The sequence below is a fragment of the Mytilus galloprovincialis genome, chromosome 1 (assembly GCF_965363235.1).
Source record: "Mytilus galloprovincialis chromosome 1, xbMytGall1.hap1.1, whole genome shotgun sequence".
NCBI classification, from domain to species: domain Eukaryota; kingdom Metazoa; phylum Mollusca; class Bivalvia; order Mytilida; family Mytilidae; genus Mytilus; species Mytilus galloprovincialis.
In genome coordinates, this window is record NC_134838.1 from 59,060,115 (window position 1) to 59,204,293 (window position 144,179).

General features: G+C 31.9%; 4 protein-coding genes and 1 long non-coding RNA gene across 16 annotated transcripts; 2 read left to right on the top strand and 3 right to left on the bottom strand.

Annotated features, from left to right (window-relative positions):
• Positions 1 to 1,096: 1,096 nt before the first annotated feature.
• On the bottom strand, positions 1,097 to 15,439 carry LOC143079935 (kelch-like protein 26). Its single transcript, XM_076255563.1, has 9 exons — positions 14,792 to 15,439; positions 12,742 to 13,681; positions 12,117 to 12,240; positions 10,694 to 10,886; positions 9,946 to 10,062; positions 8,972 to 9,152; positions 6,756 to 6,959; positions 6,259 to 6,482; positions 1,097 to 1,372 (listed from the first exon to the last, which is right to left on the bottom strand). Exons 1-9 carry the CDS (start codon positions 15,396 to 15,398, stop codon positions 1,212 to 1,214), a joined length of 2,751 nt encoding a protein of 916 aa, XP_076111678.1. The 5' UTR covers positions 15,399 to 15,439; the 3' UTR covers positions 1,097 to 1,211.
• Positions 5,493 to 61,103, top strand: LOC143079862 (tubulin tyrosine ligase 3-like). 11 transcript variants are annotated; one of them, XM_076255524.1, is made up of 22 exons: positions 27,785 to 28,371; positions 29,555 to 29,647; positions 30,133 to 30,295; positions 32,315 to 32,332; positions 34,242 to 34,355; positions 34,919 to 34,948; positions 36,464 to 36,618; positions 36,906 to 37,119; positions 37,551 to 37,606; positions 37,992 to 38,120; positions 38,892 to 39,006; positions 41,208 to 41,492; positions 41,889 to 42,055; positions 42,842 to 42,900; positions 43,562 to 43,713; positions 44,128 to 44,223; positions 44,836 to 45,094; positions 45,836 to 45,941; positions 46,362 to 46,509; positions 48,978 to 49,697; positions 51,530 to 51,704; positions 57,796 to 58,206. In XM_076255524.1, the coding sequence occupies exons 1-21, from the start codon at positions 27,898 to 27,900 to the stop codon at positions 51,694 to 51,696; spliced, it is 3,720 nt and encodes a 1,239-aa protein (XP_076111639.1). In that variant the 5' UTR covers positions 27,785 to 27,897; the 3' UTR covers positions 51,697 to 51,704; positions 57,796 to 58,206. The 11 variants fall into 11 exon arrangements, with proteins under 11 accessions (XP_076111661.1, XP_076111639.1, XP_076111668.1 ...); XM_076255553.1 differs by having other exon boundaries at positions 48,978 to 49,295; positions 57,796 to 57,934; XM_076255541.1 differs by having other exon boundaries at positions 51,530 to 51,654; positions 57,796 to 57,933.
• Positions 21,767 to 27,618, bottom strand: LOC143079850 (uncharacterized). The gene is made up of 2 exons (XM_076255491.1): positions 27,511 to 27,618; positions 21,767 to 23,696 (listed from the first exon to the last, which is right to left on the bottom strand). Exons 1-2 carry the CDS (start codon positions 27,595 to 27,597, stop codon positions 22,854 to 22,856), a joined length of 930 nt encoding a protein of 309 aa, XP_076111606.1. The 5' UTR covers positions 27,598 to 27,618; the 3' UTR covers positions 21,767 to 22,853.
• On the bottom strand, positions 36,284 to 40,422 carry LOC143079947 (uncharacterized). 2 transcript variants are annotated; one of them, XR_012979558.1, is made up of 3 exons: positions 40,320 to 40,422; positions 38,697 to 38,828; positions 36,284 to 36,601 (listed from the first exon to the last, which is right to left on the bottom strand). It is a non-coding gene; the product is annotated as an uncharacterized LOC143079947 (long non-coding RNA). The 2 variants fall into 2 exon arrangements; XR_012979557.1 differs by lacking the exon at positions 40,320 to 40,422 and adding an exon at positions 40,136 to 40,259.
• An 11,152-nt stretch (positions 61,104 to 72,255) lies between the features above and the next one.
• LOC143079952 (hepatocyte growth factor receptor-like) lies at positions 72,256 to 105,971 on the top strand. The gene is made up of 21 exons (XM_076255583.1): positions 72,256 to 72,466; positions 79,162 to 80,381; positions 81,485 to 81,694; positions 82,412 to 82,552; positions 83,173 to 83,334; positions 85,289 to 85,440; positions 86,202 to 86,334; positions 87,421 to 87,560; positions 90,528 to 90,737; positions 91,145 to 91,253; positions 91,846 to 92,109; positions 92,489 to 92,647; positions 93,222 to 93,501; positions 94,034 to 94,117; positions 96,523 to 96,675; positions 97,629 to 97,712; positions 98,096 to 98,280; positions 98,558 to 98,667; positions 99,981 to 100,143; positions 100,672 to 100,808; positions 101,584 to 105,971. Exons 2-21 carry the CDS (start codon positions 79,230 to 79,232, stop codon positions 101,825 to 101,827), a joined length of 4,272 nt encoding a protein of 1,423 aa, XP_076111698.1. The 5' UTR covers positions 72,256 to 72,466; positions 79,162 to 79,229; the 3' UTR covers positions 101,828 to 105,971.
• The last annotated feature ends 38,208 nt before the right edge of the window (positions 105,972 to 144,179 follow it).

Below are 144,179 nucleotides of genomic sequence, written 5' to 3' on the forward strand. Positions count from 1 at the left end.
GACAGAAAAGTAATAGGGTATTTTGCCAAAATTCGCATTAGTAATAGTGTTCTTAGAATTGAACAAGGGCGTCACACTAAAACCCCTGAAGAAGAAAGAATTTGTCCTTTGTGCCTATTAGAAGTAGAAGATGAATTTCATTTCACTTTAAAATGTACAAAACTAAATATAATTAGAGACCAATTGTTTTCCAAAATTAGTGAAATAGTTCCATCTTTTATTAAATATGACTAATGAAGCAAGATTTAATTTTTTGTATACGTGTGGTGAGACTGATATAGTTAGAATTATTGTTAAATTTACAAGCGACATGTACATTTCTAGAATTGCTTTAGAACGAAATTCAAAACAGTGTAGCTGTGGCCATTGATTGACTCATTAAAATCATCCATTTAGGTGAACGTTTGTATGTAACGACCACTGTTCACGACGTACTTATGATAGACATTTAAACTGTGGGGTCACCAAAGGTTTCTTAACGCCTTTAATTATAAAATCATTCGAAAAATTAATCAGGAATAACCTTTGTGTTTTGATTTATATAATTGATATAAATCAAAATATCGTGTTATTTCTGATTAATTTTTCGAATTACTTTATTTAGGTGTTGAGAACCTTTGGTGACCCCATAGTTAAAGTGTCTTTAAAAAGTACATAGTGAGCATTGGTCGTTACATACAAACGTTCACCTAAATTGTCCCAGTCAATGATTTTAATGAGTCAATCAATGGCCACAGCTACACTGTTTTGAATTTCGTTCTATTAATTAGTACTTAATAACTTTGAAGTACCACCTCCTCATATATATATACAATGTTTATGAATTTGGTATGATATATATGTTTGTATGTTTTGTATTGTCTTGGTATCAATCCTGTAATTTTGGATTTCAAACCAATAAAAATTACTTACTTACGTTACGACCTTGCTCAGTCTTCGTAATTCAGCTTTGTGACGTCACAAAGCTGAATTACGGAGGTCGTATAGACAGGGAGAAACTACAGCACGTGTTATATATGCAAATCAGCAAAAGCCAAAAGATCTTTTGATTGTGCATATTAAAAAGTAAAAAACACATCTTAAGAAAAAAACAATATTAAAAATGCTAAATAAATTTATTGTTGTATCATTTACAATTATAACTAGGAAATCATTCAGTTCAGTTCAGTTTCTATAACATCTTCTTCGGACATCAACATTTACTCTTCACTTTACTTGCTTACAATGGCCAGACTTCGTATCCACTTCGATGGATAAGGCAGGTCTTGAACTCCAGGAACCCATGATTTTGTGGAAGTATCAAAACATTCGACTGATCTCAAAATTCTGTTAGACTGTGTGGATGCACCTCCAATTATGTATATGAGGTCACCTACAAACATATAATAGACATGCGTTAATCTTATTCCACAGTTTCGTAAACCAGTGAACTTGCTGGTAAAGAAGAACATGTTACTCTTAACAACAATCATAAAAACCCTATTTCGCGTATCAAACATAAACTAAAAGAACTAGCCAATGAATTTGTTTTTGTTCCGGCTGATAAAGCTGCTAATAATATCATTATTGTTTGTCGTAAATTTTATATTGAGGTTCTACAAAAGGGAATCACGAATTCACCAACATTCCAACTGACTTCATTTTCAGAAAACGAAATCTGTAACAAACACAAACTTTTAGCTACTTCTTTACAAGCAGAACCAAATACAATGAAATTCCCAACTATGTACTGGCCTCCAAAGCTACACAAAAACCTTACAAATATAGATTTATTTCATCTTCAAGCCATTGTTACACTACTAAATTGTCTATTCTACTTATTAGTACACTTGGTACAAAGTCAATAAACTAGAGGCTCTCAAGAGTCTGTGTCGCTCACCTTGGTCTATTTGCATGTTAACAATGGACACAGATAAATTCATGACAAAATGTTTTGGTGATGGTAATGTGTTTGTAGATCTTTCTTTACTGAACATTCTTGTTGCTACAATTATCTCTATCTATAATGAACTTGGCCCAGTAATTACAGTGGAAAATAATTCCTAAAATTTTACAAAAATTAACAAAAATTTATGAAAATTGTTAACAATTGACTATAAAGGGCAATTACTCCTTAAGGGGTCAATTGACAGTTTTGATCATGTTGACTTATTTGTAGCTCTTATTTTGCTGAACATTATTGCTGTTTATAGTTTATCCCTATCTGTAATAATACTTAAGATAATAACCAAAATCTGCAAAATTTCCTTAAAATTACTAATTCGGGGGCTGCAACCCAACAACAGGTAGTCCGATTTGTCTGAAAATTTCAGGGCAGATAGATCTTGACCTGATAAACAATTTAATCCCATGTCAGATTGCTCTAAATGCTTTGGTTTCAGAGATATAAGTCAAAAACTACATTTTACCCCTATGTTCTATTTTTAGCCATAGCGGCCATCTTGGTTTGTTGGCCGGATCACGCCACACATTTTTTAAGCTAGAAACCCCAATGATGAGTTTAGATTGATTTGGTCCAGTAGTTTCAGAGGAGAAGATTTTTGTGAAAGCTATCGAAGACGGACAACGATGACGGACGCCGGACGCAAAGTGATGAGAAAAGCTCACTTGGCCCTATGGGCCAGGTGAGCTAAAAACCTGATAATAAATTGTTCAAATAAGGCATTTGAAAATAGTGGAATTACTTTTGGAGTGTCAAAAACTTGTTGGAAGTACTTGATAAATTGCATGCATATATTGGTTATTTTGAATCTGTTCAAAGTTTTGATTTTTCTATCCTATATACCACTTTGCCTTTTCTTATTAAGAAAAAAATCACATCCCTAATTAAATGGGCATTTAAAAAGTCAGAATGCGAGTACATATGTTCAAACTCTTTTAGGTCTTTTTTAGTAACAATAAACAAAAGAACTATGTCAACTGGGCATGCTTTGATACTATATATGCGCTTGAATTTTTACTTGATAACATCTTTGTTCGCTTTGGAGACTCTGTATATCGTTGAGTTATTGGAATTCCAATGGTTACTAACTGTGCACCACTTATTGCGGACCTGTTTTTGTATTGTTATGAGTTACAATTTATGACTAAAATTAGCAAAGACCCATCGAAACAACATTTGTTACAAAAAATTAACAATACTAAATAGATATTTTGATTATATATTGGCTCTCAATAATGACGACTTCAGTATGTATTCTCAAGAAATTTATCCTGCTGAACTTACTTTAAATAAAGCTAATACTAACAATGACCACTGTCCTTTCCTCGATCTTTATATCTATATCATTAATGGAAAGCTTAATACAAAAAATTATGATAAAAGAGATGATTTTACATTTCCTATCGTGAATTATCCATTTTTAGATGGTGACGTTCCCTTGTCACCATCTTATGGTGTTTATATATATCTCAACTTGTACGATTCGCTCGTGTATGTAACAACGTATTAGATTTTAGTGAGAGAAATTTATGTATTACTGAACAATTATTACACCAGGGTTTTCGATATTACAAACTAGTCAAAACATTTACTAAATTTTATCATCGGTATAAGGAAATAATTCGTAAATATAACTCAACATGCAGACATCTTATACGTTCAGGTATTTCACATCCAATCTTTTATGGTAATATTCTTTACAAAGCACAAAAATGTCACTATTCACCTCAAAAGCTTACAAAACCTTTAATCAGACTTATTAAGAAGGGATATACTTACGATACCGTTGTCAGGTCATTAAAGATTGCATATTTTGGCTTTAGTATTGATTCACTTATAGGGTCTTTGCATCGGAACAAAAAACATTTATTTAAAAAAAAACAGTTGTTGGCATAACAAGGGTTATGTTCTTCTCCTATATTTTATGATAGTATGATACTAAACCCCTAACGGGAGGGATTGTGCCTGATATTCATATGATGAAGACATAATCTTTCAATCAGTTTATTTGAGGTCTGGAGCTGGCATGTCAGTTAACTGCTAGTACTTAGTCTGTTGTTATTTATGCATTATTTTCATTGCATTTATTTACTTTTGTTACATCTTCTGACATCGGACTCGGACTTCTCTTGGACTGAATTTTAATGTGCGTATTGGTATGCGTTTACTTTTCTACATTGGCTAGAGGTATAGGGGGAGGGTTGAGATCTCATAAACATGTTTAACCCTGCCGCAATTTTGCGCCTGTCCCAAGTCAGGAGCCTCTGTTAGTCTTGTATGATTTTTAATTTTAGTTTCTTGTGTATAATTCGGAGTTTAGTATGACGTCCATTATGACTGTACTAGTATACATATTTTTTAAGGGGCCAGCTGAAGGACACCTACGGGTGCGGGAGTTTCTCGCTACATTGAAGACCAATTGGTGGCCTTCGGCTGTTGTCTGCTCTATGGTCGGGTTGTTGTCGCTTTGACACATTCCATTTCCTTTCTCAATTTTATGGTTTATTAACGCACTACATTTCCCAACATTGGAGAGAAGATTAACGGAGCTCAGCTAGTTTATCGTGAACTTCTAGTTAAGGTGTTAAACTTATTAGTACATAAAAAGTTAATTAAATAAATTGTAAATAGAAATACGAAACATAATTTTGAACTAAAAACAAAACCGAAAACAAAAAACAAAAAACAAAAACAAAAGACCACAAAAAACCAATCCATTCTTTCGAATAAAGCTTCGTCCAATTACCCTTCGTGTAGCATCAAAGTCGACAAGATTTTGAATTAAGCCACGTATATCACTCTCCACCTACTCCTTTTCTCTGCTGTGGTAAATATACAGACATACTTAGAAAAATATATATTATATGGCCCAGGACAAAGAGCTTTATTTTTTACAGAAACAAAAGTATGAACAATACGCAACACTTGATTTGTTTATTTTTTTTACAGGAGAATGCTCCTAAATACTGTATGCTGAATTTCAAAACTGCTTCTATATACATGAAAACGTTAAAATGGGTATCCACTTTTTATTTATACTTGAATAGGAATAAATGTTGATATGGAAATTATTTTTTTGTTGTAAAAAGCCAAGAGAAAAAACGACATATATTCGTACAATGACCATGCAAGTGATTTAAAGAAATACCCGAGATTCATGGTTCTACTTTATAAGTACTAAGAATCTTCTAGATTCACAAATGCATAGTACAATATTAGACATATATAGCATGTTTTATAGCATGTAATGGGCGGATACATCAGTTTAAGGTTTAAACAGATCACTATTAATTTATATTACCGCTATAGAAATTAATAAATATATAAAGTGCAATACTCCTTCCTCTCCTTCAAAATATTCGATCGTAAGACTTTTTGTATACCTTGACGAGTATTTTCAATAACTCAATTAGGCTCATAAAAGTAAAGCTTTTATCATAATATACTTTCCAGCCATTTAAACAAGAACTGGATATTATTAAAATTTTCAATATTAAATCGACTATGCCAATGATGCGTGACAACAATTACAGAAAATCGAAATATTATGTCGTGCACGGCAACAGTAATGATTTATAGATATAAGTAAAAAATGTCAAATAACAGGACCCTGGCATTAAACAAATACGCTAGAAAATTAAGACGGAAACGAAATGGGATGCTGGTAAGTCGTTCATGTTTTTATTTGGCTTGTTTGTTTCAATAGCAATCGATTTTGTCTTTTTGATGATGAACTTTATTGTTTATCATGGAATTAAGAATGTCAATAATTCAGTCTATATCATATTGTTAGAAAATGTATAGTTCACCTGGTTGTTGCTACTGTCTTCCGTAAATTGCATAGGGAATAACTATAATTACATACTAGTATATGTATCAAAATGTAAAAATAACTGGTTCTGTTTCACATGTATGGGTTAGAAAGGGATTAGGGCTGGGAAACCATCTTCACCAAATATCATTTTTTATGACAAAAAAATCGTTGTAGGCACTCGTTTATGCATACGAAACCATATATAATGATGTTTCTAATACTTTCTTCTGTACTAAAATGTACTTATCTTTGGACGACAAAGAGATGGACGGTTGTCAGGTTGTGTTACCCTTGTAAATTTATGATTTTTCAAGGACTAAACTCGCGTGTAAGTAGCCAATTTCATACCTAAAATATCAAGATTTATATTGTAAGTGGCATGTTTTTAAATCACTTGCTTACTTGTTGAACACACAACTCTAATCCCACATTACTACACCCAAGTTACATTTCGTAAACAATAATGCTCTATATTTTACTGTTAAGAAATTTTAAGACTTACCAACGGCAGCAACAGCAGCATCATGTCTGGATACTACCATATCAGAGCAAAATTCCCAGACATCATGTTCTTTGTTGTATACATCGATACTAGAGACACTGCTTATCACAGAGTCCATGCTTGTATAAGATCGAGTGGCTCCACCACAAAGATACATTACTCCGTTTATAGTGACAATATTACCATGGCAACGGGGAAACCTAAGATTGTTGTGTACGGTCCATCTGAAATCAAAATTGAATGCAATGTTGACAGAAGGAAAACCTTATAAAACTGAGTTTTGTGTGTAAACCATCTTAATTAAAAACAGAATCTCCAATCAAACTGAAAAAAAAATAGTATGATTTCAAACATTATTGCAATCTTTTAGTAAACATTCCATAGTATTGTTCTGCTTCTTTCAAATATGATTAAAAAAAGAAGTTCGGTATATTTAAAAAGACAGCAACCAAACACTAAAAATCAACATAACAAATCCATTAATTATTTTAACCTACATGTTTTTTCTTGGATCGAAGCTTTCTACTGTATCAAGAACAGGCATTCCAGACTTTCTGCTGATATTTTCTCCATATCCTCCTGTTACAAACATTTGACCACCAAGGTTTCCAACTGCGGCACCCAGCCTAGCTGTTGACATTGACTTGACAAAGAACCAGTTATCGGTCATTGGATTATAACATTCTACTGAATCCAATACACTAAAATAAAAATAAAAATGCAATACAATTTAGTTAGCTCAGCAGTTTTTTAAAAGTTTTTTTTATAAATTTATGAATTCAACAGAAATTTTCCGACACTCAAAGGCCTTTCAGTACATTACTGGTGAACTTATAATATGTTGTTAGACATGTATTCCCCAAATCTCATTTATTCCCATTAAAAATATTCAAATGAAAATCAAATACATTATATACACGGTAGCCCGAACATAGGCACATTAAATAGTAAATCTTGGAAAAAGATTACCATGTTGCATTCATAATCAGTCCGAGTATAGTTTTACTATGAATAGATGTTACAGACACAATCTGTTAGCAACACGAAATCCCCAAAAGGATAAAACAGAATAACCACATGAACTCGTTTACTTATCAACCCTTCCCCTTTTTAACTCGATCAACACGTTAAGACGCATTATTAAATCCGTCTTATTTGGAGCTACCTGTTCTCCATTTATTTTAAATGCCGTTGTTCAAAAGCACCTAAGTGAAAATACATGTGAATGGACTGATGCCATACAGAAGGATCTTTACGTTGACAACATAATTTCAAGTTTTCCAACCGAGAGCCAATTACTACAATATTTTGACACATCTCGTACCTTATTTGCAAAAGCGGGATTTAATTTACGCTCTTGGGCATCAAACAACAAGACTTTACAAGATCGCGCAACGTCAGAAAATGTACTTGATAATGACAAACTTATCAAAGTATTAGGACTTAGATGGAATACAGACAAGGACACGCTTACTTTCGCAAAACAGGAATACATCGAAATGGAGGATCATTTGATTACAAAGCGTGAAATTCTTAGACAATCTTCAAAAATTTACGACCCTCTAGGAATTATAAGTCCGATAACAGTGAGGAGTAAAATGTTCATGCAGACCCTATGGGAGAAAAAACTGGATTGGGATGAACCGCTATCGCCAGAAACTATAATGGAATGGAAAGAAATTCAACGAGACACACATGAATGTATAGAGACTGAAATTGCAAGACCGTATTTCAAAGAAAGGAGATCAACGGAAGATATTTCACTACACATATTCACAGATGCAAGTTTAAAGGCGTATGGAGCATGTGCATATGTAGTTTGCGGGAACCAGTCAACGCTGATTATGTCTAGAAACAGAGTTGCCCCATTGAAAAACATGACAATTCCGAAACTTGAGCTCATGGCAGCAGTGATAGGGAGTAGATTACTGAAACATTTGAAGTCACATATAAGCTTTTCACAGGCAACACTTTGGAGTGACAGTCAAATTACACTGAGTTGGTTAATGACTAAGAAACAAGTACCGATTTTCGTCAAAAACAGAGTTGCGGAAATAAATCAGCTTACACATGGATTTTCCTGGAGATACTGTCCGACTGATTCAAACCCCGCAGACTTACTTTCAAGAGGAATGACAGCTGTAAGGTTTAAAAATTGTGATCTATGGATGAAAGGCCCCGGATGGATTGTTGATACTACAAAATGGCCTCAGTGGAAAAAAGAAGCTCTAATATTTACAACTCTAACCAAAGATAACTTATCAACAAACACAAACGATACAGCGACAAGTATTACAGTGGGAATAAATAAAATCATGGATATAGATAGGTATGGAGCGTACCAGAAACTTTTACGTGTAACAGCATATGTATACAGATTTATTTACAACTGTAAAAATAAGTTTTATATTTATCAGAGACAGTAATTCAAAGTGAAATTTTCATAATTTATTTTCATCTTATTGTATTAAAAATTCATTTGCGGGCCCCCAGAATGTTTTAAGAATTGCACATGAGGTGTTCCCGCTACCGCTCTCTATGTACACGACGTCACCGTTGTTGTGACGTTATCTATTCAGAGTTCAATACATGTATCATTGCAAGCAGACGTTCTTATTTACTAAGCCTTAATTTGTGTCCGATACAACCACTCTACGATACCAGTATTTTTAGTAAAGAATAATTGATAATCCCTAATACTTAAGTACAGTACCTGTTATCGCCGTCCTGTCCACCAATGGCGTACACCATTCCACACAGAGAGCACAATGAGTGGTACATCCTAGCCGTATTCATGGACATGATTTTAATCCAGGCATTGCATTTGATGTCGTATACAAAGGAATCTGTTGATGGTATTGGGTTTTTTATTTGCATTCTTGGATCAATTCCACCTATAATGTGGAAAATATGAACGTGTGAATAAAGTTTGTCTCCCAAAATTTTGCAAGAAACTGGACATTTTATACTTGCTGTACGGTACGAATTTTGTTCAATGTTGTGGACCATGTGGTGTTCTGTTGATTATAACATCACCATCCTTGGTTTTCTGGTGGAAAGCATTGTATATTAGTCGAACTTCTACGTCATAGTGGCCTCTGATGGTATGCTGTCTCATGGGTCTTCTTAATCTTATTTTAAAAATGTTGGAACTGCACAAGTGCTTTGTTTGTAAAGTCAAAGGGAATGCATATAGAACATGTACGAAGTTAAAGTAAAAACAGATTGGTCTGAACTACTTAATTCGTATAAAGAGTAAGGAGACATTCTACAAGTGTAAATAACACAACATTGCAGCAATTACCATGCTTAGCGATGACATATGAAAAAGCGAGTGGAAATTCATTGCAGTACATTATATTTTTCCGCATAGATTTGGTTTTCATGTTCATTGCAACGAAATGCTAAACGGACTTATTTAATTCCAATTTTGAACCATTTAATTCCTGAATTTGTTAAGAAGTATATACGAATTTTCGCATTTGTATTTGGTTAGATACTTTCTTTTACCCTCGCACCCTTTTTTACATCGAAACTGGTTTTCCGGTTGGTGTCATATCAATTTTCCTAATAAAGCAAAGAAAATGGGACAAGAAATGTTGAAAATATAATCGGGCATTTAGATGGACAAAGGTTAAATTGCTAACAATAGCAATGCTACTACCTATAAGTTTATTCTATACTAACCTGCTACGTATATCTTTCCATTCAATATTGTTACAGCATAATGAAGACGAGGCTCTGGTAACTCGGAGTAATGTTTCCATGCATTGTTACTCTTATCGTATCTTTCAATACCCTTAGCTAAAAAAAAAAATAATAAGTCAATAGCAATTCTACAGTTGTTTCCTCCACCCACAAAGAAAAAGACGAAATCTTGAAACTCGCTTTTGCGCACCCTCCTAAAAAAAGTAATGACTCATACAAAATAGTCACTGATTGGCTAAGCATACTAGCAACAAAAGATACATTTCATATAGGAAAACAAGCATACATAGTATGCAGTAGAATGTGTCTCCGTGCCTGTAGTGTATGCCTTTATATTTTTACAGTTATTATTTTTTTGCTTTTGAGAGAGCTGTCTACTTACTTCACATTTTCGGTCTCTTGTGGAGAGTTGTCTAATTGGGCAATCATACCACATTTTTTTTTATATAGAGTGTACACATGCACAAGATATCATATATGACTCTGCTAAAAATGAAACCATATAAATTTTTAAAGGAAGTTTTTAAAAGGAAATGGCTGAATATTGTTCCATGCATGTATATAGTAACTAAACTGAAAAATAACAGTTTTCATATCTTCAATTTCAATTTCATGTTAATGACAAAAGGAACTACAAAACTTACCAGAAAATATAAAAATAATGAAAAAGTATATGATATTAGCTGTTAACTTTCAAAATTTATAAATTTTACCAAAAAATATATACCAGAAACGGCTGCTCTGCTTGATGCTGGGTTAAATCCTCCAATCACAATGACATCTTGTAATGGTTGCTGTGTATCGTCTGCCGGCTCAGAACTTTGGTAACGTGGCGTCATAATTGGCGACTGTACCTCTACGTCTACTTTCCGTGAATAGCCAGCACTCTGTTTTTTAGGGGTCTCCATAGGTGCTACTGACTGAAAAATGATGAAATAAAATTAAAAATAGAGAGTTATGATTAAGGTTGGGATGCAATGGGTTCGTTTCTTGCATAGAAATTTTTCCTCAACAAGGTACAAGGTTGCAACATCGAGTTGGTTTTTTTTTAAATAAGGAAACAAAACTTGCATTCATCTTCCACACAACATTCACACATCACCACAAAGGTTTGGGTTGCATTTATCAATGCTTTTTTTTTTTGTTCTAACTAAAATAAAAGTTAAACAAGTTTCAGAACGAGCTACGGAATTTCTTATATACACAATATTCTAGTTAGTTTGCCAATTGGTGTCTTCCTCCTATTCCCACTTTTTAAAAATACTATTCCTTCTATTCCCACTTGCAAATAACAATAGATGTTTTGATAAATAATTTGTTTTTATAACAATCAGGGTTAATTAGAATTTCACCTGAGATTTACCTGTATTTTATTTAAAGCATAACATATTTGGTACACTGTTTAGGTATAATACCTTGTTTATTTAAAATATGTTTTTCATCAAATAAAATTAATACTTAAAAATAGAGAAAAATTATGATAAATAGATTGGAGTTGGATTTATTCTTAAACTTTTGAATTTGTACTTAAAAATAAAGAAAAATTATGATAAATAGATTGGAGTCAGATTTATTTTTAAATTTTTGAATTTGTAACTTAAAAAAAATGTCTGCTTTACTAATATATCATGATATAAATAATAATATAACCAAGTATAATCTTCCAGTTTCTACTGGAGATTTTATGTTCAAAGTTCAAAATTTAAGAAAAAAGGATATCTGCCGGTCATCCAAAATCAATATTTCTCAAACTCCAAAGTAACTTTAAATAAACGATAATTTAATGCTTTTGGTGATTCCTTTTGGCTTGAGATGTGGAATAAAAGTATACTTTAAAATATAATTACTTGGACCAATAATCAAAGATATAAAATAATGGGTGAAAACTGTTAACTTTACTTCATTACTTATTTTGTTTAAAAAAAAAACAGAATTCATACAGATGCAAAAAAAACTTATATTACCTGTTCTAATAAAAAAAACACTGTTCAATTAACAGTTGATTAAAAAATGTTTGTACAGTATAATCCTTTGTTTACACAAGTTTTCCTTCTTTTCCCACATGAAATTTTACCTTTTCTTACCAGATTTATAAAAAGTGGGAATAGAGGGAATGAACCAACGAAATAAAATTTTCCAGATGAACTTACCTGATGTATTTCTTGTTTCTGTACAGGACGAATAACTAATGGTTGGTGCATGGTAGCTATACGTTGTTTTGGGACCGCAAAATTGTATGGGTCTTCTTTACATAACATCTTGGCAGTTGCAATCCTGTAAATTCCATCTTATTTATTAATTTCCAGTTATTATGTAATTTGTTCAAAGTTATATATGTTAAGGTTGCAACTCACCCAGGCAATGTTTTCCTTGGACAGTATGGTCTAAAATAATATGCGGTATTATAATTGCCGATAAGACAACTTTCTGTATTTGATAAGTTTTTGGCCCTTTGTGTGTGTGTGTGTGTGTGTGTGTGTGTGTGTGTGTGTGTGCCCATCAGGTTTTTATGTTTGATGTTTGGCTTTCGAAAATTTAATTCTCTAGCGAACTGCGCATTTTTTTCTTCTAAATTTTGGTCACGGAAATTAAATATAAATGCACAAGTAACAGCAATATTTCGAGAGAGAGAAAAAAAATAGTATGTTTATATCAAAGAGTTGTCTTTTGTTTCCATAAATTATCAGATATGAAAAAATGTCAACGTGAAAAAAACTTTTATCATGATGACACTATTTGTAAACACAGGTTCATGACGAATTAAACTATACATACCAAAGGGCTTCCAGTAACATCATCTTGCATTGGTTATCTCCTTTCAATATATCTGTTCTTTCGTTACAGTGGAAGATTTCTGTTGGGGTCATGAAAGCAAAGCGCACGCAGTGCATCAGCCTTATAAGGTACTGCTTTCTGTGCATTATGTTATGTGCAATCCAGCGTATAGCTGCTCCAAAGACATCTAATTCTGTGCTGATGTTTAGATTGTCACTGCTCAGAATAGTGACCAATGTTTCAAAGTCTATTTCTAGAAACACTCCTTCGTGTCTGAATGTATTAAACTGTTCGCATACAGCGACCATCACTCTTTCATATAATGGTCCGAAGATTTTTTCTTTCATCAAGATGGCGAGTGCCTCTGCCAATGGTAGGCATTCTAAATGATCAATGACACGGGTTTTAACCATTGGGATTCGTAGACTTTCTGCCATTGTCATCAAATCACCCACGACATCTGGGTAGACATCTAATATTCCGGTGTAAATGTATTTGAGTAAGATTTCGAAAGCAATTGGTTTAATGCCTTTTAGTCGGACAGTAAGTGGAACACGCTGTTTCTCGCCTCTGCTGTAAAAAATATCGGCGAAGTAATCGCTGTAGCATGCAAGACATATGCGATGCGCTGCATACTTTACAGTACCAATGTGAACGGTTACATCGCATATTCTTTCATTGGCCTGTAAATGGCGGACATAATCTCCAAGATGGGCAAAATGCGAAACTTGTTGGGCAGGTATATTCTTCAATCTACCTAATGCTTCTTCCACTTCATTTGGTAAAGGAGCCATAACTTCTGGTTTCGATACAGAAATTAAATTCTTGATTTCATTTGTATTCCTGACAGGATGAAGAACATTCCTGCTATCAGTATAGATTAAAGATGTTGCGTGCTGGTCGATACCAAGTTTAATAGGATTTGGACTTGCATACTTTTCTGAAGAGCAATTTATTTTACAATTAATCAAACACAAAATTGAATAACAAGAATTACAAAATGATATGTATATATAAATATATGTTAGCATAGAAATTATTAATTCATGCAAATAAGATCAGTCATTTTAGTTGACTTCACATGAAATTTAAGTCTAATAAGCGTAGAAAAATAACTATACAAGGCTACAAGTGATACGACAACTCGGCAAAACTGCTAGTCACTGTATGGTCCTGGAATAGAATCAGTAACAGTCATATCTTTGTATAAATGCATTATAAGTTGCTTAATGATGTACTTAGGTGAGGTAAGGTAAAAATTAATAAATTAAGAGTTTAAAATTGATACCATAAGATGGTAGAGCATCCATTAAGGATAAAAAAAAAAGTACATCCTTAAAAAGTGTTTTTTGTTTTTGTTTTTGTTCATATTATATCTCTTCAATACTTTTTTTAATGTGTTTAATTAATGTAAATCCGGAAAAGAGTTACGGGCGCTTTGAGAGTAGAAAGTAACACACGCTATTACGGAAATAGTGACATTTTAACGCATTGTTTTAGACTCCTGCTAAATTTGTTTGAAACAGAAATCACATTGGACAATTTAGAGATATCCGTGGCCATCCTGTCTGCAACACTATAACTTAATAGGGAAATGCAGTATAAGTGCAAAATTATACATCTATGCATAGAAGATAAAACGACAATGATGAATTTATGCGCAACAGCAATTTATGCGCAACAGCAAGTCATCTTGATGTCTTCAATGCTGATCAAAACCAATGTCGTATGTTTTAAAGTTTTTACTTTTTTATTCTATATGATGCTGACAAAGCATGTTTGTATAGAAGACAGAAAGACATTATCTCACATACACATGTAATAAGTTATATCCCCAACCACAATGTTTGAGGGAATAAATGACGAGGATAAGAATATATTGATTATCCTCAGTCTACACATATTAATTTCAAATATTTGAAAAGTGAAATACATTGAATAACTACACTGGTTTTGTCTTGTTTTTAAACTTTTCATTTTGAGATTATTTGGCAAAATGAACAGATTGAATGATTAAAGGCTGAGTTTATGAAATGAAATTGAAACTTACCACTACTGGTTCTATGAAACATTCCACCCTCTGTACTATTAAACATACCACCATCAGTCATTTGTCCAATATGGTTTTCTGGTCCCATCTTCGTATTCTTGGAGTGTTTGATATCAAAACTATCTTCGTTATCATCTGCCATCTTAAGTGTAAGTGGCGCTGCGACGGCCGCACTAGTTGTCATCTTTTTTGCAGGCCTAGGACTTTCAAGCTTTACGTTTTGTTGATTTGCTGATTGGTTAGTCTCAATGGAATCTTTGCTTGTTTGCTTTGTAATTTCCACATCCATGTTTTCTAGATTATTGAACCCTTCTCCTTGCTCTTCAAATGTATCGTTTTGCTCCTCCTCATACTGCTGATATGCTGGCATTAGACCGAGATCTTCTAATGTATATTCACCTCCGGTCAAAGCATTGATTTCTGAAACAAGCTGCCTGTCTATGTCAGACGACGTTGTAGATGCAATATTTTCAACAGGTCGCTCCCCATCTGCGATCTCTGTCTTGTGCTTATCTTCCCAATCTGCTTGAGGATCTAGATCATGCAATGAACTAAAATCATGCAACGAGTTCTTGGAAATGTAAGAATCAAAATTGAAGCGCGGCATTTTGCTCCTGTTTGCTGCTCTCTTCGAACAGAAGCAATAATGTGACGTTGCCGTTGTCAATGGGAACCTTCTGTTCTATTGTTCGCTTTAGGTTTTGTTCTTTGTAGTGCAGAAACGTTTCGTTTGTCTGCTAACTAAATTAGCTTGAATGTCTAAATGTTCAACGATATATAGATTTTCCTTAAACTTTTGGGAGTCAATGTTCTTTCAAACTTCAATACACAAAACTGGCTGACTTGTTAGGGACGACATCAAAAGTTCAATCTAGGATAAAAAACTGAATTCACATAGTTTTTTCGCTGACCCCCTACCCCCCTTCTTAACTTAATTTGGGAAAAATTGATTTACCTATATGGATATATGTAAAATCGATTTTAGATTAACAAAACTTGCAGCAATGTTGACCCCTCCACCCCCAAACTATTCGATTTAAGTTTTTTTCCTACATCGATCTTTTGATGTCGTCCCTTATATGTTATAAAAAAAAAATGAAAATAACGAAATCAGTTATATTATATGGCCGTTAGTAGTATTAGAGGAAACGTCGTTTTTACTTTTTGTGGAAACATAAAATAATCTATGAGAGAAAACTTCTGAAATATCAAACAAATAGAGGCTAGCAGGTTTTTTTTTAAACTACAAAACATAAATGGTCCAAATAAATACAATACGTAATGTAAAATTATCTGCCCTTGATTTAAATAGAATTTCTGAGATATTTAAATACACTTAATGGTACTGAGTCTGTCTGTGTATTTTTTCAAATTTAATCTTGATATTTCAAGTTTTTAATGTGTCTGATGTATACTGCATGATACAGTAATTGGTAAAATATTTCTAGAGCCAAAAAATATTATTGCAACATGCACAGAAGGGATGCTCAGAAAAAGATACCTTTAAACAAATATCTAAAGCATAAATAGTCAAAAAATGATTAAGCAAGTTTATGAATTAGGACGTACATAAGACAGTAACCATTTATTCTTCGGGGCTTCAGGGGGAGCTATGGATTTTTTTGGGAAAAAAAAGTTTTGGAAAAAAATTTAACTTGTTTTTGACCCTGAGGAAAAAAAACAATTGTTTGTTTCACCATAGAACGTTCTAAGTTGCCACTATATGTAATGCTAAAATTGAAAGAAAAAATTGTTTTCGAAAAAATAGATTTTTGTTAAGTTTGTCCGGAAAAAAAATCCATGGTACCCCTCCTCCCCTTTTCCCAGAAAATCGAATGGTTCCTGCCTAAGCTATTGTGGTTTTGATACAAAATATTGGGAAGACGGAAATCTTTTGAGGAATATGCCCTGTCCAGGTTAATTGGGTTATGTTAAAACCTAGAAGTTTCAAAATATTATTCTCTTTTCTTTAAACTGGGTTTTGTAAATATGTAATTGGTTTTGCAGAATCCACTTTGAAGAACTCAAGAATTTCATTGTTTTCGCGTATTATCACGAATCTTCAATTACTGTTTTAAACCAGTTATATTCATATTAATATAAAACTGGCGAAACTGTCAATCAGAAAATCGATTGAAAAATAATAAAAATACTTTTAACAAAACATTTCAATTATCCAGCCCAAGTTTGCTTTAAAATATTAGCATTTTTAGATGTGAAACCAGATGCTCCGCAGGGCGCAGCTTTATACGACCACAGAGGTCGAACCCGGAACAGTTGGGGCAAGTGTGGATTTTTTTGGGAAAAACAGTTTTGTTTCCAGTTTTTGGAGAAAAATTTAATTTGTTTTTGACCCCGAGAAAAAAAAACTTGTGTGTTTCACCATAAGTTGCCACTATATGTAATGCTAAAATTGAAAGAAAAAATTGTTTTCGAAAAAATAGATTTTTGTTAAGTTTGTCCGGAAAAATAATCCATGGCACCCCTCCTCCCCGTTTCCCAGAAGATCGAATGGTTCCTGCCTAAGCTATTGTGGTTTTGATACAACATATTGGGAAGACGGAAACCTTTTGAGGAATTTGCCCTGTCCAGGTTAATTGGGTTATGTTAAAACCTAGAAGTTTCTAAATATTATTCTCTTTTCTTTAAACTTGGTTTTGTAAATATGTAATTGGCTTTTCAGACTCCACTTTGAAGAACTCAAGAATTTCATTGTTTTCGCGTATTATCACGAATCTTCAATTACTGTTTTAAACCAATTATAATCATATTAATAAAAAACTGGTGAAACTGTCAATCAGAAAATCGATGGAAAAATAAGTAAAATTCTTTTAACAAAACATTTCAATTATCAAGCCCAAGTTTGGTTAAAAAAATTAGCATTTTTAGATGAGAAACCAGATGCTCCGCAGGGCGCAGCTGTATACGACCGCAGAGGTCGAACCCGGAACAGTTGGGGCAAGCATGGACACAACATTCAAACTTGATACAGCTGTGATTAAATAGCTGACACAGCAAAGGTTTCTGACACAGAATGAATGTGGTTTAATGAACTTAAAAATTATTTTTTTTTGCTTTTGAGCAATATACTATGCTGTTGGATATAAATCTTCTCAAAAAAAAAAAAATTGAAGAAAATTTCTTTTTATTTTCTCAAATCTGAAATGAGAAAAATACCCCCACCCCTCCAAAATTTTTTTTTACCTCCCCCAATCCCTTTTTCCAAAAATTATCTCAATTCAAATTTCTAATTAAGTTGGCAACAATAACTACTCATTTAAATACATCATAAAGTATTGAAATATAAAATAAATCACAGTCATGGTTAAAATTAATATTAATTAACAGTAACTTCTAAAAAACAAATTTACATCGACACATCTCAAGACAATTATCATTTCTTATTACATAATTTTCAAACAGTGGAAGGGAGGTAATCAAGTAATCAAACATATATCTAACAGTATTCTTTAAATTTTAACTGGATTACCTCCCTTACACTGCTTTTAAATTGTCTAAATTGTCCTTTAACCAGAAAAACCCATGTTCCCCCTTTTTTTCCCCTAATTGCTTAATGATTTGATCCATTACCTCATATAACCATCCCTTTGTATGTTGAAACTTGTGGTATAAATTCAGAGAGATTTATACACTTCAACACAAGTTATTGACTGAAAACTATAAAAATGCTTATTTGGGCCCGTTTTTGGCCCCTCACTTATTGAAACCCCCCTTGGAGCAAGAACCCCAAAACTCAATTCCAACCTTGCCTTTGTAGTAAGAAACCTTGTAGTATAATTTCAGAGAGATCCATACACTTAAACACAAGTTATGGTCTGTAAACTTTTTTGGCCTTTTTTTGGCCCTTTATTCTTAAATGTTCAAGGTTATAAACCCCAAACTGACACCAAGCCTTCCTTCATTACTAGTATATGGAACCTTGTGGTACAATGTCAGAGAGATCCATACAGTTAAACATGAGTTATTGTCCCGAAACTCAAAAATGCTTGTTTTTGGTCCCTTAATTCCTAGACTGTTTGACCCAAAGCCCTTAAAATAAATTGCAACCTTCTACTTATTGGTATGAACATTGTGGTACAATTTCAGAGTAATTGAAATACTTATACACAACTTATTGTCCTGAAACTAGATAAATGCTTGTTTTAGGCCCATAATTCCTAAACTTTCAGGACCATAAACCCCAAAATCAATCCCAACCTTCCAACTGTGGTTATAAACATTGTGTTAAAATTTTATTGATTTCTATTTATTTATAATAAAGTTATTATCAAGAAACCATCTGTCTGCGGACGACGCTGACGACGACAACAATGCTGCAGTCGTGATACCAATATACTACCGCAAAAATGCTTACGGTTGTATCAAAATGAGAAAAACTGGCTGCACATTTCAAGAAAAACAGCTTTATTTCAAGGGTTCATATTCAAATATTAGTATTCTTGGAGGAACAAATAAACATATGTACATAAATCAGGATGCAAGTTGTTTTTTTTTAATTGTTTAACATTTGTTATTTCCGGGCCTTTTTATAGCTGACTGAAATGTATGTGTTTTGGCTCATTGTTGAAGACCTTACAGTGACCCATAATAGTTATTAATTTCATTGGCAATAGTACCCTATCTTCTTGTTTTCAAAAGGACTTTAATTGATATATTGTTTTCACCTGTATACATGAAGAGCAATTCTTAGAGGCTTACCATCTAGAAACCACTTAATTTTTTTTAAGCGACAGTGACATTGACTTATGTATAACCTGTTGACCAAAAAATTCATTGGCTTCTTTACCTTCCATCTGTATAATTTTCATTTCTATCAAACAAGGTGAACACAGTTTTGGTAAGTTACCTCAGCTTCTGAAATCTCGACCCCAAAAGTTAAACTAACATGCTTCTTCCCCTTTATTATTTCTTCCAACTGTATAAGATTCATCACAATTAAGCAAGGAGAAACTGGAGTTGAACCATTTCCCACAAGATTTACAATTTAAGTAAAAGTGAGACAAATCAGATGTTCCCTCTTTCCAATATCTTCCATCTGTACAAGTTTGTTTCCAAATTCAGTTACAATTTGGAATTCATTTCCCCTTTTTGTAATTGTTTAGTAACAGTGACCATGACTTCTTACCATAAAAAACAGTACACTTCTTCCCTACTCCATTGTTGAAGATTCACAATTCCAAATTTATAGTATTTTGTCAAATAAATTATTGAAGCCAACTAATTAAGAAAATAGCATAAAGTAACATTAAATACTGAATTCATATTTTATTCTGATTTTGTATACAAAACATTAACAGATACAATATATAAAACAATGAGTATACACTATTCTAATCTAATCATGCAAACAAAATAATTTTACACTTAGTTTACTTATAATAATATACTTGAGAACCTAGTATCGAAGATGACTTGGGACAAAATATAAAAAAGTTGTTAAGGGTTTTCCTTCTTCCCATTTTTTGTTATTCCTCAAAATGTGATTTTTGTCTACCTTTATTTTCTAGGATTTTTTTTCAAATTTTGGTAATGAATAGTGACAAAATTGCCAGTGGTCCCCATATACTCCAGGTTTCACATTTGAGCAAAATAACAAATCCTTACAAGACATACCCTTTTTTAAGGTAGAAAACTACATGTATAAACACAAGTACTTTTGTTTTGGCCTTCTGCACAGATCTATATACAATAACAATAATTACATACTCATTTGTAGACAAGTACAAAAATGTAATATGAGATAATTAACTCATTCAAATGAGCAAGAAAAATCAAAGATTATTAAAATTAGGGGGTAGGTTAAAAATATACATGTAAGCATAATTAAAGCACTTTCATGAAGAACATATTATGACAAACAAGAGTGCACACACTGAAATGTCTCGCCTTCTTTACTAATCATTGATATTATGTTGATAGTCCTGAGTATAAAGCTTGATTACAACTGTCACATAAACTTACAATAACCAAGATAGCTAAACAAAGACCAATGAACCATGAAAATGAGGTCAAGGTCATATGAACCATGCCAGGCAGACATGTACAGCTAACACAGCTTCCATACAACAAATATAGATGACCTATTACTTATAGTTAAGAAAAATAGACCAAAACACAAAAACATAACACTGTGCAATGAACCGTGTAATTGAGATCATGGTCAAGTAAAACCTGCGGGACTGACATATAGATCATAATATATTTCCATACACCAAATATAGTTGACCTTAGGCATATAATATTAGATAAAAAGACCAAACCTTAAAAACTTAACTTTGACCACTGAACCATGAAAATGAGGTCAAGGTCAGATGGCATCTGCCCGCTAGACATGTACACCTTACAACCATTCCATACAACAAATATAGCAGACCTATTCCATAAAGTATGAGAAAAACAGACCAAAACATAAAAACTTAACTATAACCACTGAACCATAAAAATGAGGTCAAGGTCAGATGACACCTGCCAGTTGGACATGTACACCTTCCAGTCCTTCCATACACCAAATATACTAGCCCTATTACTTATAGTATCTGAGATATGGACTTGACCACCAAAACTTAACCTTGTTCACTGATTCATGAAATGAGGTCGAGGTCAAGTGAAAACTGTCTGACGGGCATGAGGACCTTGCAAGGTACGCACATACCAAATATAGTTATCCTATTACTTATAATAAGAGAGAATTCAACAATACAAAAATTTTGAACTTTTTTTTCAAGTGGTCACTGAACCATGAAAATGAGGTCAAGGACATTGGACATGTGACTGACGGAAACTTCGTAACATGAGGCATCTATATACAAAGTATGAAGCATCCAGGTCTTTCACCTTCTAAAATATAAAGCTTTTAAGAAGTTAGCTAACGCCGCCACCGCCGCCGCCGTAGCCGCCGGATCACTATCCCTATGTCGAGCTTTCTGCAACAAAAGTTGCAGGCTCGACAAAAAATGTCATTTGGTGAAATGAAATAAAAATAAGAAATTGTTATCATTCACATACATGCATATAAATATGCCATCTAATTTTCCCAGATTCTTTCATGATATTTTGACAAACAATAAATATTATGTTCATAAGTTTTACTGGTTAAAACATGTCTGAGTGCTAAAAAAATAAATAATAAAATTGACAAATAATATTCAACACCAAAAACCCTAAGTGAACAATGGCAATGATCCACCTTCTTATGCAATGGTCAGTGGATTTAAGATTTATCAAAATGAAAAGGCCACATCTGATACTGCACCTCTGTGTATTATGTGAAATATAATATTATTTCTCTTACCAAAATAATAAGTATATATAAACAGATTATAAAACTTTATATAGGTAATGCCACATATTATGCAATTACAAAATACATTTAATAAGTTACCTTTGCCAAATTGTAGGTACATTTTTAATTAATGAATATAAATTCTATACATTATATATAGATCTCAAAATATATTAAAAATATGAATACATTTACAAATGAATTAATGCATTTTTTGTCACCATAGACCACAAAAATTCTGATGGATTTTTAAAATGGATGGTTAAAAAAATCTAAGTCCAGCTGAACTGTATAGAGTCCACAAAAAAATAATTTAAATGAAACCATTGAATTTTTGTTCGCTTTATTGAGCAGTCATCTACAACAAATCATAAATAAGTCCACATGTTGAGAAAAAAAAGAAACAGATGACAAAGTTTTGATTATTATCAATTTATATTAAATTATATGCATATATATTTCCAAATGCAATAAACCTGATCAAGCTCTATGACTATCCAGAGAATTTCAGGTTTCCCCACAGGGTATAATTTTTGCAAAAGTTAAGTTTGGCCTAAATGTTTACCTATCAAAAAGTGTTCAAACAGCATGTAGTTGGTAATAGGTATACTGATCATGATTGGACCATGTCAGAAATTGTTAGATGCTCCTTCTAAGGGGAAAAACAATCTGAGAGAAAAAATCCAATATACATGTAGTAACATGTACATGGTATGACCAGATATTACATATTTGTCCTTATGATCTTATAAATGAAACTCATAAGGTAGACCAAGGTGTAATTTTGTGATAAATTTGAACTTTTATTCTGTGAATACCAAACAAGACTAAATGAACAATTGGCACAGCAATTACTGCTACACCAACGACCACCCCAGTTGTAATTGCCGGCTGTCTCCAATCCAATACATGTGGGTATATAGGACTGCGATTACCGGCAGCAAAAAATATGCCAGTAAATGTGATATAAATCAGGCCATAAATTATCGCATATACTGCATGTAATAATCTAACTGGTACTGCACTGATAAGAAGATCTACAACAACTATCACAGAATTTATGCCATGTAGCTGTAAGTTGATAATGTCAATTCCTTTACTATGATCAAATTGCGGCCATAAAAATGCAAAAAACATAAATGTCACCATGACAGAAGCTGTGGTAGCAATGGTATAAAAAATCCATGTCAGTTTAAAGTACCATGGCAAGGAATACAATTTAACAATAGCATCTTCCGTCTCTTCTGAATCACGATCTTCATCCCAAAAAGTTGGGGTCAAGGTCAATTCATTGAACAAGGCACGATGTCCTTCAGCATGGGGTCTAGAGAGCATGTTTGAAGTCCTAAACTTGATGCAGTAATGAAACAGCGCAAACAAAAAATGCAGAGTTAAATATAAACAAAGCATTAGGTAGGTCCAGTTTGTCAGATAGACTGGAAAGGAATATTCAATTAACATGCGACTGCTACTATTTGTCAATGTTGAAGTATTCTGCCATCTCATAGACTCCATCATTGTACCAGTTTCAATTATCCAGTAATCTGCATAAGCTGCAAGTGCTAGTCGATACAAGAGGTAAACCAAGGGAGGCAATCGCCACTGAAATAGTAAATAAACATTAAGTTACATTAAAGCAGTTTCCATATACATGTGCATTTTGAATATGCATGTCTTGCATAATTTATAAATACAATATCACTTTACCTGTTTAACAGGAAAGATGGCATACATTTGTAGATATTTGAATTAGAAGAATGTGGTTTCAAATAAATAGGGTCGCTGACAACAATGAACTTCTTTTCATATAAATGTACATGAAATGAAATGTATGAGCTTTCTATTCTGTGGATTTTTTATGTACATGGGTACAAACTTTCTTGGTTTAATGGCAATTTATATTGTGATACAATATTGTGAATATTGTGAATATTTGTCGACTTCATGGTTCAGGGTACAAACTTTCTTGGTTTGATGGCAATTTGTATTGTGATACAATATTGTGAATATTGTGAATATTTGACTTCATATCATGGTTCAGGGTACAAACTTTCTTGGTTTAATGGCAATTTGTATTGTGATACAATATTACGAATATTTGACTTCATGGTTCAGGGTACAAACTTTCTTGGTTTGATGGCAATTTGTATTGTGATACAATACTGTGAATATTGTGAATATTTGACTTCATGGTTCAGGGTACAAACTTTCTTGGTTTGATGGCAATTTGTATTGTAATATTGTGAATATTTGACTTCATGGTTTAGGGTACAAACTTTCTTGGTTTGATTGCAATTTGTATTGTGATACAATATTGTGAATATTGTGAATATTTGACTTCATGCTTTTGCAGACAAACCTATAAAAACATGAAAACAATTACTTTGACACTCAATTTTATCCAATGATAATGAATCCTCAGTATAACAAAAATGTTCTTGTTTATAAATACATGTACTTGGTAGTTACATTAACTTGAAATTTAATGTTGTGGCCAAACCAGTTTTTGGGGTGAACAGTAAATTTTCCAAAAAATATGGAGGCCTGTGAGATGACTAAATCAGTTTGAAATTGGTATGAATGAATACTGTTACATGTAATGCAGTACAAGCAGGGAAAATATAATTAATCAATCAAAAATAATTTTAATGCTCACCCCAAAAATCGGTTTGGCCACAACATTAAAATTTCAAGTTTATTTACAATTTTCACAGTGTGTATATATATGTATTATATGTATACATGTTCAAATGAACATATGTTTCCATAGTTTATGACTTTATTCATTTTAGGTTGAACAAGAATGTGTCCAAAGTACATGGATGCCCCACTCGCACTATCAATTTCCATGTTCAGTTAACCATGAAATTGGGGTAAAAAATCGTATTTGGCATTAAAATTAGAAAGATCTTATCATAGGGAATATAAAAAAAAAATTTCAAGTTGATTGGACTTCACTTCATCAAATACTACCTTGACCAAAAACTTTAACCTGAAACTCTCACTATCATTTTCTTTTTCTAAGATCAGTGGACTGTGAAATAGGGGTAAACAAACTTATTTGACATAAAATTAGAATGATCATATCATAGGAAAAATGTGTACTAAGTTTCAAATTGATTGGACTTTAATGATCAACTTCATCAAAAACTACCTTGACCAAAACCTTGAAGTGGGCTTTCGCGTCGATCCGGCCCCACGTCGATCCGGCCCAAGTCGATCCGTCCCACGTCGATCCGGCCCCACGTCGATCCGGCCCAAATGTAAAGTCGATCCGGCCCCAATAAAAAAATAAATTTATAAGGAATAAAAATAAAGATATATATTAAAGTAATTCATAAATGTTTATGATTTTTGTTATAATGTTAAAGGTGTACGGTAAAAAAAAATAAAAAAATATTTTCTTCAGATGAGTATAAAACAACCAGGTTGATTATGTTTTTATTACAAGTTTTCAAGATTATTGGGTATAATTATATTAAAATAATTCAGACATCAACATTAATCAGCAGTAATTAGCGTTTTCTTTCAATTGACTGTGATCAAAAGCAAACGGGAAAAAGCTCCACTTCTACAAGATTGTACCAGCACTAATCAAATAAGCCAAGACTGTCTCCAGACAAGTTTGCCTCGTAGACGAGCAGAGTCTTGCCCGTTGGCAGCGCACAAAGTACCAACGTTCACAGGGACGCCTCTTTTCGCTATGGGAGCAACTACAAGACGGTACCATTCTTGAGACATTTAAACGATCAAATGCACATTTCCAAAGTATAGCTATTGATAATTATGGAAATATTTTAGTATCAGATTTCAACAATGGACTAATCGATATTTTATCGGAAAATGGAATGTTTCAACGAAACTTGTTGAAAACTAAGTCTAAAGTTATTAGTGTTGATGAATGTGGCTTTTTGTGGGCGTGTGATAATACAAATTTAATTTGGGGTTATACAAAAATGGATGTATTTTTCCTACCAATAAAAGTGTTTTTCTTGTTTACGTTTTGAGTCATTGTAACAATTGAATTAAAGGGGTACCTAAACAACTTGAGAAATCTCCCGCAAAACACGAGAACACGATTTATGTCGATAAGACTAACAAACAATACATTCCGGGGCCTATGTGGTATGGGTTATGCACATTGTTGTACGGAGACCTATAGTTGTTAACGTCTATGTCATTTGGTAGACCGAGAGTGGTCAATTATTCCACATCTTCTTATTTTGAACTACAAGAGTATTGTAAAGAAATCTGAAGTTAAGGACTACAGCACTAACTTTCGGTATTTCGAAAAGGAAAGTATGCCTTCATATTATCTTGAAGTAATATCAAAGATTTAAACCCGCAAGTATCGTTAATTATTATATACACCAACCTAAACCAGAAGATCAAATAATCAGGATTTGATTTAATTAAGTGATTACAAGTGGCATTACCTTAGTTCACAATCATCAGACAATTGTTGAATAAACAAACCAATTATAGACTCATATGATGAGTTAAATTTAATAGCTTCCAGTGGACTGTAAACATTTATTTAGATATTCCGTGTATGAACAAAAAGAAAATGAAATCGCCATGAGCATGATGAGTTAAAGTTAAAGTTATCGTGGAAAATATTTTCATATTTTAAAATATGTTGAAGCTGCTATACAACCAACGACACAATAACAATCATTTTCGTATCGATTTAAAATAGTTCTTTAACTGGTACTCCAATACTTCACTTACCTGTTGTCATCCATCATCGGACACTTTTTGCAAATTCCATTTATACTGTGTCACAAATTCCTCCAAGATCAATATAGTGATTTCTTATTTTATTATGGGGCCGGATCGACTTGGGGCCGGATCGACGTGGGCCGGATCGACTTGGGCCGGATCGACTTTGGGCCGGATTGACTTGGGGCCGGATCGGTTTGGGGCCGGAACGACCGGATACCCTATGTACCTTGAAGTGGGACAGACATGACAGACGGAAGAATGGACAAACGGGCCAGAAAACAATAATTTAACATAATGCCCCTCTACTATCGTAGGACATAAAGGTGGCGCATAAAAATACAGGCAAAGTTAAAATGTTTCTGTAGTGTCCTATATTTTGACTTTAGTGGAACCTTAACTGAAAGACGAAAACTGTAATAAACTAATAAGAAAACAGAGTTTATCTTGAAATCCAAATTCATTGAGATTTTACCCTTTATCATAAGCATAAGTGAGTGGAGTTGGTATACACGGGTATTCAAGTTGACAGAAAGTAGGGCGATGTAATGGAATATTGGGGCGAAATTGAAGTGGGTCGAGATGTCTTGCTTCCCTGGCTATAACATGATAAGTGATTTAGATAATGTCATCTTATGAAATACATTCAAATTTACGGAAATAGTTGTATAAATTCAACGTGCATATAATTTACCTGAGAATATACAAATCTACCAGGATGAACATCCCCAAACCCTAATTTCTTAAAACAAAATTCGGCTTTCAAGATTTTTAAAACCATTTTTACTTTTTATTATCTCCCCTGTTACTTCTACTCTCTACTTTCATGTTTGAGATTTATATTTATATAGAGCTTAAAGTATTTGATTTTTTTTTCAATATTAATTAAAATAAATATTTTAAAATCGAAATATTAAGAACAAAGGAAAATATTTGTGTTTAGAGACTATGTTCTCCAACAAAAACAAAGATGGCGACCCCATAGTTACGGAAGTTGTGTAGAAAATTGGGTTCAGCTGCAACTAATAATTTGGCCTATTCTCTTAGAAATGTTTATCGATTGCAACGACATCATGTGCAGATGGGGAAACATAAAAAGATAAAACATGAACAGAACCATTTTTTCCCGAAGATAAGCAACGCAAGCAGAAAACTAGCTGCGAGAAGATTGGAAAGCTTAGATACGGGAGGGGTGCCACATTTTATGTTACACACAAAAACAAGTGGTAGAGAACCGCTTGCCCCAATCCCTACAAATCAATCATTAAGCATTAATGACAGCAAAGGAGAAACTGTGACTGCTAATGATTCAGTGATCAAGCGTCCAGTCGTGCAACAATCAACAAATCAAAGAGATAAAATATTCAAGGACAAAACTGATTCAATTTCAAATCCTGATTCTAACACTATGTCTGGGAAAGCAGATGTTAATTTAGATGATAATGTGTTCACCTTTAAGCCGAAAGTCAGCATTGCTAGTGCCAAAATTGTAGAAAATCTTGGCACAGATTTTATGGCTAGACAGCAGCAACACTTAGAAAGACAGAGACGTAATGTGAGTTTCTCTTTTTTGGACATTTACATGTATTACTTGAAAATGTCTTGTGATGTGTTACTTATTACCAGATAATAGAGTGGGTTGTACAGGTGCTATACGTAATCCTCTCTATGGCCATTTATGCTTGCTAGACACGACAACCACATTTAAAATGCATTTACATTCATATGATGGACGACCATACTGCAATATGGTCTATGCCATGCAAAGACGTAATGTCCATACTCATACCATTAAGTGTAACTATGCTCTATATAGAGCATGATTTATCAGTCTCAAACCATTGACCCCTTTGCCACAAGGCAGTGTCCCAACCAACTGAACTAAGGTCAGCCACCAAAAGTGCTTCCCTGTGCAACACAGGGTCCATGCTTGAGTCTGGTAGCAAAGAATGTGACTGTCATGAAAATCATGCTCTCTGGTTGCAATGTGCTCAACTAAATACTACATTGTAGCTTGGGTATGCAAATATGAGAGAAATAATGATATAATGACTCCTGAGGTTGGGGAAGCATGACAGGACATCTGACATTAAGTACATGTGGTAGATGTCAATCATAAATGAAGCACATTTATTTAATATGATATATATATACATGTATATTAAATGTAAAATTGAGAACGGAAATAGGGTGTATTCCAAGTGAACATAATAAATAATGTAAAACAGCATGATACATTTACCATGTTTACTAGCTCACAATATTTTATAAAAAGTAAAATAACAAAAAGACGGAACTCAGAGGAAAATTCTAAACAGAAAGTCTCTTATAAGTACATGTAAATGGTGAAATCAAAAGCTCAAACACATCAAACTAATTGATAATAACTGTCATATTCCTGACTTGGTACAGCATTTTCTAGTTTAAAAAATTGTGATTAAACCTGGTTTTATACATGTAGCTACATTGTAGCTAAACCTCTCAATCATATGACAGTCGAATAAAATCCCATTATATTGAAAATCTATTTGTGAAAAAGACTATGAAAATATAAATAATTGACAAAGTACAAAAAAATGTAGTTATATTATTCTTCTTCAGTGTACATGTCATTTTGGTATAACTTTTGTAAAACTGTAATTTCTTTATTAGAATGTATCTTCATCATGTTCATCATTGATAGCTAGCATTTACGTAATTATAGTTATAATTTTAATATGATCAAACTATTTTTGCAGTTGGAACAAGCAAACTCTATACCAACTTCACATTCAACTGGTCGTCTTTCTCCAGTAAACAAATCGATAAGGAAGCTAAAGAAGAATAAAGAGGTAAAAATTATTGTTTAAAATGAGAAAAGAAAGGGATTCTTGATGCATAAGAAATAATGAGGTTTATCTGGCTTACAAATTCATCAGGAATGGATAAATGCTATGTTAACATGTTACCAATAGAAATCACAATTTTTATACCTTCTGATTAAAAGCTATTCCACATACTACTCCTCTGAAACTACTGGTATTTATAATTTCAACTAACTTAGACTTATGACCTGTAGAACATCTTGTTTAAGTTCTTCTTGAAACTCACTTTTGGAAGCCTGAATATGATTTTAAAATTTCAACTGAATATGAGTTATTTCTCTTGCTGGGAAGTATTTTGTTATAAAAACTGAGTTGCTGCAGATAACATGGCAAAGAGCAATGATGAGAGGTAAATTATCTCAGATTACTATGTATTAAATTTTTTAATTGTATTTTAACTTTGCAGCAGAAATATATGTATAGAAAATAAATGTAATTGTGAACTTTTCCAGAATGAAGAAAATGAAGTTTTAAACTCAACCTCAGAAACAAGTATAGAAAATGAAAACACAGAAAAAGTAAAAGAGGAAGAATCTGAAGGTGACAACAACATGCCTTTCATGTTGAATCGTACTAAAACCACTGTTTCTCCTAACCTTCAACGTTTACTAAATGGTGAGTTGTCTCCCATTACTAACTAAAACTGCTAACTTGAAACATGCATGTCATTTATTGCTGAAAAAATTTGCAATTTTTAAAAAGTATTCATAACTTAATGTGATGTGAAAAATTAATACATATTACATTTATATCGAATATTTGTTTGTCCTAACTGTTACAAAAAGGTGTACTCTTTATGTAATTGATTGCTATGTTAAAGGCTAACAACCTGAAATTCACAATATGGTACTTGCCTTAGTACATAAATCTTAGTTGTTAGCAAATCTGATTAATGAGAAAGTTATAATACCAATTTTCCAGCTGACATTAAGAGTTCATCTTTTGGCCTGGTTGATGGTAAAATACCAATCTAAATGTTGAATAAGCAAGCTACACGAAACGTGCGTCTGGCACCTTAATTATAATCCTCACTCAGGTACCTTTGATAACTATTGTATTCCTGTGTAAATTAATCTTGAGTCATGTTACTGGTACATAGAGCATATTTATAAATGCACAAGATATAGGTATGAATATTTTATAGCTCCACCTAAAAGTAAAAAGTCCTTTAGCAAGTCGAGGTCTAGGAGTAAGTACAAATTGCACAACAAATTAAATTACTGCCGATACGACAAATTTGTAATCAATTGTACTTTTAAATAATAGTCCAGTCCTAACTGGTAAATTAACCGTATTGTTAGTTATTCTTTTTATAAAATATTATAGCTTTTAGATAGGTGCTTTTTGTTTACAATTACATGCAAATAGAATTAAAATGAAATTTCTTACAGGCAAAAAGAGAAATTTGCACTTTAATAGGGTACATGTGGATTGATTTATTTTCATTGGTACAATTTTTTGTTAATTGAGGAAAAACTGTATTTTCATGGTCCTGATGGAAATAATTAGTTTTCATGGTTTTACAGCTTTTGCTATAGTATGTGTACAAGCCTCAAGAAAAAAATTGTTCATCCTTGAACAATTGTGGTTGCTCTATACCCACAAAATTTGGTATGCAATGAAAAGTAATGAATCCACAGTATAAACCATTATTAGTTATCATCCAATTTGTATAAATTTTAGAATAGAAATTCCCTCATGTTTTGAGTACCAATGATATTGTACTCACAAACAAACAAACAGATGAACAGTTTATTAGAGTGCAACCTCTAGCCAAATAGGCTCATGATGCATTATCATATCTTAACTTTACAGTCCATGCATATTCAAAATCATTAGAAATCAGGTATAAGTATGTAGGTTTAATAAAAACATGTAACTAGCTCCAAATAATCTTTATCTAACAGTAGTTGGTGAAAGACTGTTTCAAATTTAATTTTAACTTACCGGTCGGTATATATGAAAAAATCTTTGGTTTAATCAACCCTCTTTACATGTAGAACTAGCTATAATAAAATAATTGATAATAGATACTGGGTATTGGGTAATATACTTGTATTACTATGACATTTGAAAATGACATGAAATTTACATGAGCGGCTTGCTGAATTTTTTTAATGCAAACTGCAATTTATCAATGAGTTTATTTTTCCTAAACAATTTCTAAAAAAAGGACAAGGTATAATAAAGGTTGTTTTTTTTGGCTAAAATTTTCACTTTAAATTTTTTCATGTTATTTATTAGTTCAATTTATATTACATTAAATGAAAGGAGATGGAAGGTGTATTCATTGAGACACCAAACCAACTTGTACAACTCAAAATAAACAACGGAGAAAAGAAAATTATATATACATGTATTATATACCTTCTTTGGAGTTTAAATAGAAAGTCCATAAACCATAAAATCACATTGATTGTAGTACATGTAATACTATGACAGAAAGTTCAATTAAAGTTTTTAATATATATATATATATGCAAGTAAGGCATAAATGTTTACTAAATTTTTTGGAACATGTACACATATTTTTCTTGAATATTTATATTTCTCTACATCTTTTACATTTTTTAAATAAAATTAGAAAATTATTTTTTGATTTTTAACAATAAAATGTTTGACTTTGATTTTTAGCAAGTTGTATAAATATTGGTAAGAATGCCTCTTTTAACATTATGCAACACTTTCTTTATGACAGACATCGTTATACATTTCTTTTACAATGTATATTATGTATGAGTCATTTTCATGGGGATTCTGGTAAATCAGTACATTTAATATATCAAGCACTTTGAAATGGATAACAACGTAACAATTTTATTTTAGTTATTTTACGAAAATTCAAGATCAACACACACTTTTATATCTTTTATGGGAATGGATTTCCGCATTTACTACTGATAACTTTTATTCTGACTTGATTTATAAGTTCAAATATGCAACAAGAATCAATGTCTGGAAACTACTCTTACAAAGATTGTTTGAACAGATCTATGACATTTATGACATTTCACGTTTCATTTAAAATGTCAATCATTTTTTACAGCATTAATAAGAAAATAAGAAGTACTATGCTCTTTTTCATTTGATACAGAGTATAGTAAACATACCTCAAATTAATGATAAAGATAAGAGGATGTGGTATGATTGCCATTGAAACAACTCGTCACAAAGACCAAACGATGTAGAAATTAACAACTCGGTCTATAATCTGACAACTCTTGAAGTCAATTGTTGAAATTTTGAGCTTATTTTTTTCACTCAGGCAAACATGTTTATTTTCATAAAAATTTCAAACATACTATAACAGTTTGCATTGGTACAATTAAACAAATTGTACCATTGATTCATGTTTATGTTTATATAAAGTAGAATTGATAACTAACCTTTGGAGTGTATGCATACATACAGTAACTTTCACTTTACATGTATAAATAATTTCATACTGCACAATTTTACATTGTTTGTTATATACATTGGACAGGCTCATACTTCAGTGTTTGTTATGTACATTGGACAGGCTTATACTTCATTGTGTTACAAAATGTGTCACTAAGTCAGCCTGAGGTAAAGTCAGATGCAAATGCTTACCTCTTACACTTAGGTACACAAGGACAACAACAATAACTGACCACTACACAGCGTCAACATTTAGCAAATCTGTAATTGATTGACTGCTAAGACACTGCTTCATATATTTCATGCATGTTCAGGACACAGCCAACCTTAATCCACAAGAGGAAAGTACCAGACAATATAATATGAAGCCAATCTAGTATAGAGAGATAAAAACCAACACAGTCTAATTTACGCAAAAAACATAAAACTAAAAAAAAAAAGATTGTCACAAGGCAGCCTATAACAATCACTTAAAACTCAGACATGGTATTGGAGAGGCAAATAAAGAAAGTGATGCCATACATAACTATGAGTATTGAACATTTAATAGGAATTCAGATTTCATATGATATACCTTTAAATTACAGCAGATGATGAAACATTTAAGATTGTAAATTCTGTTTTTTTCCATTGGTTATACAAGGTTGTGCTGACCTTTACAAGGTTGTACTGATGCCTTTCCCTCAGTTTTAGTTTGTAACCTAGTTTGTAACCTGGATTTGTTTTTTTCTCAATCGATTTATGAGTTTCGAACAGTGGTATACTACTGTTGCCTTTATTTACTATTATGGTGAATGTACATGCTATATTGAATTTTATTGAAATGCTTTGAAATACATACATTGTATCATGCTATCGTCTGTAGCCAAAACAGTTTTGGCAATATTAATAATTACATAATGAAAATAAATATGAACAGCACGCAACAATTTTAAACTTGTCCAGGAAAGATCTGGTTATTGTTTTTAATATTTTTGTTGAATGTGATAATAAATTAAATTGGTTCAGCTTTTTAAAATATTTAAGGCGAAATATTAGATAACATTTGATCAGAAAATTTGTAAAGTTACAGAATTTACTCAGGTTTGTCTTGCATAGTCCTTAGTTATTTTAATTATAATCTGGTTACTATAATCAACATTTTATGATTTGATATTATTAGGTCCCTATGCTGCTGGTAATCCAGATATGGTCCTGAAAAGACAACATATAAAATTAAAAAATCATCAACTGAAGTCAAAGTCTGGTGGGGACAGTGTGGATGTTGATTCTGCAGGTAAATTTCTGGTTTGAATGTAGACATGTGCTTTGTTGACCATTATCTATTGTGCTTCCAGTGAACATAACATAAGTTAATGTTTTGTGGAAAGAGATGTGATCATGATGTTGCTTCTGTGAGAAAAACCATAAGATCAAAGAAAAATGCTGCCAATTAAGCATGAAAATGTGCATGAGTCTCATGCTAATGGTAATAGTAGCCTTGGATACTTGATTGGAATGTTTAAAAATATAAAGTATGATACTGATTTTGCTGGAAATTATCTGGCATAAGTTGAATGAGAAAATTTTACTAAGAATATATAGAGTGTTTATTTTGTTTCTACAAGAGCTAATGTAATATGGGTGGGAGAAAATACAATTGCTTATTAAAAACTGTACAACTTTTGTTTGCAAAATACAAGTAAGTTTTCAAGGCATTTGGATAACTGGAAATTAAGTTGTTATTGAATATTTTTTAGAAGGGAAACTCAGGAAAGATTGAAGCTGAAAGTCTCGTTTTAAATTCTCATTACATTCTCATTACATTCATGCAATTGCATTTACTTTTATTTTTCACAGAGAGAATGACAGCTAAAATAAAATATTTGAGTAAGATTATTTTGCTTATAAATATGGTATACCAGCCACCAATATAACACATTTAAATATAGATAGGACACACTATATTTTGCATGTTGTGTGTGTTTTCATATTGTGTATTGTATAAGAATATTGTATAAGTATAATACCTACAGTTGAGAATTGATGTTAAATTTGTTGCCCATTTCATTATTAAGCTTTGAATACACAATGTATTGTTTATTAAAAGAGTTTCTTTATGGGAAATGTGAAGTTTAAAGTTGTCAGAAGGATAGATAGTATGATAATTTTGACGAGGCAGAAATGTTTTACATACAATGACATACATTTTTGTACTTACTTGAATCTATATTTTTGGACATGGATCAATCGGAGCATCAATATTTAGGTACAAGTTATTTCTAACGTTGAGGTTGTATATTTTTCATAAAAACTTGTAATAGATTTTTTAATGCTTAAAATCCATTTAAACATGTAATGCAAGAACTAAGCTAGGTTATATCATAAAGATGAATAAAAAATCTGTATAAAGAATATATGTGTTTTTCTCTCTGCTCCTTCCCTTGTTGTGTATGTATTTAAATGGGGAAACAGTTAAGCAACTGTTGTGTAATTTGTTTGAATGGGGAAACAGTTGCAACCATAGTATGTGTCTGGTGTTTCTATGCTAATAATTCACTTTTTTACATTTAATTGTCCTCAGGTTTTCAAGAAAAGTGACTTGTTTTGATTCTAGAGTTCACAATCCTTATAGTTTCATTAAATGAATATTTCTAAGTAATAGAACATGGGCATTGTCTTGTCTCAACTCTCAAGCATTGTCTATAAATATTATAAATGAATGAAAGACATTATCCTCATTTTGAGCTCTGGTATCACAGTTGACATTTTTCTTTGGAATATTCCTGAGGTGCATTTTATATAGAAAAGTGGTGCAGTCCATATAATTTTGACGTCTCAAAAAGTTATTTTAGTTTGTTTAAGGCTCCACAGCGAAACTTTAAAATAGCCTTTAAAGACGTTATAATTATTTGGACTACAATATTAGCATAGAAAAAGTATTTGTGGTTGTTATGATTGTTGGCATATTGTCCTTGTCGTTTTTCCTTCATTTCTTTTAATTTTCTTTTTTCATTTACAGTAAAACCTGACTTTAACTCAGATTAGAAAAATTTTCTTTCTGGTTTTTTTTTTAATCTCTTAAAATCATATTCATTGTATAGTCTGGCATATTACATCAGTTAAGACCGGGTTTCACTGTACGAGTATTCACGATAGAGTGATATAAAAAATTATATATCTCTCAAGTACTATATAAACACATTTAAAGTATTATTAGCTCATTTTAAATGCAATAAATTTTATTTTTAACATATTTATTTGTTCTTCAAGAATTTGATTAATGTATTTTATTATTTTTTGACATTTCAAGATTGTTGTCTAAGATATTTAGAATTGATTTTAAAATCTATATTTGTTTTTTAACTATGTTAGATGGTAAAATTCTGTCATTATTAATTTTAGATCTTGATGCAGATGTACAGGGTTCTTTGTCAAGAAGTAAGACCATGCCATCACTAAGTCGACCAAAACTCTCTAAAAAACTGTCCCATTCACATGTGGATGGTAATGCAGAACGTCTTCGCCATGCCAAAGAAGTAGCTGAAAGGGCAATAAAGGTCAGTAGCTTAAAAATTTGATAACACCAACTTATGCCACACATATTTAGAAATATATATAAATGGATGAAGATGAATTTAGGAGGTTTATATCACAAAAATTCTAAGATTTCCATAAATTAAGTGAAGAGCAATATCATAGCTTTAGTAAAATCATCAGTATATTTTGTTGAGTTGATTATATCAAAGAAATGATCAGAGTCCATAAAAAAAAGAGTTAAAGAGTTTTTTCATTTATAGCTGCTTCAATAAAATCATCAATAAATTTATTTTGCTTGTGGTTTCAGAATCGTAAAGTATTTACCATACAAGGAGGTTATTCTACTGTAAGACATAGTCTAAGAAAGAGAGGATGGGTAGAAAAGTTTTATAAACTCCCAGGCCCACCTAAAAAGACTCCTCGGAAGAAACGGAAAAAAGGGGGAGACGATGATGATGATGACGACGATGATGATGATGACGATGATGATGATGATGACGACGATGATGATGACAGTGATAGTAAGAATATATATATTTTTTTAGGGTCTCTAGTGAGTCAGTTTCACAAAAATACTTAAGACTAAGATTGATCTTAAGTCATGAACAATTCAGTATAATTACTGACTTTTTTTACAGTCAATCCTAGTCTTAAGTTATTTTGTGAAACCTACACTGTGAGTGTTTCTAGGAAGAACAATTAACTTTCATTTGGTCTGTGTCAGATTGAAAGCCTGAATAATTGGCACACCCTTTTCCTCGCAGAAAATTTCTCACCAGTTATTTTCATGAAACCAAATGTTTATTCATTAGGCAAAAACAGAAGTCATTGTTTAAATTATATTTTGTATTTTTGTGTACTGGTACTAGAAAATTTCTGGTAAACAGAATCTAATTTATATAGTCAAGAAACTATGAGAATTATGATTAATTAATGTAATTATTTATTACAGATGATCAACCAAAGATTCCTCCATGGGAAGAAGATGATGGTATCTATGGTATAATGGTATGTATTACATATTACATATTTAAAAATTGTCAATAGCTATTGGGACTTCTTTTCTGTCCTGCAAGCAAGACTTGTAGATGTATTCATGCTTTAGCAGGATACATGAATAAACACATTGTTCCTTAAACCTAGATTATAGAGTTAAAGCATTTATTGAGAGAATGCTTCATTTTCTTTTTACAAGTTATTGGCCAATGTCTGTAAAGCACCTATTGTTAAATGACTTCAAAGGAGTCAAATATATCATATTTATCTGAATTATTTCTTATGTGAAATGCTAAGATTTTATTATAAAACTGGGACATCACAGAATTTCTAAATGTAACAAATATGTTTCTAATTTTAAACTGATTTTATTACAGAATGTTTTTCTCTTTTTTAGTCTCGTATTGTACGGAATGTAAACCCTACCTTTATATGGGTGTTAAAGAGAGATATAATTGACTACAGATTTCTGACAAAAGAACAGATGGTGAATCATTATTGCAAAGCTGGCTCATTCACTACTAAGGTAATTTATAAAACAGATTGATATTAGACTTACCAGTAAAAAACACATTCAGCATCTAATTTTCTTAATTTTTTCTTTTCATTCCCACTCAGAATTAGTTTATGAAGATTGTGCCAAAGATGTTAGGAATAACAGTACTACAGATTAAGAGTTGCCACTGTCAACTGATAAATTGAATAACATTTTCAGATCTAGGCATAGTCCTTGAAATATATTAAATCATCAGTGTTATTGCTGAAGAATATTCATCAATGTTATGTTTAAGAAATAATTCTTTCATGCCATGCTCTATGCTCGTTTTAACATGGGTAGGCATTATATTTGTTAATATCTTAATACAGAGCATCAGCGAGGTATTAAATGTTTACAAATATAATTCCTACCCATGTTAAAATGAGCATAGAGCGTGGCATGATAGAATTATATCGATTCTAATAGGAATATTTTGAACTTTTGTACTTCGAAGCGGACCTATAGTAGACGCTCGAAATGTCGCCATTTTGATTTGATGAACAAAAACCCTATAGGAAAATTAACAGTTTATCAATAAAAAAGAACAGAAACATTTAAACTTACTTTTAGAATGTTTTTATTTTATTTCCTAGCGAGCAACACCAACACAAATGTCCATTTTGATCTCTGGCGTTGTTCAAAATTCATTTGACATTGCCATTTCAATTGTGATGTCAATCATGTGCAGCCCATGTTCTATTAAAGAAGAATGTCATATTAAAATAATTAATAGTACATGTATTCTGTTTACTATGATAGGTTGGTTTATGTGTAAACATGAGAAATGTTCCATGGTTTGAAGATGCAAATCCAGATCATTTTTATCCACGATGTTATAGACTTAGTCATGAAGAAGAAAAAAATGCATTTATAGGTAAGGTATTGATTTTGCAGATGAGAATATATATTGATTAATAGCTTAGTTGAGGCATTCATGAATTACATATACCAGTACTTATTTGTTTTTTGCAACTTTCAGATTCCATGGATTGAGGTGAAATTGTCTTTATGTGGAAATTTATGTCAGTTTGACAGGTTCTGCATATAAGCCTATATTGGATTTTTTATGTTGAACACTGAAATTTCGGGATTCACTAATACCCATAGAATTCACAAAAGTTAATTTAATATCCTATAAATATACAGTTATTCCACAATGATTGTACCATGTCCTGTGTAGCATCCCTAGTTGAGTGATATGACCATGGCTGTTTAATGGATAAAATATTGCAAAATATAGACTAGTAAGATACAATAGGTATGAATAAGAGACTAAATGTATGTGCCTGTCCCAAGCCAAGAGCTTCTAATTCAGTGGTTGTTGTTTGTTTAATGAATTAGAAATTACTTAAATTTTAAGAATAGGGCAAAATGAGGTTTTATTAAACACTGTACTCTAGTTCCAGTATCTGTCAATTTTGATTTATAAAGTACCTTTATAAATATGAAGTGTTTCAAGATGCCACAGAAACTAAGGTCTTATTGTTAAAAGATGAATTTAACTTCTTTTTTTTTCTTCATTTTTGCCTGTTACCAAAAATCATATTAGATGAATGATGAAATATAATTTGAATGTCAGAGCATTTTCTGTTATTCTAAAAAAAATCTAATTTTAGAATCTTCTATGTTTGAACATGTTGAACTTTTAATTCTTTCAGTTTAAACTACATGTGAAAAGGAAGTTAAAAGTAAAAAATAGATATGATTTTCTTATTTTTGTTATTGCATGAAATATACAGAATTATCTCCCTTTAAATCCTTGATTATTTTTATATTTTTATTTATATCTTTTACGTCATAATTTATTTATATTTTATAAATACATCAAAGCAAAAAACAATTTTCATTGTCAAAATTAGATTTTCAATTAAGTTATGACAGCTGTGATTATAATAAATGCATAATGAATTAAAATTTGGTACCTTTCCAAAAAACCATTGAAGTATAAAACTACATGAATAGCTTATTTGAAAACTGTAACATTTACAAACTTTAACATTTACCATATTTTTAATGAGTATATTCTGTTTCACAGAATACTTGCAGATAAACTTTTAAGTGTCAATAATGTGTTGAAATCCAATAGTGTACTATTGTCCACAGTAACAGTGTAGTACTTAGATAATGATTTACCTGTGAATCATATACTTATCAAAGTGTGTAAAATAGATATATATTAAAACATACCTCACATATTTTAAACTGATAGTAAAAATAATTTGTTTATACTACATGTATAAGTTTTATCTTGCATAGTACATTATCACTTCACTAATCAACTTGACATGTATATATTTCATAATCTTTTGAAATTTCATAAACACAAAGCCTAAATATTTAGTTTGCGTGATTAGAATCGTCCAAATTATGCTTCCTTGTATGATAAATATATTTTATAATGGGAAACAATCAGCATTTATTTCCTTATTGTTTATTTTTTCAAATGAAGATCAGCTGTATATTGCACCTATTTATCTAATTGGAATAATAAGCATTTATTAAACAACAAAAGGTTCTGTAGAGTTTGAGAAAAAATACTAGTTTAAAGAAACAATTAACAAAAGACTTACTCAGATGTATTCAAGTGCCAAATTTTAATTAATTGTGAAATTAATCATTTCCTTCATAATGCATTTTAACAATTAAGTTTATATTTTTATATAAATGTGCAATGGTATATGTACCAATTCCACTAAACAGGTATATTGAATGTTGCAAGAAATTGCTCTTAAGATTTCTAAACTCTGACTCTCGTAGATGTTACAGTGTTCTGTTGACGAAGAAAGTACATACATTGTACACTAATGATCCCCTTCATGTGTCAAAGGTCTTGGCAGACAAGACTTCTGGCAATGTTACCTTGTTACAACCAATTCGCAATGCATTCAGTATTTCTTATCCTTTTTTTTTTAAAATACAAACTTCCTGGAGAGATTTCATGTTTTATTGATTATAACCTTGTTTTGAAAAGTTCTATTTTAATTCATAATCATGTGTGGAAAAAAAAAGGCTGTTATTGCTTTATAAGTTGGGAAATATTAGGGTAATATTTCATAATTTTTTTCTTTCTTTCAGATGACTTCAGAGAAACTGCCTGTGTAAATATACTTAAGATAATATCTAGTCAAAATAGTTTGAATTCTGTAGAAGAAGTTAATAATAATGAACAAAATCCTTCTGAAGAAAAGGACCCCCCACAAACCCCAAAGTCTACTGATCCTGCCACAGAGACAAAGGAACCAGCTAGCACAGTCTGTAGTAATCCAGAATGTACCAGATCTCGACCTGGTACCACTTCAGAGAATGTCTGTGTGCATGTACAACCTCAAACTCCTGTAGATAAACCTAAAACTCCAGCAGGTAAATACTCATGGGTACCAGTCATTTATAAGTTTAGTATGTATAATACAGTCACAAACACCAGTCAGTGTAAGGTTTTAGAATGTATGTGGTCTTGGAAACCACTCAATTTACAGATTAATAATTGTTTGCGTGATTGAGTTAATATTACAATTTTCTAATTACATATTGGAAGCTGTTGTCATTAAATTATAAATACAAAGTATTTCTTGCTAGGAACTAATGTTAAAAACATAAATTTTTTGATTAGATTGGAAAAATATTTCAGCCAGTTGAGCCTTGCAATCAGCAATTTTGTTTTTAAGAAGTGTGCTCAATAATGTAAATTTGTCAATATTTCTCTCGGAGATTGTTTGTTTTATAGCCAATCATTTTAATATCTCTTTTCTATTTTAGTGCCAAGAATGCCTCCACAACCACCATTACCTAAAATACAGAATAAAAATAATAATAAGAAAAAGAAGATTTCAGTGCCGATTCAGTGTCTAGAACGTGCCATGGTTCAATGTGAATGGTTGTTAATAGAACGAGAGCATGATGATATAGATCTCTCAGGAACTTTTGTAAGTAATGTGTGTGTTGCCAAAGGTATTGTTCAACATATTTGTTTTGTTATTCAGCTGTTGTGGTGTAATAAACTTACCAGTATAGGGATACAGACCAATATAGCATCTTCATCAACACTATTTTGTTTACTTGAAATTTAGAAATTTTATGTACATTTATTAAGGGGATTGTCAATCAAAGAACAAAATATAAATTAAGTAATGCAGTTTTAAGAAATTCTGTCATACAAGTTATTCACTAAGGATTCAGCCCCCCCTTTTTCTTTTCCATTTTTTTCTTTTTTTAATAAGAAAGGTAAAATAAATCTTTATTATAAGGGTCAACCTTGTATCTGCAATCATATTAAATTTTAAAGATATTTTAAATTATTACATTGGTTGCAATGAATTTTATTGATTTCCCAGTTAAATAAAAACCAACAATTTTACATGTGTAAACGTGGTTATTTCACTCTCTGACGTCATACAACAATAGGCGTTGTCAAGACGTCCATAACAGTGGATCAAAATAAATTGTGAATGCGTAGAAAAAAGATTTAGTTCCTTACATGTTTTACATTAATTTCTTCAAAAAAAGCCATTTGCTAATGTAATAAAAAGAATAACTAAATAAAGAATTCAAATATCGAAAAATATTCAACGCGTGACCGAACAACACTGATGTGCATTCGTGAATTAATGTGTTGTTCTGTCACGCGTTGAATATTTCTCTCTATTTGAATTCTTCAATTAGTTATTCTATAATTACTATTTATTTTTAATTGCATTATTGTTATATTTCAGAAATATGAACTAACCCAACAACAGTGGGATGAACTCCTAAAGTGGTACTATCAACTTGTGTGAGTAACAAATATTATTATTTATCACAAGAAAATGTATGAAATATTTGCCACTGAACAAAGACTGAAATGATATAAGTTATTAACATGATAAATATGATTGTTTGTCAACTTTAAAATGAAAATTTAGGAATTGTAGATAGAATTGAAACAAATCCAGAATTTTTAAGTTTGGTTACTCTTGGTTATATCACAATGACTATTTGAAGAGCTAATAAAATGTCAATTGTGTACAATTTGACTAATACTTTTATTGAAATTTCATAGAAGTATATAATTTTATGCAGATTGTCAATAATAAAAGCAGCTGAAATTTGACAGATTTATGAGAAACAGATCAAGACAATATGGCAGAGAAAAGCCTTATTCAATTAAACATGTACTTTGTAGATTGTAAGTTATATTAATTTATTATATGACTGAAAATTTTTGCGGTTGTATATTGGTATCACATCGGCATTGTCAGCGTAGTCCGAAGACAGATGGTTTCCGGATATTAACTTTAGTATAAGTATATAGAAATTAATAAAATTTTAACACAATGTTTATAACCTCAAAAGGAACCTTGGGATTGATTTTTGGGGTTATGGTCCTTAAGGTTTAGGAAAAAGGGTCCAAAAGGGGCCCAAAACAAGCATTTATCTAGTTGTTTATATTTCAGTGATGAGGCAGTTATTCCCAACATCCCACAGAGTATGCTCAATGAAGTGGATCAAATGTTGAACCAAATCAAAACTAAAAAACCACAGTTTGAACTTGATGGAATTAAGAATGTATGGATTGTAAAACCTGGTGCTAAATCAAGAGGCAGAGGTATAGTTTACATATGTTAATAGATTTGCATATGATGATAGATTTACATATGATAATAGATTTACATATGATAATAGATTTACATATGATAATAGATTAATAAATGAATGTGTAAATCTAGCTGCATTCTTTGTACTTTGAAAAGGTTTCTGTGAAAGACAAACAAATAATAGAACACAAAACACAACACAGAAAACTAGAGCAACAAGAACCATACCAAAAACTTGGAGTGATCTAAAGAGCTCTGGAAGGGTTAGGAAATTCTGATCTCTTGCATTTGATAAAAAGCACAAATAAAAAAAGGCAAGTCTCTTGTGATTGATGTGCGAGTTTTAAACTATGTGAGTTTTGTTGTCAGAATAGAAATATGTTGCTTTCAAAACTAAAAGATAACCACATGAATGTATTTTCTAGGTATTGTTTGTTACAACAAATTAGAAGAAATGACAAAGTTGGTCAGTAGTCAAGTTGTGAGAAAAGACAATAAATATGTAGTACAGAAATATATGGGTAAGTTATACTGGACAGTAAACCTAGATAAGCAAATGTTAATAAAAAAAAATCAAGTTTTAATTTTCCTAGATTTCATGGGTGTTGTGAACTATGAAAATAAGTGTTACTCCTTAAATGCACAGCTTGCTTAGCAGAGAAATAAGAAATACCTATTTTCATGTCTCTGGTTGGATCCTTCTTGGGATCGATACTGAAACCTACTTCCTTCAGCACTTGAGACTAGTATACTACCTTTAGACAACAGAAGAAGCGCTTATTCAAAAGAAAAAAATGCGCTGTCTAAAATATTTACTATTAAAAAACATCAGGTGGAAGACACCAAAGTTACAATAAAAAAACATTAAAAAAAACAACTAAAAACACCATAGCTTTGATAGCAAAGTAAAAAAAAATGATGGAAAGACAAACAAAAGTCCTCAAAATGCTATCATATTACCATTACTAAATCAATATATGGCATTTCCACAATGTTTTATGTTGTTGCTTTTAGATTTTACACACATGACAGTATTATGATACTTAGTATAAGTGCCAAAATTAGAAAAGAAAAAATAATGAAGAAAGTTTATTGTTAATCCATTGGACATATATTTAATTTTTTATTTTCAGAGCGACCATTATTGATATACAATACAAAATTTGACATTCGTCAGTGGTTTTTAGTGACAGACTGGAATCCATTAACAATCTGGTTTTATCAGGATAGTTATTTACGATTCTGTTCACAACAATACACATTAGACACTTTTGATGAAGCTATACATTTATCTAATAATGCAATACAAAAAAATTATAAAAATGGACCAAGAAGTAGTAAACTGCCGAATGATAATATGTGGACACATGACCAGTTTAAAGATTATATAAAGTAAGTTGATTAGATTACACCTTAGCGCTATTTTAAAATCTAAATTGAACTAATGACGTCATACAACATTTAATTTTCCACTGTGGCGTCAGATATTTTTTATTATGACGTCAACATTTTACGGGAACCTTTGTGATGTCAAGTAATGGAGGACAAATAGTAAAAAGGTGTATTCAAACTGTTTCATTGTTCATAAGGTGATGAAAGGCTATTCAATTAAAGAATGTGTGGTACCCAAAAAAAGGTACTCAAAATGAGGAGACAATATCAAGCTATAAACTTGGAAACACTTTTGAATACAAGAATTGTTTCATATAGTTAAAATTTCTTTTGTTTTACTATTCCTGATATTTATATAATTTTGATGACAGTAACAAGGAGATTTAGCAATAGAAAATTGAATGCAATTGGTAATTTTCTTAACAAGTCAAGACTGCAATCTATGATTTGGATTTGTTTATGTGTAAAAATAAAAAGAATATGTTGGAGGTATACCAATCACACAAACAAAAAAGACATTTCAAGGTCAACATACAGTCTTCAACAAATATCAATACAATTTTTAATGATATAAATGAACTACACTTGCATAATTTTATATGGTGATTTGAGATCTATCCTTCACTACTGTCTATATGACTGAGTATTTTTAAAACAGACCGTAAAAAGATAATATTATGATTGGTTTACTTTAAGTATACCATCTTATTGTCATTACATTGGTTCTTTTTTTATTTTTAGGTCAAGAAAATTAGGCAATCTATGGGATGATGTGATATATCCAGGAATGAAGAATGCTATTGTTTGTGCTCTGTTGTGTACTCAAGATATTATAGAATATAGAAAGGTAAATTTATAAAGGGATCAATAAGTGTTTTCAGAAGGCTTATCATTATTAATAAAATGTTTCATAGGATTCACGAAACATGATAATTTTCATTTCAAAATCATTTTTCAATGATCCTTTCATCTAAAAAACAAAACATTGATTTATATTCACCAATTTTTTTTTTTTATATATAAATGGTTTTTTATACAGCAGATTTTTTTTTTTAAATGAACAATCAAATTTCAAAAAAAAGTTACAAGAAAGAAACTTTGCTGTGGTCACCTTGTACATAACTTAAACTTGAAACTGAAATAAAAATGTGTTTGAAATATTCACTTTAATAAATGCATTTCATTGTTTATATGCACGTTCACACATTTGACTGTATATCTGATGATAACTTTTGTTTGTAATGTAGATGCAATACTGTTTTTTCAGTCCTCATTTGAATTGTATGGTGCTGATTTTATGCTGACAGAAGATTACAAGCCCTGGTTGATAGAGATAAATTCTAGTCCAAGTATGGAAAGCAGTACAGCCATTACATCAAGACTCTGTGCTGGTGTAATGGAGGACACGATGAAAGGTGCAGTATTTTTCTGTTGTTTCGAATCAAGCAGTATCAGTGGATTTTTGCCTTGTGTTAATCATTAAATTGTTGTCAAAAAAATATAACGTTTTCCTGATGCTACCAAAAAAAGATTCTATTTCTCATTAAAACACATATTTCAAGCTGTTTTGATCTGAACTAATTAGAAATATCTGAATATTTATAAATTTACAGAAAGGATACTGTCTACAAAATACTAAAATCAGGAAATATTAACAAGTATATGTATTTCTTATTCTGATTAGATCTAAATATCCATTTCATTATTACATAAGGCTATGTCCACAGTGAATGCTGTAATATTCATATTTCATTTTGATAGATATAATTGCTATTTGTTACTGTTTTGTTTGGCTAGTTTTTGAAGATTTGTTATTTGTACAGTCTACATCAGTGTTATGAGAAAGACTTTAGTCATCTTGTCATTGTTAGAGTAAACCAAAATCATTTTACAGCTAGTAATGTAAAGCAATTCATTTTAACAGGGGAGATAATTCAGTATTTTTCTCTGATATAAAAATGAGAGAAAGACACAGTAGTCAAGACACAGAAGTTATCTTTATTTTAAGAATAATTCTATACAGATATATCCTTAAAACTGCAAACAAATTTTTGTCTGTTGCTCTTATGTATTTCTGAAGAAAAGTTTTTTGTTTTGTTGAAGGGAGATAATTTTACATTAAATGTTTTGTGTTGTTGAATAATTAATGAGATATTTATCAGATGTACAGTAAGTAACACTATGGCATGATGGGTAATCGTAGATATATGCTTCATATAACTTGTTCCTTGTCACATATATTATCATCCTTTTGTAGTATTTATTATCTAGATTGATATACACAAGAATTTTAAAATACAGCTTGTCTTCCAATGATGAATCAAAAACCAAAAAGTTAAAAAAAAAATATTTTAAGTCTTTCTGTTGTTTTACAACTCAATATTAAGCAATTAGTAATTAGTTTTAAATGCAAATGTATAATTATTTCATAGTTCACCTAGCAAACAAGCAAACTTATCACTGAATTGTTCTTTATACATACTCAGAAAGGTATGATGAAGGAATTTTACCTGGTTCACTTCATTTCATATAAAAAAAAATATGCTTTAGCTTTGCATGTTACATGCATGTTATGTACAATAATTGTCATTTTTAATAGCACATCATTGAAATATATGCATCAGTTTGAACACTTATTGATTTATTACAAATCAATGAAAAATAAAGGAAATACGATTTTATATAAGCTTTTTATAGAAAAGAAAAGCATGCTTCAAGTGAAATTAAAACTAGACACTTTTTGTTATTTTTGTGGTCAGATTGCTGTCTTATTAAAGTTCACCTCACATCTTCTTTAATAGATATTTGTATTTATTCTGAATATTTAAATCAAACAGATTTAATATTGATTTGCCCATATTTTGTATGTCTCTTTACTTTTATCTATAATACATGTATATGGAAATAGTTTTCTTATCCCAATTATTTAGTGTTATCCTCTTCATCACTCTAAATAATAATCACTTCAAAGATCAAGAAAACCTGTATGTTTATTTGCATGCTTCAACATTGGTTCTTCTTTATTTTGTTAAGAATTGATGTAAGATATGATATCTGTATTGATATCTAAATGAAAATACTATTTTTGTAAATATTTATTACACTTTGGTGGAAGAAGCTTTTTGGTTTGTCATTTTATGGAGGCATTTAGGTTATATTTACTTTATATTTCACATGTAGATATTTGTAGCAACTTTTTTAAGGGTTTATATCTTTAGTTAAACATTTTATAGCTCAAGTACAATAAATTTCTTAAGAATTTTAAGTTATCATCCTAATGCAGTACAGTTTATTAAACCAAATATGATTGGATAATGTCTTGTGTCAATTCCATGATTTAAGGTCAGATTGTGTCATTGGCAACAATATTGCATTATTCTAGGAATTTTTTTTCTGGACATTTCATTTGTAGATTTCAAACATTTATTTTGAACATTTTATTAGTATTGCATTACAGTAGGAATAACATTACTGTGATGGATGAGTTGCCACAATCAATTTCAGATTTGACAGTGGAATCTTTTCAATCACGGTTCTGTTTATAATATAATTAAATTTCATAATTCTCTTTGGAGTTCAGTTTAGATATGTTATAAGGTACATACAAAAGGTTTAAAGACTTCACTGTACTTGTATTAGAGAAAATTATAAAAATGGCAAGTCAAATACCTCTTTAGATGCCCGTGAAACTTTCTACTTGTATGCCTTTCCCCAATGCAAGTTTCAAGGAAATTCAAATTTTACCCAAGATATTATGACAATTTTATACTTAATTCAGTATGTTCCACAATCATATACATGTATTAAATTTTAAATGAGTAATATTAATAGATAAGATGGCATTTTGTACTCATGTTTATAATTGATATTTTTATCTTTACAGTTGTGATTGATAGAAAGTTTGACAGGAATTGTGATATTGGGAGATTTGAGCTGGCTTATAAACAGCCCCTGGTAACAGTGCCCCCATACATAGGGATGAGCCTGGCAGCAGAGGGACAAGCCATAAAGAAACCAAGCTTTATACGGCGAAGCATACAGGACAGTAACCATGGTAATAATGACTCTTCATCCAGCAATGCCAACTGTACTCCACGTAGACAGCCATCCAATGCTGTGACATTTAGTAGACGTCCCCAGAGTGAAATTTTGGACCAGAGTAGTAACAAGCATGGGTCCAATTCTGCTCCTGTCAAACTTGGTAAGTCAGCAACTGATAGTCGTGTCAGTCAGTCTAAACAATCATCACAACAACAGTCTAAAACTATAATCAACAACACAGAAAAACCTTCCAGACCAGAGAAGTCATCCAGTTCCACGATTCGTTCCAGTAGCCACTCGGATGTTGTCAGTGTCAAGGCCAAAGAACAAAATATACCTCCATCCCCACCTGTGCCAAAACTGGAGAAGTCTGCTGCTATTCCAACTGCTAGTATTATGCATTATACTCCAACCAGAATGGTTTCGAATACATCTTGTTCAACAAATTACTCCATTCCAAACTTAGGTGACAATAGACCAAACCTTACTGTAAACAACGTCGAGTCAACAGATTTAAAGACAATCAAACCAGCATTATCGTCTAGTACCATTGCATCTAAAGGTAACGCAGAAATAGATATGGTTTACAAACTGGCTGCTTTTCCTCCAAATAAGCCGCCAAGAACCAGAAAAAGGATACATCAACATCGTCCTTTGGGACATCAGATACGTAAACCAAAAGAAATATTTAAGAGGCCAGAGGTTATGATCACTTTTCCCAAGGTTCCATATGCTAGTGTTAATGTCAGTATCAAGGGTTTGTCTTCTCCTAGATTGAAGTATTTCAATTTGAGAAGAGAAAGTGAAGATATATATAGATCTGACTTAACACCAGTATCAATACCCTAATTTATTTTCAGAGTGAAAACTGTTTGATACATAATGCTTTTGATTCAGGGAGCCATTTTGTTTGGATTCAGTTTTAGGCAAAAATCATTCAATGTAATATATTTCATTTTGGTGAAAAGGATAAGTGTTTGTATATACAGAAATTTTTCATTTGTATGATAAATGCTTAAACTTTTGTTATGTAAATTTAACATTTAAATGATTTATTCTTATATTGATACAATTCAGTGAATTATTTGTGTATTCAATCAGCAGTTACTGAAAAAAGAATTGATACTTGACTGAATTTAAATACTTTATATATTTTCTTATAAATTTTACCTATATTATCTCAGATTTTTTTCTGTAGATTTTTAATGTTAATACATGTGTACAAAGCTTCAGACTATATAACAGTAGGATAAATTAATTTATAGTTTGGCTTTTCTACCATTTATAACAGGTTATTTAACCCTACAGTGCTAGAGTAGAATTCACTCCCCTGATTAGAGTTCACTCCCCTGTTTAGAGTTCACTCCCTTCATTATCTATTTTTCTTAACTATTCTTTTTACATAACATCATCTACGAAATTATATCACCACTTTTGCTAGAAAACACTTTGGTGTCATATTACTGTTTGGAGTGCACTGACTTTGGTGTGGGAATGACACAAAATCCTTCCATCCCTAAGTTAACTTGATGAATAGGTTAAATAAAAAACTATAAAGATCATATTTGATAATGTTAATCAGAAATAAATGTTGAAATTAAAAGTTTATTTGAGATTTCAGTATTAGATAAAGGTTAAAAAATCATTGTTACCCATTTTGCAGCTAAAATACTTGAGTGTGTATTTAGTGCATAAAAATTATTTTGCTTGCTTGTTATATGTAAATGTAGAAACTAATTTAATTGATGCCACACTTTAAAAACTTATCTTATATCAGAAAATATGCAAGATATATACTCAAATATTTCATTAAATATTTCAAATTAATAAAACTTTTATAAAAAGAGGCTACCTGTAACTGTATATTTTTTTTCCTTAAGACCCTTTCAATCAATCAAATAAAACATACATTTCTTGCAATAATTTAGGTCTTGTCTAACATTCTTCTAATATTTGTTTTAAAAAATGAAAAAAGAAGGAAAGGTCTATAAAAAAATACTAAACATAAATATTTGATTGATCACAAAAATTACAATAAAAATAATATCAATCACTAATGAAACCAAACAGAAAACATATTTTCAATTCAAAATAATAATATTAGAATTTCTATTCATCTCAGTAAAATGTTTATGTTAAAACCAATTCCATCTAGCATTGTAGGGTTTTAATCAGAATTATTTAACAACTTAGGACTTTAATAACTAAGAAAAAATATTTTTGACATCACAAAATATAATGGAGGAAAACAGAACTGGAGAAAAATCGAAGAAACAAGTGTGTTCATTGAAACATAATGTGATGAAAAGCCAAACAGGAAACAGAAGTTTGTATAAAACATTTAAGTAAGACATGTATGTACTGACTTTCATGTCAAGAATTATTTATTTGAAGGCAAACGTCGACGTAAGAAAGGACAGTCATCGGGAAGCAGTTACTATACATTTCAGCAGTTTCCACGTCATCCAATCAAATTACATCTAACGAAAGCTTATATCCCAAAACTTCCAGTCATTAAGGTCCATATTGTTAACCACGGTAGTCCAAGTGTTGAGTTTTAATGGTGAAGGTATAAATATTAACCTCTGGTATGCTGATTTTTGGCTTTATGACCACATTTACGCACCCAAGTGGCACTTTATATAGTCAACATAAATATATCGCATGTGGTGAAGGTTTATGGCACATTCTTGGCATGTTATCATCACAACATCTCTCAGCTAATATTAATATTGTGAAATTGCATAGTTGTATACTTGAAGAGGTCGGTGCATGCTTTCATTCTGCATTAGGGTGATGGTGCTTGCTAGTTAGAAATCAATTATTGTTGTTTCATTCTTGGTTTCTCCTGTTGTTTTTTCTTTCTTTTCTTTTATTTCATGTCTTTTTCTCATCATATACATGTGTGTTTGCTTCTGTCATTTTCATGAACATTAAAGCTGAGAACATAGCTAGAGGTCATTTTGTATTACCTAAGGTCATTTTGTATCTCCTATCCTCATTTTATGCTTGGAAATTGTGTTACCAAAAGACAAAAGCTGCAAATGTTTACCATATTTTAGCTTAATTTATGTAATAGTAATACCCTCATAAGAACATCAACAGCTATTCATGCTAATTATTCAGTTAATTTAACAATTTCCCTAAATTAGAAATTCATACATCTTTTGGTAATTTGACAAAGGAGTCTTAGGACCATTAGTTAGTTTTGAACAGTTGTCACCTTATTCTCTGTCCTTATTTGTAGACCCTAAAGGACTATCAGTAATTTCAATATTCAGGCTCCTCAAATGATGACAAAGTTTCACCATTGGTTGAATATATATTGTTTTGTATATTATTAACCAATCAAACGTTTTACCAGTAGACCTTTTTTAAATATTACCTTTAGTGCTCTACATAGTGGAATATTGACCTGGTAAGATGGTTTTATGTGGTACAGTTTTATGTCTAGTTCTTTAGTGTTGTCTGTCTTTTCTGTATCAGTTGTATTATTGCATGACAAGTTTTTGATTTGTACATATAGGAATATTGGATGCATTAAGTTTCTAAGTGCTTTTTTTTTTTATATTTATTGGTTTATGGTCTGCATATCAAAATCCTTTTACTTCTGACTATTGGTCTGTTTTGTATGTAAACTTTTCTCTTTATAAAGCTTAAGGAAATAAGAATTTCTGACTTAGGCCTCGGTGAATATCAGTTTTCACGCTGCTTTTGAACAAACATTTTATCTTCATCTTGGGAACATATTTGTTTATATGCATATCTATATATTTTCATTTTCTTTGCTACATTTCTTTGCCTAGTGATTTATAAGCTAATAGATGTTAGCAAAGTTATGAACAACCTTGGTGAAGGGTATTTAGAATCTGAAGGGAAAAATACCTGTATCAAAAGCTCTACCTTCAATAGCTTGATGTAACCTTTGACCTTTTAAACTTTATCTTTAACCATTGTAACATTCTTGTCTTATTAACCAGAGGAGAAGCTGCCAGTTTTGTTGTTTTATGCTTCAGACTAGTTTTTTACTGCAAAACAAAAAAATCAAAGTTTCAAAATTGATTTTTTATTTGAATTTTAAACGATTGACTTTTTGGGAAACTCCAGGTTGTTTTTATTCCAAACCTTGAATTTTATCACACTTTTCATATTGAAAGATTAATTATGAAGTTTTGCAGTTATAACAACTCTGAAGCAGATCTAAATATTGCTTTCACCTTTTAGCTTGAAAAGAACAACAATATTCGAATGCATGGATGTTTAAGAAAATGGGTTAACACATGTATGGTGTATACACTACAGTGGATTCATTATTATTATTATTTGTAAGATTTTAATTTTTGTGGGTTTTGTGGGTACAGGTGAACCACGAATTCAAATGTTCAACGAATGACAAAATTTTATAAGCCTTGTTTCAGAGATTGGCAAAAACCGCAATTTTGACCTGAAATGAGAGCCAAAATTACATCTATCCACAAATATTGTTGTTCATTTTATTAACATCTATATAATTATTCATTATTTGTATTAACCTTTAAACCAACATTTACATTTTCAGTGTTTCTAACCATATACTGTTTGTTGTTGTCTGCCTATATTCACTCTATGTCTATGAAACTACATGTAGTACTTTAAAAATATTTGGTATTCAACTTAAATAATTCAAGTGATAAGTATGTTTACAGATAACATGAATTGAAAATAAATATCAAGTAACATTTAAGTTCAGCTGCTTTCTGAAAGGTCAAGGTCAATTTTGTATTTTTTCTTAAAAAAAGAGTGCTTACCACAATGGTACCTATATTCAGAAAGCCTCCAAATACAGAGGATATTGTTAAAGGGACAGCTGCTGCCGCCTCTAATTGCTGGAATTTCTTGTTGCATTGATAACCCATTGTTGTTGGCCTGTGGCAGTTTTCAGCTCTTTGGTCGGATTGTTGTCTCTTTGACACATTCCCTGTTTCCCTGTTTCCATTGTCAATTCTGATATTTTTTTACTTTTATTTCAACACCGAAAACTTTTTTTTAACTTAAGTTTTGTAATTTATTAGAAACATTGAATTTATTTCCATAAAAAAAAAGATAGCACATGTACACCTTTCACTTCAGATTCATTAAAGTATTCGTATCTAATTTCCCTGATTTAGTGGGTGTAGGGTAACCACGAATTCGAATGTTTAATGAATCGCAAATTTTCTTAAGGAATGTTACAGACAATGCCTACCTTGACCTATAATGGTTTACTTTTATAAATTGTTACCTGGATGGAGAGTTGTCTCATTGACACTCATACCACATCTTCCTATACCTAAACCACGAATTTAAATATTCATTAACATGCGAGTTTCTTTTAGTACATGAAAATTGGTACCCACCAAGATAAATGAATCGACAGAAGGGATACAAATTATATTGTTGATGGTCTCCCCTTTTAATTCTTGTGTAATTTTAATATGCATGACATTTTGATGGCATGGGTAAAAATTGAAGAAGAAATAAGGATGGTAGAGGAAGTTCCAAGTCTTTGAGTATTAACCCTTTCCTCCATTGAAATTTTTTTTTTGCATACTTGATTTGCATAGGATTTTTTTAATAAAATGCTGAACATATGCTTTAAAGTATTAAGGCATTGCGAAAAACAATTATTTCATTAAATAAATTTAAGTCGGATATTCCTATGATATTCCTTTTCATATTGGATACAAATTTTATTAAGTCAACTGCAGACACTTTGTAGTCAAAGTGTTTTAACTGAGGTACTACACAGGCATCAAAAGGCGTCATTATGGAGTAAGGGGGGTGGCGTCAAAAGGTGTCATTATGGAGGAAAGGGTTAACATATTTTATTTCCACTCATCACTTATTTTTTCAAAGATTTTGACAAAATATTTGACCGTTACTTATTATTCTGATGTGGCACGATTATTACTAACTATGGGAACTTTGTCAACATCAAATTTAACTTTAATCCTTACTGATTATACTCCAATGAAAGAGGGGGGAATATAAATTGAGAAGAACTTACTATTTTAAAAGAGAAAAACAGAAAATTTATTGTTTCTAGGTAAACCTTGATTTTTAAAGTCTCAATAATTTGGACAAATATTAAAAAAATTCACCCCTACCTCACTCCTGGCCACCTGTTTTTTTCCACCCGTTTTTTGTTCAATTCAAGCTTTTATTAACCAGTTAATGCATGCTTAAACTGAAAAAAATCATTTCAATAATTCATATGAGCATTTTCTCAATTTTAACATTTTAAGTAAGGTATCTGGACAAATATAATAACGAAGGCCTTAATTCTCATCCCCAACCATTTTCTTTAGAAAATAGAAAAAAAAATATAAACACTTTCAGTTGGATTTCCTGAATTTTCTTTTACTTTTCACAAACAGGGCAATTGTTAAAAAATGTGTATAAAATTCACCGATTTTTTTTTTATAAAAGCTTAAAGGATTGAGTTATCTTTCGAACATGTATGCAATTAAGATTCAGATACCTTAGTGTTTGGTTGATATGTTCATTCCTTTAACTATCTTGTCATACATTTTGTTTCTTTGGTGATTTGAAAGAAAAAAAAGCTCTAGGGAAGACTTTCTTTCTATTACTATTAGTGTCTTTTTCCTTCATTTGTTTAGTCTTCTCAAACTTGATTTGATCCCAAAGTCTGAAAAAAAATAACAACCCAGGTACAAATACAAAAATTGTAAGTACTTAATATAGCTTTAAGAAATGTTTTCACACATGCTTAACTAATTATTGATTTCAGTTATACTTTAATTATTATTATAAGAACTATAAATATGAACGAGTGTTACTTGATATTTGTTTAACTTAGGAAGTGAAAAATTACATATTGTTAAGAAAAATTATTAAAATGCATGTAGTATTATTTTATTTACAATCTTTGAATAATAACAATTTTGAAATTTTCTTATCACATACCCGCAGAAAAAAAAAGAAAATAATACTTTTTTTTTAGATGAAAAAAAAAGAAATGCTTACATGTATTTAACAACTAAGGATACAGGCAAGCTTACACTAAACTGGGCAAGGCTGTAGGTTGATTACCAGTATGCTATATTTGGTCATTTTCGATTGGCTTATGTTTGGTATATATAGCCATTATAACCAAATTTGAAAGTCATGTTTCAAGAAATGATCTAAGGGAGGTAATTTATAATTCTTTTAGCAAACCAGGGATGTTTACTCCAAATTTCTGTTCACAGAACATTTTGTCAAAACTTTTTCAGTGTGTTTTCTACCAGCTAATTTAATAAATTAACAAGATTCTGTTAGTAGTGGCCACATTTGTAAAATTAGACTGTCATCCAATCCCTGTACCTAAGTGGACTGTTTTATTTTTCCTGAAAAATTAAATTACATTTTTTTCATGGATTCCTCTGTACCCATTTTTGAAAATCCTGAAATCTCCAATTGCAGTCTTGAAAAGGAGTTCTGTTTTCTGTTAAAAGTTTTCAAATGACTTACCATTATATAACCCTCCTTTCATTTCTTGTTTAGATTCTTAAACTTTAGTCTGACTTTTTCTTTCTCTCTTTTTTAACCAATTAAAATTTAATAAAGGTGTAAGTTTCAAAATTAAATTTAACTCATCAACTTGTTATACAAATGCAAAGATTAAAATTGGACCAAGAAATTATTTTAATCATTACATCTGATTTGCAGTAAAATATAAATAATTGGAGAAAAATTTTCACCAGTTTTTACCCATGAAATGATATTTCCACATTAATAGATATTTAGGTGTTGAAGGTGTTATGGCACGAACATGATTTGATATCCCCTAATTTAATGTTCAAGGTGTGAAGGCATGAACTCATGATTGGATATCCCCTTCATCTCGAAAAATGAAACAATTTTAACTGCACAAGATAGAATAAAGTGTGTTGATATCTTTTCCTGTTGAAATATATTTCTAGCAGTGTCAGGGTTGGAAAACCTGTGGTTTGAAGTTTGAAATGTCATGGTCAAAACACCAAATGGAGAAGGACAACAAGCCAATATTCATTTTATGATATTTTGGAAGTAATAGATATTTAAAGAAACTGAACTCTTAGAACCTTTATCTTTTTTAAAGTATATAAAACTTCTATTTATGAAAAGAATTATTTGGTAAGGCTTGTTTCTTTTTGCATATTGTATGCTTTACATTAAAAAATTGCTGTTTGTATAAATTAATCTAGATGTCCTTCTCATTTTGGTGTTTTATTTATGATACTTCAAATCATAAGATTGCCGACAGTGAGTGTATAGCTTAGCCTGTATATATATACACAAAACAAAGTGTGTTTAACAAGTTCAGTTATGTATTTTTTTTTATTTTAACACAGTAACAGATATCTCAGCTCTATATATTATAATAAAATTTTAAAACTGTCAATACATTTTTGCAATAAGATAGAAAAAAAAAAAAAAAATCAAATGTATTTATCAAACTTTTTAATAATGAAAAAAAAAAAACAATCAGTTTCAGGCAAAACTGAGAATGCATGGACAAATATTTTATGCGTTTGAACTTTAAAAAAAAACCAAATCTTTTTCATGTTGACAGTTTTAGAATTGATATATGATTGTTTAACCATTGATTGATTTAACCTTTGTGTCAGCAATAACTAACAGCATCATTTTCTCAACAGGTTTAAATCCCTTCATCGATGGTAGCTGGGCTAGGACATGTTCTCAATGTGGAGGTGGAATGAATTTACGTCTCGAAAACTATGATCCTAATTGTAAATGTCGGCAAGACAGTGTGTATTTTCCGTCTTCAAAATCTTCTACTGGTAGTGTAAGAGGCTTTCATCCAAAGAGACCAAAAAGTAGCTACACTTCACGTCCAGCTAGTGGTTTATCAGTTAGCGGGCACGGGTCTGCTTCTAATCTTGCTATTACCTCTGCTCGTAATGATAAGACCTTATTGCGCTATACAGATGGAGGAATTCAGAGACCTAATTCACCACAGTTATATGTTGGTGGTAGTCCACTTCCAAAAATTGTACGACGGTATATTGGTCGTCGAGCTATGCCTTGTCATGAACTATCTTCTGGGTACCCTTCAACTTCATCTATATACATTGACACATCTCAGATTCGTAATCCATTATCCATAATATCGCACGGTATAGGTTACAGATGATATAGGAAACCGGTTTGAATGGTTTCCCTTTCCATGAACTGAAGGTTCAATTGTGAACCAATAATAAGTATGAACTGCACTTGTTTTGAAATGAAGATTCACAAGTTAATTGTGGGTTTTTTTCTGATGTGATAAGTCATTGCTAGTAACAGATTTTTTTCTCATAAAAGTTTTTTTTAAGATGTAATAAGAACAGCAAAACAAAGGTTTGTGTATATGATTTAAGCAATTTCACTTTTTAAAAAGTGCTTTATTTTCCTTCTTTTATAAAGGAAAGTTTTGTACTGATCTAATAAACTTTTAAGACTGTTTTAACAAGTTTTGGCTCTTCCATAGGAATAACACTATAGGTCAGAGGTATATACATTTTATAAAGGCTTGATCCCAACAATCATGTTTTCGTTACTATATTTAGATCAATGTTTGAAACATAAGATGAGGGATTTTTGTATTCAATTTTGTAAAATCTTTGTATGGTATTGAAGATTTAAAATATAGTTTTGTAATGGTATACATAGATTTCCAGTGAAGAGATGAATTATTTCTATTTTTGTCATTTAATATCTGTGATTTAAGTTACCTCAGGCTAAGATGATCTCAGAAAACTGTATTGTGCCAAGTAATGAAATTGAGATCCATTTTGCTTCCCCTTCATTCTGAATGAATCTCCCCCTTTAATGTTTTCATTTGTAAGAAGAAATGAATTAAGGGTGTTTGAAATATTAGCAAAAAACAGGCAATTGTAAATTTATCAAAAAAAAATTTAGATATATAGAAAAAAATTATTCTTTTCTTCATATTCTCATCGAATTTTTCTGTGCGTCTCTAATTCAGATTTGCAGAATGAATATTATTGTCAACCCGCCCCCCCCCCCCCTCAGAATCCTAGATCTGTACTTTCAAAACCTTTGAAGAAAGTATAATGTCTATTGCAAGTGTTGTATCTGTTTAGACCAATTAAAAAGTACTTTATTGAATTTCATATTTCAGATGTATTGGAATATATTGTAAGGATAAAAGGTGTATTATTTTTCATTTCTGATTCTTGGCCATATCTGCATTTAATATTATAAGGGCCAATTTTTGACAGAAGAAATATGTAAAGAACATTTTATGACTTGTATATCAATATGTTAGTGCCAAACATTTTTTTCTGCTCATTGTTTTATTTGTTATAGAGGTTCCTTTTGATATGTAAATCTATACACTGTAACTAATACATATATCTATTGTTGTTGAAAACCTTAGCCTGACCTCTAGATGTCTCTTTATTTACTGTGTATGTGGGCTTCTGTCTCTATGACATAATTCAAAAGCAGAAATTTTCGTGAAGGATTTAATTTCGTTTATTTTGTAAAAAGAATATATCCATGAAATTAAATCCCCCACGAAAATTTAAACAACATATAATATCACTTCCATTTACTGGATACCACAAAATTAAATCCCCATGAAATCTTATATAGAGACAAAACCACGAAATTTTAACCCCAAGAAAATTAATGTTTCTACAATATTCAATGTTAGATATATCTCAACATGCTAAATAATTATATAGGAATTTATCAGGATGCATGCAATTTTTATACAAATTTGGGCACTGCAGCAAATAAAGACCAACTGCTCAAGAAGGGAAGTTTCTTCCTAAATATACTAATTCTCAAAAAATTCATTTGCTAGTACATGTAGTATAATAAAACTAAAAAAATGTAAATTCAGTACCCAAAAATTGAAATTGTATTACAAAATTTTCAATATAGCCCAGTATCACTTTAAGACTAATTTCATTTGACAAAAATGTCTTTGTGTCAGGATATTTTAGTGGTAGGTTTTCATTGGGCCCTCACAAATAAAGCTTGACTGGTATAGTTTAGGAAGATCAGATAAATGTTAAATCCTCAAAACTTTTTAGTTAGGATAGTAAATTTTCACCTCAGCTGTTTATTGATTTTTTTTGTTCCTGTACCTTTATCCAGAAATGTGTAAGGCATTTACTTTTGATTTTAAACATAACACATATTCTGTCAGTCTTGAAGAAGGTGCCTGATTCATTTGTGTCTTTATTTTATTTTACAAGTATTATTTTTGAATTCCAAGCTACCTGCTATTAAAGAGCATATAGCCATTAAATGTAATGTTTTATGCTTCATTGATAAAGTATATGCCAATGTTTGTTATGAAAATTAATCAAACTTGGTATTTGGTGTAGGATCATGTTTACTAAATTGATCACTGCGACCTATATTCCATGCATCACTGACTTTTAGAAACAATTTTTTTGTTGGGATATGACAATGGTTTTCTTGTTATTGTGGCATTGGAATTTTATTTATTGCTTATTTGTTATCTGCCTTGTTCAGATTTATAATCACTGTGTGATTTTGTTATATGTTTTTTGCTGTCTGCAAACTACTTTTTATGAGATGAGAGTTACTTCCCATTTGTGGTTAAAAGAATCAAGAAGATACCAACAAAGCAGGGTATTCACCGTACATAGTTTCTATGGAGCATGTGAATAACAATTTTCCACAAAATCCATGTAAGTTTGTGAATAAATTTTTTAAAGAAGTTAAAATATAGCTGAAAATCTCTGCTAACATGGGAGATAACTCTCTTAAATCTTTCTATATGAATTGTGAAGACAGAACACATTTGTTCCAAGAAGAAGATAGGGTAATCAAGTTTTGAGCCAATTTGGTGAAACTTAAATTTTTTTCTTGTAGGCAAATGGCTCTGTTTTAAAAAAAAAAATTCCAGTACTATTATTTAAGCTCTTTTGTGATTTTTGCCATTACAACTGACGAAATATAATTTCTGGTCAGTTTTAATCAAACACTGAAGGTTGTTTTTTAACTTAAGCAGACATTTTTTCATTATACAACACATATTTTTAATTGCATTTCGAATTATTTTGTGATAATTTGAGTGGTGCTATATTTTTCTGCTGAATAGTTATAGAATTTTGTTGACTATAATATATTTAAAGTCACTGTACAAATTCCAGCACACTTTTGACTACTAGTATTATTTTATATTTTTAACTTTATTACTATTATAAATAATTTATTTTTATATTCCACGCTCAAAATTGGCACAGCCTGAATAACTATTTGTTATAGAATACTTTTATCTCCAGTTTTAAATCTCTATATAGTTTTTACCCACATTCAAAAAATTATAATTTGTAAATCCTTTACATTCTTTATTTTATCTGCATACTGGACCCCAAAAATATTTGCTACAATTTACTTTGCTTGTTAAATACCATAACATTATTTCTAGTTAAAAAAAAATCATTGAAATTGACTCCAACAGAGTAAATAATTGTGTTTCAACACAGCACCCACAACTGAGTTTGAGACGAGAGTCAACTGTACTGGCAATCATAACTAATCTATGTGAAGGAATTTTCTGTATCCAAACCATTAATTTAACTCCAGTTTGATTCTAATCAGATTTGCAAAAAAATATAAGCTACCATTAACCAAATCTCTTAAAATTTTGCATTTTAATTGTTTTAGTACATTGAAAGGACTAAAATTTGGGTTTTCACATTGTCTATACTTTTTTCATAAAAGAATTTTAATTGTGTTTAATGTTTATAATTTACACTATATTTAAAGAATTGCACACAGGTTTGATAAAATACAAAAATTGTAAAGCTTACATTTTTATCATTTTGTCATTAAGGAAGACAATCTGTGACCCAAAAGGAATGATTGTTATTCTTGCATTACTGCAGTTCTATACACTGGAGGGTACACATGTTCATGTAAACAGCACTGAAAAATACCATCGAAAGTTCATTATATCATTTCAAAGTTTGGGATTGTACTTTAGTGCTTAAATGTTATGGCTTCGGGAGTAAAGCTGACAGAAAACCGTTTTCAGTTTGTTTCTTTTTAAATCATTAGTTGTGGCATTGTTGTTTTATCTTTGTGGCAGAATTTCAGTATTGAATATTGAAATTAAAGTTGCATAAATACATTTGTATTTATTTGCATAAATACATTTGTATTTATAAGTTTTAAGTTTTTCACTGTTGTGAAGGATATGTTTGAAATCAAAGGAAAAAAAATACTTTCATTTAACATGAGTAAGGCCAGAACCAAATTATTTCTTGAATCAAATGTTTCTGATTTTTTTTTATTTATAATTTCCTTTTAATTAAAAGGTCTGCTTTTAAATTAATTTTAGTTTGCACTTGTGTCTGTGGAAAATTAAAGAAAAATAGAGTTGACCACTGTGTCAGTAAAGGATAAAATGTACTAGCTAAAAAAAATGAGGGAAAATGCAAAAAGTGTTATAATTTAATTCTGGCCTAGAGGTGTCAGTAATAGTTTTTTTTAACAATTTAATAAAACTATTTAATTGTTGAGTTTATGATACTTTGTTTTAATTTTTTTTTAAAGCACATGTGATAAAATCATATGTATTGTCATAAAATTGTTTAGAGAAGTTTTATTTATACATGTATATTATTTAATAAATTGTTATGAGTTTGTAAATCTTGTTTTCTTGTTAAATACTTCATAGTTGTTTAATACAACTTACTATATAAAAATAAAAAGATGTATAAAGAGACTGAAAGACAGAAAGTTAATAACTAAAAGTCACTGTACAACCTTCAACAATGAGTAAAACCCATATATGTCAATTTTGACAATTTTGTAATAACATTGTAATACCCCTTGGTAGAGAACTGTCTTTACCCCATACAGTTTCAAAACAAGTGCACCCTTGCTGTGCTACACAATGCTGTGTTCATAATCACCCTAATCGTTTGTAGCCTACAGTGATCTATACAAGACATCCAACTACATAAGCAAGTTAGCAACCTAGGTCCCTTTCTAATTTTATCAAACGATTAATTGTAAAGAAACATGCTATGAATAAACGAAGAAGTTAGTATACTTTGATGAGACAGCAACCCAATGACAAATTAACAGATGAAAGACATCTAGAGGTCAACATACAATCTTTAATTGACAAAATTCTGTATGAAGTGTCTAGCAGTCATAAATAATCTTATTTGTAAACCAATGAGTAAAATAATCAAATAGGACAGAGCAAATATTAATCTGTACTATTACTGGTGTAAAGTTTTGAATTAAACTCTTTATTTATACACCTGCTCAGAAAAAGACCCTGATGCACTTGTGGGATATAATATTTGTCTTGTCTTGAAGTAGTAGAAAGGCAAGACTTAGTTATGCTGTTTTCAACAGTTTGTTCAAGTCAAGGTCAGTTTAAAGAGAACCACTAATGATTATCAATGATATCAGGTCTGCATTTGTATAAGCATTGGCTAATCTCATTCCCATGAAGATTACTTTGCTCTGCTACCTCAGTCATGGTCTATTGACTTTGAAACTTTTGCTTAAATTACATGTCAAAGTTTATGATCAGGTTTAGTTTAAGAGGAACCACTTATGATAAGACTGATATTTGATATGCAGTTGTAAAAGCATTGGTATATCTCATTTTCATTCATATTATTATGCCGTGCACCTTCAGTTACGGCTTATTTACTATGAATATTTTGCATACTTTACATGTCTTTTTGCATTTTTATGCCCTCCTACAATTGTAGAGGGGGGTTATGTTTTCTGATATGTGCGTCCAATAGTTTGTTGGTCAGTCCATCTGTCCCGCTTCAGGTTAAAGTTTTTGATGAAGTTGAAGGCCAATCAACTTGAAACTTAGTACACATGTTCTCTATGATATGATCTTTCTAATCTTATTATCAAATTTTAGAGTTTTGACCCCAATATCACGGTCCACTGAACATAAAAAATGATAGTGCAAGTGGGGCATCCGTGTACTATGGACACATTCTTGTTCCATCAAAATTACATACAGGCAAGACATATCTTTGAGTCAACAACTTTTTTTTGGAAACTATGTCATATGTTAATTCATAAATTTTGATAAGAAATCATTGCAACAGGAATATCAATGAGCTCTTAATTATTTATCAGGGTATTTTTGTCAACAACTGGATTTTTAAAAACCCATTCATTGACTTTGTAAAATATCTCCAGCTGACTAGTGCTGATGCTAATTCAGACTCTGTAAAATATCTCCAGCTGACTTGTGCTGATGCTAATTCAGACACTGTAAAATATCTCCAGCTGACTAGTGCTGATGCTAATTCAGACATTGTAAAATATCACCAGCTGACTAGTACTGATGCTAATTCAAACACTGTAAAATATCTCCAGCTGACTAGTGCTGATGCTAATTCAGACACTGTAAAATATCTCCAGCTGACTAGTGCTGATGCTAATTCAGACACTGTAAAATATCTCCAGCTGACTAGTGCTGATGCTAATTCAGACACTGTAAAATATATCCAGCTGACTAGTGCTGATGCTAATTCAGACATTGTAAAATATCTCCAGCTGGATAGTGCTGATGCTAATTCAAACACTGTAGAATATCTCCAGCTGACTAGTGCTGATGCTAATTCAGACATTGTAAAATATCTCCAGCTGGATAGTGCTGATGCTAATTCAGACTCTGTAGAATATATCCAGCTGACTAGTGCTGATGCTAATTCAGACACTAAAATATCACCAGCTGACTAGTGCTGATGCTAATATAGACATTGTAAAATATCTCCAGCTGACTAGTGCTGATGCTAATTCAGACACTGTAAAATATCTCCAGTTGAATAGTGCTGATGCTAATTCAAACATTGTAAAATATCTCCAGCTGGATAGTGCTGATGCTAATTCAGACTCTGTAGAATATATCCAGCTGACTAGTGCTGATGCTAATTCAGACACTGTAAAATAAATCCAGCTGGATAGTGCTGATGCTAATTCAGACTCTGTAAAATATATCCAGCTGACTAGTGCTGAAGCTAATACAGACACTGTAAAATATATCCAGCTGACTAGTGCTGATGCTAATTCAGACATTGTAAAATATCTCCAGCTGACTAGTGCTGATGCTAATTCAGACATTGTAAAATATCTCCAGCTGACTAGTGCTGATGCTAATTCAGACATTGTTAAGTATCTCCAGCTGACTAGTGCTGATGCTAATTCAGACATTGTTAAGTATCTCCAGCTGACTAGTGCTGATGCTAATTCAGACATTGTAAAATATCTCCAGCTGACTAGTGCTGATGCTAATTCAGACATTGTAAAATATCTCCAGCTGACTAGTGCTGATGCTAATTCAGACATTGTTAAGTATCTCCAGCTGACTAGTGCTGATGCTAATTCAGACATTGTAAAATATCTCCAGCTGACTAGTGCTGATGCTAATTCAGACATTGTAAAATATCTCCAGCTGACTAGTGCTGATGCTAATTCAGACATTGTAAAATATCTCCAGCTGACTTGTGCTGATGCTAATTCAGACACTGTAAAATATCTCCAGCTGACTAGTGCTGATGCTAATTCAGACATTGTTAAGTATCTCCAGCTGACTAGTACTGATGCTAATTCAGACACTGTAAAATATCTCCAGCTGACTAGTGCTGATGCTAATTCAGACATTGTAAAATATCTCCAGCTGACTAGTGCTGATGCTAATTCAGACACAGTAAAATTTCTCCAGCTGACTAGTGCTGATGCTAATTCAGACATTGTAAAATATCTCCAGCTGACTAGTGCTGATGCTAATTCAGACACTGTAAAATATCTCTAGCTGACTAGTGCTGATGCTAATTCAGACATTGTAAAATATCTCCAGCTGACTAGTACTGATGCTAATTCAGACACTGTAAAATATCTCCAGCTGACTAGTGCTGATGCTAATTCAGACATTGTAAAATATCTCCAGCTGACTAGTGCTGATACTAATTCAGACACAGTAAAATTTCTCCAGCTGACTAGTGCTGATGCTAATTCAGACATTGTAAAATATCTCCAGCTGACTAGTGCTGATGCTAATTCAGACATTGTTAAGTATCTCCAGCTGACTGTACTGATGCTTATTCAGACACTGTAAAATATCTCCAGCTGACTAGTGCTGATGCTAATTCAGACACTGTAAAATATCTCCAGCTGACTAGTGCTGATGCCAATTCAGACATTGTAAAATATCTCCAGCTGACTAGTGCTGATGCTAATTCAGACACTGTAAAATATCTCTAGCTGACTAGTGCTGATGCTAATTCAGACACTTGTTGTACATTCTGTTTGCTTGCTGTGGCTATTAAAGAACTTGTAACAATTGGTAAGTCATCAACTTAAAATTTGTAATATAACACAGTGGAATTATATATTCAAATCAGTTGCAATAAAAGTAAGAATATGCCAAGTCTGAAAATGAAAGAGCCGTAACTTGGTGACTGTCTGTTAAGTTAAGAAATTTCAAAGCTGTCTTTTTACACTTTGTATTGACTTTCTATTGAGTTGAGAGTTTGTCTTCTTACGTTTCGCATTGACTGTCTACTAAGTTGAGAGTTTTGTCAGAGCTATCTTTTTACACTTCGTATCGGCTGTCTATTAGTTTACAGTTTTTCATAACTGTCTTCTTTCAATTCGTATATTAGTTTTCTATTAAGTTCAAAGCCAAGTTTGTCAAAACAGTCTTCTGACACTTTGTATTGGCTGTCTGTTAAGTGTCAAAACGTTTCTTTATCTTTGTATTGGTTATCTATTATGTTGAGAGTTTTGTCAACGCAGTCTTCTTACATTCGTTTTGGCTAGTGTATTTAGTTACGAGGTTTGTCAAAGCTGTCTTATTAAACTTCGTTATGGGCCAATGGCTGTCTATTAAGTTACAAGTTTTTCAAAGCTGTCTTCTTACACTTCGATTTGGTTGTATATATAGCTGTCTTCTCACATAGATAGACGGCGAAAACCAATGTATAATTGTGTAACGTAATAAGTTTACTGAGTTTAATCCATTGATAGGATCAGTCATACATTATTGTAACATCGACAGACTAAACTTATCCATGGTAATCTATCATACAAATATAAAGGTCATACAAAGTAAACATTAGATATAGTCGAAGTTAAAGAGTGATATTGTTTTGTCTCAAAATTTAGATAATCGTAAGTATTAAACTGTTATAATGAACATCAAGAGTATATGAAAATAATGATTTTAGACACATTATTCTATAAAATGTGAATCGCTGTTGTCGAAGACGACTTTATTGAAGATTTTGAAAACATCTGATTTCAAGATGTCAGTTTTTAGAAAACAAAGCATTGCACCAGGGGTTTCGATATCACAAACTAGTCAAAACATTTACTAAATTTTACCAACGGCACAAGAAAATCATTCGTAAATATAAATAACAAAGACTCATCAGTGAAACTCGTATTCAAAAAAAGTTCAAAAGGCCAAATAAAGTACGAAGTTGAAGAAGCGGAACATTGAGAACCAAAAATCCTAAAAGTTTTGCCAAATACAGCTTATTAAGGTTCTCTATTCCTGAGGTAGAAAAAGCTTATAGTATTTCAAAAATTCAAAGAGTTTTGTTAACATTTATAAATATGACCATATCAATGATAATTCATTTCATGACTACTGGGCTGGTGGTACCCTCGGGGGATAAAAAATCCACCAGCAGTGGCATCGACCTAGTGGTATAGTATAAAATAAACTCATCATATATATACTAGGATTTAGATATTGTATTTACGCCAGATGTGAAGGAAACCTAAACCCATTTGACAGAGAATCATATCAGAAATTACCACTAAAAAATGGTCATCAAAGAAAGCTGCAATATGCTCGAGTACATCAGTGCACACTATACCGATTCTGTTTTGATATGCATGATATTGTGTATGAATATTCGGTAAAAATTAGACATGGATATTCAATTTTGTCCATTCATAATGGTTTTCTTTTTCATTTTGTCCTTCAGATTTTCCCATTATTCTGTAAACCTTACATATAGTTCGAAAAGAGTTTCAAGAGTTCTGTCTAAATCACTATGTTGCGGAGATCGTTCTTTCAACGTTTACATTTGTTCCGCCTAACAGAAGTTCCTCCAGAAGCTTTGTTATACACAATTTCGTAATATATGTTCCTGTCGAAACACAAACACATATTCTATACCCTTTATTACGTTTGGAACAAATATTCTCAGATAAATATATTAAGCTAGCTATATAACCAGGTTTAATCCACCGGCCATTTTCTACATTAGAAAATTCCTGTAGGCTACCGGCAAGTGAAGTCAGGAATATTTGATCATATTTCAATTGTTATCCGTTCGTTTGTTGTGTTCGCGCTTTTGATTTTGCCATTTGATTTAACCCGAATAATTCAGTCGTTATATATATTCCGCTTACTACATACTCCTTGCAAGTAGGAGAGATCGATTACGGGGAGGGACTGAATTATTCGGGTTACATTTGATTAGGAACTTTCCGTTTTGAATTTTCCTCGGAGTTCATTTTTTTGTGATTTTTCATTTTATCACATGTTACAAATTGTATGATATGTCTCTGAAATTCTGAAATATTTGTTCCAGATATATAATGGAACTGTTTTTTTTTATGAAAAAACTTCTGTTCCTAGACACTCTCACCAGGAGCAACGTCCTATTCCGTCTACTAGACATGACTGTATTATTAAAGATCATTAAAACATGGATAAAGGCGGTCGACAGAAAGAGAAAAATTGAATCGTAAAGTAGGGATATAAGACGGAAAATCATCTTGTCCCGTACTTTTTCATTTATTATAATTTGTTCAGGTATGCAACACACCTGACATCTGCATTTTTCAGTTACAGCAAGTTTTTGAAGATTTAGACCTGAATCAAAATACACATATATATTCCGAAGAAAAGAACACACTATCAGCTCAATTATAATCATAATTAACAGGTAAAAATAGTGTCAAATCTTATAAAAAAACATGTTACTTTTCTAGATTGGGATTTCCGGTATGAGTAACACATGTAAACAAACCACAATCATATCCAAATCTAAAAAAGTTCCAAGACATCATTAATAACAAAAAAGGTACAAAAATAATTGTTTATTTTGAGTCAGTAAAGAATCACCGATTATAGTGACAAAAAGTATGAAAATATGTCAAACGTTTAAAATTCCTTTTCAAAGTGAAAGTACATGTACATGTACACATGCAGAATAACATTTTTTTTTCTGTTGGTCTGAAGGGAGAAGAATGGCCTTTACTAGAGTATAAGAGTTTGCCAGTTGTTATTAAAAAATTTCTTTACAGTAACATGTTTTGTGGAGAGAAGGGGAAACATTTCATACTCTTATTGGCAAATATTATTGAATTGGCAAGGTAGAAAGGGAAAATACAGGGTCGTCTAAAAAACAAGTGAATTTTGGTAATTCATGTATCAGGACTGTATATATGTGTCATTTGTTGATGTGGTTCATACATGTAAGTGTTTCTTGTTTGTCATTTTTTATATAGATTAGACTGTTATTTTACCATTTGAATGGATTTACACTAGTAATTTTTGGAGCCCTTTATAGCTTGCTGTTCGATGTGAGCCAAGGCTTCGTGTTGAAAGCATACTTTGACCTATAATGGTTTACTTTTATAAATTGTGACTTGGATAGGAAGTTGTCTCATTGGCACTCATACCTCATCTTCTTAAATCTATGATATGGATGATGAATTATTGATAAAAAGAGAAATAAATGAGGGTGTTGGATTTTTCCAAGTGATTTCAAGTTTTATTTGTTACTAGCTCATAGGGCAAGTACACTGCAGCTTTAATTGCATGAGAAAGACTTTCACTTGTCCTTGAAAATAAAAACCTATCATTTTAAAAAATGAAAATTACTATTTTTTCTCTAGAAATGTCCAAATATAAGATTTAAAAAAAAATTATAATTGAATTAATGTAAATGTAACCTGTGTGAAGACTCTAGCATTGCATATGAATTCAAAAAGATTGAGAACTCCATGAATGACCATATGTGAACATTGGTCTATTCAAATATCATATATGTTTCTCTTTAAATTTTTTGAAAGATCTGTTAAAGAATCTTAAAATTTAAGATTTTATTAATCACAATTGATAAAATTACCAGATACCTTTGGAATTTTGTGTATTGTTGGGTCGCTGTCTATCTGGTTTAATGCAGACTCTTCTTATTTTAGTATTGACTAAAATAAGAAGAGTCTGCATTAAACCAGATAGCATATGTTTAAACATTTAAAACATCAGATTTCAGTGGTGGATCTAGAACTTTTCCTAAGGGGGGTCTGCTCCAGTCATGCTTCAGCCAAATTTTTCTAACAAAAAGGGGGAGGGGTCCAGGCCCCCTGGATCCATCTATGGATTTTAAGAAATTTTTTGAAAGGCTTTAATAAGGTTATGAGTACATTTTTGTACTTAGTTTATATACATGTTTATGTCTGCATACAATAAAGAATTAATCCAAATGATTGAATGATCTTAAAAGATTATAAAAGAAAAAGGAAAAGTCTATTATTTAAATACCCTGATTACATGAAAGCTTAAGAGGTCAAAATTAGAGATAATGTTGAAAGTTGACAAAATTGTCTGGTTTTCAACCATATGTGGTACAGTGATTGGGGGACATTAACCAATAATAACATCTGCACTTAATGTTTTTTTTTATCCTTAAAACCTCTACATCATTTGGTCTAAGACTCTGTAGCTGTAGGATAGTGTTTGTTCAATGGAAATCATAAAACATCTCCTTATTTTTAGAGAGTTGATAAAATGTGGTAGAAAAATAAAATTGAAACTAATTTTAACATGAATCTAAAAGGTGTCGATACCAGTATGTAACTTTTTGTTAATTTAAAAGTAGGTTTTTGCTACATGTATCTAGTTATTGTATAATAACTCGTAACTATGATAAAAAAAAATTGTGCATTGTGAAAATTCTCAATTTTTATATGAATGGAAAATCACTATATTTCATCGCAAGTTAATTCTATGATGATTTAAATTTTCAATGAAATTTAAAATTTCCGTTAGAAGTAGGGCAATTATTTTATCTTCTCTTATAAAAACACTTATATTATTTGTGGTTGTAGGTCAGTACATCACTGCCAGTGTGTTGTAGTACATATTTGTACTTGTGAACATGTAAACAAAACTTTTTGAAAATGGTTCAGTCCCATGTAATGACAGTTGTTATATGAAATAACATTGTTTGGATTATCATAATTACACAATGATAATGTAATAATGATGTAATTATTTTATACAAACATAGTTCATTTTTAAAACAAAATCAATATACCAGTGGGACAAATGGCTATAATATTCTCCACAAGTATGGGCTTAGCAATAAAAAATCATGTACAAAAATTATGTAACATTGTTTTATTCTAACATTTGGATTTTAATTTAGATATAAGGTCCTGACAATATATTCCAAGTCTTTTTTCCCTTCCTTTTTTATATCCAAAGTCCTTTTCTTTTTTAGTTTCACATTTTTTTTCTTTTTCAAAGCACCCCACTTGAATAAAAAAAAAAAAATCCTATGCATGAAACATTCAACAGTGAAGTAAAAGTTCATCCCCTTCCAATTTTAAAAAGAAAAAGAGATCTAGATAATTAATAATCTATGAGCATTTTTTAATTGGTGTAAACTTTATCTTCTTTTTTTGTAATTTTGAATATGGGCTCTATATACCATGTATACATGATATATATATGCTAAATTCCAAAACTTAGTGGTAGTCAGAAAACTTAAAAACTTTTTCATGAATTAAGCCATTTAGACCAAACTGTATCATCAGTGAGACTTTATGTATCAAAACCATCTACTAGTAAAATTTGCAACATCACATCTATCCCAGTGAGCATTACATTTGTACCTTGCTAAATAAAGAGTAAGGCTATTGAGAAATTCTGTCTACTGGTAATTGCACACCTTATCTATGCCACTGTGAGTCACCTTGCAAAATAGAGTGAGGCTATGGGTTAGTACGCATTACATTCAAAACCATTGAGCATTTAAGAGGCTGTTTAAAAAATAAAGTTCAGACTATTAAGTGGATATTTGTCAATTGTGATAGTAACCGATAATTATAGCTGTTGAGCTGTTGAGGATTATTACAGAAGATTTCCTGTGTGCGTTGAAACAAGACTGAATCACTCGTTCATATCTAATGGACTATAATCACACTTAAATATCATCAAATTTGTTTTATTTTATTGGAGAAAATAATTCATAACTGTATTTGACTTAAATGGACTATAATCACTTTTTAATTGAGGTAAATCTCTTGTTTTATTTTAGTTTTGAAAAGTGTGCAGATCTGTTTATTACTCTTATGGACTATAATTACAGTTCAAAATGGTAAATAACTGGTTTCATTTTTGTTAAAATTATGTGTGCCGGCTATATGCAATGTAACAACTTTCAATGTTTGTTTTTTTTATAAATTTTTTCATTAAGATTAAAAGTTAAGCAGGCTGATTTAATTTAAAAAATAATGCATGGTTTAAAAATCATTCTTAATGATTGACATAAATGAATAGTAAGCAGACAAAATATCTGAAGTAGAAGACCTACATGAATTAGGCTAGTCTTAAAAGTATCTTAATTTGCTTTGTAGGAATATAAAGCTGCAATGGTATTGACATAAGTTCATTTAAATTTATTGTATTTGACTCTTTTCTTTGTGGATTTTTTTTTATGAAGATGGTAACTTTGAATTTATTTTGGAAAAATTTAAAATAGAATATTTTGGAATGCTACTTGCATATTGCCTACTGAAATAGTTTTAAGCTGAGGTCACACAATCACGATTTTTACTGCCGTCCTTGATAGGACCATTCCCGATTAAAATTTGTCAAAAGTCTGATCAAGATCCTGGGAATCGTGGATGGAAATTCAATCTTTAATTAAAATTTGTAAAAAAAAATTTAATCACGACAACAATCAGACATTGTTCAGGAAGGGTCGATATTCAACCGTTTTCAAGCCGAATTTGTCCCTATAATCCTGTTCTCAATCCGATTCTAATCCGATTTGTATCTTTTGTATGGTAAAATTCGACCGAGTCTGTCACGACTGCGTCCCGATTCTATGGAATGTTATAATCCGACAGAGATCAGACAGTGACCAGACAGTGAACCGACACTGACGGGAGTTATCCGTTTGAAAACTGTAGGCATATTCGGGATGATCAGGTACTGTCGGAACGCAATCCTATCACAGTCCGCTCTATCGCATTGCAAAAGGCTTTGTCTGGTCTCAGTCGTATTGTTTTCTGTAATTGTCGGGACTCTGACGTGGGTATCATTGAAGAATTTCGTATTAATAACGGTTTCGGCAAACACTGTTCGCAATCGACAAGATCTGAATGCAATCTGGACTCAATCAGCAGAAAAACAACAATGAAAAATTTCTCCAGATCATTCCCGTTCCACAGCACACCGTCCAGAATATACAGAACATGGTTAGGATTTTGATCCGATACAGCAGAATCTGTCATGACATTTTCACGCTTGTAATACGACTAGACACAATCGGCTCAGATTCCCTGAATGTTACGGGACGCACCTAATGGTCGGGGTGCTTTGCCGAACTATCCGGACCATTCCCGACCCATAGGAATCTGTTAAGAACTAAGACGACTGCATTCAGACAATGATAGGACATTCCAGATAATTGAGGATAGTAATCCGACTTTTTCACCTTTCGTGTCTTATCGCTGTCTGATCTCAAACGGGAGCAATAATCGGGAATGTGTGAACCCCGCATTAACCATTCAATAGTAATTTATACCCTTTTAAGTAAAAAATTAGGAATCAAAAGGAAAGGATTATTTTTGCCTTGATATATATATAAGTATGTAAATAAAGGTTTTTTAACACCTTTATAAATATTATAATGCATACTCAAATTTAATAATGAAAGTGCACAAAAATCTTTTATCAGGGTCAAATCAGGTCCTTGCCATACATTTTGTACATGCCATATATATACATGTTTATTGCATTTTTTTATATACATAATGTATCTCCTCAATATTGTGTTTCTGCTAAGTATTACCTGAATTTGTTTGAATTGAGACATAAGATTAGGGATTTTGTAAGTTTAATTCTTCTAAACTTTTAAAACTTCAATGACAGATATGTTTTTCACCTCAAAATATGCCATGTAGTATTTTTATGTGATCTTACCATATGTGCTGCCCTCAGGTCAGGATCCTCATCTGTTGTTATCTTTGATAAAATCTAATGTTCTTGTCATTAAGGGGATTTGGGGTTGATGTCAAACCTTTAATAGCCCCTGTTTTATTTATTCACAATTTTTCTACCTTCCAGGTGATTTTAAACCTTGGCATACATATACTGTTGTATTCACTTGTCTTTTTGTATTGTTCCATTACTGTATCATTAAAGTATTAGTTGATCACAGATTTTTTTCGTTTTTATGCCCCCATCGTAGTGGAGGGGGCATTAAGTTTTACCCTTGTTTACTTGTGTTTCTCAATTTATTCATATTCATTTTGACTTATTACATGTATTTTTATGTTTTCTTGAAGAACTTAAATATACTTCAATGATTATTAAAAAGGGGAAATACTTAAATTTCAAAATCTATTCTTTATTTGATGTTCTAATAAAAAATAGGGAGGAAAAAATAGGGAGTAATGTAAATACTTTAAAAAAAAAAAACATGTTAAATGATTCAAAGAATCTTAAAGGCATATTAAGAATAAATAAACTTTTAAAATTTTAGTGTATGCAGATACTTGAGGGGGAGGACAGGGGGTACCCTTCTCTCTTCTCCCACCCCTCTCCTCCTTTCTCCTACCCCTGTTTTCCTTACTCCCATTAGAATAAAACATCTCCTTTTGAGATAAATTAAAAAAAAATCTCCTTTCTCCAATTTTTTCTCCCTTCTCCAACCTTTTCTCCTTTCTCCCAGCCTTCCTCTCCTTTCTCCCTGTCTCCCTTACCCCTGTTCCCCCTCACATACTTTTGAAAATGTAGCAGTCAATCTTCTTATGGTTTTGTCACTCTTAAAAGCAAATATTTTACTGTGGTGAATCATACACTTGTATGTAGATAAAATCAGGAAATAGTCACTTTTCATTCTTATAGGTACAACACTTAAGTTTATCATTGAAAATGCTGATGACAAGAGATTATGAAATCTTACATTCAAGATTCAAGATTTTATTCATAATCTCAAACACATACAGGGGTACAAGAGGTCAATATTATATAAATTACAAACAAAATAATGCATAGCACGAATCTTTAACCATCATTAATACACATGCAAGTTTTATAAGTACAATGATTGATTGATTGATGACTGTTTAACATCTGGTCAGCGCAAAAAAGGCAATATTGTGACAAGTATAGTGCTATATATCCTGGGGATTAGAACATGTCTGACATTTTTGATTTTCAAAATGATCTTCAATTTTAATCATGAAATGTTATGCTGGTACATGCAAACATCGCTTATCAACATTAGCTTTAAATTTCGACATAGAATATATTGCAAGTATTATTACCTTCCAAAGAAACATTACAGTTAAAAAAAGTCAACTGCAAATTGGCCAAAATGTTTGTTTAATTCTTAAATGATAACAATCATTTATCAGAAATTGAAGATGTTTATGTGTAACGATTACCTGCTCAGGTAAAAATGCTTATTTAATGAACGTGATTGACCATGTAATCGTTTTATATATACCTGAAGGCGTTGTTTTATGAGGCATAGATTGACATGTCTAAAATATGGAGAAAATTTAAAAATTAATCATTTACTCATAGTTGAAATGGACTGAAATGCATGTAAACATACACAGGACAGTTAAAACATGCATGATTGAAAAATATGAGGGATCTATTTAATTTATCATTATATTTCAAAGAGTGAATGAACAATTTAATAATGGCTTGTACAGACAACAGGTAATTTTTTCATCTTATACATATATATATATATAGAACACTGTTTATATGAACTTTTGACTTTTGACTTGTATATTTTGTCAACTGAGGACTTCATTTTTGCCCCTTAAAGTTAAGGTTTTGCAACTTATTAGAAAAGGTAGATGATTTTTCAATACAATTCAGATTTTAATAGTTTAGATATACGGTAGCAATTATTTTTTTTTTAAAGTGATACGTTATAAGCTTCATATAAAATTGAACAATTCAGACTTGGATCCAGCCATTTTGAAAGGGATGAGGTTGTTCCAACCCCTAGAACACATAAAATTTTGTAATGATTTAAAAAAGTAAATAAAAAAAAGACCCCCCCCCCCCCCCCCAAAAAAAAAAGGGGGAGGGTAACCATCCCTAGAACACCAACTCTGGATCTGCCAGTATATGCAATTGAAAATTTATAAGTTTGTAGTAGCAATTATCAGTATTTACCAATTGGTATTAGATGGGGCAACATTCTGGTCATGACATACTGATACATGTATGTCTTATATTTGTTATTTATTACAAGCAATGTCAGGTGTGAACATCATCTGGACATAAGAGTTTGGTCATAAGAAATTTGTTAACATGGTTGATAATGATTATGAATTGACACTTTACATGCGGTAATTTATAGTAATGACTACATAATCCACTGTAACATTTCATATTATACATTGTACATGTAACATAATTTGATAATTGTTTTTTTTATGGAATAATCTTATTTATCTGTTTATTGATTTACCCACGAGCAAAAAAGACAAAGCTAAATCCGCATGGATATATAACTACTGTAAATTCACAATTTTTTGCATAAGAACCATATATTGTTGCAATTGCTTAACAGAAGAAATGAAATTTTTTGCTTTAATAACAGTGGAAGTGAAACTAATTATTGCAATTTAAGGAAATACTGCATACAAAAACCTGTTGCATTTTCTGTACCCCCGTAATCATAAAAACGTTATGGCAAATTTTTTCTGAATTTCTTCAGTATTGATTTTAATTTAAAACATTCAGATTTTAATTATTTTAACAGGATATTTCTCCTCACAATCATTTTCAGTACACAATCAAAAAATAACAAGAGATAATTCAAGTAAAAACACAATTAATTCACCATGCATGCACCACTTTGAAAAATAATGTTTGCATATTAACTGTAAATATGAGACTATACACTCACTTTTTGTTTTCATACAAAATAGAAAATAGAAAATAGAAATACATGTTTATTTTTCATAGTGCATGTAGTAATGAGAAACTTATTGATTTTAAATGATTTGAATTATTAATTAGTTTTACTTGAATATATATCTATCCTAATAAATAAGATTTTTTTTACAACAAGAACCCTTATCTCAGATAAAGTTTTACTCCAATTTCTTTCAAGTTGCTTCAGTCTTCTTAAAAGCTTGAAAATAAGTACTAAACAAAGGAAACAAGCAATCATACATACAAGATATACTATTAAAAACTGTACATAAGTAAATAAAAGGATAATTGTTCAGCTTCCGATTCAGTGTGATGAGACACTTGAACCCCTTGACATGTACGTAAAGGAATGTCTTATGATAAACTGTGACATAATCATAATTACAAGAGCTTAAGAGTAAAGAAAAGAAAATATTTTTTTTCCCCCATTTTTAAGTAAATTTTAAATTATTTAGATTTTTTTGAAATTTCAACTTCAAAATTTAATATTACAATCGACCTTAAACTTTAAATTTGATTATAGTTTGAAAGAGAAATGTACTAAATTCAGGCAGTAGCATCTGGTACAGACAAAAAATTGATAACAATCGTATTTGTCTACTCTTTTGGTAATATCTGTAGAAAGGGGGATATGCATATGAATATTAAAGGGACATAATCAGGTGGTTTACCAGTAGTAGATCTAACTGGAAATGCATTGGATTTTTATTAAAACAATTTTTTTTAATTTAATTATTTAAATGATGTAAATTGGTATGAAATTTACATCTGTTTACATTATTTTTTCAAAGAGTAATTTACAGTTAGTTTTAATTGGCTGTGCTTCCATTTAAAAACAGGAGTTGACGAACCAATTCTATCATTTTTAAAATATTATGGAGTCTTAGATACAACTGTCTTGAAAATGCCAAAAAATCATTACAGCATGTTTTCAAAATCAAGGTTTTGTTGGAGTATGTTATATAATCTTGACTGCTTTAATAACAGTACATGTATGTAAAATACAATTCAGTTAGGATGACTCTGAGAAGCTTAATATAAATTTCCTTAACAATAGAATGTGATTTAAACATTCTGCTAATATTTACTAAGTCATCTCTCTTGTAGTGTTATGTACCACATTAACTTGAAGAAATTATAGAGCTTAAGGAGGCTCGAGGGTACAAAAAATTCTGCAAAAATTTAAACATTTTTTTTCTTTACAAATTTTATTTATTTCACTATTAGTTGTTACTTTATGATATGGTACAAAAATCAACAAAAAAAATCAATTCATTTTGGCCCGGCTCAAATGAATGGTGACCCCATATTTTTATTTTTATTTTCTATTAAGTATAACAGGATAAAGTTTATTTATAGAAAAAAATAGCAAAATCCTATATTTAAAAAAAAATAAATATATACCAGCGAGCCCCCTTAACCTACACAATGCATCAGACCTTATCACACTATTCCAACCAAAACTTGGAGGTGTAATACGCATACCAAACTTTGGATTCATGTGACAGTTTGTGTTTCACTGACATTTTTTTATTTATCCAATAGATTTATAAATGACAGGGTTATAAACTGATGTTGTTATTATGTAATCTAAAAATCTTAGCAACACCAGGTTGCTATAGTGATTTTCAACTGAATCGTATGATGTGTTTGAGCTTTTCATTTTGCCTTTTGGTGGGGACTTTCCCTTTTAAATTTTCCCTCAGAGTTTGGTATTTTGTTATTTTACTTTTTACATACTTTTATGTACTGTAGCTTACATGTAGATAATACATCGTTATTTTAATTACAGGTATCACACGTAACCATCATGTAGCAACATACTGCTGTCTCTGATGTCAAGACCTTATAGTTCCAGCCATGTTGGAAAATCTGATTACAGTAGTTTTACAACTTTTTTGCTCATTTCAAGTTGTTACGGGTATATTCCAAACATACAATGTCGATCAGGAAAATGGACCTCTTGGGAAAATTACAATCGATAAAAGATCAGGATATTTGTATGTTGGTGGAAACAATATTCTTCTTCAACTTTATAGTAATTTATCCGTGATTAGTGAAGTGTCAGTAGGACCAATTTTGGACAATTCAAAGTGTTACCCACTGCCTGTGCCATGTGCCTATCAAAGGGAGTTAACTGATAATAAAATACATGTTCTGGCTATCAATGAACCAAAGGAATACATTTTAGCTTGTGGTACGGCAAACCATGGCTTATGTACGGCATACTCATTAAGTGACATTGGGGCAATGAACAAAACATTGAACCCTATGAAAGCAACAAATAATATTGGCGGAAGTGTCAGTGGTAGTTCTTACTCAAATTCTTATGCCTTTTTTGGGTTAACTCATAGTAAGCTACGAAAAATTAATCCTGACAATCGTTTACTCTATGTTGCCATGGGGACAGCCAATCAGTCTTCACAGTTTACACCAGCAATGATTTCAAGTCGAGAGGTAAAATATTCCTCGAACCCATGGGACATGGATTATTTTCTTAATTCGACTACGTCCTCTTCATTTATGAATGTTGAACCATCATTACAGTATAGATTTCGTTCTTACTATATCTATGGATTTGAACATAGTAACTACACATATTTCATCTCAATTCAGATGAACGATCCAACAGCATTTGAAGCTGAAAACAATAGATTTGTAACAAAAATTATAAGAATTTGCCAAGATGACGAAAAATATTCTTCCTATACAGAACTCCCAATTGAGTGTTCCCATGGAGACAAAAAATATCACATAGCAACCAGTGCAATACTTTCAGATCATGGATATTTGCCATTTGAAAAGTATTTATATATCACTTTTGGAAAACAGGATGAACTTAATCCTTCTCCTGATAGGAGCCAAGGTTCAGTTATGTGTACTTTTGACTTTAACAAAATTACAGAGCTATTTGAAAAGTTACTATCTGACTGTTTCACTGGTGGAGATGGGAATGAGGTTGCTTGGTTTGTTGGTAAAAGTCTGAAAGAAGCAAGAGCATGTACAAGAGATGTAAGTATGGATAGCTAAAATCTACAACTGCTTTCTTTACTTCAAAATTACAACTTTTTCATAAAAGCATGCAAAGCGAACCTTTGATCAACTTGCTTGCTATTATTGTTTGGATGTTTAGTTCTTATGTGATACAGCATTTTACGTTCTTGATACATATTTGGACAAACCAAATTTGAAAATGACAAATCCGGATCCACAACTCATTGACTTGTCTATCTAAGCAAAAGCCCTATACTATGGATGTAGAACAAACATGTATTAAGCATTGCCAAACATACAATGATGAATAGATGAACAACTGTCTACATGTACAAACCGATACACAGTAAACTTAGGATTGAACAACAGTTACCGCACTTAAACTAGGGGAGGGTGGGTGAGCTAGGTGACATTTATTAGATTGTAGGCTGGTCCTGTTCCAATAGTTACATTGTTGTGTTCCTCAAGACATGTAAATGTCAATGATTAATTCACTTACATGTACATGTAGTTATGATGCCATTATTGAGGGTAGGAGGGTAGGAATGCGGCAACCACAATTATGACATAGTAGTGGTCATCTGTGGTAACAAAATGGTCAACAAATCATAATGGTGTCTTTAAAAATTTCATTAGAAAGACTTCATCTTTTTCAAGTTACTATAATGAATCCTTGTTAAATAACTTCCATGAAGGTGCAAACCTCTGTTCAGGAAATCATTATAGAAAATGTAACATTTTATCAACTTGGAGATATTACTCCATATTTTAGTAGGATACATGTAGATGATTTTAACAAGATCACTAAAACTCTTTACTATTTAGTAAGAGAAAGTCATCTATATAGTGGAAGTTAAATGAAAAATACTAGCTACTTTTCATTTTCTCCCGAATTTCCTACAAGAAGTCTAACTTTTATGAATAAAGTCACAAATCAGCAAGGAGAGAACAGTTATTGCCCAAAGGAATTTGATAACTATATACAGTACACTATTTCACAAAATTAAGAAAGTGAGGTCTAAAAAAGAATTATGTTTTACTACAATTTGTTTTTTAATTGACTAACTAAAATGACTTAGTAACTTAATTGTAATTATATTATCAATTCTTGATTGATTTAGTCTACACAAAATCTGAAAAACTTTTGTGGTGGAAAAAAGAATGTGTATGGTATTCAGGAAAGTACCAATTTAAACAAAAGACGCAATCAAATCCTGAAATATTCAGCCATTTACCATGAAGAAAAATCTATCCTGTCTTCTGTGAATGTAATAAACCAGAATAAAAAGAATGTAGCAGTACTAGGTACAGATGAAGGTTATATCATGAAGGTATTTATCTCAAAACATCATTTTTTTAATGTAGAGATAGAATTCATTGTATGAGTCAGTATGACAAATAGTATTCAGTGGCAGATCCAGGGGAGGATGATGGAAGTCGAAGTGGACGAACGAACGCCCCCTTTGATTGTCAAAAAACAAAAATTATATGAATATTTTAATAAAATTATTCACAAATAAATTAGACCCCTTTGGTCTGCATTTGATTTATAAAATTACCCATTTTGCAATTAGAAAACAAGATTTTTATATTAAAAGGCAGAAAAAAGAGAAAGTTTAAATATGAATGTAAACTGCAAAACCTACTATATTAGTAGGATACTTTTAGTTGTATTTGTTGAGTGAACTCTTTGATTTTTAAAATGGTTTATTATTTTAAAGGAAAAGCATGTAGGCACATGTGATGTGTTTCATTTAAGTTTCTACATTCAATTTTGGGATTTAGCAATTGCAATCCCAGTTGCAGTTTAACTCGTGACACAGAGCTCAGCCAGTAAAACACATATTTGAAACGGTCAGACCACAAACTGTCAATATCAATACGCTTTGTCATTGTCAATATGTATCAACATCATTTTGTCTTCCTAAAAAATTTTTTCAGATCGAGTTAAAGAAATGAACTTATCCAATGGAAGAAACTGTAATGGTTTGATTATTTTATGAAATATTTTATGAAATATTTGATGTTCATAGTTTATCATTACCTAGGTTTTAGTGAAGAAACCAGCAGCAAGCCTTCCATCTCCATACATGACATACGATATCACAAAGGACAGAAAAGTTAAGATTGAGCCTGGAGCACAGACTGATTTTTCTGAGACCAGTGTTTATTTATTGTCAAATACTCAGGTAAATTGCTGGAGTCTTTAAAAGCTTAATTTAGATTAATGATCAAGAGTGCATTCAAGAAAAAAGAGTCATAGAAGAGCACTGTTGTATACTGATAGTAACCGTATAGTGGGTTATTTTTGTGGGTGTAAAGTTTGACGATTTTCATTGAAAAAGGTAAACAAAATATTTTGGTGGTTATTATTTTGGCGGATTCAAAACTTTTATCAATATCTATGCACGAACACTTTTTAAATAGGCGGAATTTATTTTGAAGATTTTGTTCTATGCGCAAAAATAAGCGAAAATTTACACCACACGAAAATATTCTGCTATACAGTATTTTGAAATTTTCAACTGTTCTTAGGCTTAGTCTTACAACTTTTAATGAAACACAGGCCTTTGCTTAGCAATCCCATGTCAGGGTTTAGTAAGGTATCATGTTAAAAAAATACATTATTTTTACTAAAGCAGGAATCCATCATTATCTCAATGGTCTCTCAGGAACAAAGTCATGAAAATGCGTTTAAGGTTTGGTGCAGATGCAAATAATGATTGGACAAATTGCCACAAATCCATAATTATAAATCATCTATTGAATGCCAAGTAGTATATCAAATTGACTGTTATGATAATTACAGGTGACAAAGTTCCCATTAGATGCATGTGAAGTACATACAACATGTGAACAGTGTGTTGGTGTTGACCCTCTAGGTTGTGGCTGGTGTGGAAACAAATGTACTTCACAACAAACTTGTAGTTCTGGATGGTCAGGACAGAGTTGTCCTCCCATTATAACTAGGGTAAGTACATACAACCTGTGAGCAGTGTGTTGGTGTTGACCCTCTAGGTTGTGGCTGGTGTTGAAAAAAGTGTACCTCACAACAAACTTGTAGTTCTGGATGGTCAGGACAGAGTTGTCCTCCCATTATAACTAGGGTTAAGTACATACAACCTGTGAGCAGTGTGTTGGTGTTGACCCTCTAGGTTGTTGCTGGTGTTGAAAAAAGTGTACCTCACAACAAACTTGTAGCTCTGGATGGTCAGGACAGAGTTGTCCTTCCATTATAACTAGGGTAAGTACATACAACATGTGAACAGTGTGTTGGTGTTGATCCTCTAGGTTGTGGCTGGTGTGGAAACAAATGTACTTGACAACAAACTTGTAGCTCTAGTTGGTCAGGACAGAGTTGTCCTCCCATTATAACTAAGGTAAGTACATACAACATGTGAACAGCATGTTGGTGTTGACCCTCTAGGTTGTGGCTGGTGTGGAAACAAATGTACCACAAACTTGTAGGTCTGGATGGTCAGGACAGAGTTGTCCTCCCATTATAACTAGGGTAAGTACATACAACATGTGAACAGTGTGTTGGTGTTGACCCTCTAGGTTGTGGCTGGTGTGGAAACAAATGTACTTCACAGCAAACTTGTAGTTCTGGATGGTCAGAACAGAGTTGTCCTCTCATTATAACTAGGGTAAGTACATACAACATGTGAACAGTGTGTTGGCGTTGACCCTCTAGGTTGTGGCTGGTGTGGAAACAAATGTACTTCACAGCAAACTTGTAGTTCTGGATGGTCAGAACAGAGTTGTCCTCTCATTATAACTAGGGTAAGTACATACAACATGTGAACAGTGTGTTGGTGTTGATCCTCTAGGTTGTGGCTGGTGTGGAAACAAATGTACTTCACAACAAACTTGTAGTTCTGGATGGTCAGGACAGAGTTGTCCTCCCATTATAACTAGGGTAAGTACATACATGTGAACAGCGTGTTGGTGTTGACCCTCTAGGTTGTGGCTGGTGTGGAAACAAATGTACTTCACAGCAAACTTGTAGTTCTGGATGGTCAGGACAGAGTTGTCCTCCCATTATAACTAGGGTAAGTACATACAACATGTGAACAGTGTGTTGGCGTTGACCCTCTAGGTTGTGGCTGGTGTGAAAACAAATGTACTTCACAGCAAACTTGTAGTTCTGGATAGTCAGAACAGAGTTGTCCTCCCATTATAACTAGGGTAAGTACACACAACCTGTGAACAGTGTGTTGGTGTTGACCCTCTAGGTTGTGGCTGGTGTGGAAACAAATGTACTTCACAACAAACTTGTAGTTCTGGATGGTTAGGACAGAGTTGTCCTCCCATTATAACTAAAGTAAGTAAATATGACCTCTTAGAGTGTTTTTTTTACCCTGAAGAGCTGTGGTTGATTAGTAATAAAAAATCTGATTTCTTCTCATTACACTTAGGGATCAAATAAGAATCCTTAAATTTTAAGCACTGTAATGGTGTATATTGTGTACCATCAAGGTTATGACTGTTGTGGCAACAAGTGTGCCCAACAGCAAAATTAAGTTAAGATATAGTTGTATGTCCATTGAATGTGAAAAAAATATGAACAAAAAGATGTGTAGAGTATATGTCAAAAAGTGAAACATGAAGAGAAAAACCAAAAATCACAAATGGATAGGAACATAAAATGGATACACTGTATGACATTTTGATGGTAGCGCTCTAACTTTTACCTTTCCTGAGGCTCCTGATAGTTGTCTGTCTTTCCATAATTTTTCAAAGTACAAATGCCAATTAAAGGAACAAGGTAAGACTGGAAATATAAAGGGAAATATATATTGTATTTTTGACTACAAATAAATTGTTTCAAATATGTGCTGCATTATAATCTATTCACTTTGAGTCTATATATTTTTTCCTGTATATGTATGGCATATAAATATATCTAAACTTTTTTTTCTCAGATTTCCCCCATGTCTGGACCTACTAATGGTGGAACTCTGCTGACTTTGGAAGGACAAAATTTTGGTACAATGTCTCCTGAGTTTAGGGAAATAACTATTGGACAAAATATCTGTGATACCAGTGATACAACAACAGTAATAACATCAACAAAGTAAGTTTCAAGACATTGACAAAAACTAGAGGGAAGTAAAGCTTTTTAGCATAAAACAAACAAACAAACAAACAAACAAACAAACAAACAAACAAACAAACAAACAAACAAACAAACAAACAAACAAACAAACACATACTTTATTAGAGTCTCACCTCTATATATAGCTACTATAGTTACATTTGATTTTATGATGGTCAATTCAGTTTTAAAGTCGTGATTAAAGCAAAAAAGTGTATGAAATTCTTATATTCTATTCCATTGAAATTAATATGATTAATTTTTATACGCCCGTTTACGGGATGTATTATGGTAAACCGTTGTCCATCTGTCCGTCCGTCGTCAACATGTCAGACATTAACTCAAAAACACTATAACCAATTTGCATAAAACTTTGGTGAATTGTTTATATCCCTTTTAAATATAGACACTTTGTGGTTTAGTTTAACATAGACTCAAAAGATCTTTTACAGTATTCATTTTAGAACATAAATTATTATTTTCTAACAATTTTCAGTATGTGGTAATAAAATAGGATGTAAGTTAACCACATTTGTTATGTTGTCTTGTTTGTAATACTTTCGGCAGCGTGTGAGCTTAGTCAAGCATATCAAAATGATTAAGAAATATGTTTCGGCTTCATTCTCTCATCAGCTAATACTAATCACTAAATAACCACTTATAATTAATTTAGTTTTTTTAAGAATGTAGCCCTGTTTTTTTTCTATTTGTTCACTGTAAATAGTACTTTGTGAATTCAGAATTACATGTATTACTGAGAAGATGACTGTTGAAGGTGAAGGACAGATCAAGGTTATAGTGAATGATAGCAATAACACACCTTATCAGATAAATGGAGAATACACATCCCCTGATTTGATATTCTCTTATAAGGTAATATATCTGGCATTAAAGTTGTTATTTTACATCTATTTTTTTTTACATAATTATATTATATATGATTTTAACATTTTAAATCATTTGTTTAAGTCGCTGTTGCTGAGTAAAGGTTATTAGAGTATTAGTACAGGAGAAATCCACTGAATTTCTGCTTACATTTAATTGGGAATAAACCTTATGCAAGTGATCAGTTCACTGCCTGCTTGCATTTGATTTGGTATGAACCTTATGCCATTGATCAGTTGACTCCCTGCTTTCATTTGATTAGGTATCAACCTTATATGTGAGTGATCATTTGACTGCCTGCTTATGTTTGATTGGATATTAACCTTATGCCAATGATCAGTTGAAGGCCTTCTTATATTTGATAGGGTATAAACCTTATGCAAGTGATCAGTTCACTGCCTGCTTGCATTTAATTTGGTATAAGCCTCATGCCAGTGATCAGTTGACTCCCTGCTTTCATTTAATTTGGCATGAACCATTTGCCAGTGATCAGTTGACTCCCTGCTTACATTTGATTGGGTATACACCTTATGCCAGTGATCAGTTGAGTGCTTGCTTAGATTTGATTGGGTATTAACCTTATGCAAGTGATCAGTTGACTGCCTGCTTGCATTTGTTTTTTTTCTAGTAAAATAAAACATGCACACACAAATTTTTGTGCAAATATATAAACAAAACAGATATAGATAAAATAGATAAATATCAATTGAACAATCTGTGAATTAAAACATGCTCATTGATCTTTACTTTTAATTATGTGTTAATATTTAGAAATATAATTACATAAGATACTAACAAAATTCTATCATTTTCTATACTTCAAAATATGTATTTTCATATTTTTATCATTTGATCTGGTGGATAAAAATATATTTCTGGTTTGAATTTCAATTTTTTTTACATTATAATTAAGTATATGACAATGATTAGATATGAAATAGATTCTTTAAATAAAAATGAGGTTATCCTCCAATTTCAATAAAAAATCCATGTCAATTTCAATTGGTTTTTGGCAACCAGAAACCTACAGCATATATGTCAATAAAAAAGATTCTTTGACAATTAATTTTGCAGTCTCCAGAAGTCCTTGATTTTACACCAAAGTATGGGCCTTTATCTGGAGGGACCAAGTTAGTGATAACTGGAAAGAATCTGAATGTTGGAGCAAAACATTCTGTTCTTGTGGCAGGACAAAAATGTGTCATTGAACCTAGGTTTGTACAGTATTGTGATTGAGGAGTAATTGCACTATGAAAAATATTTATTAGACTGGTTTGCTTATTTTCCTGTAAGGAATGGCCAAGACAAATATGCCACATGTTAATATGAAAACAAGATGTGGTATTACCTTATAATAAGCTTAAAAACTATAAATAAATTAATCTCATACATAACCCATAGCAGTTGCTGCTGATGTAAATTAAATTCAGATTTATGACAATGGTTCAATTCTATGTTGCATGTAATTTCTGGTTTGAAGTACACACAATTAAAATCAACAGGAAATTACTAGGTTGAACTTGGTAGAGGAAACATTTTTATACGACCAGAAAAATTGAAATTTTTTGGTCGTATATTGGTATCACGTTGGCGTCGTCGTCTGCGTTGTCGTCGTTGTCGTCCGAAGACATTTGGTTTTCGCACTATAACTTTAGTATAAGTAAATAGAAATCTATGAAATTTAAACACAATGTTTATGACCACAAAAGGAAGGTTGGGATTGATTTTGGGAGTTTTGGTCCCAACAGTTTAGGAATTAGGGGCCAAAAAGGGCCCAAATAAGCATTTTCTTGGTTTTCACACTATAACTTTAGTACAAATGTATAAGTACATAGAAATCTATGAAATTTTGACACAAGGTTTATGACCACAAAAGGAAGGTTTGGATTTTTTTGGAGTTTTGGTTCCAACAGTTTAGGAAAAAGGGGCCCAAAGGTTCCAAAATTAAACTTTGTTTGATCTCATCAAAAATTGAATAATTGGGGTTCTTTGATATGCGGAATCTAACTGTGTATGTAGATTCTTAATTTTTGGTCCCATTTTCAAATTGGTCTACATTAAGGTCCAAAGGGTCCAAAATTAAACTAGTTTGTTTTTAACAAAAATTGAATCCTTGGGGTTCTTTGATATGCTGTATCTAAAAATGTACTTAGATTTTTGATTATTGGCCCAGTTTTCAAGTTGGTCCAAATCGGGATCCAAAATTAAACTTTGTTTGATTTCATCAAAAATTGAATAATTGGGGTTCTTTGATATGCCAAATCTAACTGTGTATGTAGATACTTAATTTTTGGTCCCGTTTTCAAATTGGTCTACATTAAGGTCCAAAGGGTCCAAAATTAAACTAAGTTTGATTTTGACAAAAATTGAATTATTGGGCTTTTTTTATATGTTGAATCTAAACATGTACTTAGATTTTTGATTATGGGCCCAGTTTTCAAGTTGGTCCAAATCAGGATCCCAAATTATTGTATTAAGTATTTTGCAATAGCAAGAAATTTTCAATTGCACAGTATTCAGCACTAGCAATAATCTTCAATTGCACAGTATTGCGCAATAGCAAGAAATCTTCAATTGCACAGTATTGTGCAATAGCAAGTATTTTCAATTGCACAGTATTGCGCAATAGCAAGAAATATCTAATTGCACAATATTTCGCAATAGCAAGAAATTTTCAATTGGAGTTATCTTTCTTTGTCCAAATTTTTCTCATTTCAGATTTCATAAATAAAAAGAAAATTTCTTCAAACATTTTTTTGAGAGGATTAATATTCAACAGCATAGTGAATTGCTCAAAGGCAAAAAAAATATTTTAAGTTCATTAGACCACATTCATTCTGTGTCAGAAACCTATGCTGTGTCAACTATTTAATGACAATCCAAATTTAGAGCTGAATCCAGCTTGAATGTTGTGTCCATACTTGCCCCAACCGTTCAGGGTTCAACCTCTGCGGTTGTATAAAGCTGCGCCCTACGGAGCATCTGGTTACATTTATTTATATTCATATGTAGTAAACCACTCTAAATTTGGAAATTTTTGCTGTAGTTAGTACAGTGATTGTACAATGGACAAAAAGCCTAAGTTTGTTTATTACGATTTCAATGATGCATGAAAATAATGATATCACAACTAAACACGGCAAGATTTTTTTGTGGGAAATCAACCCTTTTCGTATTTGGCCATTATTTGAACCATACAAAAATTTCTGAATTTGTTGTACATTTTGATTATAATAAAGAAATTATGGCATCATATTCAATATATCATTCCTTGAAAACATATCATAATCTTGAGGTATACCTCAAGGTAATATCAGTATCTTAATCGTGATTGAAGGGGATGTTTGCTATACGTTATTATTAAATATTACGATTAAAACAGCCCTAATACTACCAAAATGGCATGTGTCATACTGGTGACGTCGTCCTGGGGTTGAAGGGATAAAACTTTGCTCAGTGCTCGGAGCACAAAAATAATGCTCGAAACATGAAATCCAGCAATTTGATTGGTTGATTTTTGAGTCTGAGTACAAAAATCATGCTCAAAAGTTTTATGACCGTGAAGCCTGGTCATATAAATCATGTGATCTATATTGCTTTTCGGCCCGGTCCAATACTGAAAAAGGATTCATTGCCAGTCTGTATTGGAAATATTGGTCCTATATTTACATTTGATGTACTGTATGTAATACAGCATTCAGAACAAATCTGTATTGAAAAAGTTGGATTATTTAATAAAAGTGTTATGAACTGGCTGTTTTTGTATTGGCACTGGTATAGATTCTGGGTCAGCTGTATTGGCCCTCGACCCTATGGGACTTGAGGACAATACTGCAAACCTTGAATCTATACAAGTGCCAATACAGACACAGCCAGTTAATAACACTATAATATTACTGACACAGCAACCCAACTACACACACAAAAATCAAAATACATCTAGAAGTCAAGTGTATTTGTCAACAATAGGCAAGTGTCTATGCTATGTGTCAAGCTCTAAAATCACAAAGGTGTAAAAAGTTGTAAAAAATGTAAGCCGGCACTATGAAGACTTTATTGGTAACAGAAAAAAGTGATACTTATACATGTATAAATAAATACCCAGATCAATTTGAATAAAAAATTGTACTTTTTTGTAATGTCTTTAAAACCCCTCTCAGGTTTATATTTTATACTTCCAGTGGAGGAATAGAGGATACCAGTTTAACATGTCTGACACCTAAGTTACTGTACAGCAAACGTAAGAGGAAGAGAGAAACCAGTCCAAGTCCAGTGTATGATGTGTCAATTAGATTGGACATAGATGGATTTACTTACCAGTTTAATAAAAGTTTCCAATTCATGGAAGACTCAACTGTCACATCTATTGGACCACATAAATCTATACAGGGGTAAGGCATGTCTGATTTATTTCCACTGAGTTCTCACTTCTAGATTTAAATATTTTCCAAACCTACATATTTCAAAGTCAACATGTAATGTTTCATATAGAGAAAAATCGAATATGCTGATTTTAAAATGCTTTAATTATAATTTTATTTGCAAGTTAAATTCACTTTATTTATTAATCCAATAACAACACAATAAATTAACATTTTAATAAATTAGTCAAAATTTCATTTCAAACTTCTAACATCGGTGACACCTTGAAAGGCCATACTTTCGCAATTTACAGGAAAAGTATCTTTTCAACCGCATCATATAAATAACCTAGAGCGTACACATAAGGAAAGACCATATAAGTATATATGGTCTAAAAATGAATTGACAATCTTATGAGATTGTTGTTCTTTTTCAGTGGAGGAACAACTGTAACAGTAACTGGTACTAACCTTCACATTATATCAGAACCACTGATCATAGCTTCACTAGTATATAATGGTATCAACAAACAAACTGTTCCAGTGGTAAATATATTATACAATTATCAGGTGAAAATGTTTTATTGTCATCAAAAGCTGATTTTTAAACAGTTAATGGTTAAAAAAAATCTAAATATGTTGTTACTGATGACTAAATGGAGTTCAATTTTGATAATGATGATTTTCACTTTTGTTGTTCCATGAGTTTGTCTTTTATAGATTAGAAAAAGGCATTTTATGTTGTTTCATTGCAAAAACCTAAGAATAATTCAATATTTTACTGATGACATAATGGAGGTCAAGTTTGATAATGATGATTTTAACTTTAGATGTGCAGTAGTTACATTCCTTAATAGATGGCAAACTCTATTTCATAATTTGTAAACCATTCAACAGATGCTTTTGAAATTTTAATATGCTGTTACTGAAAATGAAATGGAGGTCAAGCTGAATATTAATTATTTTCACTTTTTCTGTTCAGGACATTTGATCATTGATAGATTGGAAATAGACACAGGTTTGCAGTCAATTTGACAACTGATTTCTTGTTCAAACTTTTCCTATAAAATTCATCACAGTTAAATGCAAAAAGTGACCAATTGTAGACTCATTTTACTACAATTTAAATATTTTTCAGGCTTGTTACAACTCTTCTCGAGATGGGACAACTTTGTTATGTCCTGCACCAAGTATTACCACTGCCATGGATAACAATCCTCTGCCATGTTGTGGATACAAGTCAGTCTATTTAAGTTTCATTATGGATGGCATTCAGTCTGTCAAACAACTACCTCAGTCCATGTCATACATGCATTACTTCCTTAATCCTGTGTTTCTTCCCTTTGCTGAAGATGAACATATCAGATACTTTTTGATAACAGAGGAGAGGCTTGAAATTAAGGTATATTAGTCTTTAAATACAGGTTAATTACTAGATACAATTAGAATATTTTTAATTCTAAATATAAGTAATCAAATTTAACAGTAAATAACAGTTATTAGACACCTGATCACTATTTGGAAATCTGTTCCGCTTGACCCTAGAACCTGTTCCACTTGCACTTTTGATGTCATACAATAATCACTTTTCCATTTTGGCGTCAGATATTTTCTTTTCTGACGTCAAAATTTTCCGGGAACTTTTCTAATGTCCAGTAATAGTGGACATATAGTGATAAGGTGTGAAAAACTTAGTAAAACAATCGAAATAGTTTTTATTATGATATGCCAAAGCTTGGTTGTCTGTTGTGTATGAAATAAATGTCAATGTTGAATTACAGGGTGAACACTTACATTATGGTGTGACAACAAAAGATGTGACTGTAACCATTGGTAACAGTATATGTGAAGTCACTGTTATGAGGGCAACTGTGTTGTACTGTACACCCACAGATAAACCATCATCAGTTGGTGATGATGATCCCAAAAGAACAGTAAAGGTAGGTAGTCTGTGGTCATTAGTAGATAACCCATTGTCAATTCATGATGGGGTTGATTCTACTGTGTAACCAAATATTAAAACATTTATTATGAAAACAGTAGCACTCAGGTTGGGAATATTTACCTATTGTGGTTCATGGTAATGTATAAATTTATGAATGGGTCGGGGAATGTGTCGAAGAGACAACAACCAGACAGAAGAGATATTTCATTTCATGTAGAGGTATGAAGGCTGAGGTTTCAATGCTAGAGTTAAGGGGACATTCCTTTATTTGATATTATGACCAAGGTTACACCAGTGATGCAAAATCGTCACATATCATTTTCAAATTATTTTGTATAAGATAATGAAATGGTGATTAGATTTATACTTTATTTCATATGAGAAAACATTTATTTTTTCGTTAAAAAAAAACCCAACAATTACTTATGTTTTATGTTTAGGTTCTCAAGAATAGATATATATGTGGTATGACAAATTTAAAAATCCTGCAAAATACTATAAAATAATTTTTTTTGCCATGTTACTCTGAATAAGAAGTACATATGACATATATTTGTTTTTGTCATCAGGTGAAAGTTGGATACATGACTTATGACATTGGACAATTAGTTTACACACAGGAAATAGCCTCAGCCATGTCACCGGGAATCATCGCCATGGCTGTCATTTTAGCATTAGTTGTTCTCTGCATTATAGTACTTGTGTATATAATGAAACGCCAAGAAATTGGACCTTTTAAAAGGTCTCCAGATAAACATGGCGCTCAATATGCTGCAGGACGAGAAGTGGCATTTACTGGACTGGACTCTGCAGGACAAAGAGTGTTCGATATGGAAAATGCACAAAATGGTCAGTTTTTAATGTATGTTACAAAAATATTATGTCTATGTTGAAAAAATAAAAGGAGCAAATTGCAGTTTTATGTAAATAAACTTTCATGATTCATTTTTATCAAATTTTCATTCCAAAAAGTTCCATTGAAATTTATTCTTTAATTTCAGCAAAAATTACAATTGATTCATTTATTTAAAAAAAAATTTTAAAGCACATTGAACATTATTAAATTTGCATTTTTTTAAAAATTTTTGTAGAAAAAAATTGAAGGGTTCTAAAATTATGTCTTGTCACTGCTCAATTTCACATAAAAAATCTCCTTCAAAATTAAGATACAGTAGATTCTTTGAATTTCATGGCATTTATTATAAATTCCTTATTTGCCCAAGCTTGCATACAAGCCTTTACAAAATATTTACTATGTAGAAGTGAAATCTACAAAAATTAGTATCCCATGAATAATTATGAATCCACAGTGGGTGTATAAATCTTGATAAATGACTGAAAAAAAAGATAAACTTTTAAATCTAAATCATGATGTTTTCAGAAGCCACTAAGATAAAAGTATCGGAAAAAATATCTGAAGTTAAAATTATAGTAACTGATACAGACAGTTTGTCTGAAAAGAAAGGTACAGTTATCTCCCTTCCTAATATCAAAATCTTGTCTTTCCTTCTTTGAATTAATCTACAAATGCATGCAATATTTTCTAGGTTACTGGCCTTTATATTTTATTTTGAATATCACATGGATTTAAACTAATGAGAATTACTAATTCATTGGAAAAAATTTGAAAAAGATACTAATACATTTACAGGAAATGCAGGGATGTATATTTATTCTTCTTCTCGTCTATTAAATGATTGAGTTTAAAATTTGTAATATATGATTAAACGAGCTACTATGGATTCATTATTATTTGTTTCATACCAATTTTCATGCATTTTGTGGGTATAGATTAACCACGAAATTAAATATTCAAGAATTGCAATTTTTCTATAGGGATGTAGATTTGACAAAACCCGTAAAATAAATATCAATGATAATGTTGGTTTTCCTCATTCTATGAAAATTGGTACCCACAAAAACAAATGAACCAACGGCAATTAAAAAGAATATTGATAATTTCCATAATTTTTGTCGAGCCTGCAACTTTTGTTGCAGAAAGCTCGACATAGGGATAGTGATCCGGCGGCGGCGGTGTTAGCTAACTCCTTAAAAGCTTTATATTTTAGAAGGTGGAAGACCTGGATGCTTCATACTTTGTATATAGATGCCTCATGTTACGAAGTTTCCGTCAGTCACGTGTCCAATGTCCTTGACCTCATTTTCATGGTTCAGTGACCACTTGAAAAAAAAGTTCAAATTTTTTGTAATGTTGAATTCTCTCTTATTATAAGTAATAGGATAACTATATTTTATATGTGTGTACCTTGCAAGGTCCTCATGTCTGTCAGACAGTTTTCACTTGACCTTGACCTCATTTCATGGATCAGTGAACAAGGTTAAGTTTTGGTGGTCAAGTCCATATCTCAGATGCTATAAGCAATAGGGCTAGTATATTCGGTGTATGGAAGGACTGTAAGGTGTACATGTCCAACTGGCAGGTGTCATCTGACCTTGACCTCATTTTCATGGTTCAGTGGTTATAGTTCAATTTTTGTGTTTTGGTCTGTTTTTCTCATACTATATGCAATAGGTCTACTATATTTGTTGTATGGAATGATTGTAAGGTGTACATGTCTAGCGGGCAGATGTCATGTGACCTTGACCTCATTTTCATGGTTCAGTGGTCAATGTTAAGTTTTTGAGTTTTGGTCTTTTTATCTAATACTATATGCTATAGGTCAACTATATTTGGTGTATGGAAATATTTTATGATCTTTATGTCAGTCGCGCAGGTTTTATTTGACAGTGACCTCATTTTCACTGTTCATTGCACTGTGTTAAGTTTTTGTGTTTTGGTCTATTTTTCTTAAACTATAAGTAATAGGTCAACTATATATGTTGTATAGAAGCATTGTTAGCTGTACATGTCTGCCTGGCATGGTTCATCTGACCTTGACCTCATTTTCAAGGTTCATTGGTCTGTGTTTAGTTATCTTGGTTAATGTTAAGTTTATGTGACAGTTGTTTTAAAGCTTAACTTTATACTTAGGACTATCAACATAATATCAATGATTAGTATAGAAGGCGAGACATTTCAGCGTGTGCACTCTTGTTCTATTATATGGAATATTTGTATGGGTTTGCTTTTCTTCATTAGGAATGTTCATGACGTATTAAAATACAATAATAGAAAAATTTATATTTGAACATTTGATATTTATTGTAAGAGTACCGGTATTATAGAAATAAGGAGATGTGGCAGGATCGCATTTGTGCTAACTTTTAGACAGTTTTTGTCTAACATGTGTTCAGTCTTAATATTTAGATACATGTAGTATTTGATGATACAGTGTAGTACATAACATATGTAAAGATTGAGACTGAACCCTTATGCTTCCACTTACATCATAGACAAAAACCATCTGAAAAGTGAAGTTTTATGGCACTTTGATAGAATTATCATATTTAAGCTTGAATTTAAGCGTCTTGAATGTCCAAATCAGTTCATATCTTTAACATAAACTAATTGAAACTACTGAAGTAGACACTTTTAAGTGTTTAAAAATGTCTAAAATCTGTCATCAGATGTACTTCAAATTTTAGACCTTCTCCTTTGTGCAACAGATTTACCCAAAAATAGTTTTTTTAAAGACATCCCCATTTTGATAGGAGCCAATTATGTTATAGGGTGAGGCTGTTGTTCATTTAAGTGTTAATAATGATATCTAAAAATATAGCTATTTTTTTTTTCAGTTTTTACAGTGTACATTTGTAGGTGTAAAGCAAATATGTATTACTTAAATTCAAAAATATAAAAGACTTATAATTGACAGACTGATATCTTATTAGCTCTTGAGGGTATGTTTTATTGATAATTTGATGTACATAAATATGTTTGCAACTTAATTTACTTGTTTGTAATATCAGCTTATGCTGAACAGAGAATGTCAGGGGAACTCCCTCATGGTGCTGAGAGTAGATCTCCCATTTTGTTGGATGATGACACACTGCTTGTATTAAAGGATAAAAATCTTCTGATAGAGAGAGAATGGTTGACACTTGGTGAAATCATTGGGAAAGGTATTTACTTTCATGTATCAGTATAGTCAGGCTTTCATATGGAGTTAATGACAGATAAAGTTCATATAATTAACCTTTGTTACTTAAGAATTGAATGCTTCTTTTTGTAACTTCATTGGGGTGTAAAAGTGTTGACCGAAGTACATTTTGTATGAAGCGCAGAAGCACTTCATACTAAAAATGTGCACACGGTCAACGCTTTTACAACCCTATGAAGTTACAAAAAGAAGCATTCAATACTTATAATTACATTTTTTTAGCAATGACCATGAAAACACGAATTTTATTATTGTTTTATTTAATTCACCTGTGCACTTTATTGTGGGACCACGTGTTATTATGAATGAAAAGTTTTATTGAGCAATGCAATTGCTTACGGAATAACACGTGATGTGCAGTTAGCCAATCAGAATAAAGTATCATAATGAAACATACATCTAATGTAATTATTTATGATTACAATTAGACACTTCAAATTGTATCATGATAAAAATGTCATTAGATATAAGAAGATGTTGTATGAGTGCCAATGAAACAACTCTCCATCTAAGTCACAATTTGTAAAAGAAAAACCATTATAGGTCAAAGTACTGTCTTCAACACAGAGCCTTGGCTCACATGGAACAGTAAGCTAGAAGTATAAACGAAATAAGACTAAAAGTACAACATTATAATCACATAGCAACACAGAAAGATAGAGAGGTTTTGGAAACATAAACATAGAATGTTGTAGTAAACTTACAAAATATGCACTATTTTAATACAGGAGTTTTGACGAGTATACAGCATAGATTGTCTCCTGTTCTCTAAGAAAACTATATGTGACTGTTAGTTTTGTCTTCTTTTACCTTTTCTTTTTAAAGCCATTTTATACCTTAAAAAAACAGTTATTACAAGTTATATTTTATGCTAGAAACATTGATATTATGTTTATTTATTTATTCATTTTTTAGGACATTTTGGTTGTGTATATAGAGGCTACTTAGAAGTACCTAATGTCAAAGGATCACAGCTTGTAGCAGTGAAAACACTTCATCGTAAGATTTTCATTTACTCATAGCAGATTGAAAAGTATTCAACTTGATGTTGAATTTGTTTCTGTATTTTTGCCTTAATTTCTTTTTTCTTTTTCAAAAGAGATTATTTTATTAGAAAATTAACACCTCTTCTTATGTCTCTTTATTATTTGTACTTAGTTACAATTTTATTTTTATGAAAGAAAATAGAATATTCGCCAGGAAATTTGGATGAGTATTATTGGTTTAGACGATGCATTTTTATTGCTAAAAACTAGTTCTGTACATATTTGTATAATATTATGGAGATTTTGTGAAAATATTTTTGAAATGACTATGAACCCGTTTTAGTTTTAACTTTAGTGGACAAATATTTCACTTTTTTATTTTATAATCTTCTACAGAGGATGATCCAAGACAGTTAGATGTTGATAGCTTTATAGAGGAGGCATTAAGAATGAAAGATTTCCACAATCCAAATGTGCTGACTTTGACAGGGATATGTTTTGGCATGGATGACATGCCTCTGGTTATTTTGCCATTTATGACACATGGAGATTTGTTATCATATATCAGAAAGGAAGAAAATGTAAGCAGAAGCCTCAAGGAAATTGTATTATAACTGACCACATAATTGCTAATAAATACTTGGAAATATCATAATGGACCACAAGTACACTTATTGAGTACATTAAACCTAAATACTGTGAACATTTGTACAGATAAAACTAACCTAAATTATTTTATACTATTTTATTATAATACTAAAAAAATGAATCCAAAATTAAAATTTAAATGAGTTCTATAAATCTTAAATTTGCAGTATTTTTTTACCGTTGTTTTTATTTATGTCTCCTCTTTTATAGAACCCAACTATAAAAGATCTGATCCTGTTTGGAATAGATATAGCTAGAGGTATGGAGTACCTATCTGGGTGTAAGTTTGTACACAGAGATCTGGCTGCCAGAAATTGTATGTAAGTAGACAAATATATATTGTTTTTTTTAATTGTTTTTCTTATTGTATGCTAGATGTCCAGTGGGAAATATTTCATGAATACTTATTTGAAAACAAACTGAACAATTACAAGCATGCAGGTAGGTTCAGCATTGTAGGTTGAGCTTATTGAAGGGAAGAAAATTTGGACAGCCATTTAAAAAAAATATATATTTAGTAGGGGCAGAAAGTTTGGTTTACAGATCTCTAAAGACGTTTTTCAAGGGTTCTTCTTGCAGAGAGTGTGCCCTATGTCATTTGTATCATTTGGAATAATGTGGATTTATTATCATTGTTGGAATATTAATTTTGGTAGATTTTGTAGGTAGATTTGAAACATAAATTTAAACATTCAATGAAATACAAATTAAAACATGCAATGAAATACAAATTTAAACATGCAATGAAATACAGATTTAAACATGCAATGAAATACAGATTAAAACATGCAATGAAATACAAATTAAAACATTTAATGAAATACAAATTAAAACATTCAATGAAGTACAAATTAAAACATTCAATGAAATACAAATCAAAACATTCAATGAAATACAAATCAAAACATTCAATGAAAAACAAATTAAAACATTCAATGAAATACAAATTAAAACATTCAATGAAATACAAATTAAAACATTCAATGAAATACAAATTTAAACATGCAATGAAATACAGATTAAAACATTCAATGAAATACAAATTAAAACATTCAATGAAATACAAATTAAAACATTCAATGAAATACAAATCAAAACATTCAATGAAATACAAATCAAAACATTCAATGAAATACAAATCAAAACATTCAATGAAATACAAATCAAAACATTCAATGAAATACAAATTAAAACATTCAATGAAATACAAATTAGAACATTCAATGAAATACAAATTTTCCGAAGGCTTGTATGCAGATTTTTGTAATATCACAAAATCAAATATCCCTGAAAATACAATTTTCTTAATCAATGAAAATAGGTATTCAATAAAATCCAAAGTATGTCAATACTAAAGCATTTGGTATTAGATGATGGGACCCTCCTTGATTAATATATAGTTAATCAATTAGTTGTATCAAGTTATTAAATGTATTTAAAAAAAGTTGTCAATTGTTATGCATATGATTTAGATTTACAGTTTGAAATGAGACAGCAAACAAACAACAAATTGTATCAAGGGCTACCAAAACATCAATGGGAATTTATGCACGAGAACTGCAAGCTTGACATTTCAATTTACATACCCAACTTGTAATTATTGTTTTTAATGAAATAATATTTGACATTGTAGGCTGGATGAAAATTTCCGTGCTGTGGTAGGAGATTTTGGTTTGTCTCGTGATATCTATGCTAAGGATTATTATGCTAGTGAGAACAAGAAAACTAAATTGCCTGTAAAATGGATGGCTCCAGAATGTTTGGAGAAAGGACATTATAGTGTTCAGTCTGATGTGGTGAGTTTTCAGAAAAGAAAATTTTAATTGCTTTTAACAGTCATGATTCATCAGTATTATATAGTCTGTCTGACCTTTTGAAAATTAAAATTTATTGTAAATGCTACATTGTTTTATATCCTATCTTTTTCTTAGTTATTTTTGCAAATTTTTATGTTTTTTTATTTAAAGTTTTCAAATGAATCTCAATAGTAAAAACTATTTTTTTACAATCCATCCTTTAACACCATTAGAATACAAATAAAATGCACTAGAATTGAATGAACTCCATAGATCTTTATCATATTGTATAGAACTGTGAACAGATTACATGACTAAGTCACATGACTAAGTCTGTAAAGGTAAATTTAATCCATTTCAATTTTATCTGTTATATACTTTGTAAATGATTTTTGCTTTATAAGATACCATATTTCTAAAAGTAATTCTAAATGTTTAGTAAATAATTGTGATGTTCATATTTGGATGGCTGTTTGTATGTGTGATATATTGTGTAGATGGCAGTAAATAAGACCTCTTCTATTTCAGTGGTCATTTGGTGTTGTACTGTGGGAGTTAATGACAAGGGGAGTTAACCCATACCCAGAGGTAGATAACTGGGATGTTCTACGATATATAAAGAAGGGTAGAAGAATGCCACAACCACCGTTTTGTCCTGATATCTTGTAAGTATTACCTTTTATGTGCTTTTATTTGGAATAAATTGATCATTCTTTTTTTAAAAATTAAAAAATATTGTTTATGCAACCATGATTTTTCATGATTTATCACAAGTCCTACCTACAAGGAAGGCTAGTAAAAAAGTTGTTGCTTGGGGAATAAACAATATCGAAAAAGAAGACTCACAAGCAAAATATATTAAAAGAAATTTGATGACCAAATAAAAAAGATGCACTATATGAAATTCATCACTTAAAAGAGAAACCAACAGCATGAAGGGAAAAAAGAAAAAAACACACCCCAAAATGACAAACCGGTCTACAAAACACTTTATTACAAGCAAATCTTTTTAAAGTGGAGAGGGATGTGTGCTAGCAACTTTGTTTTAAAAGAAAATAAGGGCAATATGTTTTTTTTTGCATGAAACCAAACAAACCAGCATTTTAGATTGAAATTACATATAATAGGTAGATATAGGAAGATGTGGTATGAGTGCTGATGAGACAACTCTCTAACTGGCGAACATTACACAGAAATAACATTTTTTTCAAATTATACAAATTACTCAAAAAATATTGAAAAGTCTGTGACTATGAAATGATACTTATAGAGGATGAATAGTCAAAGGACTATTGGTACTTTTTCACTGCTTTTCCTATTAGTTTATACAAGTATACAACAATATCATTGACTGTTTTGTGGCATCAGTTCAAAAAGGTTTATGAACTTCAAGAAGAGTATGTATTTATGTGGTAATCATCAACCAATTATTTTTTGCAGATATAAAATGATGTCAAAGTGTTGGTCATTTAACCCAAATGATCGTCCCAAATTTTCAGAACTTGTCCATGAAATAAATGAAATGATTAATGTATTGGAACAACAAATGAAGCAGGGACAGCATACAACAGACATTCAAAGTACATATGTAAACACTGACACATGTACAGACTATCATTACCATGACAACAAACATCCAGCTGAAGAAACAGAGGCTATTACGGAAGCGGAGAATTTATGTTAATTTGATTGGTGCAAAATTTTATTTATGTCTACAGCAAAACATTTTTCACTCTACACAGTACATGTTGATCTCAGAATTACTTTTAGAAATATAGTATCTTAGTTTGGTACTTTGAATCTTCAAAATGTGTTCAATATAATTATAGAATTGTTAGCTCACAATATATGAGGGTTGTAATTGGAGTACCTTCATGATTGGTAACGTTAAAAAAATCTTGCCAAATGATGTTTATGGTCATTTTTGGTGCATGACCATAAAAATAATGGTAATAATAAGAATTTAAGACCTCTGACGAAACATGATAAAGATATTTTGATGATTCACAGTAACATTTTAACCAATTTGACACTAACGGTACCTGAAAATGACTGTTTGATACCTAATAGTTAAGGGCATTCCCTACCCTCATATATATGCAGGATGAAAATAACAAATAATATGCAAAATGTATTAAGAATGCTAATTATTAAACACTACATTGAGGATACAAATTATGAAACACTACATTGAGGATACAAATTATGAAACATGCTATGTTGAGAATACACATTATGAAACATGCTATATTTAGAATACAAATTATGAAACATGCTATATTTAGATTACAAATTATGAAACTTTCTATATTGAAAATACAATTTATGCAACATACAACATTGTTTTACTGTGAATACAGTGACTATTACAAAAAGAATTGATTTGTTCTCCTCTTTAGAATAATGTGTTTAGTTGTCTAGCAAGGACACTGTTGGTAGTGTGTATTATAATATTGATGTGGGAAATAATCATGTTAACCTAAATTCATCTAAGTACTGTAAATTCAGAAATTTGATTGGCATTTACTATTGTGAACCCTTGCAAAATCTAGTTATTGTGATTGCAAAACATTTTTGATGAAAAATCATGACTGAAAATATGAAGTTTTTATCCTTGCATGCTGATACTGTTGCATATTTTGCACTAATACAAGCATTGCAATAATTACATAAGGTACAGTAGTTGGATTTCAATTCAGATTCAATTTTTGTAAGAGGAAGGCATTCAGTCTAAAACTATGGTCAGAATGGGATTTCTGACAATTTGGAATTAGGTTGTATAAAAAAAATGTCGCCTTCCAAAACAGAAGAACAAAAACAAAACAAATTACACAACAAACCCACAGAACCATAATTTAAACAACTACAAATCCTTTTATATTTAAAAGTATTAAAATGTAATGAGAAACAGATAATTGATATTACTTAACTTTAGTTAATTTATAAAATGATTGAAATATGAGTGACTTTTTAAGATCAGCATATGAAGGTTCTTCAATTTAGGGCATATGCATATACATATGCAATATTATATTTTTTTGAAGTTCAACTATTTTTTTCTGTTTCCCCCTCCATTGCCTTTATTGGTTTTTTATTGTTTACCCTACATAAAATATTTTTATTGATATATGTGCATGTCAATTGACCTACTCATTATATTTACAAAATGTATAAAGCTTAATAAGGATAGTAGATTGCATTTTTTTTTTCAATTGGACTGCTAGTTTTAGTAAGCTTTAGGAAAAAAGTCAGTTTTCATTCATTGAATATCTTTATTCAATTTTTTAATGTATGAAAGATTTACAAGTAAAACACATAAAATCTCGAAACATAGAGGGATGAAAAGGGATAATGTCCCATGATTCCCATCCTGAATTCTTCAGTCAATAAATTTCTGAAAGCAAGGGAAAATTGCCAATCTTCACAGTCAAAATATTGCATATCCAGTTTTAGCTCTTAATGTTTTTTAGTCAAATTTTCAGGTTTCATGTATATTTGTAAAGTAACATTGTGATTACAATTTTATTGAATTGATAACAATGACCATTGAGGCCAGTGTTATTTTTTTTTGGCAGCGATGGTTTGCGGAGAAGGCTTGGATTTCTTGAAAAAATCTATTTGTGATGTTCAATTTTTTCTTTTTTGAACAAAAACATCTTTTGATACAAGAAATTCAAGCTATGTACAATATTTTTATTTGGGTCTGTATTGGGTCTACTCATTCAAGAATAATTAGAAAAACCAAAGAATAGAGTTAAAAGTAGGCATTGACTAGAGAATAATTGGATGATTAAATATAAAGAATGGAGAATAAAAGACAAATAATGAAAAGATGGAGAAAAAAAAAATGATAAAGAATGGACATTTTTTTTTTTATCTAAATATAGAAACAAGAGTACAAAAATGAAGATTCCCAATTCAGACCCTCCCTTATGCCATGACACAGTACATTGTTGTAGCTTTAATTAATTAATTAATTTACTAAATGCTTTAATTTTACATTCCATTAGATTGATGCTCATCATTCTAGCTCAGAATCATTCCATTTCTTTTTTAAACAATTTGGATAAGTTTTTAGTTAAATAATTTACTATTTTAGTTGTAAAGTTTTTCAAAGTTGGTTGTGAAATTTCATAGAGATGAAAATGTTTATGTTTTATATTTCATTGAACACACAAACTGATTACATGTACACTTAATTAAACATCATCAAATTTTTTTTCTGTTGAACTAATAGGAGAAATATAGGTAATATCGAAATAAATATAGAACTACATTACAGAAATCGCCTAAATTTTACAATTTTTTAGTTCAAGTACAGCTTATTTGATAAAGAAAATAAAAAATATAGGTCACCAATGAGTTAAAGAAGATATTTCAATGTTAATGCAAAACAATGGCATTTATAATTTATAATGAAACAAAAAATGTTTAAAATTTTTCTGATATGTTTGTACCCTTGAGCCTCCTTAAAAGTGAAATGGACTTCAAAATAATCCACTGCAAGAATATATTAACTCATAAAGAAAATGTTTGATGTGAATGTAAATAAAAATTATCAGGATTTAATGGCAGTAGATAGTCCCAGAATAGTACATTTACTAAAGTTGTATGTTTTATTTTTATGATTAAGTTATGATAATAGTGCAATTTTAATATTATATTTTTATGTTATCAAGTTTTTAAGAATTTAATCTGAGTCATTTATTATTGTACACAAGAAATTGTTTATGCATGCTTATTTTGCATATTGTTATTCATTTAATTATTTCCTTTTGATTGTTAATTTTTAATCCACGATGTCTTTTAAAACTGAACATGTGACTTTAATCTGGCATCGATTCAGTTAAGTTTTTAACTCCACATATTCTTAGAGCTTTCCAATGGTGACAGGAAATATTTTTAAAGGCCTAATATTTATTATGGCACTTAACATTTTAAAACTTTGCTCTGCTGCTAGACTTAAACTTTTTATTGATAGAAGCATATTATTATATTTACTATAGATATATTTGATAGAAGATTTTTACCTGTATAAGGATGTGCCTTTAATTATAAACATAACATTCCAAAATATCTTTATTTTTAATGTTTTAAATTATTTTCTGTGACATATTTTTTCATATTAGAAAATGAATTGTGCATTGATTCTTTTTCTTTTTCTGAATTTAAAAATGTTTTATCTTTTAATTAGAATATAAAAGAATTCTACAAGAAATAACCATATTTTTGTTGAGTGAACTTCAACTGAGGGAGTCGAAATTTTAGATTTCATAATTTATTAACAAAAAATTTAAAAGGTTATATCAGTCAAGATTGGAGCTAAATAAAACCAGCAACAATGGAAAGAACACAATGAATGACTATTGTGTTTAAAAATTACCAAAGAAAGTTTTGTGCAATCATAATAATGGGTTATACATTTATGACTTGAAGAAAATGTATATACAAATATATTGAGTTTTACAAGTTTTGAAGTGTCACCTCCAAACTCATTTTCATATTTCAAAGAAAATATGTTGATCTACAAAAATTGCTGGACTTTTCTTCTGACTATTCATGAAACATTTATACAGTTTATGAATCATAACTTAGTCATGCTATGGGAAATGGGAACAAGATGCATGGTATAGCAAGACAGATTTTAATTTTGTGTACTTATATGAATTTTTATAAAAAGGATTATATAAATATACATACTACAAACTTATTGTATGTGCCATTTGTTATACTATTATCAAAGTTTATTATCAACATTCTTGTTTTAGTTCATGATTTATATCCACAATTGTTTAAATGTAATGATTTTATATAAAAATATATTATAATTTCTTTTTTATTTATTGAGTAAAAAGAAAACAAGACAAAAAGATGCAGTAAAAACTGTTTACAGAAATGAACAGAAATAGGATATGAGTTGTGCTATGACTTTGCTCTGGTGTGTGTGTGTCGCTGTCTGTTTATCTATTTGATTGGCTATAGATTGCTATATGGCCTTTAACAAATATCAAATACATACTATGAAGTACGCTACATAAGCCCTACCTATGACAAAATGTAAAAGCAATTCAAACACACAAAAAAAAAAAACCTACATAATGAACAAAAAAGGAACACAAAAAATAATATGACCAACAGAAACAAATTCCTAACACTGCATTATAGGCTCTATCTGTAAATTCTTTTGAAAAAGATTCTACTCGTCAAGTTGACACAAAGCAATAAAAAACTCAACAAATAAAATGACAATGACAAAATGATCTGATCTGGGAGTACTTACAGTCACTGGAAAAAGAATATCACAAAAATACTGAACTCCAAGGAAAATTCAAAAAGGAAAGTCCCTTATCAAATGGCAAAATCAAAAGAGCAAACACATCAAACGAATGGATGACAACTGTCATATTCCTAAATTGGTACAGGCATTTTCTTATCTAGAAAATGGTTGATTGAACCTGGTTTTAAAGCTAGCTGAACCTCTCACTTGTATGGCAGTCACATCAATTTCATTAATCTGACACCAATGTGTGAACAAAACAGACAGACATAATAGGTAAAAATTTTAAAAAAATAGGGGTACAGCAGTCAACATTGTGTTATAATCTTAATCACTATAAAAACAAACAAATATGTAACAAAGAAGCCCAAAATTGCATATAGACCAAGCATAAATTGCACTATTTATTGAGTAAACATTATATCTTATAAAATTATAAACTTTGATATTATTTTAAGTAGTACAACACCATCTTTTTGGGACACATCAATTTGTTATATTAATTAGTTCTTGTAATCATCAGGAAATCGTGGTTCCGCCGTTTGTTTGGATTTTAATTTTATAATGGGCAACACAATAATTGGATCAAAAACTCTATTTTGGTGTTCCAGAACATATTAACGGCATCCTTAATAATGTCTGTCATGGATATAATGCAAAGATTAAGATTGATTGACAATAAGATTACTCTCCACTAGAAACCAGACAATAATAGATGTATTCAGTTACCTATATTAAGATATCTTCATTCACATCCAAACTTCCAGACTTTATTTTAGCATGCATCCTATAGTTTTCTGTGTTTTTTATTTTTGGTAAAATGCAGGTTACTAGTATTTGAAAATCATAGAACAAGTTTGTTGGGTAAAACATTCACCAAATGATTGAATCTTCCACATTTTATTCCCAGAAAGATAATCAGACAAATACGTACTTTTTGATGTGATTGTTTCAAATGATTGATTTTGACCAACTTTACTAAAAGCTATAAGTGCCTTCATCAACAAAAATCAAAAAAAAAAAGTAAATTTCTGAAATTATCAGAAATAAAGGCAACAGAAGTATACCTCAGTTCAGAAGTCATAAATCGAATTGGAGAAAGCAAAATCCGGGTTACAAACTTAACTCAAGGGAAACACATCAGCTATAAAAGGTAAACAACAAAATAACAGAACACAGCAACAAAGCAACATACATAGAAAAGAACTATTAAATAACAACTGCCATATTCCTGACTTGATACAGGACATTTTTAGGAAAAAATGGTGGGTTGAGCCTGGTTTTGTGGCTAGCCCAACCTCTGCGCTTTATGGCGATGTTAAATATACTGCTAAAATGACCACATAACATGACGAGAATACAGTACAAATGCATGCAAGAACACCGAAGGCAGATTAATACGTAAACAAATAATATAATAGTACATTTCTATGAAGGTAAATCCAGAAAAGCGCTTCGGACGCAATAAATTATTTAACATGTTGTTTTCCATTTTTTTCGACATTTTAACCACATAATAACAACGAATAACTAAAATTAATTAGGACAATACACAAAACAGCTTAATTGAATTACAGTGTGAACATGCAAGAGCATAACGTATCAACTGATCGAGATATGTAAATACCATACAAGGGACAGAGGGTATGTATGGAACGCCAACACTGTCTTGTTATGACCATTTTCTTTATATGATGTGCATTTACCTTTATATGATGTGCAATTGTCATTATATGATGTGCAAATATCCTTACATGATGTGCAAACATCCTTATATGATGTACAAACATCATTATTTGATGTGCAAACATCATTATATGATGTGCAAGCATCATTATATGATGTACAAACATCATTATATGATGTACAAACATCATTATATGATGTACAAACATCATTATATGATGTGCATGTATACTTATATGATGTGCATATATACTTATATGATGTGCTTATATACTTATATGATGTGCAAATATACTTATATGATGTGCATATGTACTTATATGATGTGCGAATGTACTTATATGATGTGCAAACATTCTTATACGATGTGCAAACGTACTTATATTATGTACAACGATCCTTATATGATGTGCAACTATACTTATGTCACGTGCAAATATACTTATATGATGTGTACATATCATTATATGATGTGCAGTTACCATTATATTATGTGCAAATATCTTTATATGATGTGGTTGTGTCATTATATTATGTGCTTGTAATCTTATATTATGTGGTTTGGTTTACTTCATTATATGATGTCGAAACGTCATTATATGATGTGCTTTCATCGTCCTTATGGTCAATGAACATGATTACGATTAGAATGATTACTGTCTACGTCATAACTGATTCCGATCAGCTTCTGTAAACTATAAACCCGGCTCAAATATGTGTCCATCGCTAGCGAGAGTGCAATTAATAGGAAAAATGAGACAATGCAATTTAACAAAATCAACGTTTTAAACAGTTCAGAGGGAGATAATTTAAAGATCAATTAATACAGGAGCTAATTGGAGAAATTTGCGGCTGTGGCGAAAATATGATAAAACAAATTTTGAGGCTCTTTATAGGTTGCTATTTGAGTTTAGCAAAAGCTACGTGTTGCAGGTCGTACTTTGACCTATGAGTGTTTACTCTTACAAATTATGACTTGGATGGAGAGTTTTCTCATTGGCTCTCATACCGCATCTTCTTATTTCTATTCATTGCAAAATTCATCATTGAACTTACAGTCAGTTTTAAAAATATTTCACAACAATAGCTATAGAATTATCTACTCATGCATAATATGGCGAGATGGTTTGTTTTATAAACTGTTATTGAATAATATAAATGGTAAGATGTAGAATGTAATAATTACATTAGATGTATTATGATACTTTATTCTGATTGGCTAACTGCACATCACGTGTTATTCCGTAAGCAATTGTATTGCTCAATATAACTTTTCATTCATGATAACACGTGGTCCCACAATAAAGTGCACAGGTGAATTAAATAAAACAATAATAAAATTTGTAATTTCATGATAATTGCTAAAAAAATGTAATTATAAGTATTGAATGCTTCTTTTTGTAACTTCATAGGGTTGTAAAAGCGTTGACCGTGTGCACATTCTTAAGTGTTACTCCTCCAAAACCATACAAAGTCGGATAGATTTGTGATATGACGTATACATGTAGTGTTTTGTACTTTCTTTATTTGTCTTTGAAACAATCTTTTTTTCCTCAGAAAAAGCCAAAATATCCAAATTCGGAGACTGCATGCTTAATCCACGTACTGCCCGCGAAATACAAAATGGTCAGGTTTGGTAATGTTCACATATTTGTATATACAGATTGTTTATTTTCAACTTATTTCAATGTTTCAATGGAGATTTTTTTAACGTATTGAGAAAGATGTGTGTAATTGTTCTCTTGTGGTTTTTTTAGGGGAAAGGGGGGGGGGGGTGGGGGGGAGTCGTGAAAAGTTTATGTCTTTGGAATGATTGTTTTTTTCCCTGTTTCACGGTAATAACTTGGAAAATAAATTAGAGGAATTCCCATCTTTCCTACGCCGTCCCCACCACCAATGATGAAAATGACAATAATTATAATTTACTTATTTTTAAATCTGTTCTTATAATATAAAAAAAGAAGACGTGGTATGATTGCCAATGAGACAACTCTCCACAAGAGACCAAAATGACACAGAGATTATTACTTATAGGTAACCGTAAGGCCTTCAACAATGAGCAAAGCCCATACCGCATAGTCAGTACAAAAGGCCCTGAAATGACAATGTAAAACAATTCAAACGAGAAAACTATTTTGCTCAGAAAAGGTTTCCCTATAAATAAGTATCAAGATAAAAGGCAATAAAACAACAAAACTCATAAGAGCCAAAATTGCCCAAAATGGGACCTTAAAATTTACCATAAAATATATTCAGACACATTGCAGTATTTTTTTTAATCTATTGTAGTTTTAAAGATAAACCTAAAATATTAAAAGTCAACGCCGTAAATCTTCACTTAGAAAAAAATAAAACACAACTCTCTATATGTCAGAGACCACCAGGCCTCAGTAAACAAAAAATAAATATAGTATTTTTATTTTCATTCAGACACAAATCTAATTAAATTACAGCTATTGTGTGTCCAAGCTATGCTTACGCAGATCTGAAAACGCTCCATTTTATTTTCTGTTTAAAGACCATTGGGATTCTCGGTTTTGTCGGATTTATATACACCTTCAAAAATGTGAAGGCTGAATGTCATTGGCTTATGTAATATTTACTAGAACAGAAAGTATCAAAGGACTGAAGTACTGAACATCGGATGACCACAAGTTTTCGTTGATGGTAACACGCACTTGTCTTAAAGAAAATCACATCACAATACCTGAAAGTGAGGTTAACTTACAGAGACATATTTTTTCTGAGACAAGTTCGTGCGTGGATGATGTACGGGCTCGTCTAGATATTCAACATGATATAGTCAGTATCAAAAACGAAACTACCTATTATTCTATATACAGGGGCGGATCCAGGAATTTATTAGGGGGTGGTCACCGTTTGAAATCTTAAATTAAAATTCATTTTTTTTATTGGTATCATGAAAATACACAACTATAGAAGACAAAAGTTACACATTATTTATAAAATTGATTCCAATTTCATTTTTCTTGGATGCCTGCGTGCAAATATGTCAACTATAACATCAAGTTCGGTTTGCTTTTATACGTTCATTCATAGCTTTATCAATAAATGTTTGAATATCAGTAGTCCTTTGCTTAATGTTGTCAAGAAAAAGTTGAGCTTTTGCTCTAGCTTCAGTATGACTTTTTTTGCGTGATTTCTCATCATGGCCGAAATGCTAGTTAAGTCTTGTACTTGCATGTGCCATATCTGTTAATGGGTTGCATGATAATGTTCCCAAACTATCAACCTCAAACAGAGCACAGTATATGCAGTAAGCTCCTTCTTGTGAAGGTGAGTACACTAGCCCATCATAGCGATTTAGCCAATTCAGCTGAAACAGTCTGTTCTTTCCTGCATATTTTTTTATAGGAAAGTTATAGTTTATTCCAGGTTGGAAATGATTTCTTATTAAATTAAATTTCTCTTTGTTTGTTAATTTACGTGTTTATTGTTTTACAAAACCAATGTCGTTTGTACTTATATGTAAGTTGGGGGTTGTTTCTTTAATCTGATCACTTTTATTCGTATCAATGCTAGGTCCATTTCAAGTCGTTGGTACTTCAAAGGGGGCTGATTTGTGGCGTTTCCTGAAGGAAAGAGGGTATAAGTTACTAAAAAATTGGAATGAACGAAACTTTTAGACAAACAGATGATGGAACGGGGGTATTCATTCAATATAGAATATTTATGTGACTTTAAAATTATTTTTGAATTTTGGCATCATTATAAAAAAAATATCATTGGTCGAGAAAAGTTATTATACAAACTTTAAAAATTCAGATAAACGTAATGTAAAAAAAGTATAAATTACCTGCTAAAAACATTTAAGATTGTGGACTGTTTTCATTTTTAAACCTTAACATCAAAGAAATCGACCAAGTAACTAGCGATTGTTGATTACATGTTCATTGTATAAACATACCTGTCAAGGTACATGTATTTAACTTTATGACTGGTGATTACGATAAACAAATTGATTTGATCGACGAATTTATTTTTCAAAATGTTCAATGTGCACCATTTTTTGGTACATGGTGCACCATTTTTGCAAACCCAGGGGGTGGTCACCGGCACCGGGTGACCACCCCCTGGATCCGCCTCTGATATATAACAGTTACATGTATACATAATTTTTATCCAAATGCTATAGCATTCTATTCTACTATTCTAATAATAGTGCAGTGCAAGTGCATGGTGAAAACACTTCTATAATAATTCGGCTTTTCTAATAGTTTGGATTTATGTAGGCATTCATTTTTCCCGTATAAACGTTCTTGAGATGTTCTAGATATAACTTACTTATTACTATACTATATATAAAAATATTAATTTTCGCGAACCATTTAGGTCACGGAAATTCCAAAATATGGCATCAGTAAGGAGAGTTGTGCAAATAATGTGAATACACAGAACCCCCATCCAAATTATCTTTAGCTAAAAGTTTTCATCATTTTCTATTTCATATGTACTAACAACATTCCATTTTTCTATAATTTCGATTGAAATATTCCAAAATCTGAGTTAAAATCGATCGAATGCCCCAAATAAACATTGTCTGATTGGTTGAAGTACTGTGGCGTCGATGATTAGCATAATAAGCCTCGATGTAAAGAATAAGCCTCGATGTAAAGCACACGCTTCACATGAATAAGGAGAGTTTTACAAATAATGTGAGTACACAGATCCTCCATCCTATTTATATATTGCTGGAAATGTTGCAGTGTTCATCATTTCTGTTTTGATTCTGCTCACAACATTCCATTTTTTCTATAATTCCGATTTAAATATGTGGAACCCGCAATAAAAATAGATGGCCTCAATGATCTTATAGCAACGCAAAAAATTCCGTTACCCTGAGTTTTACGATATTACATTAGCCTGGGATCCGGTCCAATCTAGCTGCGCGTCGTAAGGTCAAGATTAGCCAGGATCCCAGTCTAAATTATAAATGTTACATAAACCAACCAAACCACATACAGAACTTTGCGCTCAAATGTAATTCTTGGTAATTATACGGGTAACTTCGTTTAAGAAAACTTATACACACTTTATCATTAACATATTACCTGGCTTTTGCATATTCACGGTTTTTTTTTATGCTGAACTGTAGTCGAATTCAATTTTATACATTTTTTTTACATGAAGCAATAGGAGTAAGAATATTTATTTCGCGCCAACTTAACCAGCATCATATCAATCAGCAAAATTATTTACCGGTATTTTTGTGAAATTTCAGTTCTATAGGTTATCAATTAGAGAAATTTTGGTAAGTATTACTTATTTATGTTAAGGTTCTACTGATGTGCTTCTCTAGACCTTTTTGGCGGTCCGTTTTATCCCAATTATCTCAATACTATCTCCGATGACAGGAATGTCAACTCGACCTATTCGTGTCGAAAGTGAAAATCCAATCTAATTGATGAAATAATTTCTTCTTCAACGGTTCATGCATTATTTTCGTATTATTTGATAACCAATCACATTCACGTTGCATGTTTGCATGAAAATGGTTGTGTACATGTATTAGTGAATTGTAATGGCGATGCAGCATGCGAGGTCAGTGCGCGATCACGTGACATTATTATTTGTAAACAAACATGCTCCCCGTGTAACACGTGTCTGAATTATCCTTTCAAAGTGTTATGAATCTTTCAATCACTATTTTAAGATATTTTCCTTTTTGTTTTTAGGTTTGCATATCAGTAGTGCAAGTGAATTAGAAATAGTTCCGAGTTGTGCGTGTGTTTTTTTTTTAATAGTCTATAGAATTAGAAGGTAAGTCTACATAAGTTATATTTACATGTAACTAAAGTCTAAAAAGATGACTCCACTTTCCCTCTATATTTAAAACCCGCTTACCAATTTAAACAGCATTTGCTCCCCTTGAACGCTAATTTGCCCCCTCCCTGTCATTTCCCTTTAAATTTGCTCAAGAGTCATACTTATGGTCCATTTACATTAACGGCTGATTTGTGATTTTACCATCTTAACTGAAATTTTCATATTGTACACATTTGACCATTCAGTATGAGTTCCCATGTTTTTTGTCTTATAAGAAGGAGGTTTTAGGTCATGTTTTCCTAAACATCTTATTGCTATTTGTCTGTCTGGATCGTTAAAACCACAAAATCAGATAGTGATGAATATGCAAGTTTTCAACAATCACGGAAATTACACCTTATTTAATTATCGCTATTTAGTCCAATCTGGGAAAAACAGTCATACATTGTATGTACAACTTCCTGTTTGGGTCATGCGGCCGAAAATTAAGGTTTTTAAGTAGAGAGCTGAGGGAGGAAAAACTTTAGAAAGCGATCATCAAGAAACTTTAATAGAGTATGATCCACTTTTTTTCGAAATTAAAATTGAAGAAAAAAATTATTTTGTTTAAAGTTTTTACAATAAGTTAAAACGGGTCTCATTAAAAAGTATTGTGCATGGTGAATTCTTTCAACGGCCCCCAGATAGCTTCAACTGGATGAAAAAGTTGTGTAATTTTAGAATTTATCCAGTATGGAATAAATAGCGATTAGGTGAATTGACATCCACGAAAAAATATAGGAAGTAAGATACATGTAACTCCCCTTTAGGTTTTGATAAATATTGGATATGACATTAAGAAGTTATAAAACTTAATTCTTTGAATATGTTTCTAGCGTAACATGCACGCTTAGTACTGCTTTTTATACGTCCGTCAAAGACGGGACGTATTAAGGTATACAAATGTCAGGTGTCCGTCTGTCTGTCCAGCGTAAACATGTGGCATCGTAACTTGAGAACGACTTATCCAAATTTCATGAAACTTAATATAGTTGTTTCTTATGATGGTTACATGATCTGTACTTTTTGGTGATGATTCAGAATTTCATATTTGAGTTATTGAGTATTTATCATGTTTTTTCCAAGTCCAGATCCTTAATTAGTTTCAAAAACCGTAAGTGTGCCATTTGGCCACAGACCACAATTAATTTCTCTATCATTTCTTTAGAACATTTTGTATCATTAAAAAAATTGCACCATGCACTTTTGTCAAATTTTTTGTGTGTCTTATGTATAGCACTAGTCCAAAAATATATCCAAAATTCAGAAAGATTGAAGCAATCACTTTTACAAATTTAGCCAATATACATCCATACCCCTATGGACAAGTCAAGAGATGTTCCGAAAACTGTAAATATGACCTTTTTGCACTTGGCCTAATCACTCATTCCATATCAAAATCAGTTTAAATACAACATCCAAAAAATTATTTCACCTCTGATCTTTCATTTCCACCCAATAAAATCTAAGAAATGAGTGGGGAAGGGAAAGAAAAAAAATTCAGGAAAAATACACTCTAATGACTAATTAAAAGGAACTACATTCATGAACAACGAACAGTGGGGTCATTAATTGTGGTCTTGGGCCATTTGCAATGTTTTTGAAGCACCTGCTGTGCAAATTTCTTGGATTTTAACCTGTTTGGAATACCTTTTGACATTAACAAAATGTTTTACTGGCTTTCTATGCTTTCTATGCAAGAGGAAGCAAGAGAGAAAAAATATGATGTCATTTATCAGAAGCCAAGTGTGTCAAAAACAGGGTCGGTTGATAATTTTTTTTTTTTTATATTTTTTTGAAAGATCCAATAAAAAAGTTAGGGTCGGGGCTCAAAAACAGGGTCGGTCGGGTTACCTGAAACACGGATCTTTTTTTTCTCGGCCCAAGGAGAGTTGTTCAAATAATGTGAATACACACAACCCCCATCCAATTACGGTTATTTTTGGAAAACAAATAGTGTGATTGTCAAATTCAGCTGATTTTTTAATCTTCTGGAAAAAAGTGTACATTTTATGAGGGGGGATAATCTCGAGCTTAAAAACACCCGATCCCGGAGTCCCGATAAAGGTCCTATCCCCCCTCTTTTTTGGTCATGTCTAAGAATTACTGTTTAATCTTCATTTGGCAAGAATACTTCAATAAGATACCCCCATTTCTACCGTCATACATGTATATGGACAGATCATATGTTATCCTATGTCATTTGAAATTGTGACGCCAAAATGCATTCCCCACCCCCCCCCCCCCCCCCCCTTCTTCATAACGACCATCTTGACCCTCTTTTCTTGACCATCTTAAATGAAAAAGTTGAGATGTAAAACTATGCTTGAAACACGCGTGTCACTCAAACGACTTTAAAGTAGTCTCCCTGATCAATTACTTACACCAAAGTCAAAGGATAATTCAAGTTTTAAATCGGAGATTTTTCTTGCCCTTTAACATTTATTGTCACAACAACAGCTTTCTTTTCTAAACTATCTTTACATGGAGAGGAGACGTCAAAAGAGTTCTTTAAACACGTGAGTCGAAAAGTGGTAAATAACTCCTGTATGTGACATTTAGTGGAAGCCATTCAACCATATCATTTTGTCAAACAATTCAATCAACACCTTTATTAATTAGTCCTTTGTTGTCGATAGCTGTAAATTGCAATCAGCTGATAATTGATTTTCTGTCAAAATCTTAATGAGGTCATTCAAGGTGAATTCCGAGTATTGTCTGATAAGTTAAAAGTCAGCAGTCAGAGAAACTCGAAAAAAAAGTAAATAAACAAGAAGGAAGAAAATAAATCTTTCTATATATTTCTTTCGCCAAATTCTTTAGCAAATGACGAATTTTTATCGCCACAAGTATTATTTTTCGCTAATTGGGAAAATGGCGACCGCCAGCGGATACCCTGTGTGAGGACACCCTATCAAGCTTGCGCTCCTGTTGTGTTAAAACATTTTTAGTATGCTGAAAAATACCACAATAGAAAAATAAACAAATAATCGATATTGTAAAATATCATTGGTTAAAGAGCCAATGATTTACATACATGTATATACATAAATATATCAACCATAAAATACAACTAATTTAATTTACAACACAACTGTTGGAAAAAACCTTTATGTCTATCATGTATATAACTTATCTCATTCTAGTCCATTCAACTGACAGAATCAGTGTAAATTTCATGAATTCTTTAATGTCATGTACATGTATAATCATGGACTATTCTTTTATATAGCAATATCTGTTAGCCATTTAGAGGTCTTTTGCATTTAAAGTTCAGTTTAAGTGGGCTTATTTTGTGAAAACGAAGTCAATTTCCAGATCATAGTTTACATTTTCTTTATATTTTGCTGTGTCAAAATAACCTCAATATCAAGGACAATATATAGACCCAAAAACTGTCTATCACATTCTACACATGAGATTTTAGCAGGAAAGACTGTGATTGGAGTATTAACCATTGCAACTTTTTAATTTGATCTCCTCCACTAATTGAAGTAGAATATTTAATGAAGGTGTGTCCACAACTTAGAATATGTTTATATATGTATAGAAATGATGTTGAGCCTGTTTTATAAATTGAAAAGGTTACATTTTCCTCCTTATTTCAAAATCTAAGCTTGAACCTCTGCAGTCTTACAAAGTTGCTCCCTGCTGGGAATCTGGTTGTAACATGCACAACAATCAAAGATCAACCCACACTAAACTGAATGTAATTGAAAGACATCTAGAGGTTGATATCAGAGGCGAATTTAGGGGGGGGGCTGCTTTTTGAGAAAAAATTTGGTTGCTTATATAGGGAATCGCTGAATCATGACTTGAGCAAGCCCCCTCTTAGGTCAGTCAGTGGGCCCCCACTTAAGAAAATTTCTGGATCCGCCACTGGATATACAGTATCTAACAGAAGATGAAATAGGGAACAATATGGTGAATTTTAGAGATTTATATTATTTCATGTACAAGTGTACATGCATTTGAAATATATCAGATATATTGTTCGCTATTTTTTAGTTCTAAGTTCCAAGGTGACCTAGCTTCCATATTAGAAATCGGATTTAAATGCTAGTCTATCAGAGGGATTTTTCCTTTTAATTGGTTGTAGATATGGAATCTTATTTCACCATGAAGTCAGATTTGAAAATGACTTTGGGAATGAAGATGTTGTAAAGACTGAATGTCAGTTTTAGTCTTATATACAAACATGTATGTACTTTATAATTTTAGTCTTGCATGTATATAATTATGTGTACAATACATATATCACTGATTCAGTGGCAATGGTAAATAGACACTGACAAGTCTTAGATCTATAATATTTTATAGTTATGAATGTTTTGTCCATTGACTAAAACTAGGTGGAGGTTTGTGTGTTCTTATTTCCAACAGAGGTACACTCAACATATATCAATATTTGCATTAAGCAAATTGATAGTTTCTAGCTATATATATATAGATACGGAATGATTATACAACAAGAAAGTTTTAACCTGTGTATATATACTTAAAATATGTTAAAAAAAATCATGTCTTTTTCAGGACTTCCAAATCCAACCATGTAGTATGGAATGTTGTTGAGATATGGTTTTGGTCAATGGATGTTAATGAAGGACCTGTAGTACAAAGTATATCACTGGATTTAGCTCTTTGTCTAAGTGTATTATTAAAGTACTTTGCTTTGAGCTCAGTTCATTGTTATGCAATTCATTCTTTGTGAAATAAAGATTTGACAGAAAACTCTCATGTACAAGGATTTGTCAAAGTAGTACCACCTCTATTTACAATGTAAGTATTAGGGAGATAAAAGCATTCTATTTTGATTTGAACCAAACATATTATAAAAAAAAAAGCACAAATTTACCCAAGAATGCTACTCCCACTACTAGCAATATATATGATGCTAGGTTGTTTTAATACATCTGTAGACTGTACTGTCTACTTATGACTCGGTCCTGAGTGTAAATGGTCCTTCAACTATGTGGGGAAAAAATTATAAGGCCTATCTAGGCTTATCAATTTCTAAAACTATATTTCATTGTACATATTTGAAATTTTTATACAACCACAGAAATTTTTGCAGTTGAAATACATGTAGGTATCCTGTCGTCGTCTTCCCAAGACGGATGGTTTCCAGATAATAACTTCAGTATAAGTAAAAAGGAAGCCATTAAATTATAACATAATATTTATAATCATAAAAGGAAGCTTGGGATTGTTTTGGGGCGGTTATATATATATATATAGTCCCTAAGGTTTATGAATAAGGGTTCCAAAGGTGCCCAATACACACATTAATCTTGTGTCAGTACAAAAAGTTGTGTATAAGTATTTCAATTGTTCTGAAACTGTACCATAATATTTAATACCATAAGTAGAAGTTTGGGGTCTATTTTGTGGGTTATGGGGCAAACAGTAGAGGAATTGAGGGCCCAAAATAAACATTTTTGTAGATTCAGGACAATAAATTGGAGTTATCTTTCTTTGTCCAGAATGGTTGTTGAATTAATATTACCTAAAACCATTGCTTTATGAAATCTTCTTTGAAAATTGGAGTTATCTTTCTCTGTCCAGAATAGAAGTTGAATCGACTTAAAATAATGCTATATATACAATATACAATGCAAAATTCACTTTACTACCAACTGATAAATTTAAGCAGTCTTTAATAGCCATTCAGTGATTACAAGCACTTTGATTATCATTCTAGGGTTATCCCCTTTCACAAATGGAAAAATTTCTCAAGTTTGTCTCAACTAAATTTAGTGAAATGTGTATACAATGCTTATTACCGGTACCTCTAAACTCGGTTTAAGTTCAATTTTTAGCAGCTTCACTTTTACAGTTCTTGATTTATGAACCTTTATAACGTTATATGCTAGCGGAGGCATCATCACCATGACTGTATGACATTTACACTTTAATACTTTATGATGTATTAAAATGAGTAGTTGAATAATTACTGTTGCAAACTCCATTAAAAATTTGATTTGAGATCATTTTTATACAACCGCAAAAATTGAAAACTTTTTGGTTGTACATTGGTATCACGTTGGCATCATCGTCTTCATCCAAAGACCTTTCGGTTTTCACACTTTAACTTCAGTAAAAGTAAAATAGAAATATATGAAATTTAGACACAAGATTTATGACCATGAAAGGAAGAGTGGGATTGATTTGGGGTATTTTGGTCTCAACAGTTTAGGAATAAGGGGCCAAATTAGCATTGTTCTTGGTTTTTGCTCTATAACTTAAGTATTGGTAAACAGAAGGTCTATGGCCACATAAGGAGGGTTGGGATAGATTTTGATAATTTTAATTCCAACAGTGTAGGATTTAGGGGCCAAAAACAGGCCCCAAATAAGCATTTTTCTTGGTTTTTGAACAATAACTTTAGTATAAGTTAATAGAAATCTATAAAGGTTTATGACCACAAAAGGAAGGTGTGGATTAATTTTGGATTTTTGGTCCCAAGGAATAAGGGGCCAAAATTAAACTTTGTTTGATTTCATCCAAAAAATGAACTACGGTATTGTGCTTCTTTGATATGCCAAATCTAACCATGTCCAAATTCTTAATTTTAGGTCCTGTTTTCTAATTGGTCTACATTAAAGTCCAAAGGGTCCAAAATTAAAATAAGCTTGATTTTAATAAAAATTGAATTCTTGGGGTTCTTTGATATGGTGAGTCTTAACATGTACTTAGATTTTTATACGACCGCAAAATTTGAAAAAATTTTCGTCGTATTTTGCTATCACGTTTGCGTCGTCGTCGTCCGAATACTTTAAGTTTTCGCACTCTAACTTTAGTAAAAGTGAATAGAAATCTATGAAATTTGAACACAAGGTTTATGACCATAAAAGGAAGGTTGGTATTGATTTTGGGAGTTTTGGTCCCAACATTTGAGGAATTAGGGGCCAAAAAAGGGCCCAAATAAGCATTTTCTTGGTTTTCGCACTATAACTTTAGTTTAAGTTAATAGAAATCTATGAAATTTTGACACAAGGTTGATGACCACAAAAGAAAGGTTGGGATTGATTTTGGGAGTTTTGGTTTCAACAGTTTAGGAATTAGGGGCCAAAAAAGGGCCCAAATAAGCATTATTCTTGGTTTTTCGCACAATAACTTAAGTTTAAGTAAATAGAAATCAATGAAATTTAAACACAATGTTTATGACCACAAAAGGAAGATTGGTATTGATTTTGGGAGTTAAGTCCCAACAGTTTAGGAATTAGGGGCCAAAAAGGGACCCAAATAAGCACTTTTCTTGGTTTTCGCACCATAACGTTAGTATAAGTAAATAGAAATCTATGAAATTTAAACACAAGGTTAATGACCATAAAAGGAAGGTTGGTATTGATTTTGGGAGTTTTGGTCCCAACAGTTTAGGAAAAAGGGGCCCAAAGGGTCAAAAATTAAACTTTGTTTGATTTCATCAAAATTGAATAATTGGGGTTCTTTGATATGCCGAATCTATAAACTGTGTATATAGATTCTTAACTTTTGGTCATGTTTTCAAATTGGCCTACATTAAGGTCCAAAGGGTCCAAAATTAAACTAAGTTTGATTTTAACAAAAATTAAATTCTTGGGCCTCTTTGATATGCTGAATCTAAACATGTACTTAGATTTTTGATTATGGGCCCAGTTTTCAAGTTGGTCCAAATCAGGATCGAAAATTATTATATTAAGTATTGTGCAATAGCAAGTCTTTTCAATTGCACAGTATTGTGCAATGGCAAGAAATATCTAATTTCACAATATTGTGAAATAGCAAATTTTTTTTTAATTAGAGTTATCTTTCTTTGTCCAAAATAGTAAGCAAGAAATATCTTATTGCAAGAATTTTTTTTAATTGGAGTTATCTTTCTTTGTCCAGAATCAACTTAAATCTTTGTTATATACAATATACAATGTATATTCACTTTTTACTACCAACTGATAAATTTAAATAATCTTTACCATTCAGTGAAAACAAGCAGTTTTTTTACATCTTTTTTTTAAATATTTTATGATGTATTTAAATGAGTAGTTATTGTTGCAAACTCCATTAGAATATTTTAATTGAGATTAGTTTTGGAATAAGGGAAAGGGGGATGTGATTAAAAAATTGGGTTCAATTTTTCTCATTTGAAATTTCATAAATAAAAAGAAAATTTCTTCAAACATTTTTTTGAGAGGATTAATATTGAACAGCATAGTGAATTGCTCTAAGAGAAAACAAAAATTTTAAGTTCATTAGAACACATTCATTCTGTGTCAGAAACCTATGCTGTGTCAACTATTTAATCACAATCCAAATTTAGAGCTGAATCCAGCTTGAATGTTGTGTCCATACTTGCCCCAACCCTTCAGGGTTCAACCTCTGCGGAGCATCTGATTGATTATGGGCCCAGTTTTCAAGTTGGTCCAAATCGGGGTCAAAAAATATTATACTAAGTATTGTGCAATAGCAAGAAATTTTCAATTGCGCAGTATTCTGCAATAGCAAGAAATTTTCAATTGCACAGTATTGCCAATAGCCAGAAATATTCAATTGCACAGGATTGTCCCATTTTCAAATTGGTCTACATTAAGATCCAAAGGGCCAAAAATTGAACTTTGTTTCATTTCAACAAAAATTGAATTCTTAGGATTCAAACGCATTGATCTCAGCAATTTCTTCAGTCGTTCCCTCAATAACTGCATTAAACAGTTTCTAATCATTATTCATTCAAAACCATTTTATTATACCAATGCCTCACACACAACATATTATAGTATACTGTTGTCTATCAGTCCATCATCCACACTTCAGACAATAACTAGAAAACACTTCCCCCTACTTTCAAGAAACTTTGTTGAAATGTTTATATCTATTGACATTAGCTCCACATCGATTTTATAAATTTTAGAATTTTCATTTCCATGTTATGAAGAGAGATTTTATCCTTAAAAAAGAGAGAATTTTCCAATTTTGAACAATAACACAAAAATGCATCCATCACCTTTAATTAAACTTTGGGGAATTGTTTACACTATTGACCTAAGGTCCCTTTTGATTGTAATAAATTTCAGATTATACATTTCTGTGTTATGAATTTTTATATATGCTAAAAAAAAAATTAGGGATTTTATAGTTTTTGGACACCTATAAGTGCAGGAGTTTCTGGCTACATTGAAAACCCATTGGAGGCCTTCAGCTGTTGTCTACTCTATGGTTGGGTTGTTGTCACTTTGACACTTTCCTCATTTCCCATATCAATTATTCACATAAACACTTCCACATCATTTTATAAAACTTGGGTTAATTGTCTATGCCTGTTGACTTCAGCTACATTCCAAAATTTAAAACAAGATTAACAACTACAGGTCCCCAAATAGCCTTCAACAATGACAAAAGCTCATACAGCACAGTCAGCTATAAAAGACCTTAAAATGACAAATATAAAACAAATGAAATGAGAAAACAAATAGACTAATAATTGTACAAAACAAAATAGTTCAACCTTTAAGCAAGCTTTAAAGGAATCAAGACATATCATGCGCTTAGAGTGCAGCTATTTATTAACAAACTCCATATTCAAACACTCAAACAACTAATTCATAGAGAGGGGTGGAAGTTGAAGCCCCCTTTTTTATCAGTCAATGCATTTGAATGAAGACATGTACACATCAACTCAATTTCTTAATACACATTTCCAGTCTAGCTTTCAATACATTTGTAACGACCTTTAACCCCACTGACAATTTGCGTCTGTGTCCATACTTGTAACTTAAAAATATATTTCTAACGACGCAACATTTTCATATAATTAATTTAATATGTTCTAAAAAAAAATAATTTTTATTAGTATTACTTGAAGCGACAATGAATGCTATTTTGCACTCGGTTATGTCTGCGTTTTTATACGATCGGTAACATGTACCAGTCAAAGTCGAAAGTCAAATCTCTGTTGCGACAATACATCGGAATGCCCTCACGGTCATCGTGATGTAAACATGAAGTGTGGACAGGAGGACGTGTGCTTCCTTGTTCCAGGACAAACACTATTGTTTTATTTTTTCTCTCATTTTCTCATATTTATCAGAATAATCTGTCCGGGTAAGGTGAAATGGATTTCTGTGAAGTAGCATGTTAAAAATCCGACTCAGGGTGTTGGTCTATTACAAAACAGGGTTAATATTCATTTCACATTAATATGTTCCCGTACGAATATGCACCTGTCCCAAGTCTGGAGCCTGTAATTCAGTGGGTTGTCGTCTGTTGATGTGTTAAATACCAGTTTTTGTTTTTCGTTCATTTTTTGTACATAAATTATGTCGTTAGTTTTCTCGTTTGAATTGTAAATACATTTGTCATCAAGGGGCCTTTTATAGCTGATTATGCGGTATGGGCTTTTCTCATTGTTGAAGGTCGTACGGTAACCTATAGTTGTTAATTTCTGTGTCATTTGGTGTTTTGTGGAGAGTTGTCTCATTGGCAATCATAACACATATGATTGCCAATGAGACAAAGTAGTCTTTTACATATATTTCAATTTTCCGCTGGACGTCAAGCATACATTCATAATTATGTAAGTGTGAAATAAATGCATGAAAACATAATAAAAAGATGCAAGCAAGTGTCATACACCGAGTTGAATTCTCCTTTAATTCCTTTTTTTGTGGGGTGGGGTTGGTGGGGGTGAGGTTGGGGAAGGGGGGGCTCGGTTGGCGAGTAGTCCAAGTATCTAGCCTGTCAACACTTACATGTAGGTTGTGAGTTCGAATCCCACACGTGGCAGGTATCTTAATTTAATAGAATTATTAGTTTTTCCTACCGAAAGTCGGTGGTTCTTTCCGGGGACTTCGGCTTCTTCCATCAATATAAACTCACCGCCACGATATAGCATGATAGTGTTGAAAGTGGCGTTAAAAAGCAATCAATCAACAAATTAATCAACCAATCATCCATACCGGTACAATTATAAATGCAAGAGAGGATAATTTTGTAGCTATCGTTATTAAATATTTTAAAAATTGACTCTGAGTTCATTGGTGTCTTTTCACGGCCGACACTCGGCTAACCGAGAGATTGGTCGGTTAATCTATATTGAGTATGCGGCTATATCGGCGGTTGGTCTGTTAATCGGGTTGGCTAAAGTCTGTTAATCAGGTGTTATCGAGAAAATCATTGAAAACTCAGCATGTTTCATTGTATAACCTTTTAAATATATGTTTATCATAAAAAATATTTATGTCTAACAAAACTATTCAATGTACTGAATCCAGTGGTGTAATTATTATTTTTCTAGCTTCTATGTACGACCTATAAAATGAAAAGGCAAGTTACTCATAAATAAATTTATACACATTTTACACACACAAAATGTACACAAAATGACACTTGTGTTGAATTTACTTGCATGCAATATTTTGAACATCGAAAAAAGACAGGCATTATGTGTGTTAACCAAATTGATATCATTGTGTGAAAAATCTACACGAAAATCCGTATTTTGGTGACATAAATCAATCTTTTTTTAAAACCTGGTCTGTTAATGGGTCGGATGTATAAAACCCGGTCTGTTAATTGGTCTGTTAAGAGTTATGAATGACAATAAAAGTATAATTTTATTACTATATAGTGTGTTAATTTGGTAGGCTCAAGACGAGCTGCTAAAATATACGGAAACAACACTTGAGCAATGAAACATAAAATATATACGGAAACAAAACATGAGCAATGGAATATAAAATATACGGAAACAAAACACATGAACAATTAACAATTTAGGCAATGAATATTGAAAATTGATAAAAGTGGTTTCAAAAAGTGTTAAATTAGAGTAAAATTAATTTTATCCGAGAATGGTCGCATATATTCTGTGGCTTCTGTTTTATTGTCATGAATGACACCAATGTGTCATCTAAATTGGTGACCAGTAGATAAATCAGAGATTAACGTCGTAATGTAACTAAACATCAGTAAGTAAAATATATTGGGATGCCTAAATATAAAGAATAGAGAAAGAATAATTAATGAGTAAGATAAATAAAATGTATAGAAAAGTAACATAACAATTTAAAGAACAACACCCCAATCCGGACCTTCATGGTATACACGAGAATCTGGATGGAGATACAGAATATAAATAAAAGATGAGGACAGTAGAGAGTGATGCATTGCTAAAAAAGAGAGAAAAAAAAACAATTATTGTTTAAGAATAAAGACATGAAACCACCCTGGGTGTTGAAACAGTAACGGATTGCGATGTACTCATATTGGTAACAAATGCTTGAAGTTTACATGTAGACAACTGCAGTTCTCCACTGCACATATGTAGAAAAGGAACTAAACGGAATAACATGAATTTAAACTTAATACAACAAAATGTAGCTGCATTCGCTCCTTTCCATTTACTTCTTTAGAATGATTTAGAAACAACATATGAATAAGTAATAGAAGAAAAGAACCAGTTGGATGATGCTGACGAATTTGGGTTAAACGTCCAGTGACAAATATCATGTGCATATGAAAACGACAACACGTTATAAGTACCCTGTGTTGTATTAGAAAGACACGTTCAGTCGGATTTGAGAACATGCTACTTTTTGCAGACACAAAAATTAAGGCTGATTGAAATCGTTAATAATAAATTCATGCATATTCCAGCGGCTAACCCAGATCACGCTATATTGAAGTGACACACTATTCAATAAAATGCAAAGAAAGTAAAAACAAAAATGCGTTTACTGGAAGGATAGTGCTGCACCGTGTTATCATTTTTTTTACTCAAGAATCTCTCATTCTTAACTTTTTCAATGAGAAAATATAAAGGTAGCAAAACTATTTTCGTGGCTAAATAACTCTTAACTGACACAATTTCAATTGTCCAACCCATTAACAGACTTTATAAGCCATAATTTTCATTAAAACGTGGTATTACTCACGTTATATTACAATTATGAAATATTTACTAATGTCAATTTATATGCAAGAACCAAAGTAGTAGTTTGTGTCTTTTAAATGATATCTAAAATTGTTTGTTTAGCCTTTTATTAAAAAAATTGCTATGCGTGTAGTCATAAATACTACATACTTGCGCGACGCCTTTTACTTTTACTGAAAACTGCGTAGACTATGAAATGTTTTTAAAGGTGGAAAATGTTCTATCATGATAGATATCATTTTGTCAGACACTTTTCTTTTTTTGATTTGATTCTTATAATATGCCAAAAATCTGTATATTTGATAGAAATTAACATTAAATTGTGCGTTTTACTCTTAACAGACGTATAGCCAACCCGATTAACAGACCAATCTCCCATATAGCCGCATACTCAATATAGATTAACCGACCAATCTCTCGGTTAGCCGAGTGTCGGCCGTGCTTTTGCAATGAATAGAAATAAGAAGATATGTTATGAGTGCCAATGAGACTACTCTACATCTAAGTCATAATGTGTAAAAGGAAACAATTATAGGTTAAATTACGGCCTTCAACACGGAGCTTTTACTCAAACCGAACAGCAAGCTATAAATAAGAGCTCAATATTGTAGATCCCCTATATTCATTATTGTAGACCCATCGATAAAAATTCATAATTTGACAATTTTCCATCAATAATATCTGGTGTGATTTTTAAAATGCATTGTATCACTTTATCTTAAAAATGCACTTTCGCTTAAAAGATTAAAGATCTATTTCTAAAACGTAATAAGTTAACTACTTATGCTCATTATTGTAGATCCCGTATATTCATTATTGTAGACCCATCGATAAAAATTCATAATTTGACAATTTTCCATCAATAATATCTGGTGTGATTAAAGCGATTACTCAATACGTCAGAATCTGCAGAATTAATATAAACCCGGATCAAATCGTTAGCTTTCGTTTGGAAAATGGTTGAGATGTAAAAAGAAATAACCTTGACATGTTTGTTCCTTGATTAAAGATGAAAAAAATCACACCAGATATTATTGATGGAAAATTGTCAAATTATGAATTTTTATCGATGGGTCTACAATAATGAATATACGTGATCTACAATAATGAGCATAAGTAGTTAACTTATTACGTTTTAGAAATAGATCTTTAATCTTTTAAGCGAAAGTGCATTTTTAAGATAAAGTGAGACAATGCATTTTAAAAATCACACCAGATATTATTGATGGAAAATTGTCAAATTATGAATTTTTATCGATGGGTCTACAATAATGAATATAGGGGATCTACAATATTGAGCTCTTATTTATAGCTTGCTGTTCGGTTTGAGTAAAAGCTCCGTGTTGAAGGCCGTAATTTAACCTATAATTGTTTCCTTTTACACATTATGACTTAGATGTAGAGTAGTCTCATTGGCACTCATAACATATCTTCTTATTTCTATTCATTGCAAAAGACACCAATGAACTCGGAGTCAATTTTTAAAATATTTAATAACGATAGCTACAAAATTATCCTCTCTTGCATTTATAATTGTACCGGTATGGATGATTGGTTGATTAATTTGTTGATTGATTGCTTTTTATACCACTTTCAACACTATCATGCTATATCGTGGCGGTGAGTTTATATTGATGGAAAAAGCCGAAGTCCCCGGAAAGAACCACCGACTTTCGGTAGGAAAAACTAATTACTATACTATATATAATCAAAGTACTGAAGTACTGAACATCGGATGACCGCAGGTTCTTGTGGATGGTCACAGAAACAGATCACATCTCTTTACCTGAAACTTGGGTTAATTTACAGAGATATTTTTTTCTGATAGAAGTTCGTGCTTGGATGATGAATAAATGACAGGAAATTCAACCTCACCGTAATAACTATTATATTGTAGTGCAAGAAATCAGTATACCTTGGACTATTATACTTATATAATAATAGTCGTAGAGAATACACTGGTTTGTTGTTATATATATTATTAATATTACGATTGCATGTATATATAATTTTCATCTATTTGTATATGATAATTCTATTCTACTATTATTATAGTGCAGTGCAAGTGCATGGTGGACACTCTTCTGTAAAAAAATCAAAGCCTTAAAGGCTGTAAAAGCAATTGCTGCCATGTTAATGTTTTGGGGACTTTTATTTTTCATCTACATATATAAGAATTAAACCTGACAGGACATGGGTGTCTAGTGAAAAGCAAGAAGGTTTTGACTTTATATCAATAAAAGACTTAAGCAGGAAATGATTTTTAATATGTTTTATATTTCACAAGGAGACAACAAGTTTACCAGGCTAAAGTTGGGGGTAATTATGGATTATCCCCTGGTAGTGTTTGTAACTGGGCAATAATTACTTTTATTATTTATTTAATTTTAACAATTTTCATAATTAATTTAAAATAACCATTCAGTTAAAACATTTCACCTTTCGAGACGCTAATGTTGAAAAATGGGACAGAAATCAAATAACTTACAAGACATAAACATGTAAAAAATAAATATATATTTCAGCTTACTAAAAATATTTTCATAGTGTTACTATGAAATCATTTCTTAAAACTAAGTCCCACACATAATTGTTCATTTGATATGTGTCATCCTCATGCGATACGAGAAGTTTTCATGTCGCTAAATAGTCTTCTTGTCGCTTAATTTATTCTTCTTGTCCGTTCTTGACGCTTCTTGTCGCTAAAATTCTTCTTGTCGTTATTAGTGAGACCGCTATTTTTAGATTACAGGTGGTCATTTACACTACACGTATAACCTGTGTAGTGATTTTTATTTTACGATAAATTTATGAATGAACGATAATTTTATGAATGAACAAGAGCACCTGATCTCTTTCTGAAACACCAATTAAACATATAAAATCGTATTTATTAAGATATAATTCAGTCAAATTTTCACCACTAAATCAACAACTGAAATGATTCCATATTTTGTTGAAACATCGTACAACCGGAGAACAGAAATCGCAGGTATGAAAATGCACTTTTTTCACTGGTGTTGAAAACCCAAAACTAATTTGACTATAATTTATGAATGACGGAAATTTAAGCGATAACAATACATCGGAGTGACCTCAAGGTCATCCTCTGTAAAAATATTAATTTTCGCGAACCATCTAGGTCACGGAAATTCCAAAATATGGCATCAGTAAGGAGAGTTGTGCAAATAATGAGAATACACAGAACTCCCATCCAAATTATCTTTAGCTAAAAGTATTCATCATTTTCTATTTTATATGTACTAACAACATTCCATTTTTCTATAATTTCGATTGAAATATTCCAAAATCTGAGTTAAAATCGATCGAATGCCCCAAATAAACATTGTCTGATTGGTTGAAGTACTGTGGCGTCGATGATTAGCATAATAAGCCTCGATGTAAAGAATAAGCCTCGATGTAAAGCACACGCTTCACATGAATAAGGAGAGTTTTACAAATAATGTGAATACACAGATCCTCCATCCTATTTATATTTTGCTGGAAATGTTGCAGTTTTCATCATTTCTGTTTTGATTCTGCTCACAACATTCCATTTTTTCTATAATTCCGATTTAAATATGTGGAACCCGCAATAAAAATAGATGGCCTCAATGATCTAATAGCAACGCAAAAAATTCCGTTATCCCGAGTTCTACGATGTTACATTAGCCTGGGATCCGGCCCAATCTAGCTGCGCGTCGTAAGGTCAAGATTAGCCAGGATCCCAGTCTAAATTAATGTTACATAAACCAACCAAATCACACATATACAGAACTTTGTGCCCGGATGTAAATAAATGGTGGCTGAACTTTTTTTCTCTGGTGGAAGATTTTAAGTTTTATAGTGTGTTATTGAGTTATAACGATTGGAAAAGGTGTAGGTGGAGCTCGTTACAACCACTGATATACATATAATACTTTTATGCAGTAAAACCCGTACAAATCTGTACATTTCTAACGTAAAGTGATTGAAATTTTTCTACGAACACTTCAACATTAACTTTTCCGTACTACTATTTAGAATACCGACCAAAATCATGTAGTCCGAGACAAAACAATCAAAAAACATCGTTGTACACCTCCCATACGTGTGAACTTGTGTTATTATAGGCAAACGCCGTACCCCTTCCCTTCCCCCCTCTCCTCATCCTCACAGCAAAACATCAACCCATGTCAAATAAAAGACTTATCGACTTCTTACAAAAGGAAGATAAACCGGTACAAGGACGAAGAGTGCTCACAGCAGCGGTCATTTCTGACAGTAAGTCAAAATACCTGGAAAACTACATAGGCCCAACAAACCAACACATCAAATGGTGGCATAAATCCGGGGACGACATTCAACACCGACTGCGCTGGCTGAAAAACAACATTGATATCAAAATACAGCAATACGGGAATATTCATTTCTATATTTGGCTTGGCACTTGCAATTTGACTAAGAGAGAAAAAAAGGGGCAAATCTCAATTGCCAACACAAACACACAGGAAGCGGTGCAAGAAATAGCAGAATTATATGCCAACTTCACACAACTGGTCAAGAAACACCCAGGCTGCAAACTAACATTCCTTGAAGTGCCACATTATTCTATAGTCCGCTGGAATACGTCAAAAGGCCACAAAAACCCTGAGTTATTCACTGAACAAGACATAACCTTGAGACAACAAGTTGAAGAACTAAACCTGAAGATCCACTCACTTAACAGCGAACTAGGGGTGCACTCACCACTGCTGACCGTTCATCTTCGAACCCGTAAGCAAGTCAAGAGGGGTAAAAACAAGCCTACTAAAGACGTCATAAAGTACAGTCTGCTCTCTGACGGAATTCACCCATCTCCGCTACTATCTAGAGTCTGGCTAAGAGAAATTGTGGACCAAGTAAAGGTGGACTGCTACCAATAGCTACTTTGACAATTTCACCTGCTATTGTGCTACAGGAGGCATGGGATGACCAAGCCACACTGTGCACTAATAGTCTTAATTGTCAAAGATAGCTTTGCGTTGGATACATCTGACAGCACACATATTACCTCACATAAAATCCACAATGGAATTGGACCAACCAAACAAATGTTCAACAAAAATCAGTAACTCCAGTAATATTGTTAACGACTACAATTTGAACATTGGCAAAGCGCTTACGAAAAAGTTAAAAGCTACACAAAGGGCAAGAACTCTCCAATATAGGTATACCAGTGGCGGAATAGTAATTACAGCAGATGCCGTAACTTTCGAACTATTCAAGATGGCAGCTTTGGCTTATTATGAAGGTATAAAGAAAGAAGGTGTGGAAGTCTATATACAGCCATACCAAGACAAGTCAGGGGCAACTGTCCAATATACTGCCAAGATAAAGAAACCTAAGAACCCCCAGTACACGGTCAACATCTATACAACACAAAGCAAACTTTTAGTAAATGGCAAAGGAAGTGATATATTTACGAGGGTGGATGCCCCAAAAATACAGGAAATTGTAGTCAATGAAGCTGACAGAATAAACCTGGACGTGGATCTGTTAAACAATCAACTTCAAGATCAACTTAAACAATTGACTGACAGCAGTAAAAGAGAGAATAGCAGCAACAACATCATATGTCCAAAATGTACAAGACCTTGCAGAACAAAAGGAACTTTTTGCAAGACAGGCAATCATTGGGTACATCACAGTTGTCAAAAGCTATCCGCCATCGAAATAGAGCAAGTTGAAGGCTCGGACGATACAGACACCGATTATACATGCAAGTTATGCGATACACCACTAAAGCAAGTAAGGGGCAAGGAAAGTATTGAGGAGTCGTTAGCCGAAACCTTACTAATGGAGGAAGTCGAAATTAGAAAAGAGCAATTACAGATTGACTGTCAGGAACAAGCACAACAATGCCCAAAGTGTGAAAAATCTATGGAAAGAATAGGCTCTGACGTATGCTCAACTTGTAACAGACAATGTCACATGCAATGTATGGAATATAACAACGAGGAACCCCAATGCTATATATGCACAGCCGCCTCGAGGCAAGACAATCAGACAGATGTGGAATCATCACCTACACAGACTGGCAACATGACCATGCAGCAACCAGCAATAAGCCAAAAAGAAGACACAACAACTGCACATAAGGACGCAAAATACAGTGAACTGCGTGCAAAGGAAATAAAATTGAAAAAAATGGAAGATCAGATCAAACTACGAGAAAAGGCGGCCCAAGAAGCAAATAACAACAGAACAAAACTGGAATCAAGGTGCCAAGAATTAGAAGCAAGGAACCACGAACTGGAACACACAGTCAAGACGCTAGTCCGTAGAATAGAAAGTCTCGAGGTGCAACAAGTGGCAAACGGACAAGTCAATGAGAAGCAACACCACTCACCAAGCGAAACAAGTAATCAGAACAGCAGACATGACAATAACAGCAATGATATGGCTGAGTACTTCAACCAAAGATTCAAGCGGCTGCACAGGAAGCTTACAGATGTTGTATTCGACAGTATTGACAAACACATAGACAACATGCAACTGGATGAGACTACTCACAGAAGAGAAGACAAGCCAAACATCTCTGTCAGCCACAAAACTGAAGAGGCCAAAACTATATCGGTCGACTACTCGCCAAGAACAATAACAAACGAGGACCCTACCAAACTCCACGGAATACCTCTAATATACAGCCATCCAAACAAGAAAGCTGCTACAGGAGCATGTCAACAGAAATCTGATAACACCCAAAAGATATGGAATGGAACAAAAAAGGCACATGTACAACACCCTGGTCCAAGTGCACCATTACCACCAAGACAACACTACTGTGTCAGAAGACTAGAGTCACAAATCCCTCCAACGCACCATCCTGTTAATCAACAACCGTTATACAACATGGCAACAGGTGCAGCTTGTGGAAACAACCCTTTTTTAGTGCAGAGCAATCCCCAACGAAACAACATCAACCAATTTTAGACACTAAGGACAAATCCATCAGCATAGCCTCATACAACTGTAAAAATATCAAAACATGTGGACACTCCATTAGCGAAATTCTACAGGAAAATGACATCATCTTAATTCAGGAACATTGGCTTTTTCATTCTCAAATACATATGATCTCTGATATTAACTGTAACGTAAACTTTGCAGCCAAGGGGTGGATATGAACGAACCAATTCTTCCAGTATCCATGCCCAGAGGATACGGTGGCGTGGGAATCATTTGGAACACAAACATAAATCATCTCATTAGACCTCTTGACGACGGATCGGAAAAAATACAGTGTATTGAACTTGAGAACTCGGTTAGGCGAATACTGGTTGTTAGCGTGTATCTACCATCAAACGGGAGCAAAAACCATCAAATAGAATATCAAGAGTGCATAGATGAACTGCACGAGATATGCCAAAAATACATCAGTACTCACCAATTTATTATAGGTGGAGACATTAACGAAGACCTTAATGCTGGAAAACCAACGAACCAGAGAAAGGAGTACCTGAAGAAATTTATAAATGAAATTGAATTGAAATTTGATAACATTGGAAATACATTCATCAACTCGAAGGGGTGTGAATGCTCTGAAATTGACTATTTCCTACACAACATAACACCAGACATACTAGGGAAGGGAAAGTCAATCCTCAAATGCCAAACCAACGCCTCAGACCATTATCCAATCAGTATGAGTATAAACTGGAAGCATGAGAAACTTGATATGAACCAAAAAAACCGTCCGAAATCCAAAATTAAATGGGATAAGGTAGACAAGGATCTGTATAAAGCAATAACAGACAAAGAGGCACTGAAGCTGCGAGAATCAATTATTACAGATTCATTAGAGTCACAAGAAGTAGTTGAGCGGATGAATGATATACTCACAACAGCATCACAAAATTCATCAGGAAATAAAACAGTTTATCAATCAAGGCCAAAGCTCAAAGTATGGAATAGTGACATAAAGAACGCCTTAAAGGAAAAACGGATCACGTACAACGAATGGCAAAAAGGTGGGAGACCAAACGACCCAGCAAATCCCCTAACACTCAAGAAAAAACAAGGAAAAAAGGAATTTAGGAAAACAGTACGCATAGCAGTAGCAAGGCAACTGGAGGCAGAAAAAGAGAGCATCATGGAAGCAAGATCGAATAACATGGAGGTCTTCCACAAACTAGTTCAAAAGAACCGCAGGAAGGGAATTGAACACATACAGGATATAAACGTTAATGGCGCCACATACTCGGGAGACAAAGTCATAGAAGGATTTAAGGAACACTTCTGTACTCTTTCTACACTTAAAGAAGAGGCCTTCAGCAACCCGGAGTACCACTCCCAAGTGGAAATGGAAATAAGCAATATCTGCAAACTGGTAGACCAAGAAACGATACGCCCTGTCATAGAAAATGATGTCCGTAAAGCTATTTCTACAATAAATAGAAACAAATCCGCAGACTACCATAATATAACCATCGAACATTTCATATATGCTGGAGATAATATCTTATCCGCCCTTACTCAACTCATCAATATCATATTCCTAGAAGGAGATATACCAACAATTCTGAAAATAGGACTGCTTTCTCCTGTATTTAAGAACAAAGGCAGCAAAAATGATGCATTAAACTACCGAGGAATAACTATTTTACCCGTAGAGAGCAAGATAATTGAGGCCATCATTAGAGATCGGGTACAACCAAACGTGCAGAAGGTGCAAAACCCAACTCAAAGAGGATTCACTAAAGGATCCTCCCCGATGAATGCAGCACTACCTGTGGAGGAAATGTACCGAATTCTCCCGGAAAAAAAGCAAAACGGTTACCTAGTCTTGCTCGACGCAAAAGCCGCCTTTGACACTGTGGTGCACTCACATCTATTCCGCAGGGTATATCATGCTGGGATTCAAGACAGGACATGGACAATCATTAGGAGTCTTCATCAAAACGCAGAAAGTAGCATAAAATGGTCCGGAAAAACATCAGAGCGTTTCACAGTAGGCATGGGTGTCAGGCAAGGAGGCATACTGAGTACAGACCTGTACAAGTTATACATCAACCCTCTGTTAGACCACTTCCAAAACACAACCTACGGCATGACTATAGGGAATGTGAACACAAACAACACCGGATGCGCAGATGATATCGCAATATTGAGTATGCAGCCAGCTGATGCTCAAATTATGGTCGACATGGCCCTTGATTTTGCCAATTCAGAAGGATACCAGCTGCAGCCAAAGAAAAGTGTAGTAATTAAAATAAGCGGAAACAGCAATAACACCAAAATGGAAGAAGACAACCTGATGATGGGTACCACACCTATGCCTAATGTTGAGCAGGCTACACACCTTGGGATCATCAGAACTACAACTCGGAAGAACAATATACAAAGTAACACCAACGAAAATATAACAAAGGCAAGAAGGAGTGCATACAGCCTACTTGGAGCCGGGTTCCATGGACACAATGGTTTGGACCCTGAATCGCTACTGCATATCTACAAGACGTATATACTCCCTGTCCTACTATACGGAATGGAACTTCTAACCCCATCCGGTAAGCCTCTTGAACAACTTGAGATCTTCCAAAAAAGGATGCTTAAACAGATATTATCGCTGCCAACAAGATGCCCTGATCCAGCAGTCTACATACTCACAGGAATTCTTCCGGTTGAAGCCCAAATTCAAATTAAGACGCTAACTTTCTTTAACAATATCTGCCATCAATCAGAAGAGAGTACCGAGAAAAAGCTTGCCAGAAGACAACTGACAGTCTGCAGTGAGGATAGTAATAGTTGGTTCATACACGTCAACAAGTTGCTACGTCTATACGATCTCAGCGAAGCAAACACCTACTTGGCCAACCCAACAAAGAAAACTCAGTGGATCACATTGATAAAGAACGCTGTGATGAAATACTGGAGCATCAAAACTGTACAAATATCCGAACTATACTTGGGCCTAAAGTACCTGAGCAGTCAAAACCTCATCAAGGGAAAACTTCACCCAATCCTTCAACACAAGAGTCAATCCGCTCTAGACAATAGCAGAATCCCTACCAGATTACGCCTTATTACTGGAACTTATGTACTTCAAACAAAACGGATTCAATTCTACAGACAAGAAACAGACCCGACCTGCCTGCTTTGTGGGTTACAGGAGGAAACACTAGAACATTTTGTAATGCAATGCGAGAAGTTACAGTCCGTTAGAGCGGTGATACTTAAAGAGGTGAATGACATATGGCAAAATGAGATGAATAATACCATAAGGTTCCATGACCTGGACATTACAACACAAATGCAATTGCTCCTCGACAGTGCAAAACTCATCAACCTAAATAGACATAACTCAGCCAGCGTAGCCCGTATGGAAAACCATTCCAGAAACCTTTTCTTCAAGTTGCACATAAAGAGAAATGTACTGTTGGACGAAAAGACTTAGAGGCACATCGTAGAAGATAAGCTAGCATGGAGAGGGGGAGGGGTAGGGATACCATTGACTCTGGGTCCTAAAGCACCGGATTGCCCACAGATTCATAGTGGACATACTTTTAGATTTTACCGTACATATACTTTTATCACAATGCAGTAATTTCGTATGAACATTGAACTTTTAGATTTTTAAGAACAAACATTTTTTAAACATGGAGCTTTAAATACGTATTTTAACCAGGCAAAGTCGCTCTCTATATATATATTCCGTATGTGAGGACATTCTAGATTTTAGATTATAAGCGATTAATAAGAAGCCGTTTTTATATATTAACACAAAACCCCGTGTGGATAGACTTGCTTTAACATTGATAAAAATCGCCATGAACTTTTATTATAACATACATGAATTTTAAAATGTCGGGAGGTGTCGTTGCGGATTGCAAACATTATCTTTAGTGATATTCATATATGTAAATAATGTACATAATGGTGGAAGGATGATCCAAAAAATTCATGGATAAATTATGGTGATGGGACCCACAGACACAGCACCAATGTAAATAATGAGCACCGCCACCCAAAGCACCCGTTCAACACACAGAAAATGTGTGGTTCTCCTTTGAAGGGGGTAAAGATACAGAGGTAAGGTAAGGCTCAAATGTAATTCTTGGTGAAGTATACGGGTAACTTCGTTTACGGAAATTTATACACACTTTATAATTAACATATTACCTGGCTTTTACATATTCACGTTTTTTTATGCTGAACTGTAGTCGAATTCAATTCTATACATTTTTTTTACATGAAGCAATAGGAGTAAGAATATTTATTTAACCAGCATCACAATGAACAAAATTATTTACCGGTATTTTTGTGAAATTTCAGTTCGATAGGTTATCAATTAGAGAAATTTTGGTAAGTATTACTTATTTATGTTAAGGTTCTACTGATGTGCTTCTCTAGACCTGTTTGACGGTCCGTTTTATCCCATTTATCTCAATACTATGTCCGATGACAGGAATGTCAACTCGACCTATTCGTGTCGAAATGAAAAATCCAATCTGTTTGATGAAATAATTATTTCTTCAACGGTTCATGCATTATTTTTGTAAAATTTGATAACCAATCACATTCACGTTGCATGTTTGCATGAAAATGGTTATGTACATGTATTAGTGAATTGTAAGGGCGATGCAGCATGCGAGGTCAGTGCGCGATCACGTGACATTATTATTTGTAAACAAACATGCTCCCCGTGTAACACGTGTCTGAATTATCCTTTCAAAGTGTTATGACTCTTTCAATCACTATTTTATGATATTTTTGTTTTTGTTTTTAGGTTTGCATATCAGTAGTCCAAGTGAATTGTAGAAATAGTTCCGAGTTTTTTTTTTGTTTTTTTTTTGATAGCCTATAGAATTAGAAGGTAAGTCTACATAAGTTATATTTACATGTAACTAAAGTCTAAAAAGATGACTCCACTTTCCCTCTATATATTAAAACCCGCTTACCAATTTAAAAAGCATTTGCTCCCCTTGAACGCTAATTTGTCATTTCCCTTTAAATTTGCTCAAAAGTCATACTTACATTGTATAGTCCATTTACATTACTAAGATGTCAAAGAACAAATGTATGAAATATTTAATTGCCGAAAATCTCTAAAGACAAGTAGTTGAGATTTCCCAAATTGCAAAAGTCGTAGGAATATTGTTTGTCGTCAATACGTAGTCAACTACGTATCTATATGTCAGTAGTCTATTATATATAATGTGAATACACAGAACCCCCATCCAATTACGGTTATTTTTGGAAAACAAATAGTGTGATTTGTCAAATTCAGCTGATTTTTTAATCGTCTGGAAAAAAGGTGTACATTTTATGAGGGGGGATAATCCCGAGCTTAAAAACACCCGATCCCGGAGTCCCGATAAAGGTCCTATCCCCCCTCTTTTATGGTCATGTCTAAGAATTACTGTTTAATCTTCATTTGGCAAGAATACTTCAATAAGATACCCCCATTTCTACCCTCATACATGTATATGGACAGATCATATGTTATCCTATGTCATTTGAAATTGTGACGCCAGAAAGCATTCCCCCCCCCCCCCCCCATTCGATAGCTGATAATTGATTTTCTGTCAAAATCTTAATGAGGTCAAGGTGAATTCCGAGTATTGTCTGATAAGTTAAAGTCCGAGAAACTCGAAAAAAGTAAATAAACAAGGAGGAAAATAAATCTTTCTATATATTTCTTTCGCCAAATTCTTCAGCAAATGACGAATTTTTACCGCCACAAGTATTATTTTTTCGCAAATTGGGAAAATGGCGACCGCCAGCCGAAACCCTGTGTGAGGACACCCTATCAAGCTTGCGCTCGTGTTGTGTTAAAACATTTTTAGTATGCTGAAAAATACCAACAATAGAAAAATAAACAAATAATCGATATTGTAAAATATCATTGGTTGAAGAGCCAATGATTTACATACATGTACATAAATATAACAACCATAAAATACAACTAATTTGATTTACACCACAACTGTTGGAAAAAACCTTTATGTCTATCATGTACATGTTTATAACTTATCTCATTCTAGTCCATTCAACTGACAGAATCAGTGTAAATTTCATGAATTCTTTAATATCATGTACATGTATAATCATGGACTATTCTTTTATATAGCAATATCTGTTAGCCATTTAGAGGTCTTTTGCATTTAAAGTTCAGTTTAAGTGGGCTTATTTTGTGAAAACGAAGTCAATTTCCAGATCATAGTTTACATTTTCTTTATATTTTGCTGTGTCAAAATAACCTCAATATCAAGGACAATATATAGACCCAAAAACCGTCTATCACATTCTACACATGAGATTTTAGCAGGAAAGACTGTGATTGGAGTATTTAACCATTGCAACTTTTTAATTTGATCTCCTCCACTTATTGAAGTAGAATATTTAATGAAGGTGTGTCCACAATTTAGAATATGTTTATATATGTATAGAAATGATGTTGAGCCTGTTTTATAAATTGAAAAGGTTACATTTTCCCCTTATTTCAAAATCTAAGCTTGAACCTCTGCGGTCTTACAAAGTTGCCCCCTGCCGGGAATCTGGTTGTAACATGTACAACAATCAAAGATCAACCCACACTAAACTGAATGTAATTGAAAGACATCTAGAGGTTGATATCAGAGGCAGATTTAGGGGGGGGTCCTGCTTTTTGAGAAAAAATTTGGTTGCTTATATAGGGAATTACTGAATCATGACGAGCCCCCTCTTAGGTCAGTCAGTGGGCCCCCACTTAAGAAAATTTCTGGATCCGCCACTGGATATACAGTATCTAACAGAAGATGAAAAAGGGAACAATATGGTGAATTTTAGAGATTTATATTATTTCATGTACATGCATTTGAAATATATCAGATATATTGTTCGATTTTTTTTAGTTCTTAGTTCCAAGGTGACCTAGCTTCCTTTTCAGAAATTGGATTTAAATGCTAGTCTATCAGAAGGATTTTTCCTTTTAATTGGTTGTAGATATGGAATCTTATTTTACCATGAAGTCAGATTTGAAAATGACTCTGGGAATGAAGATGTTGTAAAGACTGAATGTCAGTTTTAGTCTTATATACAAACATGTATGTACTTTATAATTTTAGTCTTGCATGTATATAATTATGTGTACAATACATATATCACTGATTCAGTGGCAATGGTAAATAGACTCTGACAAGTCTTAGATCTATAATATTTTATAGTTTTGAATGTTTTGTCCATTGACTAAAACTAGGTGGAGGTTTGTGTGTTCTTATTTCCAACAGAGGTACACTCAACATATATCAATATGTGCATTAAGTAAATTGATAGTTGCTAGATACGGAATGATTATACAACAAGAAAGTTTTAACCTGTGTATATATACTTAAAATATGTTAAAAAAAATCATGTCTTTTTCAGGACTTCCGAATCCAACCATGTAGTATGGAATGTTGTTGAGATATGGTTTTGGTCAATGGATGTTAATGAAGGACCTGTAGTACAAAGTATATCACTGGATTTAGCTCTTTGTCTAAGTGTATTATTAAAGTACTTTGCTTTGAGCTCAGTTCATTGTTATGCAATTCATTCTTTGTGAAATAAAGATTTGACAGAAAACTCTCATGTACAAGGATTTGTCAAAGTAGTACCACCTCTATTTACAATGTAAGTATTAGGGAGATAAAAGCATTCTATTGTGATTTGAACCAAACATATTTATATTAAAAAAAAGAACAAATTTACCCGAGAATGCTACTCCCACTATATTTGTACTAGCAATATGATGCTAGGTTGTTTTAATACATCTGTAGACTACTGCCTACTTATGACTCTGTCCTGAGTGTATATGGTCCTTCAACTATGTGGGGAAAAAAATATAAGGCCTATCTAGGCTTATCAATTTCTAAAACTATATTTCATTGTATAATTTTGTGGGTTATTGGGCAAACAGTCGAGGAATTTAGGGGCAAAAACAAACATTTTTGTAGATTCAAGACAATAAATTGGAGTTATCTTTCTTTGTCCAGAATGGTTGTTGAATTAATATTACCTAAAACCATTGCTTTATGAAATCTTCTTTGAAAATTGGAGTTATCTTTCTCTGTCCAGAATAGTAGTTGAATCAACTTAAAATAATGCTATATATACAATATACAATGCAAAATTCACTTTACTACCAACTGATAAATTTAAGCAGTCTTTAATAGCCATTCAGTGATTACAAGCACTTTGATTATCATTCTAGTATGGAACGCGGAAACCACATTAATAGATAATCACAGTTTATCGGGGATAATGATAGTTTATCGGTCGATCATTATAGATAGTCAGCGTAAAGTATACTTTACGTTCGACCATCATAGATGATCTAATTAATGTGACTCGCGCTCAGATAATGATGGTTACTTTTTTGATAATGCATTAACGGTCGATAATGTGAATTGTTTCGATAATGATAGTTAACCTCGACCAAGTGAATTAAAACACGAGTCATAAATTCGATAACTTGAATTAAAAACGGAAATGCTTGCCGATTGTAAAATCGATTTTTGAGTGGCGGTCAACTTTTTTCTACTTTCGATAGTAGGGGCTGGGTCTAGTGACGCAATGTGGTTTTCAATTTTTAGTTCAAGTGCTTTAATCTTGCTTGTCCAAACAATTATAACATCTTGTGAGGCTAAGTTGTATGCTCCAATAGAAGGGTATTATTTTTTTGGTAAATGTATCTGTCCATCTTCCTGTCTGTTTCTCAATCCATTCCTAATAAGGATTTTCGATATCACAAACTAGTCAAAACATTTACTAAATTTCATCATAGATACAAGGACATCATATGTAAATATAAATCAACATGCAGACATCTTATACGTTCAGGTACTTAACATCCAAAAACAGGACGAAAGAAAGGAGTTTCACAACTTAATAGCTTATAGAGTATAGTATATCATAAAATGATTTGAAACAAGAGGACAATTCAATTAAAACTGTCTTGCATTTTGCACGACAGATCGCACATCTTTCCTTTCACAATGGATAATAATTGCAACTACCCTAGCAATGCACTTACAAATGTAACATAATAAGAAAGTTCATGATTTGACATTTTTAAGGTTTATGGTGATTTATATATTTTTGCCCATTTAAAGAAAACTATAAATATATTGTATTGTTAATGCTGTAAAATGATATTATGTTTACGTATAATTAATCACGACATCGGTATCATATGCTTGTCCTTGGTAAATGTACATCGCAGGTGTTTCAAAATTTAGAACGTTTGCACAGCTGACATATTTTCACATTCGATTTAAAATGGAAATCCGGAGTTGTATTATGTTGCAATTTTGTTAAATGTTTCTCAGATTCAGAAAAGTAAGGGTATAACAAAAGCACACTTATTTGCAATTCATGCTTTGTATAAGCATGATATCTCCCCCCCCCCCTTTACACACACACTCACACACAAACAAACACAAACAAAAAAACAAAAAATTGCAGTCTTAAAATTTCATTTATCCAAAATGTATAGTAAGAGATGAGGTACGATTGCCGATGAGAGAACTATCCAAGTGTGTTTAATCTTGCAGTTGAAACTTTCCAATACCCGTTCTTTAACATGCATGAGGTACATTGTCCGAGAAACACGTTATTTTATTAAAACATAATTTGGGTAAATTTTAAGATTACATACCAATCATCTGTAAAACATTTGTTTTATAATATATTGAGTGAAGTTTTCTGAGATGTTATAGATAATCAGGAGCTTGTTGTTCAGTGGTTGTCGTGAGTTGGTGTGGTTCATAGGTATTTTTCGTTTCTCGTTTATATATATAGATTAAACCGTTGGTTTTCCTGTTTGAATTGTTTTACACTGGTCATTTTGGGGCCCTTTTGTTTGCTGTTCGTTGGAGCCAAGGCTACTTGTTGAATACCGTACTCTGACCTATAATTGTTAACTTTTTATACATTGTGACTTGGATGGAGGGTTGTCTCATTGGCACTCATACAACATCTTCTTATTTATATGTACTTTTTTCGTTTCTATTTTCCCTCAGTTTTAATGGATCTCATGTCTGCCATCCCTCTCTGGACCCTGTTTTTGAGCTGCTATAAATAAATATGCAGTCCTTTGCAGTTGATGGAAATATAAAGTGTAGTCAATTTTAGTAATAATCTTTTGGCGTTGATCGGTACTTATACATCCCGCCATTGTGATATTGTGCTATAGTCATTTGTATACGACCGCAAAAAAAAATTGGGGTCGTATTGTGTCCGAAGACATTTGGTTTCCGAACAATAACTTTAGTTTATGTGTATGGAAGGTTCAATACCACAAAAGGAAGGTTGGGATTGTTTTTGGGGGTGATGGTCCCAACCGTTTAGGAATTAGGGGCC

Excerpts from the sequence above, each read along its gene's own strand:
- LOC143079862 (XM_076255500.1), top strand. The coding sequence starts at position 27,898 with ATGGGGAAACATAAAAAGATAAAACATGAACAGAACCATTTTTTCCCG. Across the intron at positions 29,648-30,132 it reads AGCTAAAGAAGAATAAAGAG|AATGAAGAAAATGAAGTTTT; the intron begins GTAAAAATTATT and ends GAACTTTTCCAG. Across the intron at positions 41,493-41,888 it reads TAAACCTAAAACTCCAGCAG|TGCCAAGAATGCCTCCACAA; the intron begins GTAAATACTCAT and ends TTTCTATTTTAG.
- LOC143079850 (XM_076255491.1), bottom strand. The coding sequence starts at position 27,597 with ATGGTTTTAAAAATCTTGAAAGCCGAATTTTGTTTTAAGAAATTAGGG. Across the intron at positions 23,697-27,510 it reads GTAGATTTGTATATTCTCAG|TGGCGATTGCCTCCCTTGGT; the intron begins GTAAATTATATG and ends TTACTATTTCAG.
- LOC143079952 (XM_076255583.1), top strand. The coding sequence starts at position 79,230 with ATGTTGGAAAATCTGATTACAGTAGTTTTACAACTTTTTTGCTCATTT. Across the intron at positions 82,553-83,172 it reads ATTTATTGTCAAATACTCAG|GTGACAAAGTTCCCATTAGA; the intron begins GTAAATTGCTGG and ends TGATAATTACAG. Across the intron at positions 92,648-93,221 it reads ATCCCAAAAGAACAGTAAAG|GTGAAAGTTGGATACATGAC; the intron begins GTAGGTAGTCTG and ends TTTTGTCATCAG.
- LOC143079935 (XM_076255563.1), bottom strand. The coding sequence starts at position 15,398 with ATGCCGCGCTTCAATTTTGATTCTTACATTTCCAAGAACTCGTTGCAT. Across the intron at positions 13,682-14,791 it reads GTTTCATAGAACCAGTAGTG|AAAAGTATGCAAGTCCAAAT; the intron begins GTAAGTTTCAAT and ends ATTGCTCTTCAG. Across the intron at positions 10,887-12,116 it reads AGAAACAAGAAATACATCAG|TCAGTAGCACCTATGGAGAC; the intron begins GTAAGTTCATCT and ends ATCATTTTTCAG.